At 48.3% G+C, this 142,243-nt stretch overlaps 4 protein-coding genes and 1 pseudogene across 8 annotated transcripts; 3 read left to right on the forward strand and 2 right to left on the reverse strand.

Annotated features, from left to right (window-relative positions):
- Positions 1–4,274: 4,274 nt before the first annotated feature.
- TTBK1 (tau tubulin kinase 1) lies at positions 4,275–49,756 on the forward strand. 4 transcript variants are annotated; one of them, XR_004026552.1, is made up of 16 exons: positions 4,305–4,496; positions 7,405–7,566; positions 13,505–13,652; positions 14,057–14,130; positions 14,334–14,474; positions 15,310–15,414; positions 15,811–15,876; positions 16,312–16,404; positions 16,491–16,616; positions 18,577–18,731; positions 19,802–20,033; positions 20,295–20,470; positions 23,563–24,124; positions 44,094–45,688; positions 46,479–48,812; positions 49,174–49,756. XR_004026552.1 is itself a non-coding variant. In XM_030797555.1 (15 exons), the coding sequence occupies exons 2-15, from the start codon at positions 7,459–7,461 to the stop codon at positions 46,870–46,872; spliced, it is 3,975 nt and encodes a 1,324-aa protein (XP_030653415.1). In that variant the 5' UTR covers positions 4,275–4,496; positions 7,405–7,458; the 3' UTR covers positions 46,873–49,756. The 4 variants fall into 4 exon arrangements, 2 of the variants coding, with proteins under 2 accessions (XP_030653415.1, XP_030653416.1); XR_004026551.1 differs by having other exon boundaries at positions 46,479–47,549; positions 47,786–49,756; XM_030797555.1 differs by having other exon boundaries at positions 4,275–4,496; positions 46,479–49,756.
- A 9,494-nt stretch (positions 49,757–59,250) lies between these two features.
- SLC22A7 (solute carrier family 22 member 7) lies at positions 59,251–66,027 on the forward strand. The gene is given in 11 exon segments (XM_030797557.1): positions 59,251–59,713; positions 60,054–60,059; positions 60,351–60,454; positions 60,588–60,832; positions 60,835–61,027; positions 62,110–62,233; positions 62,558–62,667; positions 63,180–63,394; positions 63,635–63,743; positions 64,998–65,204; positions 65,630–66,027. Coding segments are annotated over 11 exon segments (1,761 nt in total). The 5' UTR covers positions 59,251–59,320; the 3' UTR covers positions 65,685–66,027.
- A 403-nt stretch (positions 66,028–66,430) lies between these two features.
- On the reverse strand, positions 66,431–70,503 carry CRIP3 (cysteine rich protein 3). Of its 2 annotated transcripts, XM_003266238.3 has the most exons (8): positions 69,648–70,503; positions 69,213–69,307; positions 68,757–68,814; positions 68,536–68,667; positions 67,392–67,463; positions 67,165–67,259; positions 67,013–67,070; positions 66,431–66,834 (listed from the first exon to the last, which is right to left on the reverse strand). In XM_003266238.3, exons 1-8 carry the CDS (start codon positions 69,688–69,690, stop codon positions 66,773–66,775), a joined length of 615 nt encoding a protein of 204 aa, XP_003266286.1. In that variant the 5' UTR covers positions 69,691–70,503; the 3' UTR covers positions 66,431–66,772. The 2 variants fall into 2 exon arrangements, with proteins under 2 accessions (XP_003266286.1, XP_012352000.1); XM_012496546.2 differs by lacking the exon at positions 68,536–68,667.
- A 28,215-nt stretch (positions 70,504–98,718) lies between these two features.
- On the reverse strand, positions 98,719–133,694 carry ZNF318 (zinc finger protein 318). The gene is made up of 10 exons (XM_030797554.1): positions 132,967–133,694; positions 129,314–129,462; positions 120,831–121,470; positions 118,345–119,826; positions 116,072–116,171; positions 112,054–112,355; positions 105,312–105,515; positions 104,748–104,847; positions 103,412–103,530; positions 98,719–103,124 (listed from the first exon to the last, which is right to left on the reverse strand). The coding sequence occupies exons 1-10, from the start codon at positions 133,363–133,365 to the stop codon at positions 99,795–99,797; spliced, it is 6,825 nt and encodes a 2,274-aa protein (XP_030653414.1). The 5' UTR covers positions 133,366–133,694; the 3' UTR covers positions 98,719–99,794.
- On the forward strand, positions 127,594–128,366 carry LOC105737730 (annotated as a pseudogene).
- Positions 133,695–142,243: the final 8,549 nt, after the last annotated feature.

Below are 142,243 nucleotides of genomic sequence, written 5' to 3' on the forward strand. Positions count from 1 at the left end.
AGGTTCAGAGGGTTCCATGAATAGATAGCTGAGGACCGATCAGCACATGTGTATGAGGAAACTACCTGTGGTGGGGAAAAACATCTGAAAGCTGCTGAGTTAACAATTTTTGAGCTCACACAAGGATGGAACTAGTGCCTGTTCCTACTGGCTTATATGGAAAATTCACAGGGCTTTGCCTTAATGGCAAAAAAAAAAAAATAGGTTTTGCCTTAGTGGGAGAGAAATATTAGCCCTAGACTGGAGGCTGCTCTGGTCTAACCTAATAAAACTTAAAAGTAAACTTTGAAAGGATCAAACTGGTTTTTCTTTCTCTCTCTCTCTCTCTTTGTCTGTCCCTCTCTGTCTCTCTCTTTTCTTTTTCTGAGACAGCGTTTTGCTCTTTCACCCAGGCTGGAGTACAGTGGTATGATGATGGCTCACTGCAGCTTTGACATCCTGGACTCAAGCGATCCTCCCACCTCAGCCTCCCAAGTAGCTGGGACCACAGATGCATGCTACCATGCCTGGGTGATTTTTGATTTTTTTTTTTTTGAGACAGGGTCTCTCCATGTTGCCCATGCTGGTCTTGTGCTCCTGGGCTCAAGCAATCCTCTTGCATCTGCCTCCCAAAATGTTGAGATTTACAGGCATAAGCCACCATGCCCAGCCTGTTTTTGCTTCTTAAAAATTAACTGCAGTCCAGAACAAAGTTGAATAATATTCACTGAAATATAAAAATATACAGGACTCAGCAAGGTAAAATTCACAGTATTTGGCATCCAGTAAAAAATTAGTAGATATGGAAAGAAGCAGAAAATATGACCCATAGTAAGAATAAAAATCTGTTGAAACTAATCCAGAAATTGTTTAGATAAAATTAGTAGAAAAATATATTAAAGCAGTCATTATAATTATTCCATATGTTTAAGAAGTTAGAAGAAAAAACTGAGTAGAGATATGGAAGATTTTAAAAGACCCAGATCGAACTTCCAGAATTGTAAACAACAATGAAAAATACATTGGATGGAATTAATACTAGATTAGATGCTGTAAGAGAGAAGATTAGTGAACTTGAATACACAGCAATAGAAACTACCCAAAATGAAACACAGTGAGGAGAAAGGCTGGGAAAAAGTAAAGCATCAGTGAGTTGTGAGACAACTTCAAGTGGCCTAATATACAGGGTAATTGGAGTCCCTGAAGGAAAGGGGAGGGCAGAAAAAATATTTAAGAAAACAATGGCTGAAAAATTTCCCAACTTGATGAAAACTATAAATGCACAGATACAAGAATCTCAACAAACCCAAGCACAAGAAACATGAATAAAACTATGTAAAACAGACACATCATAAATAGCTTAAATAGCTAAATTCAGTGACAAAGAGAAAATCTTAAAAGAAACCAGAGGCATTGGGCTGGGTGCGGTGGCTTATGCCTATAATCCCAGCACTTTGGGAGGCTGAGGTGCATAGATCATTTGAGGTCAGGAGTTTGAGACCAGCTTGACCAACATGGTGAAACCCTGTCTTTACTAAAAATACAAAAAATTGCTGGGTGTTGTAGTGCACGCCTGTAATCTCAGCTACTCGGGAGGCTGAGACAGGAGAATCACTTGAACCCGGGAGGTGGAGGTTGCAGTGAACCTAGATAGTGCCACTGCACTCTAGCAGTCTGGGTGACAGAGAGAGACTCTGTCTCAAAAGACAAAACAAAACAAAACAAAGCAAAAAACAGACGCATAAAAGACATATATTTCATACAAAGGAACAGAGATAGGATAATTGCAAATTTCTCATCAGAAACAATGCAAGTTAGACGACAATAGAGCAACATTTTTAAAGTACTGAAAACAAAAGCGAAAAAGAAACTAGAATTCTAACCCAACACTCAGATCTGACCATGTCTCATCTTTGCTCAAAATTCCTCAGTGGTTTCCTATCTGAAAATCAGGCTCCCCAGGACACTGCCTCTGAGACAGAGATGATCACGCAGTAAGTTTATTGGGAAGTGCTCTGGTGATCAACCTCTGTGGAGGTTGATCCTTCAGGAGGAACCTGAAGAAGGCAAGCTTGTGTGGAAGGGAAAGTTGAGCTCTGATGTAGTCTCAATAGAAGCCTCAGCTGTCCCTATTAATTTTGAAAATGGGATATCTCTTCAGAGCCGTCCCCAGTTGAAGCAAGGGGGTCAGGCCTTTATACTCATCAATTGGATGTGGGATGTCCCAGGAAGGGGGCATGATCTTGGATGAGGCAGCTCCCTTGGCCAAGGGCAATTCCCAGAGAACAGGTCAGCTGAAAGCAGTCAGCCTTCAACATCTCATATCTGGGAGAATAAGCACCTAGATTCTGGAGGGAGATCTGAATGGCTCTCCACAGTATCCACTATGCTTCCAAAAACCAAATGGATAAAATCTAATCTTCTTAGCACTGCACACAAGATCCTTCATGATCTTGCACATGCCCACCCCAGCCTCATCTCATGCTGTCATCTCAGCCTGGAAGTCTCTTTCATCATCTGTCCTGGCCCCACTTGTCTGTTGGCAAACTTCTACTAATTCTACTAATTCCTCAAATTACAGTTGAATGTACCTCCTCCAAGAAGCCTTCCCCGACTACTCTTGCAGGCTCAATGATCCTTCCTCCCAAAGTGGTGACTAGAACCATGGACTCCAGAGCCAGGGATTGAATTCTAGCTCTGCCACTTGCTAGCTGTGTAACTGAATGCATATTACTTAACCTCTCTGTATCTTAGTTTCCTCATCTATAAAACAAGGGATAACAATAGTACTTTTACCTCAGAGGGTTGTCATCAGGATTAAAGGAATTAACATATGTAAAGTTAGAGTAGTGTCTGGCAGAAGTAAATAACTGCTGCAATTGTTGTTGTTATTATTGAGACAGAGTCTCGCTCTGTCATCCAGGCTGGTGCGCAGTAGTATAATCATGGCTCACTGCAGTGTTGACCTCCTGGGCTCAAGAAATCCTCCCCCCTCAGCCTCTCGAGTAGCTGGGACTGCAGGTGCACACCACCAGACCCAGATAATTTTTAAATTTTTTGTACAGATGAGGTCTCACTATGTTGCCCAGGCCGGTCTTGAACTCCCGGGCTCAAGCAATCCTGCTGCCTTGGTCTCCCAAAGTGTTGGGATTATAGGCGTGAGCCATTGCACCTGGCCCATTGTTGTTGTTATTATTATTGAAGTTGCTCTGTATGCATTTGTTGAAGGCATTAAGGAAGGAAAGAACTGGCGGGGCCCAATGGGTCATGCCTGTAATCCCAGCACTTTGGGAGGCCAAGGTGGGCAGATGGCTTTGAGCTCAGGAATTCAAGACCAGCCTGGGGAACATGGTGAAATCCCGTCTCTACAAAATATGCAAAAATTAGCCGGGGATAGTGGCTCACGCCTGTAGTCTCAAATATTTGGGAGGCTGAGGCTGGAAAATCGCTTGAGTCCAGGAAGCAGAGGTTGCAATGAACTGAGACTGTGCCACTGCACTCCAGCCTGGGCAGCAGAGTGAGACCCTGTCTCAAAAAAAAAAAAAAAAAAAAAAGAAAAGAAAAAACTGAAAGAGACAGGTAGCATGCAGATTTGTTGTTCAAGGAAAGTTGGAATGTTGAGTTGTTGAGTAACCCAACATGTCAGAAGGGGAGTAATGGCCTTATGGGTCCATGTTGGGAAGGTGTTTTGATGTTACAGTAAAGAGTGTGCATCTTATTTGGTAAGCAGTAAAAACCAATGGCAGAGTTTGTCCACAAATAAAAGAAAGGGCCAAAGAAAGAGAGACACAGATTGAGCCAAAAGATAAAGCATATAGGTGGTGAGGTGAGAATTACACATGACGGGTGGTGAGTGAGAGTGTGGGATGGTCCCAGAAGAGGTGGGTGATGGGGACGTATGGGAGGATGGGTACAGAAGAGGGGAATGAGTTTAGAGAAAGGCGAGATAAACATGTAGAGGATGGAGTGGGGGATCAGGCGAGAATGATGGGTCAGGTGAGGAATTTTAGAGACATGCTGGGAGTGGGGAAGATAAAGGGTGATGGAGACAGGTGAGTTTTATGGGAACAGGTAAGGAGTGATGGGGCTGTGCTGGGAGATGGAGTCAAGTGAGTGGCAGAGAGCTGTAAGGAGAACCTGAGAGCTGGAGCGGGACAGCCAGAGAGTCCCAAGGCCGGAGGAGAGCGGAGCGGGGCCGGCGGAACGTGATGTCAGAGGAGGAGCCGTGATGTCAGAGCGGGCGGCGGGCGGTGATGTCAGGGCTGGTGCTGATGCTGGCGGCGCGGTGCATTGTGGGCAGCTCCCCGCTCCGCCGCTGCCGCCGCCGTCGCCCAAGGAGGATCCGGGCCGGGCCGGGCCGGGATGGTCCGGGTCGGAAGGCCGCCGCCGCCGGAGGGAGCGGGTCACCCAACGCCGCACTGAGCCGCCCCCGCCTCGCCCCGGCCCCGGGGGATGCGCCGCCCCGAGCCGCTGCCTCCGCCGCCGCCGCAGCCGCAGCCGCAGCGGGCACAGAGCAGGTGAGGCGGGGCGGGGCGAGCCGGGGTCGGGGTGGGGGCTCCTTCGTGGGCTCAGGGGGCTCCGCCTGGCTCGCCTCCCAGCGCAGCCTTCTTGGGCTCCCCTCCGCGCTGCTGTCGCCGCCCGCTGGGCTGGGACGCTGGCCTACACCGCCTGGGCCGCGCCGAGGCCTGGAGCCGCTCCCTGTCCCCAGCACACAGACCTCCCTCCCCAACCCGTCCTCCAGGCACTTTGCTCCTCCCCACTCCCCTCTGTCCCCTGTCCCCATGGCTTCACCCCTGGATCTCCTGTCATCCCTGACGAGTCATTCGGCTGTCTCCGTAACCTCCCTCCCTGTCCTCAGTCCCTCCATGCCTCCCACCTGCCTTCTTACCATACTTCCTCACCCCCTCAACTGTGCCCAGAGATCCCTCCCATGGTCCTATCTCTTCCTTGCCTGTCATCATTATCTCTCACTGGTCTCTATCCTACCCACCCCCCTCCTCTGACCCTGTCGCTCCTCATCCCTGTCATTCCCCTCTGCCTCCCTCCACACCTCTTTCACTTGTTCCCATCATCCCTCGCTGGTCTCCATCACCTCTCCTTACCTGGGCTCCCAGATTCCCACACACACCTGCTGACACCTTGCAGAGTTACACATCAACACTTGTATTCACAGGCCATGATGAGCTCCCACCACTTCCACGTACCCCTATGTACCATCACTGACTCCACATGCTCCTACCTGCACTCTCTGACAGATATTCATACAAACTCCTGCATAAGACCTCGCCTTCACCATGCGCCCATGCCCGCATGCGCACACAGGGGCCTGAGGCAGCAGTAACGGGGTAGCCAAGTGTCCCGTGTTTGTATCATCCAACCGAGTCTCAGCTGAGCGTAGTCCTCAGACACAGAGAGAAGGAGGGTGGGGAGGGAGAGGCAGGTAACCCTTATTTATCTACCTGGCTGCACTCTTCCTTCTCTTGCCTCATCTGTTTCTTTTTGGTTTGTTCATCTATAAAATGGGAGCAGGACACAAATTTTCCTTATCAACCTAACAGATCCACTGTCCCAGGACTGGAAAGCCCACCAGAGTTCACCCAGTTCAACTTTCGAAGGCCCCGTCCTGCCAGTTCAATTGCTTCTTCAGTCTTGTCCTCAACCTGTCTCCTCCACCTTTATTCTAGAACCCCCATCCCTACCTCTCCCTTCATCCTGCCATTGCCCTCACCGCCCTTCAGATTCCTGATGCCCCATATCCCACTTTGGCAGAAGGAGAGAAGTCCTGATATTCTGAAGTTGTAAGGATTGGAGGAAACAGCTCAGCTTAGTCACTTGAAGAAAGAGAAAAGGAGTGGCAGCATCCCTCCCCATGAAGATCCTTTCTCCATAAGTCCACCATGGCACATCATGAATTGGAAGGTGGTTTCCACATCTTCACGTCCCACCCTGTCCCCTATGGCAGGATGTCTAGATGCAGGAGCCCTGGGAAGTTATTTCATCCCAAGGAAAGGTGGGTTTATGTAGTTTCTACCCCATCTATAGATCTCTTTAGCCACCCTCCTCCCGCCACCCACAACCCCAAACCCCAGCCTAAGTAACTTCCCTCTTTCTCTATTTGTGACTCTCCAGGGTCGTTGTGAGGGCACGGTAGTGTGCTTCTAAAAAGTGTGAGGGAAAGAGAAGAGGAAGGTATCCTGGTTCCAAATCCTGTCCTGGCTTGGCAGAGATCTCAGAAAGTCATGTCTTCTGGTCCCTTGCCTACACACATGCACATCACACACAGACAGACACAAAACACACACAAGCACACACAGATACAGAGATACATGTAGAAAAGCACACAGACACACAGAAAAGATAGACAAAGAAAGACACACAAAGACACATACACACAGAAGGATACATGCACAGATACACACACAGACATACACACACGCACACATGGGCATTTCTCCGGTAACATGTGCCTGTGTTTCCCAACCCCCGCTATTGGGAAACTCTCCCTGATATCCAAATTCTACCTGTCCTAATTCGAGGAGAGATGTGTTCTTTCTTGTCGATTCCTAAGCAGACACAGAAAGGTGTGGTCAGAGGCTCTCTCACTCCATGCCCACCCAGACCTGCTGTTCCCTTTCAACTCCTCCTGCCTCCTGCTAGGCTCCTCCCATTTTCCTGCCCTCCCCAATTCAGCCCACCTCTGTCCCTCTAGAGTGGCTACAAGGCGGCTGTCCATCTGAAATCCATGTCTTGAGTCCATCACCTGTGTTCACCCCATCTCTCATATCCTGACCTCCCAACCCCATGGCTGTGTCAGTGGGTTCAGCTCACCCTAAGAAAGGTATATGACTCTCAGCACCTCCATCCCCTTCAGTTAATACCACCCTCAAGGTGCTTTAGTGCCTCCCCTCATTTTCTTGATTACCACGTCTCCCAGGGCTGATTAGCAAGTCACTTTGGTGTGGGTGTCCCATGGGTCACCCCTTGGGTAGCAGGTCTTCCCTTTTCACTAAGCCTCCGTTGCACAGCTCCATGGACATTTTGTGGCACAGGGACTCCCCTAAGGGGGAGCCAAGGCCCAGGCCTCCCATACAAGGGAAAGGGTACCCTTTGGCATGCCCCCTTGGTCAGCAAGTCTTCCTGGCATCAGTTAGCATATGTCTCTTTCCCCTCGGCCTGTTCACTGTTATTTTCCTCTTCTTCATTGGTCAACATGTGTGTCCTGTTGCTTATTTTAAACATCTCTAGTTTGTAGTCTGTATCTTCCTTGCACTGGCCTTTGTACAATCTTTCCCCTGGTAACTCCTGGAGCATCTGTCCAGTTGGGCCAGGAAGAATGCAGGGCAGGAGTGGAGCTCCTCTCCTCCATATCTGCCAGGTGGTCCTGCGTACACAGCCCGCCCTCACAGGCCCTCCGCACTCCCCTAGGTAGATGGCCCCCTCAGGGCAGGCCCTGCGGACACCCCTCCCTCTGGCTGGCGGATGCAGTGCCTAGCGGCCGCCCTTAAGGACGAAACCAACATGAGTGGGGGAGGGGAGCAGGCCGACATCCTGCCGGCCAACTACGTGGTCAAGGATCGCTGGAAGGTGGTGAGTGAGTGACCCGGCAGGGCAGAGGGAGGGTAGCGGGGAGGGAGGCGAGGACCTGGAGACTTGTTAAAACCGGTGCCTTCTGCTCCCCTACCCTAAGAGGGAGGTGCCTCTAAGCTCATTTGCATACTGCTTGCAGGTCATTATTTTTGCCAACACGTGTGGACAATACCTTTCTCCCAGTCCCCTCTCTCCAGCCCCGCCCTTTCTCACCCCTCTCCCCGCTAGGTCACGTTGGTCAGGCCAAGCCTAGAACAACTCCTGGTTGGATGTCTGGGCAGGAGCTGCAGAGGCCAGTGTGGGGAGGAGGAAGAGGGGTGGAGGAGGGAGCTTTTTCTCTGACGGGCCTTGGAGAAGGGCAGTGGACGAGCATGTGTCCCTCCGCTTCCGCAGAGGACGGAAAAGCTTGGGTTTGGGGAAAGAGGCCCTGCAGGCTGCTCCCGCCGCACCCGCACTCCATCTTCTCCATCCAGCCTCCTCCCCTCGCCGGGTCCTGCGGCAGGTGCAGCACGGCGAGACTCCATCTCCCGGCGTGCCCTGCTCCTCCAGCCCGGGGCTTCGGGCTGCTCGGCCTGCTGGGAGTTGTAGTCTCAGCCTCCTCGGGAGCCGGGCCTGCCTGGGAGGGGGCGCGTGAGGGCTGGGGGAATGATAGTATTTGGGAGCGAGACCTACTGTAAATCACCTCCCTTTTCCCGTCACTTAATAGCGCTCTGGTGTCCTCTTATCATTGTGGGGGCAGGATAACGTGGGGCGGACTGTGAGAGGCAGTGTGGGGGAACCCGTGTGTGAGCCTGTGGGACTGCACCGGAGTGGGGAGCCAGGGGGAGGGGAGGGAGAACAACAGAGGTCAGGTACACTCCGAGTCGTGTGTGTGCGCGTGTGTGTGTGCGTGTGTGCTTGGCGCGTGTGCGCGCCCGCGTGCTTTAGTGGTGGGGAGGCTCAGCTCACGGGAGTGCGGGGTTGGAGAGGAGGGTGAGGCCCGGGTGCAGGCGGGTCTCCACGGCAACAGCCACCGGCCGTGCAGGTCCCCTAGAAGCCTAGAAAGAGGCAACGGTGGCGACGTTTTCAGAGATGTCTCTGGGACTGGGGGTTGGGAGTGGAAGGGGTGAGGAGGAGGAGACTTCTGGGGTCCCCAAGGGATGAGGAAAGGGGCTGTTTATGTCCCAGAGCGGGGACTTCCTGAGAGGGAGAATACAGAAATCGGGGGAGGAACAGCCAGGGCGGTAATAAAAGGAACGAGGATCTGGCAAAGAGAGGAGTGTTCCTCCGAAACCTCGGGGCCCCTGGCACCGGAGCTTAGTTTCTGGCGGATTGGAGGCAGAATGACATTTGCACTGAAGTGGTGAGGAAAAGACAGTTTTTACACACATGTTGAGTTTAGGCTGGAACTTTTTTGTGATTTCTGAGGGAAGGAGTAGAAGATAAGTGGGGAGCAAAATGGAGCAGGGAGCTGGGGGGAGGGCAAGCATGCCGACCTCTCCTCACCTCCGACCCCCACCTCCGACTCCCACCCCTGGAGTGTTAGAGAGGGTGAGGGGCCACATGCTTCCCTTCAGCCTGTTCCCGGTGAGGATGGCACTGAGGTGGGAGGCAGAGCTCAAGAACCAAGGCAAACTGCCCATAGATCTCGGTGGCCAGGAGATAAAGGGGGTCAGTGGCACTAGATGTGGCATTTAAAAATAAATACGTGGACCAGCGCTTTGGGAGGCCGAGGTGGGAGGATCACTCGGGGTCACGAGTTCGAGACCAGGCTGGCCAACACGGTGAAACCTCATCTCTACTAAAAATACAAAAATTAGCCGGGCGTGGCGGTGGGCGCCTGTAATCCCAGCTACCCGGGAGGCTGAGGCAGGAGAATCACTTGAATCTGGGAGGCAGAGGTTGCAGTGAACTGAGATCATGCCATTGCACCCCAGCCTGGGTGACAGAGCAAGACTCCTCCTCTAAATAAATAAATAACTCCTCAATACTTGGCAGGCTGAGGCAGAAGGATCACTTGAGCCCAGGAGTTCAAATCCAGCTTGGTCAACCTGTCTCTAAAAACATAAAATAATAACATCTTATTCATCTTGAGGGGTGCTTCTCAGAATCAGAATAGCAAACAATAATAGTAATAATGACTTAGTATTTGTTTTGAGCATTCACTGTTGCCAGGCACTGTGCAAAATGCCTTATGTGCATTATCTCAAGGTCTTACCAAGTAGATTTGTATTCCCATTTATTAATCCCATTTCACAGGTGTGGCAACTGAGGAAATTGCTTAGCTAATTTGCCAGATTTCCATGACTAGTAGGTGGGACCAGATCTGTCTGACAATAATCAGGACCACTGAGCCGAAGAAACCTTTGTGACCAATTCTAGTCCAACTCTCTTCATTTTACAGAGGAGGAAGAGTGGAGTCTCAGAGAGTTTAAGAAACTCACCCCATGTCACCCAGAGCTGGCCAAGAAACCAGGTCTCCTTCCTCCCAAGGACCAGTGCTGATCCTATTGTGTCATATTTCTCCTGTAGTTTAGTGAGGTCCTTCAGCAGGGGCTGAGATCGTGTAAAATTTAGCAGGAGTGGAGAAAAGGGAGATTGAGAGAATATTCCTGTCACTGGACTGTGGGCAGGGCCACATTGTGACTTTCATGGGCCCCTTCCTCCATAAGAAAGTACTTAAAATTGTATTTTATGACTGCATTGGTATAAAGAGGAATATATTAATATTATATACTAGATTGTTCTCTTTGACCTAAACGTTCATTTTTTTCCCTGATGATTTTTTTTTTTTAATTTTATTTTTTTGAGACAGGGTCTCACTCTGTCGCCCAGGCTCGAGTGCAGTGATAAGATCTCAGCTCACTGCAACCTCTGCCTCCCAGATTCAAGCAATTCTTATGCCACAGCCTCTTGAGTAGTTGGGATTACAGGCACCCACCACCACACCCGGCTAATTTTTGTATTTTTAGTAGAGATGGGGTTTCACCATGTTGGCCAGGCTGATCTCAAACTCCTGACCTCAAGTCATCCACCCACCTCAGCCTCCCAAAGTACTGGGATTACAGGCATGAGGCACCATGCCTGGCCTCCCTTATGATTTTAAAAGAAATTAAAACATTTTCATGGTCCCCCTAAAGGTATCAGGGGCCTAGTCACTATGTCTCATGGATAAGCCAGGCCTAGCTGTGGTGCAAGGGAGAAGGGATGTTGGTGGAGTGGGTGGTGAAGATACCCAGTTCCCTGTCTTATGGAGGTTCCATAATGGGTGGGGGGTGGGTGGGGAAGGAGGGGTATAAAGAAGGAGAAATAGGTTCTGCTGGGAAATGAAGGTGGTAGAGAAATACCCCAGGGCACCCTGGGAAATTGGGAAGTAGGTGTCATAAATGTCTTAGCTGTCCCGAGCCTTCCCGACTTATCTCTAGCAGTGATTTCGGAGTCTGGCAGATCTGGGCTTGAATCTCAGCACTCACACTTTGAGTGTTGATGGGTCCACAGTTTCTGTAACATTATGGACTCTGCATTTGATTGCCTGGGTTTAAATGAAACCTGCCTGGCTTTGTTTTTTTTTGAGACAGAGTTTCTCTCTTGTTGCCCAGGCTGGAGTGCAATGGCATGATCTCGGCTCACTGCAGCCTCCGCCTCCTGGGTTCAAGTGATTCTCCTGCCTCAGCATCCCAGGTAGCTGGGATTACAGGCACCCGCCACCACGCCCCACTAATGTTTTGTAGTTTTAAATAGAGATGGGGTTTCGCCATCCTGGCCAGGCTGGGCTCAAACACCTGGCCTCAGGTGATCCACCCACTACAGCCTCCCAAAGTGCTGGGATTACAGGCGGGAGCCACTGCGCCTGGACCTGGCTTTGCTGTTAACTAGCAGTGTGATGTGGGGCAAGGTATTGCATTTCCCGTGCCTCAGTTTTCCTTCTCTTCGAAATGGGGAATCACATGACCTTCCTCACCTGTGTTGCCAGGAGCCTTTGGGGATTAACTGAGATGACATCTGTGAGACCAAGATGCGGTTTTCCCCTCCCCTTTGCCCTTTCCTCTGTTCTCCCACAAGCAAACCATAAAGGAATCTAGAAGATATTCACATCTCCCCAGAGTTTAAAGTACCCCAGAGGCAGACATGCCGTTGTTTCCTGTTAGTCTCAGTCTGTCCCCTCCTGGCTCTGAAATCCTGCCTTTAAATTTCATCTCTAGGAGAAAGGAACTCTGGTTTCTCACTGTTCTTTCTCCTTCCTCTTTCCCTGTCTCCTTCCCAGACACAAGCACCTTGAAGTTCCCACCCAGCATTCTGCTTCTTTTCCAAATCTTCCCTTCCTGCTCCTGTCTCTTTCTGGAGTGAGTTCAATGGTAACCTGGGAACTCCTAGCCCTCCAGCTCCGCCCGGTCTTCCTCCCTCCATTCCGCAGTGTCAACCACCACTAAACAATCACAAGGCATCTGGGTGCTGAACAGATGTTCGGGGCAGGTTCAGAGATGCAGGAGGCTGAGTGGCCAGAGTCTGCAGGTTGATCAGAGTCACGAGCCAGCAGGACAGAATGAGGGTTTGGGAAGGTGCACAGAGCGGACAGGCCCCGACTGAGGCAGCTCCCCGAGGGGGTGAGCATCAAGCTCTCCATCCTTCTTTCTCTTTCTGTTTTCAGTGGACCTCCTCTGAGGTCATGTACATCTTTCTTAAACCAAACCAGTCTCAGCTTGGAACTCAGCACCTTCTCCCTGCTCCCCATGCCTGCCAGCAGAGCCCTCACCCTCCAGGACCCCCGGGCCTCTGAGCTGAAATGATTTTGAGCCCCTCCCCAGAACTCAGCTTTGCTCGGCTCCCTGCCAGCTCTTCCTTCACTTTTTTGCGGTTCTCCTCCCCGCCTTTCTCACGCCTGCTTTGGGAGGCCGGAGGGGGAGGCCGAGAGGATCAGACCGCTGCTCCATTCCCTCCAGGCGCCGGTCCCACCACGCTCCCACAGTGCCTCCTGCCCTGGAGAGGAGGCTCATCCTGGTTGTGGGCATCTGACCAGGGACCTAGGGAGTGATGTGATGTGAGCTTCGACAGTGAGCATGGGCCATGAACACCCTTTGCTGAATCCCCTTTTGCCCAAATACTCTCTCCTTCTTGTGACTCTTGGGTGGCTGCCAACCCCAGGAAGTGCCGGCTTCCCCAGGGGATCAATCCGCCCTGAGGCTGGGAGGTCCTGGAATTGGTTTTCCTTCGGGATAGGGGTCGCTCAGTCTACACAGGGGATGGGGGAACATGATATTTGTTGTCCTTCTAGAGAAGAAAAGGTCAGGGGTGGCCCAGTGTCTCCTCAGAATCCTACATTAGGCTTTCTCCATGTCTATACGGGGTCACAGGTCTTTTACCCTTTCCTGCTACCCACTCTGACATCTGGCTGTGTGTGTGTGTGTGTGTGTGTGTGTGTGTGTGTGTGTGGTTGCTCAGGAGCTGAGCTGTCTGTCCTAGGGCACTAGGAGAGGAGGTGGGGTGCTGATGGGGTGGGGCAAAGAAGAGAGACATGAGGTTCTCCTCTTCAAAGATACCCCCTTCTGGCCGGGCACAGTGGCTCATGCCTGTAATCCCAGCACTTTGGGAGGCCGAGGCAGCTGGATCACCTGAGGTCAGGAGTTTGAGACCAGCCTGGCCAACATGGTGAAACCCTGTCTCTACTAAAAATATAAAAAATTAGGAGGGCATGGTGGCGTGCACCTGTAGCCCCAGCTACTCAGGAGACTGAGGCGTGAGAATTGCTTGAACACGGGAGGCGGAGGTTGCAGTGAGCCGAGATGGCACCACTGCACTCCAGCCTGGGCGACAAAGTGAGACTCCGTCTCAAAAAAAAAAAAAAAAAGAAAAAAAAAGATACTCCCCTTCCCCACCAATGAAGGATGCAACCAAGCAGCAGGTGGGATGAGAAGCTGTTCAGCCTGATCCCTGAGCACCCCCTATCCCCTCATCTTCATAGCTGAAAAAGATCGGGGGCGGGGGCTTTGGTGAGATCTACGAGGCCATGGACCTGCTGACCAGGGAGAATGTGGCCCTCAAGGTGGAGTCAGCCCAGCAGCCCAAGCAGGTCCTCAAGATGGAGGTGGCCGTGCTCAAGAAGTTGCAAGGTTCGGGCCTCGGGCAGGGGGATGGGAAGGAAGAGATGATGAAGCCAGGGGCTAAGAGAGGTGATGAGATCAGAAGCTGGGGTGAGGGAGGAGATGTCGTGTGGTAGAGGGAAGAGGGGATGGAGTCAGGAGCCAAGGGGGAGGTGACGGAGCCAGAGTCTAAGAGAGTTGGGACCAGGGTCTAAGAGAGTGATGGGGCTGGAGGCCGGGTTGGTGATCCAGGAAGTGATGGAGCTGGAGTCTAGGAGACATGATGAGGCTAGGGCCAGGGAGGTGGCAAGAGAGGTGCTCACAGGGCCAGCACTGGAGGTACCAGGAATCAAGAGTGCACTAGGAACTCATCTTAGGGTTGGAAATGAGGAAGAAAGAGTAAGAGCTGGAAGACCTATGTCTGTGCCCCTCAGGGAAGGACCATGTGTGCAGGTTCATTGGCTGTGGCAGGAACGAGAAGTTTAACTATGTAGTGATGCAGCTCCAGGTGAGTCCCCGTGGCCCATCCTCGCTCCCCTCTCTAAGAGCTTGGGCTGTGACTCCAGAGCAGGGGAAGGGAAGGGAGACTGTGGCCCTGGGAGCGGGGAGTGGGCACAACACTTTGGAGTGAGGCTGGGAAGAGTATCACAATGGTGGTGTCTGGGATGATGGCTGAGGGTGAGTCTACCCCCCACCTCCATCCTCATGCAGGGCCGGAACCTGGCCGACCTGCGCCGCAGCCAGCCGCGAGGCACCTTCACGCTGAGCACCACGTTGCGGCTGGGCAAGCAGATCTTGGAGTCCATCGAGGCCATCCACTCTGTGGGCTTCCTGCACCGTGACATCAAGCCTGTGAGCACTGCCCCCACACGCCTGTCTGTTCCCTCCTCCAGAACACACCCCCAATTCTTTCCCTGGGTCTCCTGGTTTCTCCTCTGCAACCATGGTTGGGACTTGTGATGGGACAGCCTCTTCTCCCCAAGCCCCTCCTGCTCTCCTTCCCAGGCCCCATCTCTTCCTCTCCCCTGCTCCCAGGAGCATGCACCCCTGCCTGCCCCTCGGCCATGCCCAGGCCTCTCCTCTGTTCTTCCCTTCTGTTCCTTATCCCTTGCCCCTGACCTGACAGTCCTGGAACCTAGGAAGGTGAAGGGCTGGGAAAGGATGGAGGGATCGAGGGAAAGGGACTGAGGGGCTGGGGCTTGGCAAGGAGTTCCAAGTAGCTGATTTTGTGGCATCTTGAATATTTGTGCTAGGAAAAAACCTCCAACTTAAAGAGATGAAAACTGAGGCCCAAAAATGTTAGTTGGATGGTGCAAGGCCACCCAGTAGGCCTGCTGCCTTAGGCAGCCACACCAGTTACACCAAATCACATTGCCTTGCTGGGGAGTCCCAAAAATGTGGAGCCAGACAGATGTGGCTGAGTCACCACTTGCTGTGTAATCTCAGAGATGCTCCCTAAGCTCTTTGACCTTTAGTTTCCTCATCTCTAAAATGGGGATGATCACCCCCGTCCCTCAGATGAGAGGCTGTGACCTGGTGCACACATGTGAATACTGATGTTTCCTTGCCGGCGAGTGAATGTGGGGCTGAAGGCCCTTCACCAGCTGCAGAGCTGTTTCTTGGTGCCCCTTGAGGTGGCCCAGCTGGGGTTAGGGCCCCCAGGGCTCACAGCTGCTGTCTCCCCCAGTCAAACTTTGCCATGGGCAGGCTGCCCTCCACCTACAGGAAGTGCTATATGCTGGACTTCGGGCTGGCTCGGCAGTACACCAACACCACGGGGGATGTGCGGCCCGTGAGTACCGTCGGGATGGGGAGGACAGTGGAGGACTCCCCCCTACTCCCAGATCTGGGGACCCTTCACCCACTTTTCTTACAGCTGCCTAAGCTGGCCTGGCCTTGTGTTCAGTATCAGCGCCACCTAGCTCTGGGGTCCACACTCGGCCTGTCCCCTCTCTCCGTTAGCCTGCACTCCTGGGGGATGCCACATCCATACCTTGTGATTTTCCTGCCCACTCTGGGCAGGGAGCAGGGTCAGCAGGCGGGTTTAGGACTGGAAGGTCAGAGAGCAGGCCCTCCTCCCCAGCCAGGGGAGGTGGTCAGGGTGAAGAGTTAGACTTGGTGGCAGGGTTGAGAGGTGGCTGAGGTGAGGGCATAGCGGGTGACGTTCTTGGTGGTCTCCCTTCTGCAGCCTCGGAATGTGGCCGGGTTTCGGGGAACTGTTCGCTATGCCTCGGTCAATGCCCACAAGAACCGGGTGAGTGGCAAAGCCCGGGATGCGGGATGTGGAGGTGGGAGGGGCAAGGTCGGGGTGCAGTGTGCTTCTGGGGAGGGGTGGGGAGAGGAGAGTGGGGCAGGGGCTGCAATCTGCCACCCCAGAGACCCTGGGCTGGAGGAAGTCCCCTCTGTGGCAGACTCAGTGTCCCCTTCATCATTTGTTTCGGGAGCCCCATCTTCTCTGTTCACTACAGACCCCTGTCGGGTGAGGAAGCACACACGGTAGTTTTGGCTGTGGGACTCTGTGGGTGTTGGAGGGTTGGGGATGGAGCTGTGGCCTCAGGGAGACCCCAGTTATGTCCTTAGGGGCCTGGGTGTCAGGCCTCCCTGACAGATACCCCTCAGAGAAGGGTCAGCCGCCCATTCCCAGGGAAGGACCTGAGAGCTGCAGATGACTCCCTCCCCCCACCTTCAGGAGATGGGCCGCCACGATGACCTGTGGTCCCTCTTCTACATGCTGGTGGAGTTTGCGGTGGGCCAGCTGCCCTGGAGGAAGATCAAGGACAAGGTGAGCCCCAGGCAGCTGGGTCTGAGGTGGCAGAAGAGGTGTCAGGGCAGCTGGAACTCCATCTCCCTGTGGCCTCTTGCCTCCAGGAACAGGTAGGGATGATCAAGGAGAAGTATGAGCACCGGATGCTGCTGAAGCACATGCCGTCAGAGTTCCACCTCTTCCTGGACCACATTGCCAGCCTCGACTACTTCACCAAGCCTGACTACCAGGTGGGAGCCTGCTACCCTGTCCCTGCTCCCTAGACACCACTCTGTGGGTGACTGTCCCCCATCAGACTTCACTCCTGCTGAGGCTCCGCGGCCCTGCCTTGTCCCCAAGCCTCTTCCCTTGGTCTTCTAACTGCACTTAAAGGCATGTATGCTCTTGTAAACTAGTCACAGCCAAGATTTATCAAGAGCTTACCCTGTTCTCAGTGCTTTTCATGCGTTAACTCATTTAAGCTTCCAAGCAAGCCTTTGATGATAATGAATGCTCCTTATATTATTATTCCAGCTCTTTTTTTTTTTTTTTTTAGACAGAGTCTTGCTCTGTCACCCAGGCTGGAGTGCAGTGGCTTGATCTCTGTTCACTGCAACCTCTGCCTCCCAGGTTCAAGCAATTCTCCTGCCTCAGCCTCCCGAGTAGCTGGGACTACAGGCAGGTGCCACCATGCCCGGCTAATTTTTGTATTTTTTGTTGAGATAGGGTTTCACCATGTTGGTCAGGTGAACTCAAGCTCCTGACCTTTTGATCCACCCGCCTTGGCCTCCCAAGGTGCCGGGATTACAGGTGTGAGCCACTGTGCCCAGCCCCAGCTCTTAACAATTAATGAAGCTGGCCAGTGCGGTGGCTCACACCTGTAATCCCAGCACTTTGGGAGGCCGAGGCGGGCAGATCACTTGAGGTCAGGAGTTCAAGACCAGCCTGGCCAGCATGGTGAAACCCTGTTTCTACTAAAAATACAAAAATTAGCCGGGTGTGGTGGTGGGTACCTGTAATCTCAGCTACTCAGTAGGCTAAAGTATAAGAATTGCTTGAACTTGGGAGGTGGAGGTTGCAGTGAGCTAAGATTAAACCACAGCACTCCCGCCTGGGTGACAGAGCTAGACTCCATCCCAAACAAACAAATAAACAAAAACAATTAATGAAGCCAAACGTTTTTAAGTACTTTACACGAAAACTCTGCAGGAGGCAAGTGGGATGATCATGCCCATTTCATAGATGAGGGAACTGAGGCCCAATATTGTGGTTAGGAGCAGGGCTGGGCTCAGGCACATCTTCTGACTCCGAGTCCAGTGCTCTTTCCAAGCCTCCATCACCACACCCCATAGGACCCACTGACCCTGATCAGAGAATGGGGGAAACATCAGCAGTGTTCTGCCTGGGATCCACTATGCGCCAGGCACGATGCTGCACACTGTAGGAGCAGAGACAGCCTCAGGCACACAGGATGCACTCAGTTAAGCGGGTCCTGTCAGCAGAGAGAACCCGCCCTGTGCTCTGGAGACAGCCAAGGCAGAAGTGGAGTGTTCTGGGGACCTCAGAGGGACTATAGCTGTCTGCCACCCCCTGAACCCAGAGCCTGGCAGAGATGTCCCCTGATCTTGGCTTAGCCTCATGGGATCCCCAAGGCCACAAAGCTGCGAGCACCCCCCAGGCTGGGGCCCTGTGCTGGCTGCTAGGGATGCAGAGTTGACAGACAGGCATGTAGACAATTCAAACTGATGCACTGCGCCCTGTAGGGCAGCTGTATGGTGGAGAGAATATACGGTGAAGAGAAGGGAAGCTGCAGAGAGCAGAGGATGAGTGGGAGGGGCGCCCCAGCAGAGGGGCAGCCTGTGCAGAGGCAGCACCCCATGCGTGGGTTTGGAAACTCCCAGTGGTTTAGGGTTGCCAACATGGTGGAAATGGCAGAGGAGGTTTGGAGATGGTAACCAGGGGACAGATCTCAGAGGGTTCATGTCCAGTCAGTGGGGCTTAATCCAAGATGATAATTTGCATGTTGATTTGCATATCATGTGCATGTTTTCATTTAAAATCAATGTGCCCTTCTCCTTCCAATGCCCCCTCCAGGCCCATTCCTGTCCTGGAAAGTCCCTGTCTTCCCCCTATGATCCCAGCAACTGCCCCTTCTTCCTGGCTAGCCCCTGGGTCACCTCTCTGTCCTCCCACCACCCTCACCCCCTGCAGTTGATCATGTCGGTGTTTGAGAACAGCATGAAGGAGCGGGGCATCGCCGAGAATGAGGCCTTTGACTGGGAGAAGGCAGGCACCGATGCCCTCCTGTCCACGAGTACCTCTACCCCGCCCCAGCAGAACACCCGGCAGACGGCAGCCATGTTTGGGTGAGTCTCAGGAAGGCAAGCCAGCAGCCCCTGCCTGGAGCTGTTACCTAAGAGGGCAGGTGGTCCTCTCCTCTCCTCCCTTCCTACCTGGACACACTTGGCTGTCTTTCCTATCCTTAGTGGAGTTCTGGGACTTTGGGAAACTCTGCCACATCTCCACCTTCAATCTGAGCATAGAGTGGGCATCTTCCTCATTTGGAGTTTTTGACCTTAGTGGGTCCCTGGGGGAGCAGGGAACCCTAAGTGAAATTACCTGAGCCCCCCAGTTTCTCTCTTTCGTATCATTCATATGCATGAATTTAACGGCCATGTCTTGAGGCTATACACCTGAAAGTTACAGCTCCTGCCCTCAAAGCACTCTCAGCTGAGTCTGGGATGTTTGAAATCGATGGGTCAGCAATTTCAGAACCATGTGACAGGCACAAAGACAGAGCTGGTCAAGGGAGGAGCTGAAGTTAGAAGGGGCTCTCCACCCAGCCCCAGGAGCAAGCCAACGAGAGAAGTGGGCAGGGGCTTCAGGGGACACATTTAGGAAGGAGACTTAACAGGACTTGGTAGCACATTACAGTGCCCAGTTCCATACAGATGTTGCTTAAAGAACTTGAAAGTTTAATCATCAAAGAAGATTAAATAAAAAAAATTTTAAGTGTATATTCAGGGCAACTTCAATCTATGCTCCCACACTGCAAAATAATAACAAAAGAAAACTAAATTTAAAAGGAATTTCAAAGTGATTCTCCTTTTTAGATCCATTCCTGGGTCTAAAGGAAGCCAGACAATGAACGCCAATGGAAATCTGGCAGGTCCTTGAACGACAGCAAGATCTGCTAAGTCAACAGAGCTAGATGGCTACATCTCCTTGTGGCCCCTGCCAACTTGAGGGTGGTCTGGTCTCAGAGGCTTTGTGGGCCAGCAATGGTGATGGGCCTAGGGACACTCTCACCCCTAACGGGACTACCTCTGTGCCCGCTCCTGGGGGTGGTCTCCAGGTCTGTGCTGGTAGGAGAGGGCCATGGGAGGAGAGGGCACCCCTGCCAGCCTTGCCCATGGCTCCCTCCTGTCCTCTGCAGGGTGGTCAATGTGACGCCAGTGCCCGGGGACCTGCTCCGGGAGAACACTGAGGATGTGCTACAGGGAGAGCACCTGAGTGACCAGGAGAATGCACCCCCGATTCTGCCCGGGAGGCCCTCTGAGGCGCTGGGCCCCAGTCCACACCTTGTCCCCCACCCCGGGGGTCCTGAGGCTGAAGTCTGGGAGGAGACAGATGTCAACCGGAACAAACTCCGGATCAACATCGGCAAAGTAACTGCAGCCAGGGCGAAGGGCGTGGGTGGCCTTTTCTCTCACCCCCGATTCCCAGCCTTGGGCCCCCGCCCTGTTCCTCCTAAGCACCGTGTCCCCAGCCATCTGCCTGCTTGCCCTGCCTCTGTTTCCCGGTCCCTCCCCACACTAGCCTCGCTGTGTCTCCCATCATCATCATCCTCTGTCTCCTTCACCCCGAGGAGACCATCCGCCTACAGCTGCCTCATCAGCCCCAGCTCATGGCACTCCCCTCTCCTGCAGAGCCCCTGTGTGGAGGAGGAACAGAGCCGAGGCATGGGGGTCCCCAGCTCCCCGGTGCGTGCCCCCCCAGACTCTCCCACAACCCCAGTCCGTTCTCTGCGCTACCGGAGGGTGAACAGCCCTGAGTCAGAAAGGCTGTCCACGGCGGACGGGCGAGTGGAGCTACCTGAGAGGAGGTGGGTCTGGGGCCAGGGGCATGGTTGGGGCGCAAGGCCCCCTCCGCCTTCACGTGGCTGGTCTGGAGGAAAAGTTAGATGTGTGGTGGAGGTGGGCAGACCCTGGGAAGTGCTGAGAGGGTTATACTTGGGCCTGGGGTCAGACTCAGTTGGGGCCAGAGACAGGGCCTGGGAGAGCCAGTGGGGGATCCAGAGAGGTCCCAGCTCATGCCAGGAAAGGGAATTGGGGGAGTGCAGGCTGCAGGAGGGACAGGTGGGGTGCCTGGGCCCAGGAAGGGTGAGGGGTGAGTTGGTTGGTGGGCGTGTGTGCTTCTAGAATCTCTTCTCCTAGAGACTAATTATAGACGCTTCAAGTGCAGCTGAGGTAGGATCTCTTCAGCTTTGGGGGAGGGGGCCTGGGAATTGCTGGAAGACAGAGCAGGCCAAGTTTTGGGGGTTAGGGCTGAAGGATCTGAAGTTACAGAGGGGAGGGGACCAGCGGGAACCTAGTTGGGGAAAAGGAGCGTTGAGAAGCTAGGTGAGCCTTTAGGAGGTGAAGATGGGAGGGTGGGAGAATGGTCTGTTGACCTCAGATGGTGGGTGGACAACAGGGGCCAGGGCCCGGTCCCCACCTGTGCTGGTGGTGGGTGGGACAACATCAGGTGGGGAGGCCCCTGAGAGATGTTTCCATCTTCTCTTGGCCTCTGAGTGGGACTTCACTCCACAGTAGGACTGGGGCCTTCTCTGCATCAGAAAAGGGGTCTCTTCCAAAGACCCAGTCCTGGGGATAAGGGGGTATCCTTTCTGGCATCCACTCCGTGTGTCTCCTCGTGAGCAACCTCAGTCCTTACACACTCACACAGGTTGGCTTACCTGGGACTGAAGACCACCATTTTCGTCTGTGGTAGCCTGGAGTCCCTCTCCCTGGAGACGGAGAAATGAGGAAAGGCAGTTTGGGAAGGGATATGAGTGGAGAAGAGAGGTGGGAAATGCCCTGAATGAGACAGTCCTGAAGGGCTGCCTGCTTTTAGGGAACAAGAAACAAATTAGTTTGGCTCACAGTGAACCCCAGTTGCAGGGATGGTAGAGAAAGTTGAGGGCTGAACAGGATATCATAGACAGCAGAGGGTCTGGATGGGCTCTGGGGCACTCGGGAGCAGGAGACAGTACAAAGCAGTTGGGATTCGGATTTCCCACCCCACTGCCTCCTGTCTCCAACCCTCCGTCTGAGCTCCCACTACGCACACACATGCAAACACACACACACACACACACACACACATACACACACACACAAGCACCACTAGCCCTGAGCCTTCTTTGGCACCCTTTCTCCCCTTTACTCCATCAAAACAAACCGTGCCTCAGAAAGGAAATGATATCAGCCATTTACATGGGAGCATAAATATAAGACCCTAGGTGGCCTCTCTCAGGGATGTTTTATTTAAGTCTTTATTAACAAGTCAATAAAAATATTGTGCACAGTCAGATTGGGCAGGTCCCACGTAGGCTGGGGCGGGAGTATTTTAAGAAAGCCCCACAGGCGGTTCTGATCTGCACCCCTGCCTCTGCAGCTGAAGAGCCATTGAACCACAGGCTGGATGCTGGGGGAGAATGAAAGTCAGCCCCCTGCCCACAGCCTGAATGTGAGGGAGTGGCACAAACCCCAGATAGGTTAGGCCTCCATGGTGGCTCTCAGTGGGGTACCCTGGCATTTGAGAGAGGGCAATTCTTTCTTGTGTAGCATCCCCCCCCACACTATTGTACAATCAGAAATATCCGCCTCTTGGGGCTGGCATGGCCCCAAGTTGAGAAGCTCTGAAAGTAATGTGAGATTCACAGCACAGTTCAAGATAACGAGTCTGGGCGCAGTGGCTCACGCCTGTAATCCCAGCACTTTGGGAGGCCGAGGCGGGTGGATCACCTGAGGTCGGAGTCCGAGACCAGCCTGGCCAACATGGTGAAACCCCATCTCTACTAAAAATACAAAAATTAGCGAGGCATGGTGATGTGCACCTGTAAGCGCCGCTACTCAGGAGGCTGAGGCAGGAGAATAGCTTGAACCTGGGAGGTGGAGGTTACAGCGAGCCAAGATCATGCTACTGCACTCCAGTCTGGGTGACAGAGATTCCGTCTCAAAAAAAAAAAAAAAAAAAAAGATAACGACAGAAGAGATGTCCCAAGGCAGGATCAATGCCCTTGGGGTAAAGTCAGATGGGACCCAGGTCCTGCCTGGCAGAGCTCACAGTCTCTTGGGGAGACAGATTATGTGACAGACATGAAGTTCACCCTGTGATGAGAGAGAGATACAATGCACTAATCCTTGCAGGATGGGAAAGGCAGGCTACCTGTCCAAAGCGACAGCCAACCTGTATCAGACAGCAAAGGGTAGAAGGACAGGCTGTGTGTGGGGAGAAGTCCTGTGGGGAGAGGCTACATTGGGGGTGGGCCTTAAGGGTGGAATCTGAGATGGGGCTAGTGAGGGAAATGGGGAGACAGCTGTAGTCAGGCTGTGAGAGGCCTTGAGTGTAAACCAAGGAATGTGGACTTTGTTGTTGGGGCCGGGGAGTCACTGGAGTTTGTTGAACTGGGACTAACAAGGCCGTCTTGGGGGTGATGAAACCAGCCAGGCAGGCCTGGAGGGTGGTGGCAGAAGAGGCTAGAAAGCCCTCTGTAAACTCAAGGGCCAGTTGGGTGTGTTTGCCTAGAAGCAGCAGGAAGCAGCCACTGTCGGGTGTGAGCACTGGAGAGGCAAGAACAAAGCTTGCCTGAGGAAGATTAGCTTCCCTAGGGTGGCCCAGGAGAGAGCGTTCCTTGCACAGAAACCTGAGTTTATTTTCTGCTTGTTTGTATTCCCGGAGCACGGTAAGCATTCAAAAACAGTTGCTGAATGAACGAATGAATGAACAAACTAACTAACAAACGAACTAACAAAGCCTTGATAGGAAGTGAGGTTGGAGGGTGACAATCTAGAGGTAACTGGCCTGGCTCAGGGTGGGAGGGGTACTGTGGTCAGGAGGTTTTGGGAGTCACGCCCCACACTGCCGCTGGCGTGGGGTCCTTGGGGGTCCAGTGGGGCCAGGCATTGAGCCCCATGAGGGGTGGCTTTGCAGGTCACGGATGGATCTGCCTGGCTCGCCCTCGCGCCAGGCCTGCTCCTCTCAGCCAGCCCAGATGCTGTCAGTGGACACAGGCCACGCTGACCGACAGGCCAGCGGCCGCATGGACGTGTCAGCCTCTGTGGAGCAGGAGGCCCTGAGCAACGCCTTCCGCTCGGTGCCGCTGGCTGAGGAGGAGGACTTCGACAGCAAAGAGTGGGTCATCATCGACAAGGAGACGGAGCTCAAGGACTTCCCTCCGGGGGCTGAGCCCAGCACGTCGGGCACCACGGACGAGGAGCCCGAGGAGCTGCGGCCACTGCCCGAGGAGGGCGAGGAGCGGCGGCGGCTGGGGGCAGAGCCCACCGTCCGGCCCCGGGGACGCAGCATGCAGGCACTGGCGGAGGAGGACCTGCCGCATTTGCCACCCCAGCCCCTGCCACCCCAGCTGAGCCAGGCCGATGGCCGTTCCGAGACGTCACAGCCCCCCACGCCCGGCAGCCCTTCCCACTCGCCCCTGCACTCGGGACCCCGCCCTCGACGGAGAGAGTCGGACCCCACAGGCCCACAGAGACAGGTAAGGTTGGGCTTGCACCCCACTCCCCATATCCAGATGCCCAGAGTCCTGGTGTGTAGGCCTGGGGTGCTCCATGTGTGCTGGCACTACTGACCAGTAAGCCAGCAGTCACAGGGCCGTGATGGAGGTAGACAGGCTTAAGGGTCTGAAACCATGTTTGGGGGGCAGGCAAGGCTCCCCAGAGGAAGTGCCCTCTCAGTTCTGAGTTAAGTCTGGCACTATGAGCAGTGAAACCAAGTGAAAAGGCAGGAGAAAGGCCTTGCAGGCCACGGGCACAGTGTTTTGCACAGGCCGGGAGGGGGCGATCTGAGAACACTGAGCTGATGGCACACTGCAGCAGACAAGGCTGCGAGGTCAGCCTTGGGCCCTGCCACGGAGGGTCTCGGGGCTATGCTAAGGGGTCGGGGCTTGATGCTGCAGGTTTGGTGAGCCACTGAAGGCTTTTAAACAGGAGTGCAACATGATTACATTGGTACTGTTGAATGATCCTTAGGCTGCTGTGTAGAAAATGGATTGAAATGGCATGAAATGAGATGCAGGCAGGCCACGTGGCAGGCAAGAGAGTGCCCCGGTGGCTTGGGCTGGGGTGGGGCTGTGGATGTGGGGCAAGGTGGATAGTGCCAAGGGTGTTGGGGATAGGCCAAGAGGGCTGTGATGGAGTGGGGGCCAGGGCATCTCGTGTCTCGGCTGATGCCCTGAGTGGTTTTGAAGGGAGTGAGAATTCAGATGTAAATACAATGATCTGACCAGTGCGGTGGCTCAGGCTTGTGGGCCAAGGTGGGTGGATCACCTGAGGTCAGGAATTCAAGACCAGCCTGGCCAACATGGCGAAACCCCATCTTTACTAAAAATACAAAAATTTAGCTGGGCGTGGTGGTGCCTGCCTGTAATCCCAGCTACTTGGGAGGCTGAGGCACGAGAATTGATTGAACCCGAGAGACAGAGGTTGCAGTGAGCCAAGATTGTGCCATTGCACTCCAGCCTGGGTGACAGAACGAGACTCTGACTAAAATAAAATAAAATAAAATAAAATAAAACAAAACAAAATAAAATAAATACAATGACCTCACGGAATCTAAGGATGTCCATGTGTAGGCACCTGAGGCTCAGGAGAGAGATCTCACCTGGAAATACAGATTTCGGGGTTTGGGAAACCATGGGAATGGGTGATGTTACCCAAGAGGACTGTGCAGGGTGTAGAACCCAAAAGGGAGGGTGGAAGCTGAGAGGTGCTCACATCTACGGGGAATGAGAGGAGAAGGAGCTCTACATGATGAGTGAGAGGGAGAGGTCGGAGCATGGGAGGAGCACCGGGGAGAAGGTCCCTGAAATCAGGGCAGGAGAGGTCTGGAGGGCAGCAGGGAGGAGTGGGAAGTGGTTCCCATGATCAGGGCAGACTTCATGGAGGAGGTGAGCTCTGAGAGCCAGGTGGATGGCCGTGGGGAGGAGTGGAGCCAAGGCGAGAGAGACTATAGTTGAGCACAGGGACAGGTGTGTTGGGTGTCCTGGGAGAGCCCAGTCTGGCTGCAGTGGCACCTCCTTGTGTGGGAGGACTGAGGAACAAAGCTGGAAGGGCAGGGAGGGGCCAGATGGTGGCCAAATTGCAAAACATCTCGTGATATTTAGGTTATTCTGACAAGGACAGGGTGTCAGAATAGGCAGAGAGCCACTGGCCTGACCAGGCTTTGCTATGTGGGACAGAGGCTGACCTCTGACCTGGGAAATCGAGGAAAACTCTAGCACTGTGTGCCAAATGGGGTTCATGAACCCACAGAGGAGCTGGGGAGAGTCATGGAGGGGATGCCGAAAGGGGCTCAGGGGCTGCGCCGCATTCCACTTAGTGGTCCCACGTTGGGGGCGTACACTCTAGGTGACTCTGGGAGGTGCCCAGGTGTTGGGCCAGGGGCCAGTTCTACCACTTGCTCAGATTGGGAGGCCTTGCCTGGGATCACATGGGTGCCCTGGGAAAAGCAGCTGCGGGCAGGAGTGTATTCAGACCCCATTGGTATCTAGAGGTCCCTTCTAGAAGAGAGGACCTCCAAGCTGTGGTCCTGGGGAGTATGCATTCCGGCCTTGCCTGGACACTGGAAACTGGGGACTCAAAAAGTGGGGCCTGTGAGTCCTCACCCAGAGAGGCCCTAGCTGGCCTGAGTTGGAGGTGCAGCCCTGGCAGACTGGGCAGTCAGTGGGCTAGCACCTCTGGGTTGTGAGTAGCCATTGCTCCCACCACACCCAGCACCAGGCAGCAGGAGAGGGAGCAAAATGTGTTTGGGGTCCTTGCTCCGCTCCCATTTATTCATCCACACTCACTGAGTATTTACTGTGTGCCATGTACCACAGGCATCAGAGGTGACTTGCACAATAGGTTGTACCCGCAGGAAGTGCAGAGTCTAGGGAGGGTGACAGACAGTGTCAAGAGAGAGCCCAGAATTAAAGTCGGGAGACTGAGGTCTGGACCTGGCTCTGCCGTTCCCTTCCTAGTGACTGAGGGCCAGTCAGTGTCCCTTTCTGGGCCTCCAGATGAGGGAGCTGAGGTTCTTCTGAGGTTCATCTCTAAAGTTTTTCTTACCTGCAGATTCCTACCTGTGTCCTGGGACTCATCCTCTCTTTGGGGAATTCTGGCCAAGGGTGTGGGGAGAGAGAGATTTGGTGGGGTGGGGAAGCACAGGCTGATTCTGTAATCAGTCAGTCTCGGGCTCGGGTCCTGCTTGTGACAGGGACAGGCACTAACTGTGTCAGCAAGAGATGAGTTGTGTGTGTCTTTGGGGGTGAGGTGTATGTGGGCCTTGGGTTCCCCACAGTGTACAGAATCGAGGTTGGTTAGCATTCTGCCCCTGTGCACGTGCATTTGTGTCAGCGGAGCTCAAGCCATGCACTGGTGGATGGATGTGTCCACATGTATGTGCCTGCATGTGGGTGCACACGTTATTGCATTTGTGTAGAATATGCAGCAGGTCTGCAAGTGTGTACAGAACCACAGATGCCTAAAATGTCAAAGCATTTCTATTGATGATAACAATTGGAGTAATAATTCTAATAATGACAACAATAGTTAGCACTGTCCTAAGCACTTTCATGTTTACATGTATATTCTTCACAACAACACTATGAACAGGGAATCCTGATTTTAAAAGTAAGAAAACTAAGACTCAGAGAAGCAAAGTTTTTAGCCCAGCACCAGCTGGTAAGTGTTAGCACTGGGACTTGAACCCAGGCAGCTCGTTCCAAGATCTGAGCTCTGAGCCATTCCGTCTGAGGTCTGCGAATTTTTTTTTTTTTTTTTTTTTTTTTTTTTGAGACAGAGTTTCGCTCTTGTTGCCCAGGCTCGAGTGCAATGGCGTCATCTCAGCTGACTGCAACCTCTGCCTCCCAGGTTCAAGCAATTCTCCTGCCTCAGTCTCCCGAGAAGCTGGGATTACAGGCATGCACTACCACCATGCCCCACTAATTTTGTATTTTTAGTAGAGACGGGGTTTCTCCATGTTGAGGCTGGTCTTGAACTACTGACCTCAGGTGATCTGCCTGCCTCGGCCTCCCAAAGCGCTAGGATTACAGGCGTGAGCCACTGCGCCCGGCCTGAGGTCTGTGAGTTTAACAGAAAACATACAGGCCAGAGAGAGCAGATGGTTTGTGCAGGATCAGAGAGAGCCTGGAGCATGCGTGTGTGTGTGTGTGTGTGTGTGTGTGTGTGTGTGTGTGTGTGTTATGTGCATACCCACTGTCTGGGCCATGTCAGCAGGTGTGCCTGTGGGCATGTCAGTGTGCAGGGCAGCCTCTGTGTGTGTCTCTTGATGAACATATGGGGTATAACATGTTTTGCCAAGTACTTCAGGACAACGGGGTGAAGCAGAGATCTTCCGTCATCAAGGGTAGAGGAGCAGGGAGAAATGGACTGGCCTATTTTTTTCTTCTGTCTTTGGGCTGGCCTGAAGGAAGTGGTGAGCCCAGCCTGGGCCTATGGCAGGACCTCCCAAATCTGGCTGCTTCCTAGAATCACAGTTTCTGGGACTCTCCACCCACGGGCGGAGATTATGCGGCTCAGGGCAGGCAGGAAGTCTCTGCTGAATTCCCTCTTTCCCACCACGTTTTTCGAGGCGCCCTCTCTAGACCTAGCTCAATTTTCTCAGTGCCTGATGTGTGAACTTCCTCATAACACCAATCATTTAAACTATGAGCACCTACAACTCTGTCGCCTGCACATGTGGGGAACCGGGAGGGAAACAGTGTGAAAGCAGGCACAATTTTAAAGTATCTACCTTGGTGATGGTGGGTTTTTTTGTTTTTGTTTTTTCTTCTTCTTTCACACCTGGCTTTCTTCTCAAGGAAATTTAAGGTACAAATTAGGAGTTGCGGGAAAAGCTAGGGCAAGGGTGAAGCAGGCTAGCAAGTGTGTGATTTGGGGGAGCGCTGTTTGCCTTCCTTTACTGGTTGTCTCTGACCGATAGCACAGCAGGTCAGCATGCACTGAGTACACAGACACTGCCCGGCAGCCACCAAAGCATTTCCCTGCCACGTGCTGGACAGTGTGCTAGGGGCTGGGGGACAAAGATGAATAAAGCTGCCCAGTCCTGCCTTTTTGGAGCTTAAGGTCACAAGTGGTGGGGTGGAGATGCAAAGGTCTAGAAAGATGTTTACAATCCAGGTGCATCAGGGAGATAACAGAGCACTCTTACCTGCTAGAAGCTGGGAGCTTGCGGGGGAGGGAGCTGGAGTGGTCTCACAGAGGTGATATTTCAACTGGTGTTGAAGACAAGCAGGTGGCCACAAGTGGTGCCCAATCTGAAGGGCAAGAGCACTCTGGGATTCAATGCCATCCTATGAAAAATCCTTCTGCCTGGCAGCTGAGCAAACTCTGGCTGGAATGTTAACTCAAGCCACCCACATGTGCTGTGAGAGGGGGCTTTGGGCAACGGTGGTGCCTCTGTCCCTTGGTCTCTCTGGATGGGCCTTAGACCCCTAATCCTTGGTTCAGATGGGACTAGCTCAGAAGGATCCTAGACTTGGCCAAAAAGAAGCTGAAAGGGAAAGCAAGGTGGAAGCAAAGCCAGTCCTATTAGAATGTTCTCCCTTTTCCCTAGTCTGCTGGAGGCTCCATGCCAAGTCCCTTGTGCCCCCATTTGACAGCAGCAAGGGATGCTGGAGCTGAGTGTCCCAGGCCCCCTCCTTCCTGGAGGAGCTGGCCCAGCCAGTCCTTGCTGCCACTGTAGAAGCTATTTCAACTGGCCTCAGTCTCAGGAAGAGAGAGGGTCAGGCTAGGAGAGGTCCGGTAACACCCTGGGTGCCAATTCTACCCCCACGTATCTGGGACAGTTCCACTTCACTCGGAGGGCATGGGGGCACAGAGCAGGATTCTTCCAGAAGGCGATGAGGCAGCAGCTCTGCCCAGCCCCGTACACAAGCTGCCTGGAGGCTCAGACTTTGAGGGGGCAGGGAAAAAGCCACTTTCAAGAAATGACTTCAGTTTGCCCCTCCTCCTACGAGTCCATCCCTTCCCTCATTAGGAAGAGTGATTTAAAATTAGATGCTAAAATGGCCCAGTGAAGAGCGCAGCATTTACTCCATGGCGGGTGCTGTTCCAAGTGCTGCACATCTTATAACATTGAATCCCCACGACCACCCTTTGAGGTGGGCACCATTATGACCCCCATTTTAAAGAAGAGGAAGCTGAGGCTCAAAGAGATGCAGTAACTTGCTCAAGGTCACTCAGATTTTAAGTGGTGGAGTTGGGATTCAAACACGAGTAATTGGGCTCTAGAGTCCCACCTTATGCCGCATGGTCACCCCGATCCCCACACCTCCCTGTGATGGGGCGGGGGTGCCAAGGCGGAGGGTGTACAGGGAAAGTTTCTGAGACCTAATGAGTAGCACAGAATCCAGCTGGGGAGACAGGCCGCACACAGCTGTCAACACATGGCAAGGAACTCTCTCAGAGCACAGAGCCACCTTCCCCAGAGAATGGATTCCCCAGTCCAGAACAACCCTGAGCTAGGTAGGACTAAGCCAGGAAGGCTTCTCGGAGGAGGTGAGTGACCATGGTCTCCTTGCAGAGACCATAGTGTGAGAAGTTCCAGAGAGGAGGAGGAGGGGGAAGGGCGTTGGAGGCCAGAGCCTAGATTCTGAGGCAGGACCTTGGGGCGGGTGGTTTGCACCCTCTTCCACCCTGCCTGACCCGCCCACTTGCCTGGGACGCCGGCGCCGCAGGGGCTGTGAGCGGTGGGTGGCCCCGGAGACGGAGCTGTCGAGTCTGTGCCTGACACCTCTTTTCCCTCCACTCTCTTGGTCTCTTTCAGTTGGAGGAGGACAGACTCTCGGGGCACTCCCTCCCGCGGTACAGCCCCCTGCGACGACTGGCGTCCTCCGTGTTCTCCTCCTCCACGCTGGAGACGGAGCATTACCCTCACCCCGGCGGCGGCGGCTCCTCGGGCTCCTCCGGTTCCCTCATTCAGCGCAGCCGCTCGGCCGAGAGCAGCCCTGTGCGGGCGCCCCACCGGCGCCACGCGCCCCTCGCTGCTGGCAACCACAGACTCATGCCCTCGGTGCTCCGCATCTCGCGGTCCCAGCTGCAGCAGGGGTGGGCCCGGTTCACCCACAAGACCTAGGCTGGGCCCCCCCCCTCCTGGAGGGGGCAGGTGGGGGGGGTGGGGAGCAGGCAGGGGACCATGGTTCCTTCCCAGGACGCAATAATCACACACTCACACACCCCATCCCACCCCATCATGCAATACAGCCCCCCTAGAACGTTGGCCCAAGGTACTGTAATACTCCCACCCCAAGCAGAGTCTCCGTCCCCCCCTCCCCATCAGCTCCCTTTGTAGGTGCCAGCCAAATGGTGCAGGGAGGGGTGGGGCTGGTGGTACAGTTTCCAGGACAGGGCAGGGGCGCTCAGCTGGAGCCACTGATGGGTCCAGAGTCCCGTGGGCAGTAAGGTGTCAGGGAGATGAGGCCTGCAGGGCCACAGGCACTCTGGCATGGGCTTCGTTCTGTTTAATTTGTGATCTCTTGGCATGGCTGGGTCTGATCCACCCCGAGGGGCTGGTGGGAGGCCAAGACCCTCCTTGCGTGATGTGTGTGTGTGTGTGTGTGTGTGTGTGTGTGTGCGCGCGGCCCTGTGTATGGGATGGAGGCCAGGACAGCCAGGTTTGGAATGTGGTGGGGAGTGTTTCAGTGCTCAGTGATGGGGGGAGGCAGCCCTGTGACCTAGCGAGACTTTCCCAGGCCATCATCATTGAGGACAGAGTTCCTTCCTCACACATCTTACCCCAGAAAGGCTCAGTCCATGGTAGGCTGCCCCTCCCCCAAAACACCTGTGCCATCACTCCCTGGTAGGACTGGGTGTCTGTCCTCCGCTCCTCAGGAACTGAGGATGGATGAGAGGGGCCTGGGATTCACCTCTCAAGGCAGGCTGGAACTGAGCAACGAGGAGACCCAGCTTAGAAGCAGTGGCAGCAAAGGTGGTTGTTAAGGATGAGGCGAGAAACCGTGTGCTTGTCAGCAAAACCAGTGTCTCAGGACAAATCCTAAGTGGGAGCAGCCCCACCTCTGCCCTTCTCAGAGGGTGACTCCTTCCTGCAGGTGCTCGGTCAGCCCCAAGGGCGGTGGTGAAGACACAGCAGAAGAGAGGCGGGTTGGATAGGGATCTGGACACTTGGGAGTGGGGAAGTGTCAGGATGCTAGCTTGCTCATGCCTCTTCTGCCCATTTCTCAGCCCCCAACCTTCACTGCAGGGAGCCCAAGGTTCCCTTTATTCATCCTGCCCATGTCAGCCAGCACCTCTGTTCCCCTGTGGAATGCGGTAGTAGTGAAGTGGTTGCCAGAAAGGGCAGTGCCTGTATGGGGAGGGGAGGAGGCCCAAAGATTTGCAAAATGTTTATTTCAGTGAGACTGTATGTTTGCTTGTGTGCATGCGTGTACACTTGTGCGTAAGAGTGTGCTTACGAATGAGTGTTTGTGCATGTGGAAGGGCTGCCATGGATGAATGCTCAGGCTGTGCACTGTGTAATTCCAGGAAGTACCATTTACATAGACCTCAATGTGACTGGCACGTGCGCAAGTTGCACGGTGTTGTATGAGTGTGTGTATGCACATGTGTGTTAGGGAGCCAGAAAGATGTCTATGCAGTCATTGGTAGCTTCCTATGTACCTACTCTCATCCCAGCTTCACTCTTCTACCCCTCTCTCCCTGTAACCTCTGCTTGGCCCATCAATTCCCCAGATGTCTCTGGTTAGAGTAGAGGCCTCAGGCTGGCCCCTGCCTGGGGGTGCCATAAGTATGGTGGGCAGAGCCCTGGAGCCAAACTGTCCCCACAGAGGGCCACGATTGTGGTATGGCTCATCCACACCATCCACGTAAGCCACTCCATAGCCACACACTCCTTTCCCCAAAATCTTTCTTTGTAAGTCTATTTATTTATTTATTTATTTATTTATTTATTTATTTATTTTTGAGGATGTCTGGGCCAAGAGCACCTTCTCCATCTGGCAACAAAAGCCAGATTTGGGTTCTAATACTTGTGCCCCACCCCCACCCCCATCTCAGCTGCTCACTTTTGAACCTCCCCAGACCCAAGCCTCTGTTGCCCTCTGGGCTGTTTTGGATGGCTTTGCACCCTGCTCAGGCAGTAGGCAGGAGAGGGTCAAGGTGGACCCTTTGAGAAGGGACAGAAAACAAAAAGCACAAAGGTGAGGGGGTGAGGCTGAACAGTAGCCCCACTCCCCTCCTGCTGGCACTGCCTCCCCCAGCCCCCTCCTCTTGCCCTCCTCCCATCCACCCCAGGTAGTGGCAGGAGGTGAAGTGAAGGGAACCTGCCCACCATCTGCTCCATAAGTCAGCAGCAATGTGGGCAGGGATCCCCCCCAATCTGGGGTTGGATGAAACCAAGCACTCTGTGATCCAGCATTCCCTTCTAGAGGGTTCCACTGCTCAACCCTGAGCACAGCTCCATCTCAGTGACCAGAACCCTGAGGTACTCTAAGATCCCAAAGTGCCTTGTGAAATATCAAAGATGATGGCACTGGCTTCAGCCTCATTTTAGCATTACATACATATTAGTGTTTCCAACGCCTTTGGAAGTGGGAAATCCTGCAGCATTGAGAAGGTGGCTGAGTTTTCTTTTTTTTTTTTTTTTTTGAGACGAAGTCTCGCTCTGTCGCCCAGGCTGGAGTGCAGTGGCGCAATCTCGGCTCACTGTAAGCTCCGCCTCCCGGGTTCACGCCATTCTCCTGCCTCAGCCTCTCCGAGTAGCTGGGACTACAGGCGCCCACCACCACGCCCGGCTAATTTTTTGTATTTTTAGTGGAGACGGGGTTTCACCGTGGTCTCGATCTCCTGACCTCGTGATTCGCCCGCCTCGGCCTCCCAAAGTGCTGGGATTACAAGCGTGAGCCACCGCGCCCGGCCAGAGAAGGTGGCTGAGTTTTCAAACACACACCCCCCACCTCAGAACTGACACCTGTGGGAGAGGGTGTGTCCTTTAAAGCAAGGCCATGGTTCAAAGCATGTTGTCCTTTAGGGGGACATCTTTTTCTATATCCTCCATGGTGGAGGGGAGAGTGTTTTGTAAGCCATAAAGCTCTGAGCTAACAGGTGATCTTAATAATATTATCTTTTCTGGTGGCTTTGACTCTTGGAAATTGTTAAGGTCATCTAAACCACTTGTGTTGGATCAGGTTCACGTGAAGCTCGGCAGAGCTTCACATGGTTTGGGTCGAGTTGCCGGTCTCCGGTTCCCAGGCTAGGTGGGGATGCTGTGAGCCTGCAATATTGTCACTCTTGTTTTCTGAAGCATTTCCCAAGAGGAGGCCAGAATGTTTCAAGATTGATACCCTGCTTGGGGAAAGCGTGTAGCCTCCTCGGGGTCAGCTTTGAAAAGAGACAGCTGTCTTTGTTGTATTTTGAAAGTGGTGTTTTCGCACTTGATAGTCTCACTCTGCATTTAGTGGTGGCTTACAATTATTTGTGATTTTATTTAATAGCCACTGGCACACAGTGCTTATTATGTGCCAGGCAGCGATCTAAGCACTTTACAAAATTAACTCATTTAAACCTCATGATAGCTTATGAGGTAGATCCCAGTGTTATCTGCGTTTAACAAATTAATCAGAACATTTTATTTACCAGAACATATAAAAAACCCACCCATGCCGAATAATCTGAGGTCTTGTTTGACAGTTTGTGAAACATCTTGGTCTGTGTATTGGCTGGTTGATTGTCCTTTGCGGTGGGCCCCCTCCTCAGTCTATAGAAGCCATATTTTCCTTCCTTTCCCATTCCCACCTTGCCATGGGGTGGCGTCCAGATGGGAGTCACTCCAGAGTACTGGGGTTGGTTGAAATGGCTGGACCCTGTCTCTCCAGAGACCTCCAACCCCTCAATCCCACATGGCCCCAAGCATCCCACAGCAGCTCTGGGGATCAGGTGGGCAGAGGAGGAGTTAGCGTGAGAAAGCAGGGGCTCCAAAGCCTGACCTCAGTGGGATTGGTGAGGTCCCAGGGGTCAGGCTCACAGACGGGGAAGACACTGGCATCTGTGAGCACCGAATGGGTGTCACCAACTCATACATCAACAAGATCCAAACAGTGTCAGGGAAGTGGCAGGTTCAAGGACTGTGGTAAACAGGGCAACTCCCATGCCCCTACCATCCTCAGCTCAACCAATTGTTGCCACTGTCTTCTAATTTTTATTTGAAATCTCCCAATTTTTAATTGTTGGCATCTAATTTTAAAAAGAAAAATCACTGTATGAACCAAACCAAAATGGTTTACAGGCAGAGGTGACCTAAACTCATTCTGCAACCACTGTGAGCCTGAGGACTTCCTGCGCCACCCTCTGTCCAGGGCTGCAGCACTGAAAGGCGACAGTGTTCTTGCCCAGGAACTCGAACCTGGCCAGTGGGGATGTGTGGTGTGTGCTGTGTGGATACATGTGGTGTGCATAAGTGCCTGAATGAGTGTGGGAGCCAGTGGACCTTTCTATGGTGAGTGGGGGCCTCCTGGTGGGACTAGTATTTTTTCCATGGGAGAGGGCATGTTCTGAGGACCCTGGGTCCGTGACAAATGCGCTAGTAAATTTTTGATAACTTAATATACATGCCCCACACACTCAAAGGCAGCTTGGGCCACAGCAATAACCACTGAACACTCATCCCAACCGCTAACATCCTGAACCCAACGATATCCCTTTGCACTTCCAGTTTTGGGGAAAACAGACACAGCCCTGCCCAGTGGGTGGGGGATGGTGGCACCTCTGAGCCATGCTGGTCCCAGGACCCCCAGACTCGGACTCGCTCTCTCTTCTGTCCTGCCTAGATCCCTTTTTCTGGGGAGGGGTGGTGCTGTCTTGCTCAGGCAGTGGTGCGGGGAGCCTTGGGCCCCTGGGTAGGCAGAAGGAGCTGTGTAAATGTATCTATATGGAGTGGGCAGTGGAGGGGATCATACTTGGGGAGGGTGTGGCTCTGACCGGGGATTGGGGCAACTCCACCTGTGTGTGGGGAGCCTGGAAAATGCTGTATCCTCTGCTGTCCTTGGGTTGATGTGGTACTTGGGGATGGAAGTGTAGATCTCTCAGGAGGGCCTGAACCCCATCTCACCCTACCCCAAACTCCACTTAGACCTGGGACACACTCAACTCAAGGGACAGGAACCAGCCCACCCTCCATATAGTCAGCCCCTGAAAATGTCAAGCATCCTTCTCCCTAAGGGAAAGGCTCCACGTCTGAGGGCCACAACCCTCCGATATCCCTCTGGTTCCCCACACACCATCCAGTGGGCGTCCCAGCCCAGGAGGCTCCAAGCCTGAGTGCCCTTCCTCCAAATGAGGTGGGGGGAAGGGGTGGAGAGGAGGGGGAAATGGAGCCCACAGGACTCCTTCCTAGAACCTTCCTAGACTCTCCTCCGCTTGGCTCCGCCGTCAGTCCCACCACGCACCCTCCCTCCCTGCACAGGCTGTGGGGGTGCGGGCAGTGGGGTCCACTTGGCCACTCACTAACCGGCCCTCACGCACTCACACTCACACCCACACGCACACACTCTCCCTCCTTAGCTGCGCGCACTTCGCCCACTCTCCGGACCCTGCACTAGCAGCCCCGGCCGGGAGCGCACGAGGACTGCGCAGCCAGACCCCCGCAGGTCCCCAAGCCAGGGCCCCCGTCCACCCGCCCGCCCCCGCGGCCAGCGCCACGAATGTACCGCCTGCCCCACACAGCGCCCCGCGGCGCCCTGCACCCCCCCGCCGGACTTCGGCCCCGCCGCGCTCCTGCCCCACCCCGCCGCCGAGGCTTCCCCTGGGTTCGCGTCCCCCGCCGCCCCCGTCGCCTCCGCCTTCGCGCCCGTTTTCGTTTGCTTTTCCCTGCTGCTGGCTGGCGGCCTCTGGGTCCCTGGCCCCGGGGCGGGGGCGGGCTGGAGTGGGGCTCCCCTCAGTGCTGCCAGGCTGGGGTGCGGGTGGGGACAGGCGGAGGCGTTCGGCTAAGCCTCCAGGCTCAGAAGGCCCTGTCGCCCCACCCCTGACTCCCGTTACCTCACCGCCCTTCGGGCTGCCCCCCACCCCCGCCCCAATAATTGGCCTTGCAATTGGATGCCAAAGAGCCCAGAATTGAGGGGGAGCAGAGCGTTGAGCCCAGGTCTCTCAGAGCAACCCAATAGCCCCCTTTTTGCCTACGCCCCAGTCCGCGTCCCCTGCCCCATCCCACCTACTGAGGGCCCTGGGGGTCACCAAACATGCCCCCCCATTTCCAGCTCTTCCCACACCCCCACCCCCGAAAATAAAACTCAGGGACCAACATCTGCTTCCTTTGCACTTGCTCCGTCGACCCCGCTCCCCGATCGGAGGGGCTTCCGTGGGGGAGGGGGCGGGGCTCCGGGCCCTCAGAGTTCTCAGTGTCGAGCGAGGAGAGGGGCTGGCCCCTGCCCCCGGAGAAGCGGGACTGGTGGGACAGAGAAACTCAGCACTGGGGCCCAGCTGAGCCCCTTCCTGCGTAAGGAGACGCCTTCTAATTGCGGGGGTGGGGGCGGAGTGGGGGAGGAATAGGAAGGGGATTAGAGAGAGGACCCTCGCGGAGGTCCTGAGTCCCAGTCGGTTTATTCCTGAGCCTTCCCCTCCCATCGTAAGTCCTTCTCTCGACCCCCCATTTTGTACTGCAATAATACTGTATTATACGCTTGCACTATTTCCCGACCCTGGCCAGCGGAAGCATGCACGAAAAACTCAAAACCACACACACGCTCACACGCACACACACGCACACGAAGATGGGACGCTTTTTTTCTTCCTCTCTCTCTCCGGGGTGCGTCCTCCTTAGTGTACATAGCGGCGTCGGGGGGTGGCCCCAGGCCCGGGTAGAAAAGCATGCACTGAGCCCCCCGCCCCTAGACTGCGAGTACTGTACAAATCCAACACTTGAAACCGACACGCACACGCGCGGCGCCGCCACGGGGGTGGGACACGGACACGCACCCACGCGCACACGGCCGCGCATGGGCGGGGAGGGGGCGCCCCGCCGTCACGCGTCGCTGTGCGAGGGATCTTGTGCCTTTTTAAGTCCCTGTATGTTAATGCAGACAATCCGGAGAGCTTGTGTACTACCAAATCCTGATTAAAGACGCCTTCCAGGAACCTGCGCCTCCGCCTGCTTTCTTTCACCCTCCCCCTTCCTTTCCCAGCTCTCAGTGTAGACCCTGGCTCTGAGGTCGCCAGGCTGAGCAGAGGGCAGGGGCTAGTCTGTTGCTGACTCTGGGACTGAGGGGTGGGCAAGTTCCGGGTCAGTGGATGAGCTTCGTCCACACCTTAGCCAGGTAGCTGGGTGAGGAGGGCACCCCAGAGGTTTGGGCCTAGTTGGACTTGAGTCACCCTTGCCCTGCTGGCAGTCTCCTTTCACTGAATGGGTGGGGAGGGAAGGGGTGAGTGGACTCTGGTCTCTGGGACTCAATTCCAAATTGCCAACTTCCAGGTGGGGATGGAGGGTGTGTAGAAGTAGGGGGCTGGGCCCACCAGGCCCAGTGATCAGTTCTCTATGGGATCAGGCTTTTGAGACCAAGTGTCTGGTGGGACTAGAAAGCTAGGATGCCAGAGGCCTGTGAGAGGACACTGCACTGAGGAGCCTGCCCCTGGCCCTCTGCTACGATGGGCGATCTGAGAGATATGGGAGATGCAGCCCTGGCCTTGGGGGTGCCAGGGTGGGGGTGGCCCGCCGAGGGACACTGGAGCATGGACTGTGAGAGCCTGGGGTTGGGGGTGCAGGGATGGAACATGGGTTGAAGGAGAACTCAGTCAGTGGGAGGGGTGGGCCACTAAGAAGGAAATAATGGCAGACTTCTGAGACTGGAGAGAGAAGGGAAAGGTGAGGAGAACAGTGTAAAAGAGGAAGGCCCTCCATACCTCCGCCCCATCCCCGCACACTGCCAAACAGAAAGGCAAAGGGGCAAGCTCCGGCTGCATTCCCAAAGCCCCGGGGCATTTAGAAGACGCCCCCCACCGGCTGCCAGCTCCTCACCCTGGGGCAGGCAAGGGTGGGATTTGGACACAGAGATGTGGGGTCAAGTGTGTGCAGTTCTGCATAGACCTAGGGTAGGTGGCCACATTCCCGGGTCTTCTTACCCCTTCCACCACCTTCCCCTTCCCTGGCACTCCTGGGTGTGGGGTGGAGTGGAGGGAAGGCTCTTGGCTTGGCAGAGACATTTGTAGAGTGGTGGCGCAGACAGACAAATGCAAGTGAAGGGTCTGGGAGAGGCGGTGCTGAGTGCGGAGCTGACAGAGGTGATGCAGGCACATCTCATCTCCTCGCAGGAGGAGCAGGGGCGTTGGGGGTGCTTCTTCCCTGGTGGAGGAGAGGAGGTGGGAGGCATGCACGAGGCAGTTTCTGAGAGAGGAGGAGGAACTGCTGTGAGAGGCACAAGCCCCCCACCTCAGCATGGGAGGAGTGGGGAGCCAGGGCTCACCCTCCTGCTTTCGTCACACATCGCCTCCCAGCCCCGCATCTTCGACTTTGGGACCGTGGGCCGGGGTGCAGTGCCTGAAGTCTGGGGCTGTCTGGGGTTCAGGCAGGAGTGGCTCCATGCACCCTGTGTGGGGATTAAGGATGGGGCTAAGTGGAGCCCTGTCTCCAGTGTTGGTGTCAGAGAAGTTTCCCCAAGGGCATGAGAGCCCAGTTTTGTTGGTGGCAATTGAAGATCAGAGTCTGGTGCATCCTCTCCCTTCACTTTTCCTCCTGACTGGGGTAAACACGGACTTGGGCTGGGCTCTGGAGCTGGTGAGGCCTAGCCCTCTAGATGAGGCACAGTGCATGGAGGGGAGGGGCTGGGGCTTTCATTCTCTCTGAGGATTGATTGGCCTGTCCTCCTCCTCTCCCAACAGCCCAACCCTTACCAAATATGCCTTTGGCTGAACTCTGAATCACTAAGGAGCGTTAAAACAGCCAGATTTCTGGGCCTCTTCTATGACCTACAGAATCTGGGGGTAGGATCCAGGACTGTGTATTTTTAAAAAGCAACTCTGGACAATGCTGTGCCAAGCCAGGCCTGGGAACCACAATAAGCAGATTAGAATCATAAAGGTTGCTGCCCTGAGATGGAAGCAAGAAGGTGTGAACTTTGTCAGACAGCTAAAGGGCCAGACACACTGACCGTGTCTGTGGATCACTGGCTGAGTGAATGAACTCAAGATCAAATGGGCAAATGGATGAATAATTCACTGGGCATCCAGGAGAGGCAGGGAGAGGGTTAGGCTACTCTCTGAGGAGGGAGGAATTTGAGCCCAGGCTCTGCCCTTCCCCAGCACAGAGCCAGATAGGGGAAGGGCAGAGGGACTTTGAAACCGAAAAGCCAGCATGCCTAGGTTGGTGTGAGGGTGGCAGTGATCCTTAGGGCAAAGTTGTCCTCACCCTGAGATTCAGGGCTCTTCCTCCCAAAAGGCAGAGGGTTCCAGGTGTCCCCATGTGGGACTGAGTGGGAGACACTGGAAAGAGTTTTGGGTCCTGGGCCACCCTCGTGGATGAGCTTCATAACCTGGACCAATGCCCAAATCCATGCCCCTCTCTGTGCCTCAGTTTCCCAGTCTGATTTTATGACTGATCATTGATTTTCAGTTCTCATTCCTCCTCTCTCCCAGGTAATAGGAGGGGAGGACTTGGAGGCAGGAAAAAGGGTTCCACCTACAACCATCCAATGTGAGCACTGTGTGTGTGTGTGTGTGTGTGTGTGTGTGTGTGTGTGTGTGTTGCCGGGGATCCCATTCTGTACATGGGGCCTTTTCAGAGAGATCCAGGGCCTGGCCAGATAGCAAAGGAAAGGGTGTCTTTAATCAAGGTGCCAGGGATTAGAGGGACAATAGGTAAAGGTCCTGAGGAGGATGGGTGGCCTGGTGGAGTTAAAGGCCATCCCTACTGGGCAGGATGTGTCTGGTGCCAGTTGGGTGAGTTCAGAGGTGGTTGGGAGAGAGACATGCTCAGAGCTCTCTGTCTGTCTGCCTGTCCCTGACTGTCAGCGCCAGCACCCACCCACCCCATGGTCCCCACTCACCCGGGAGCTTACAGCAGCCCCTCCACCTCTACCCAGCCATTTTCTCTAGCCATAACATTGGTGACTGGCAAAGTGTCCCAGCACAAGGCCTGGCACAGAGTTGGTGCTTAGTGTTTGCTAAATGAATGAATGGATTAATAAGAACGAATATTGTGTAGAAAAAGTAAATTCTTCTGGACACTTCCAGCCTATATGTGGAGGGGACAAAGTTTTTGCTGTTGTTGTTGTTGTTGTGTTTTTTGAGACAGTGTCGCTCTGTTGCCCAGGCTGGAGTGCAGTGGTGCGATCACAGCTCACTGCAGCCTTGATCTCCTCAGCCTCTCGAGTAGCTGGGACCACAGGCGTGCGCAACCACGCCCAGCTAATTTTTGTATTTTTAGTGAAAACAGGGTTTTGCCATGTTCCCCAGGCTGAGGGGACCCTAGCAACTCTGTTTGAGCCAGGTAGGGAGCTTTCTGAGAAAGCTTTCTAAGAAAACTTTCTAACTAAGAAACGTTTTCTAAGAAAGTTCCCTACCTGGCCCAAACAGGGTTGCTGGGGTCCTGTTGGAATCTGAAGCTATCTTCTTGCATCACCCCACCAAATCCTCACTGATGGTCTGATTACAGGGAAGATCATGGCAGTTGGGAAGGGGAGCAGCCACAGCCCTGGACAGATCCTCAGCCTTGGAGGTCTCTGCCTTCCTCTCCATCAGGCTTTGTGCTATTTGCATGGAGGCTTCGACTGGCAGAGCCCCCTCCTTTCCTCACACTCTATTCCCCATAGGTGTGGCATCCAGGCTTTTCTGGGGTTGGGGAGGGGGCCAATGACCTCCAAACCAAGGCGAGCAGAGCAGGAGGTGGGAGGTAGGGGTGGGAGAGAGCTAACATTTATTGAGCAACTGCTATATGACCTTTGCTTATATGACCTCATTTATGATCACAACCTTTGTGGAATGTGTATATCCCCACTTAGTTTCCTGATATAGAGAAAATAAGGACAGTCTCCATCTTGTTCATACTTGATCCACTGATTCTTAGACTATAACATGGTGACCAGGACAAGAGACATTCAAAGACCACTTCTTGAAGTAGTGAATGAAGAAACCTTCAGGGATCTCTGTGTATCAGGAGAGAGAACCCTATAAATACATGCATGTAGAACAATAGGTGGGAGATTCTCTCACGGAAGGATGTGGAAAACAAGTAGAAAAGGGAGAGTGAGTAAATCTGCTTGGTGGGTGGACAGGAAAGTTGACAGGAAGGCTTTGTCTCTTCTTTGCTAAGACCAGGAGCTGTTTGAGCTGGTCTTGAAGGAAGGGTAGGAAGTTATCATGTGCAGAGAGGAGGTGAGAGGGACCCCCCCCGGTGAAGGAAACTGCCTGGGCTAAGTGTGAGCTGGAAGATGCACTTAGGAACTTCTGGAAGCATCGGAATGGGTGGAGTGTAGGCAGGGGCAGGGGACCGAGGGTGTTGCAATAAGTGAGGCCAGAGCAGCAGGTAGGAGTCAGGTCACAGTTGGGTGGGGGATTCATGGACCAAGTCAAAGATCTGAACTGTCTTAGGCCGGGTGTGGTGGCTCACGCCTGTAATCCCAGCACTCTGGGAGGCCGAAGCGGGTGGATCACCTGAGGTCAGGAGTTTGAGACCAGCCTGGCCAACATGGTGAAACCCCGTCTCTACTAAGAATACAAAAAAAAATTAGCTGGGTGTGGTGGCGGGCACCTGTAATCCCAGCTACTAGGGAGGCTGAGGCAGGAGAATCACTTGAACCCTGGAGGCAGAGGTTGCAGTGAGCTGAGATCGCGCCACTGCACTCCAGCCTGGACGACAGAGCAGGGTTCCATATCAAAAAAAAAAAAAAAAAAAATCTGAACTGTCTCCTAAGGACTGTGGCAGCCACAGCAGATTTGAAGCAGAGAGAGATGGAATCAGATTAAGTTTCAGGAAGATCACTCAGGCAGATGTAAAAAGGATGGATGGCAGTGCAGAATGGAGAGAACAGGCCGGTGGCTGGGGAACCACCAGGAAAGGCAAGGCTGTGCTCGTGGGCCTGGGGTAGCAGACACAGAAAGGTTTAAGAAAGATGCTTGGCAGGACTCCTTGGCAGCATGGATGGGCAGGAAAGTGGGGAGGCAAGATATCCCCAGGGCTTCTGGTCTGGATGGGCTGTGTTCTGCTAGCTCAGGAAGACAGAAGCCCAGTGTGCTCGAAAATGCTAGCAAAGTGCTGACGTCGTCAGCACTGTCCCACCATGGAACAAAGCTGTGTCAGCCCTGATGGGCCCGGGGCATCAGGGTGGGCGCCTGGGGATGTCTGTGTATTGAACAAGGTGGAACTAGAGTGATGGAGACACAGCAGCCAAGGTCCTGACCAGGTGGTCAGACCTTTCTAGTCTGGAAGGAAGGAGGCTAAGGGGGACAAGGCAAGAGTCTAGAAAACCAAGGACTGGTTTGTCCATCACATTGCCAAGGGCTCTGCACAAAGCTTTGAAGAGGAAAACGGAATGAAGCTCAAGTATACCTGTCGAGGGCTGGACAAATTCCTGGCTGAGAGGATGGATTGGAGGTCGAGGGGCCCAGCCTGCACTTTTTTTTTTTTATTTTTATTTTTTGAGACGGAGCCTTGCTGGAGTGCAGTGGCGCAATCTCGGCTCACTGCAAGCTCCACCTCCCGGGTTCACGCCATTCTCCTGCCTCAGCCTCTCCGAGTAGCTGGGACTACAGGCGCCCGCCACCACGCCCGGCTAATTTTTTTTTTTTTTTGTATTTTTAGTAGAGACGGGGTTTCACCATGGTCTCGATCTCCTGACCTCGAGATCCGCCCGCCTCGGCCTCCCAAAATGCTGGGATTAAAAGCGTGAGCCACCGCGCCCGGCCAGCTTGCATTTTTAAGGGTAGAGGACAGCCCCGTCTTTGCCCTTGTCCAGCACAGGATCTGGTGGCCCTGGGCAGCCAGCTCTCTGGCCACAGAGAAACTGCACACCCTGAGGTGGTACTGAGGGCATCTAGGAGCCAGCCTGGCACAGCCCATCCAGGAAGTGGCGCAGATACTTGCCGCCCGTCTCTGGACCTGGCTTTCTCATCTGTAAAAGGAAGGGCTGATCTGCGTGGTGGTCGTGGTTCCTACCAGTTTTCATTTTCTGTTATTGTTGCTGACTCGGGTGCAGGATGCACATGGTGATGAGAGGGGCTGGGGACATGGAGAGGCTGGGAGGCAGAAAGGCCACCAGGATCAGGGCCTGGGACTTCAGGGAACCTAGAGCATGGACAGTCATTCATCAGAGGTTTGCTGAGCACTCACTAGGCGCCTGAGGACAGAGCAGTGAACAAGACAGACCCAGTGCCTATGCTTCCCTTTATGGAGCTCACGCTCTGGTAGACGACCCGGGCCTGTGAGTCTCCTAGCTTGTGGGTGCAGGTGAAGTCCTCCTGGGCCCAGGAGGGTGGGTGACCTCAGAGGGTCCCTATGTGTGCCCCTTGCAGGTGTTCTCCGTGGCGCCCCCATTTGAGGTGAATGGCCTCCCACGAGCTGTGCCTCTGAGTCTGCCCTACCAGGACTTCAAAAGAGACCTCTCCGATTACCGAGAACGGGCGAGGTTGCTCAACAGGGTCCGGAGGGTGGGCTTCTCGCACATGCTGCTCACCACCCCCCAGGTCCCGCTGGCTCCTGGTCAGCCTCAGGCTAATGGGAAGGAGGAAGAGGAGGAGGAGGAGGAAGATGAGGAAGAGGAAGAAGAGGATGAGGAAGAAGAAGAGGAGGAAGAGGAAGAGGAAGAGGAGGAGGAAGAAGAGGAGGAGGAGGAGGAAGAGGAGGAGGAAGGTGCAGCGGCAGTTGCCTTGGGGGAGGTGCTGGGGCCTCGCAGTGGCTCCAGCAGTGAGGGGAGTGAGAGGAGCACCGACCGGAGCCAGGAGGGTGCCCCGTCCACACTGCTGGCAGACGATCAGAAGGAGTCCAGGGGCCGGGCCTCCATGGCCGATGGGGACCTGGAGCCTGAGGAGGGCTCCAAAACGCTGGTGCTTGTCTCTCCTGGCGACATGAAGAAGTCGCCCGTCACTGCCGAACTGGCCCCCGACCCCGACCTGGGCACCCTGGCCGCCCTCACTCCTCAGCATGAGCGGCCCCAGCCCACGGGCAGCCAGCTGGACGTATCTGAGCCAGGCACCCTGTCCTCTGTCCTCAAGTCTGAGCCCAAGCCCCCGGGGCCTGGGGCAGGGCTGGGGGCCGGGACAGTGACCACAGGGGCTGGGGGCGTGGCAGTCACCTCCTCACCCTTCACCAAAGTTGAGAGGACCTTTGTGCACATTGCGGAGAAAACCCACCTCAACGTCATGTCTTCCAGTGGACAAGCCTTGCGGTCTGAGGAGTTCAGTGCTGGGGGCGAGCTGGGTCTGGAGCTGGCCTCTGATGGGGGAGCTGTGGAGGAGGGGGCCCGAGCTCCCCTGGAGAACGGCCTCGCCCTGTCAGGGCTGAATGGGGCCGAGATAGAGGGCTCTGCCCTGTCTGGGGCCCCGCGGGAAACCCCCTCAGAGATGGCCACAAACTCACTGCCCAACGGCCCGGCCCTTGCAGACGGGCCAGCCCCCGTGTCCCCGCTGGAGCCAAACCCTGAGAAAGTGGCCACCACCTCCCCCAGACGCCATGCTATGCCAGGCTCTCGCCCCAGGAGCCGTATCCCTGTCCTGCTTTCTGAGGAGGACACGGGCTCGGAGCCCTCAGGCTCACTGTCGGCCAAAGAGCGGTGGAGCAAGCGGGCTCGGCCGCAGCAGGACCTGGCGCGGCTGGTGATGGAGAAGAGGCAGGGCCGCCTGCTGTTGCGGCTGGCCTCAGGGGCCTCGTCCTCCTCCAGTGAGGAGCAGCGCCGTGCCTCTGAGACCCTCTCAGGCACGGGCTCCGAGGAGGACACGCCCGCCTCTGAGCCGACAGCGGCCTTGCCCAGGAAGGCTGGGAGGGCAGCCGCCACCCGGAGCCGGATTCCCCGCCCCATTGGCTTCCGCATGCCCGTGCCTGCTGCAGCCCAGCAGCCCCCCAGCAGACCCCATGGCGCGGCCCCACCATCGGACACAGCCATCACCAGCAGGTGAGAAACCGCTGCCAGCCCCAGGGTGGGCAGAGGGTGGCCACAGGCCTCCACCAGCAGATGAGAAACCGCTGCCAGCCCCAGGGTGGGCAGAGGGTGGCCACAGGCCTCCACCAGCAGATGAGAAACCGCTGCCAGCCCCAGGGTGGGCAGAGGGTGGCCACAGGCCTCCACCAGCAGGGGCTTCTCCAGAACCAAGGTCAGGGGCTATGGAAGATCAGGAGGGACCCTCAGTGACACCTCCTGTCCAGCACCTCCCAACTGTGCTCTGCCTCACTCTGATTCGGGTTCCAGCCCTGTCACTGGGCTCAGGGAAGTGGCTTCAGTAAGCATGTATGGAGGGGGTGCCGGAGAGGCCAGGCTTAGGAAAAGCTGATGGGGGCCAGTGGGTCCACACACAGCTTCTGGTATGCCATGGGGCATTGGAAGCCAAAGGATAAAGCCTAGTGCTCTGACTCCTTGGGAGAAAACATTATTTCATATTAATATAAACATAGGTATATTCTAGATTAGAATGCAAAATCCATGAGAACTTCAAAGATGAAATGAGGACCCCAAAGAAAGCCAGCAGCAGGCTCTTCCAGCAGCAGCCTGGAAGCGTGTGGCCCCTCGAGGTCCTGCCCTGGAGGACAGAGAGTCAGGCCTCAGTTTACCCATCTGTGCCATGGTCTCAGTCTCAGCTCTGAGGATGCCGGACTCCAGTGCTCAGTGCCCAGGAGGATTCTGAAATATTTCTCCTTGTTTTGTTTCTTTGCCCTCTTCTTTTCTCCTGCCTTCTGCTCTCAAGCAGGCTCCAGCTGCAGACGCCCCCAGGGTCGGCCGCTGCTGCTGACCTCCGCCCCAAACAACCTCCTGGCCGCGGCCTGGGCCCAGGGCGAGCCCAAGCCGGAGCCAGGCCCCCAGCCCCGCGCAGCCCGGGCCTCCCCGCGTCCACATCCGCCCCGCGCAATGCCAGCGCGTCCCCCCGGAGCCAGTCCCTGTCCCGCAGAGAGAGCCCCTCCCCCTCGCACCAGGCCCGGCCCGGGGTCCCTCCGTCCCGGGGCGTCCCGCCGGTCCGGGCCCAGCCTGATGGCACCCCCTCCCCCGGGGGCTCCAAGAAAGGACCTAGAGGGAAACTCCAGGCTCAGCGCGCAACAACCAAAGGCCGGGCAGGAGGCGCGGAGGGCCGGGCTGGGGCCAGATAATGACGCCCGCGGCTCTCCGCGGTCCCCCACCCTCACCCCGGCCCCCCACCCGCAGCCGGCCACACTGGAGCAGCTCCCAGCACAGCCTTACGCGCCCGACGCGCGCCACCCACGGCCCCAGCTTTCCGCCTGCACCCGCGAGGACGCGCGCGAGCACACGCGGCGCCCCGCCAGGCCTTAGGGCCGGTGGGGGACGCGGCCCCGCACCGCGGGAAGGGTCTGCCTCCCCTTCCTCGCCCTGTGTCCTCTCATCCTCCCGCCGCCCGTCAGGCCGGCGAGCCTCACATCAGTCTCTCCGCCCCGGGGAAGGCTCAGCCACTTTTCATCGAGGACTCCACTTCTGGGGACGCCCGGTTCGTTCGCCCACCAGGCCTAGGCTGCTCTCCATGCTCCCCCAGCAACCTCTTGCCTACACCTCCTGCGGCACCTTGCCCTCCTCCGACCCCTTTCCAGCCAAAGTCCCCTCACCCCTTCAGAGAAGCAGCCTCCAATTCCAGAAGTGGAGGCTCCAGCCTCCCCCCGAGGGTTCAGCCCCACAGTCTTCTGGGAGCCATTGTGGCCAGGGACGGCCTCTGGACTGCCAGGCTGGGGTTGGGGACCCAGGGAACATCGGTCTACTCAGGTGTGAGGGGGCAGGTCTGACCTGCCCCAAAGTCGGCTCCATCCTGGACAACTCGGTGAGAGGTAGTGGGCAAGTGATCTTGGAGATGGGTGGGCAGGTGATTCTGTGGGCAGGGGATGTGCTCCCCTGCACCTCTGGGGAGCAGAAACCTCTTGCCTCCTAAATTTGGGTGGAGCCTCTGTGGGAACCATAGGAAGTGTGTGGGCTGCCTTCCTGGGCAAGTATTTCCCAGTGGGAAGTTGGAGGGGGCTTTAACAAAGTTTTACTCCCTCCCCTGTTCCCCTGATCTAGTGCGCAGGACCCCTCACCATCAGGAATTCCTTCCTGTCATCTAACCTCAGTCCTGCCTACTGCAGTTCCAGCCAACCTGCTCTTTCCTGAGTTCAATGCAGGTGGAGAGTGGCTGGTTACCATCTTTGCGCTGGCCCTTCGGAGATTCGGGGACTCAGTTCTGGTGGGGTCACCCTCCCTGTCCTCCCGCCTGTGGGAGGGAGGGAGGGCTGGCTCAGGCATCGTCTCCCGCAGTGGGCAGAGAGAGCAGAGACAGGTGGACCAACAGACAGCTGGCACCTGGAGGCAGAAAGGCCCTTCTAACTTCCAGATTGTATGCTTGAGTGATGGGTCCCCAGCCCAAGCCCACTCTTCCCTCAGCTCACCCTTCAGCCTGTTCGTTCTTGCCCCTATCCCAGCCGGTGCAGCTGCTCTACTCCAGGAATGGATGTGGGGACTCTTCCTGGGTTCTGGCTCCTGCATAGCTCACCCCACCTCATCATGAGCCTCAACTGCCTACATCTGGGGCAAGCAGCACACCGGCTGCAGATGGGACAGCCAGTCCTGCCTATCTGGACAGGCCCCTGCAGCCTCTGTCCCCTGGCCTAGCCTCTCTGTCCTTCCCTGAGTCACAGAGAGCAAGCCAAGACATCCAGGGAAAGAGGAAGAAAGGCCTTAGTGTGCCCCAGCGGTCTGGCTGCGTCCAGCCACCATCACCCGGAAGGATGCCCACAAGGCAGCTGACCCTGAAAGCAGCCTCCCCCTCATGGAGAGTCAGCAGCTTGGGCAGCCACCTCCAGGCCAGGGTGGTGGCTTCTCTGCAGACTAGCTGAGGGGAGGACTCCTGGGTGGATAGCCTTTGACGTCCACCCCACACTGATGCAGAAGCTCCCAGAACACTCAGGAAACTTCTCCGGACAGAGCCCTCCTTGTCAACTTGAGGCCCTCCCAAGGCCCTCTACCGCCCTCTGGGTCCAGCAGAGGGAGTGGAGGAGGGGCCACTGCCTCCCACCTAGAGCTTCTCCGAATGACAATCAGCTCGTGCCAGGTGGGGACCAGGGCATGATTCCTGGTGCCCAGGCCCTGGGCCTGCTCCTTGCCACCAACCGAACCGTGAATGTAGGGCCCCCACCCTCACCTCTGCCCCAGGACCAATAACACCCTGGTTTGGAGCTGGGAGGAAGAGGGGGGCCTGAGAGAGCCCCAGGTCCATTCTACCCCCAGCTTCACTCAGCACTGGAGCGGGCAGAGACGCAAAACCCAGTCTGCCGTTGGGATTCCAAACCTCCCTAGGGCTCCCAACTGACCTCAGGCCTCTGAGTCACTGAATGTCACCAGGCGAGGTGGGGGAGGGAAAGTGGGCCAGTGGGGAAGGGGTCACCTAGGGGACTGCCTCTGCCTCTCCCCAGGAATCATCCAGGGCAGAGGAAGCCACATCTCCCGGTGCCCCCAACCCCAGCTGCAGCCTCTTCCCCCTGAGCATTCATTCTCTCCACCAGTCCTCCAGGTCCTGAGCCCTTCCTCTGTAAAAGTGTCACACCACCTCCCTCAGCACTTCCCCATCACAACAACCTATGTCACTGACTCAGATGCAGGGTCTGCTCACCCCAACACATGCCTTCCCTCCCCAGCTGCACCGTGCACGAAGGGGGCACAGGAGAGGAGAGGGGCTGTGCCCCAGGCTCCCCATTTCCCAGCTCCTCACAGGGGCCTGGTTTGCTCAGTCTTCTCAACTGCAGGGACCAGCCCTGGTGGGCATGGGGTGGGGAGCAGGGAGTTGCCCTTCCCCTCCCTCGGGAAGCCACCTAAGAATGTTTACATGCCAAACAGAATGTAACACCCCTCCCCAAGCCCTTCCCAGTCACTGCATGGCCTCTGCCCATCCTGCACCTGTCCACCCCACCCCAACACCCTGGAAGCCACTGTCAATGATTAGATCGGGTCTCGGAAGGGAAGTAGCCATCACACCATTAAAAAGCCTGTGGACCTTTTTCTGTTCGCTTGGACTCTTCTTCCCTGCGGGAGGGCAGGCAAAACCCAGTTCCTGGGGCCGGGGCTGGCCAGGAGAGTGGAGCACAGGTTGCTGGGCAAGTGTGAAGGGACTGTCCTGGAGGCAGGGGAGGAAATGAAAGCTCAGGACAGACACAGGTAACTTCCTCAGGGTCACAGAGGAGGAAGGGGACTGTCCTGCTCTCCTTCTGACTGCAAAGCGTACACTCTCACAGCCCTCTGGACGCTTTTCCTGAGGGCCAGAGACCCTGAGTCTGGCTTTGTGCAGAGAGGCCAGGAGGAAGAATTTTTTAAATAATTTGTACAAATTGATGGAGTACATGAGAAATTTTGTGACATGTATATAATGTGTAGTGACCAAGCCAGGGTGTTTACAGCTTCAATTACCCAAGTACAATACATTTTGGTTACTCAGCTTTCGAACATTGAATTTACTCCTTCTATCTCACTGTATGTTTATACCATTTATTTATTTTTATTTTTTTTGAGAGGAAGTCTCGCTCTGTTGTCCAGGCTGGGGTTCAGTGGCGTGATCTCAGCTCACTATAACCTCCGCCTCCCAGGTTCAAGCGATTCTTGTGCTTCAGCCTCCCAAGTAGCTGGGATTACAGATGTGCGCCACCATGCCCGGCTAATTTTTGTATTTTTACTAGAGACAGGGTTTTGGTATGTTGGCCAGGCTGGTCTTGAACTCCTGACCTCATATGATTGGCCCACCTCGACCTCCCAAAGTGTTGGGATTACAGGGGTGAGTCACCACACCCCGCCTGTACCCTTTAATTCGCTTCTCTTCCTCCTTCCCACTCTCGAGGAAGAATTTTCATTACCCCAAAGTTAACAGACAAAAGTGAGAATGTCTGGAAAACCATGCAGTGTAGCAGCTCACAGGCAAAGTTACTATTGTGAAAAAATCTATCAAAATCACAAATGAGCATAGCTTGTGTCCCAGCTTCGCTACTTTAGAACTGTATCCTGTGGATGTACTTGTACACTTCCAAAATTACATGTGTCCAAAATTATTCACTGTAGTATTCTTTGTATGGCTCCAGAAAGCCTCATCTGCACTTGTGAAACCCAGAAAGTTCTGAAAACTGGGATTTCTCCCATTAGATTGGCACACACTCACTTGTTATAAAAAAAAAAAAAACAAAAAACTGACAAGACCATTTATAATCTTTATTAATTCCACTTATCCATATTTGCAGTGGAAACATTAACATGTTTGATGATGGGGTAGGTCACATTAGGGTATTTTATTATTTTTTATTTTTTTGAGACCGAGTTTCGTTCTTGTTGCCCAGGCTGGAGTGCAGTGGCACGGACTCAGCTCACTACCACCTCTGCGTCCTGGGTTCAAGTGATTCTCCTGCCTCAGCCGCCCCATAGCTAAAGTTACCGGTGCCCGCCACCACGACCAGCTAATTTTTGTATTTTTAGTAGAGATGGGGTTTCACCATTTTGGCCAGGCTGATCTTGAACTCCTGACCTCAGGTGATCTGCCTGCCTTGGCCTCTCAAAGTGCTGGGATTACAGACGTGAGCCACCGCGCCCAGCCCACCATTAGGGTATTTTACAATATATGGAATATGTGCTAAATCACCTTTCTGAATTTATATATATAGCTGACCCTTGAACAACACAGGGGTTAGGGGCACCGAACCCCTTGCTGTTGAAAATCTGCATATAATTTTTGATTCCCCCAAGACTTCGTTAATAGCCTACTGTCGACCAGAAGCCTTACCAATAATAAACAGTCGATTAACACATATTTTATATGTTTTATATATATTATATACCGTATTCTTACAATAAGGTAAGCTAGAGAAAAGAAAATGTTATTTAAAAAACCATGAGGAAGAGAAGATATTAAGTGGAAGTGGGTCATCATAAAGGTCTTCATCCTCACTGTCTTCAGATTGAGAAGGCTGAGGAGGAGGAGGAAGAGGAGCGGTTGGTCTTGCTGTCTCAGGGGTGGCAGAGGCGGCAGGGGTGGAGGAGATGGAAGGGGAGCGGGAGAGGCAGGCACAAAACTTGTGACTTTTACTGAGAAAAATCAGTTTATAAGCAGACCAGTGCAGTTCAAACCCGTGTTGTTCAAAGGTCAACCATACATGTATGTACTTCTGATCCCAACAGTTTGGATAAGAGACTATGGACCTACAAAAGTTCAGAAGAAATCTAAATGCCCAATTGGGGCTGCTCAGTAGAACATGGCCCACCCATAAAATGGGGCCCCAACCATGGGGTACTGTGAGACTCTAAAATGAGGGGCGCTAGCTGAGTGCTGTGGTGTGTCTGTAGTCTAGCCACTTGGGAGGCTGAGGTAGGAGGATTGCTTAAGCCTAGGAGATTGAGTCCAGCCTGGGGAACATAGTGAGACCTTTTTCTCTAAAAAAAATTAATGAAGGAGTTGTCTCTTTGTATAGTATACACTTATGGACCAGTCTCCAAGACCAAGAATAAGAAAAAGAAGCGTACATATAATGTACAATTTTGTGTCTGGAAAGGCAGGTGAGATGAGTGAGAGGTGTCTGGCTGCCATGGGGCGGGAGAGCTGGGCAGAAAGGAGACTTTGTTCTGGTGTACATACTGTAGGAGCTTGTGAATTTTGAACCCTAGGTTCACTCGGTGTAAATCTTTCACCTCGTCAATATATAAACAACTTTGGGTCCAGGCCAGGCTCCTGGCTTTGCCTGAGATCCAAGGTAAAAAGGCCCAGGCTTGCAAAGTCCTGCTGTCCCTCCAAGAAGGCCACTCCCTGGCATTCCAGAAACATCCTGGCTCCTGGGACACTCTTTCTGTTGGCATGGATGCCAGCGTGCTCTAGGCCCTGATTCATTAGCCTTCAGTGGAATCTCCATGTGATTTCACTTTCCTTCTTGTTTAAACTGTCAAAAGCAGGACATACTTACAGTAAAAAGGCAAATGCTAAAGGCATATAAAATAAAAGCCCCCTCCCTATCCACGGAGCTGACCACATAAAGGTAACTCTTGCAAATGGCTTGGTGTGCACCATTTCAGACCTTCTTTTTCCTGTTTGTAATTAATAGCTCTCTGTCTATATATAATATTTATTATAAATAAAAGGAAGAGCATATTATACCTACTATCCTGAAACGTTTTTTTTTTTTTTTGAGACAGGGTCTCACTCCATCACCCGGGCTGGAGTGCAGCAGCACAATCATGGCTCACTGCAGCCTCGATGCCCCTCCCCAGCCCTGGGTTCAGGTGGTCCTCCCATCATATATATGTATATATATATATATATGATGTTTTGGTGACTATCTTCTTTCACTTAGCATGTTTTCAAGATACTGCCATATTGTAGCATTTATCAGTACTTCATTCCTTTTTATTGCCAAATAATATTTTATTATATGGACATACCACATTTTGTTTATCCATTTGTCAGTTGATGGACTTTGGGTTGTTTCTGCTTTAGGCTATGATGAGTAGTGCTGCTATGAACATTTGTGTACAAGTTTTTGTTTGGATGTATGTGTTCACTTCTCTTGGGTATATACCTAGGAGTGGAATTGTGCTGGATCATATGGTAATGATATGTTTAACATTTTGAATAATTACCAAACTTTTCCAAAATTGCTACATCATTTTATACTTCCACCAGCAATCATCAGAATCCTTGTGTTCTTTTTAACAGCTACATCATATTCCATGGCATGAATGTTCCATAATCTATTTAACCATCTCTATATTGATTTTTCATTACTCTTTCCGACTTTTCACTATTTTCACTATTTTAAATAGTGCTAAACTTGGTGCTAGAACTTCTTGGCTCCAACCTATCTTACTTCTTCAAGTCTAATTCTAGGAGAAACTCCCCCAAATAATTAAATAGACAAAAATGGTACCTTACTGTATTTTTAAATTTTCTCGATAATTGAGATTGAATGAATGAATGTCACGGATTATTCATTCATTATTTAATCCATCTTTCATTCATCTAACCCATTAATTTAACTAATTCTGCAGACTACTGCTGAGCCCAACATGTGCTAGAGGCTATGCCAGATGTCGGGCACTGACCAGGCACTGAGACAAAGCACAGCATGCCCTGAAGGAGGTGGCTGGGGCTGGGTGTGATGGTATGCACCTGCAGTCCTAGCTAATTAGGAGGCTGAGGCAGGAGGATCACCTGAGCCCAGGAGTTCAATGCTGTACTGAGCTATGATCATGCCACTGTACTCTAGCCTGGGCGACAGAGCAAGTTAAAAAAAAAAAAAGTGATTGGAAATTAACTTTCATTTTACATGTGGCATGTGCCTTGATACTCAAGGCATAGGGAGGAACTCCCCACCCAGACTGAGAGCTTCAAGGAAGACCCCTAGAGAGAGATGTGCCTCTTGGACTGAATTTTGAAGGACAAACAAACAGGAGCTGGCCTGATAGAGGAGAGGACAGTCCCAGGAGATGGGGGAGCAGCACGGGCAAAGTGTGGGGGGCGAGACTGCATGGAGTTCAGTGTGGGGAGTCACATGCATAAATCGTGGAGTGGAAGAGAAGAGTGAGGAGGGAGTAGGGCCAGGCTTGGAGCCAGGACAGGCTGTGCCAAGGAACAGGGCTTTAAGGCATTGCTAAGACCCTCTGCCTGCCTCCTGCCCCCAGGAGCCTGAGACTTGCCAGGCACACTCACTTCCCAAGGCCCAGCTTGGCTGTCAGGGACTACCTGATGCTCTGCATATGAGGGCCTCCCTGGTCCCTGGCAGACCTTCTCCCTGTTCCCCCACAGAAAGACATTTCTTTGTCCCGTGGTCAAAGAGAGGTGTGAGGGCAGGGGCACAGAGAAATACATGGCTGGAGCAAGGTTGCTCTGTCAGGGGCTAGATGGGTGCCACAGACCAGGGACATTTAGATGAGCCTTTTTTGATAGAGAGGGGCCCCTCAGAAAAGAGACAGGGGTGGGAATGTGGAGGGTCTTGTGTCTCTAGTCATCAGACGCTGGGGCCTGCTGAGATTTTCCCATGGGCTACTGATGAGTCAAGGCCAGAACAAGAGATGAGGCCAACGCAAGGCTGAAGGACTTAGAACCATCTTTCTAAGTCCTCAGGAGTTTCAGGAGCCTGCTCATTGCCGAAGGTGATGAGGTGATATGGAAGGAGAGTCTGCATGGCCATGGGTTAGAGGTAATATGACGTAAGCCCATTTTCAGGAGCTCCAGGTGGCATCTTCTGCATTTCTCCTCACCTTTAAACTGGAAGTGGTGTAACACCATCCATTACCACCACCACCAATTTTACCACAATCCGCACCTCTGTCTTCATTATCCACCATTACTAGTTTCGTCTTCACTCAGATCACAGACATTCTTCTCCCAAACTATCACCATCACCTCCACTAGGCTTTGAAGACATAATTATAAACAAAAGACAAGGTCCTTGCCTTCAGGGAGCTTACACATTGTCATCACCTCCTTCACCATCACCATCACATCAGCAACATCGTCATTACCACCATCATCACCACCATCACCACATCACCAACATCATTACCACCATCACCACATCACCACCACCATCATTACCATCATCACCACCATCACCACACCACCACCACCATTACTACCATCACATCACCACCAGCATCATTACCACCATCACCACATCACCACCACCATCATTACTACTGTCACATCACCACCGCCATCATTACCACCATCACCACATTACCACCACCATCATTACCACCATCACATCACCAACATCACATCCCCAACATTATCATGATGACCATCACATCACCACCATCATTACCACCATCACCACATCACCACTATTATGACCATCACCATATCACCACCACCATTACCACCATCATCACATCACCATCATTACCACCATCACATCACCACCATCATCACCATCACCACATCACCACCAGCATCATTACCACCATCACCACATCACCACATCACCACTACCATTACCACCATCACATCATCACTACCATCGCCAGATCACTGTCACCATCATTACCACATCTATCACATAATCCTCATCACCACCACTACCCTCATGACCACATCATTACTACAAGTGGCCCTGGCCCCATCCTCTCATCTCTACTCCAATCACCCCTGTCACCATCACTTCCATCACCAGGATCCCCACCTCCCTATTATACCATCCATCACCATACTTACCACTGTAATTGATTTTATCATTGCCACCATCAACAGTGTAGGAAATGATTACATGGGTTGCAGCAATGGTTAATGGTCTCTGAAGCCCCAATTAAGATGGGTAGGTCATCTGAGGTCACTCAATGGGGAGGGGGCAAAAGAGTAAAAGGCCTGAAGTGTAAGAATTCCCTATTGCAAGCAATCTCAAATTGTTTATTCCAAGAATGTATTTTTCCTGAACCCTCCAATAATTCTAGTAATAATTCCAATTAAGGAGTTATTTTTTTTTTTCTTTTTTTTTGAGTCAGAGTCTTACTCTTACACTGTGCTCAGGCTGGAGTACAGTGTTGCAATCTCAGCTCACTGCAACCTCCACCTCCTGGGTTTAAGCAATTCTTCTGCCTCAGCCTCCTGAGTAGCTGGGATTATAGGCACGAGCCACCATGCCCAGCTAATTTTTGTATTTTTAGTAGAGACAAAGTTTCATCATGTTGGCCAGGCTGGTCTCGAACTCCTGACCTCCAGTGATCCACCTGCCTTGGCCTCGCAAAGTGCTGGGATTACAGGCATGAGCCACCATGCGTGGCCAGGAGTTATTTTTCCATTGCACAAGTCTCCTCTCCATCCAGTTTGGTATAAATGAAGGTCTCTACCTTGGCCTCTGAGCTCAGGTTAGAATTCCCAGGTTGGAGGGGTGGGAGGATGGTTAAAATACAATCAAAACCAGCTCTTAACTGGTGATTCAGAGTCGATCTATCCTCTGGTTAGACTCAGCATTTCATATCTGCCTGTCCAGCTCCATCATCAGCCATCATGGTCACTGTCACCATCATTCTTCAATGACATCAGAGAAGAGAGCTTCCATATGGGGTAAGGCCAGGGAATAAGATGGAGCCAGAGGTAAAATTAATGCCAAATTACTCTCTAGAGAAAGGGGCTGCAGATTTATTTATTTTTTATTTTTTATTTTTGAGACAGAGTTCCACTCCTGTTGCCCAGGCTGGAGTGCAATCGCACGATCTCGTCTCACTGAAACCTCCACCTCCCAGATTCAAGCAATTCTCCTGCCTCAGCCTCCTGAGTAGTTGAGATTACAGGCGCTTGCCCCCATGTCCAGCTAATTTTTTGTATTTTTGGTAGAGACAGTTTTGCCATGTTGGCCAGGCTGGTCTCAAACTCCTGACCTCAGGTGACCCACTCGCCTTGGCCTCCCAAAGTGCTGGGATTACAGGCATGAGCCACTGTGCTTGGCCAGGGCTGCAGATTTAGATTTGAGTTTCCTAGGAGCCAGTGTCAAGAGGGAGAGGTAACCACTGTATGATTATCAGCTATTTCTGATATTAAAGCAGGAGAGAAATTCCCATTGTGAAAACTAAGGTGTCACAGCCAATGGCTGAGGTTGGCCTCATTAGCTGTCCTCTCTGGCTGTGGAAAAACTTCAGAGTATTACCCTGTGGAGCCATTGGATGGGACATGGAGATGGGGTGACCACAAAACTTACCTCTCAGGAGCTGCAAAGTGTTATGATATTTTATACATTTTACATTAATAATATGATTACATAGTATTAAATAAGGGAGGAACCAACAGTGTGAGGTCACACGTGAGTGAGGATGAGAGGGGTGGAGGTGTCTCCCCTTGAGCTGGTCTTCAGGGAGGTTTGGGCATCCACTTGGTGAATGAGGAGGCCACATTGTCCAAAGGACCACACTAGGGTGTGACACGCCAATGAGCTGGTGTGTGCAGAGAACTAGAGGGAAGGGAGCATGTTGGAGAGGGGTCGGGGTGGACTGGGGGAGAGGATCTAGTCCTAGGGAAGTCATAAGGGCCAAGCTAAGGAGCTAGACTTTCCCCTTCAGGCAGTAGAAGCTGGTGAAGGGTTTTAAACAGGGTTGTGACCCTCTTAGATTTGTGTTTAAATGTTCACTGTGGCCAGTGTATGGAGAATCGGTTGAAAGGGGTGAGACTGGAGACAGGGAGGGTTAGCTTATTTTAACCCTCCTGTAAGCTCCCTAAGGGTAGGGACCGTGTCTGAGGCATCTATGTACCCTCCAGAATGGCGAGGATGCACTAGAGACTCAAACGTCTCTTCTTATTGTCACCCCCTGTCACTGCCACCACCATTAGCTGCCTCTTGCTTCACTCCATGGCTGTCAGCACCCCCATTAACACACGCCATGCCATCGATTTAGCTCCTTTCCCAGCACTTTCTCAGGGAGCCCAGCCTGGAGCAGATTGGGACATCACCAGCTCAGCAGCTTAGGTCAAAAGTGAGATTCCTGGTCTGGAGTCAGGGGACCTGGTCTTTTCTTCAGCTCTGCTGCTGAGTCATTGTGTGACCCCAGCAGGTCCCCACCCTGTCTTTAGTTTTCTGACCTGTTCAAAGTAGGAGCTGGATTAAACTAGTGGGTCTGCCAGCCAAGTGTTTGGAGAATCAGATGAGAATAAACCAGACATTGCTGGTTTCTGCTGTACTTTTGCTGCAGGGACCATGATTGAGAATTGAGTGGGAGGGTCAGATTGAACATTGAGTCTTAGGTATTGCATGTACCTTTGACAAGACCCCGGTAACGCCCCCTCCCCCATTCCCTACCCCTCCAAAAGGTAATCTTAGGCATCGCAGGTACCTTGGCAACGCGCCCCCCCGCCATTCCCTATCCCTCCAAAAGGTAATTTAGGAAGCTGCTGGAAATAGGGGAATGGGACAGACAGTTGGAACCATATGTATGGGGAGAGTCCCTGAGTGAAGTGGGAATGGGACGAGCCTGGGACCCTCAGAGACGTCAGGTTGCCCAGTGTGATCACAGGTGTGTCTTAGGCCAGGGCATCAGCTCCCAGTAGGGCAGAGGGATGCGGGGAGGCCTCACAGCTCAGCGGAAAGAAACCTGGTTAGGATCCAGCTTTCAGTCCTAAATCCTGGGCTGTCGGCCAGGCCATGGCTGTAGCTGCAAATAGGCAAGGCTGACCTAAGGTCTCACAGGACAAAGGGCACCCTGGGAGAGCTAGCCCCAGTTCCCAGGGGCCTCCTCTTCTTAGGGATCCTGGGAGCTCTGCTGACCAAGGGGCTAGGGGCTCACCTCCTATGCCATCACCCAGCTACCTCATCATGGTAGCCTTGGTCTCTGAACACTAATGGGTAAGCCCCAGAGCCACGAGCCAGTGACCTCTGAATGGATGGCTTCCCCTTCCCCCAGGCACCAGGCAAGACAGGTAGAGGTCCCTGGAGACCTGATGGCTGGGGAGGGCCCAGTCCTGGGCCAGCCCCTGAGGGCTGGATTCTGGCTGCAGGCTCTCCACTCAGTCCATCCACTCCCGCCTCCAGAGTCCAAGGGTTTATGTGGTGGGCAGTTTGAGCTGGCTGGATACTAGAGGGAGGCTGCACCTGAAACAGTTGGTGGGTGAGCAGCATGGGCTTTGAGGAGCTGCTGGAGCAGGTGGGCGGCTTTGGGCCCTTCCAACTGAGGAATGTGGCACTGCTGGCCCTGCCCCGAGTGCTGCTACCACTGCACTTCCTCCTGCCCATCTTCCTGGCTGCTGTGCCTGCCCACCGATGTGCCCTGCCGGGTGCCCCTGCCAACTTCAGCCATCAGGATGCGTGGCTGGAGGCCCACCTTCCCCGGGAGCCCGATGGCATGCTTAGCTCCTGCCTCCACTTTGCCTACCCCCAGGCTCTCCCCAACACCACGTTGGGGGAAGAAAGGCAGAGCCGTGGGGAGCTGGAGGATGAACCTGCCACAGTGCCCTGCTCTCAGGGCTGGGAGTACGACCGCTCAGAGTTCTCCTCTACCATTGCAACTGAGGTACTTAAGCCCAGAAGCTGAGAGACATGTGAGAGGGAGGGGCCTGCCATTGCCTTGGGTGGTTACTGTGTAGGCATTAGATGTATTACTTTACCTCTTAAAGTCTCAGTTTACCAATCTGTAGATGGGGGCTATGAATATAAGGCACTTTTAGTTCATGGCTTGTAGTAACAGGATCCTACACAAGAACTGTTATCATCATCATTAATTGGGAGGTGATTAAGGCAGGGAAGGGCTAAAGTGGCTTCAGGGAGTTGAGACAAAGAGTTGAGAAGGCAATTTCTGCAGCAAGAGGTGGAGAAACAATAGAGGCCTTCTTTTCTCCCTTCCTCTTTTCCAGTCCCAGGTCGGTATTTACATAATCCATCTGGAGGTGGAATGTCGGTGGAGGCAGTCTCCTTGGGAGGCAGCAGGTCGAGGCCTTCCTTGGGAAGAAGCTGAGGCTGCAGGACTGGGGAGGGACAAAGTTTCCTATTCCCCAAGCTGGCGTGAATCGTTGGGAGGTTTATTATCTGGCATGGAGGTACCAGAATGGCAGAGTTCGCCTCAGAAGGCTCCAGGTCTGGAGAGGAGGAGCTGGTGCCTGCTGGAGAGGGGCTGATGTTCATAGGAGGTCCCTTTCTGCCTGTCCTTACAGTGGGATCTGGTGTGTGAGCAGAAAGGTCTGAACAGAGCTGCATCCACTTTCTTCTTCGCCGGTGTGCTGGTGGGGGCTGTGGCCTTTGGATATCTGTCCGACAGGTGGGGTGAGGCACTGGGCCAATAAGAAACTGGCTGGGGGAACTTTCTCCCACTAGCTGGGGTATGAGCCTAGTCTACCTATGCCTTAGAAGCTCCTTCCACAGGGAACTGACCCTGCATGACCCCTTTGCAGGTTTGGGCGGAGGCGTCTGCTGCTGGTAGCCTACGTGAGTACCCTGGTGCTGGGCCTGGCATCTGCAGCCTCCGTCAGCTATGTAATGTTCGCCATCACCCGCACCCTCACTGGCTCAGCCCTGGCTGGTTTTACCATCATCGTGATGCCACTGGGTGAGGCAGGCAAGAAACAGGCAGGACCTACAGGGCTGGAAGAAGGCAGTTGTCAGAGTAAGGCTGAGCCCATCTGGTCCTCACTAACCATCTTCCTGTCTCCTGTCCTGGCCCAGAGTTGGAGTGGCTGGATGTGGAGCACCGCACTGTGGCCGGAGTCCTGAGCAGCACCTTCTGGACAGGAGGCGTGATGCTGCTGGCACTGGTTGGGTACCTGATACGGGACTGGCGATGGCTTCTGCTAGCTGTCACCCTGCCTTGTGCCCCAGGCATCCTCAGCCTCTGGTGAGGACTGCAGGCAGCTGGGGAGCGGGAGATACAGGAAGTGAAAGATGAGATTAATCAGAGCCTGAGATTTGAAGACAGAGAGATTAAGAGATGAAGGGAAAGAGAAACAGAGTAAGTGACCAAGAGACAGAAAGAGACACAGAGAAAAGGAGACAGAGAGACAGAGATCAACAGAAAGAAGATGGCAAGGAACAGTGAGAAACAGAGAACAAGATACAGAGAGTCAGAGACAAAGGCAGAGCCAAACATAAATTGAGGCTGGCCTCTTGGAGAGTTGGGGATAGGGGCAGGGCCAGCATGGGGGTGGGGAGCTCAGGCAGGAGAGTGGGAGGACAGGCAGGGTGGGCACTACATTGCCTCCCAAAGATGACTTGGCCTTGGATGACCCTTCTGGATATGTCTACATGTCTGTCCCTCCTTCATCTCATTCCCTCCTGCCACCCATGGGGGAAGTGAGTGGCTGGTGCTGGGAGCTGGTCTTGAGGGTAAGGCCAATTCAGTTGAATAAGGGACTCCCAGGCTATGGAGGACCTGGGCCTGGGCAAGGAAGTGTGGGAAGAGGTGTTTTATTGTTTTTATTATTATTATTATTATTTTTGAGATAAAGTCTTGCTCTGTCGCTGGAGTACAGTGGCACAATCACAGCTCACTGAAGCCTCAACCTCCCAGGCTCAAGTGATTCTCCTGCATTAGCCTCCTGAGTAGCTGGGACTACAGGCATGTGCCACCACACCCAGCTAATTATTTATTTTTTTATTTTTTGTAGAGACAGGGTCTTGCCATGATGCCCAGGCTGATCTTGAACTCCTGGGCTCAAACCCACCCTCCCGCCTTGACCTCCAAAAGTGTTGGAATTACAGGCATGGGCCATTGCACCCAGCCCAGAGGTGGCTTTTAAATTGGACATTAAAAGATGAATAAGAGCTCGTCAAGTGTGGAGGGCTTGGGGAGGAGATGATGTTCCAGGCTAAGGAGACTACATGAGCAAGAGCCTGGAAGTTGAGAGCCTGTAGTATGTCCAGGAACATGTGGCTTAGGGTCATGACTTTCTGGCTGATGGGCCTCCTGCCTATTCCTAGGTGGGTGCCTGAGTCTGCACGCTGGCTTCTGACACAAGGCCATGTGAAAGAGGCCCACAGGTACTTGCTCCACTGTGCCAGGCTCAATGGGTGGCCAGTGTGTGAGGACAGCTTCAGCCAGGAGGTGAGGGTGAATGTGTGTGTGAGCATGCATATATGTGTGTGTGGGGGGGTGGGCTATGTCACGTGCCTCCCTCCCAGAGCCCACTATATATGGCAGGAAAAGCCCCTGCGCCCCCACAGAGAGTTCTGAACTCTTTAGGATGTCCTACCTGGCTCCGGTGGGCCACATCCATCATTCGAGACCCACTCTTCTCAGCTGCCATGAGCATCTCCATCCCCACCAGTGCAGATGGGAGGAACAGAGAGGGGTGGGGGGAGAGTACTGTGTCCCATTGAGATCACATGGCCAACTCTGATGTTACAACCTCACCTCCTTCCCTACCAGGCTGTGAGCAAAGTGGCCGCCGGGGAACGGGTGGTCCAAAGACCTTCATACCTAGACCTGTTCCGAACGCCACGGCTCCGACACATCTCACTGTGCTGCGTGGTGGTGTGGTGAGGAGGCTAGCTTGGGTCTGGCGTGGGTGTGGTGGGAGGGAGGAGCGAACTCCAGGCTGGTGCTGAGTGTGAGAAGGGCTCTGAGGGACAAGTAGAGTGTCACTGTGGAGGGCAGGAGGATAAACCTCCATGGGCGATCTGCCCAGGGAAGTCAAAAAATGAAGCAGGCATCAGAGACACATGGTGTTCAAGTTCAGACTCCCACTTCCTTACTTGGAAAGGGACAGATCACTTAGCCACTCAGAGCCCCAGTGTCCCTTCTGTAAAATGGACTGTTGTCAGTTCCATGTCAGGGTTGCTGTGAAAATTAGGGTAAAGGCGCTTTGACTACTGTCGCATGCTGCACACTCAGAGGGCATTATGGATGTCAGGGAAGGTCCTGGTGTGGGGAGGGGGGGTTGCAGAGACGGAAGGAGATTGCCCTTGTAAAATGCCAAGTCTTCCTGAGAAGAGAGGCCAAAGAGGGATGGGAAGGAGGGTCCACCAAGTGGCACTGAGACTCCTTTCAGGTTCGGAGTGAACTTCTCCTATTATGGCCTGAGTCTGGATGTGTCGGGGCTGGAGCTGAACGTGTACCAGACGCAGCTGTTGTTCGGGGCCGTGGAACTGCCCTCCAAGCTGCTGGTCTACTTGTCAGTGCGCTATGCAGGACGCCGCCTCACGCAAGCCGGGACACTGCTGGGCACGGCCCTGGCGTTCGGCACTAGACTGCTAGTGTCCTCCGGTGAGCCCAGTCTCATAGGTTCTGCCCACCCCAGAAGCCAGGCCAGGAACCCTGCTCACTCCCCGGAGACCCCACCTCCTGGCCAAGAACCCACTCCTCCCCCAGATCCCTGCTCTTACCCAGTGAGCTCAGACTCTCCACCACTTAAGTTCGGCCCACTCTGGAGACTCTGCGCCCTATCCAGAACACCCCTGGCTCTCCTCCAAGGCCCTCTCACTACCTGAACCCACTTCCCTCCAGACATGAAGTCCTGGAGCACCGTCCTGGCAGTGATGGGGAAAGCTTTTTCTGAAGCTGCCTTCACCACTGCCTACCTGTTCACTTCAGAGTTGTACCCTACGGTACTCAGGTGAGGAAGCCTGCAACTGATCTGGGGTATGGAGCTTGTTAGTCACGTGTCTTAGCCAACACTTCTACATACACACACCACAACCTGGTCTCTCTCACTCATTTTTTTTTTTTTAATTTTAATTTTTGGTAGAGATGGGGTCTTGCTATATTACCCAGACTGGTCTCAAACTTCTGGTCTCAAGTGATCCTCCCGCCTCAGCCTCCAAAAGTGCTCATATTACAGGCACTATTACAGGCATGAGCCACCGCACCCAGCCTCTCACTCATTCCCCACACTACACCCAGAATACAGAGCTAATCAGGGCCCTCTGTGTTTGCCCTAGTCTTGGAGAAGGCAGAGCATCTTATCTTCTGTACTATGTGACCCTGAGCCACGTCAGACATCCTCTCTGGGCCTCCTTAAGAAAACGACCCCAAGGCCAGGCACTGTGGCTCACACCTGTAATCCCAGCATTTTGGAAGGCCAAGGCAGGCGGATCACTGAAGGTCAGGAATTCGAGACCAGCCTGACCAACATGGTGAAAACCCGTCTCTGCGAAACATACAAAATTAGCTGGGTGTGGTGGCGAATGCCTGTAATCCTAGCTATTTGGGAGGCTGAGGCAGGAGAATCACTCGAACCTGGGAGATGGAGGTTGCAGTGAGCTGAGATCATGCCACTGCACTCCAGCCTGGGCGAGAAACTCCGTCTCAAATAAATACATAAATAAAAGAAAAAAATTAAAATAAAGAATAATAATAATAAAAAGAAAACAGCCCCAAGAAGCCCCATTCTGCCCCCCCCCATCCCATTCACCCCTGGAAGGCAGAGATGCCCTTGAGGACTGTCCCAAGAGCAACCCCTTGAAAGGCCCGGGGAGGTCCTTCAGCTACTGGGAGGTGGGAAGAGGAAACTTCTAGGCATCTGGTCATGTTTAGAAAGACGTTTGCCTCCTTGAACAACATGGCAGGGCCTGTACAAACTATTGACCACCCTTTCCTTATCCCCCAGTCTGGTGACTTGTCTTCTCTTTTAGTGGTACCTGATTGGTACTCTATCAGAATGGGGGCCCTGTCCTCTGGTGGGTGCTGGCTTGGGGCCTCCTGGCCTGAAGGTGGGTGGGAAGACCATCTGAAAGAAGTCTTAGTTTTCTTAGCTGTATGGGGAGAAGAGAGTATCAGGGCCTGCCAGCCCTGGAGGGAAGCCCTGTGGGGCATGACTCCAGGTAGGTGTGAACACCATCTGCCTCCCTCATCCTCTTTCTCTGAACAGACAGACAGGGATGGGACTGACTGCACTGGTGGGCCGGCTGGGGGGCTCTTTGGCCCCACTGGCGGCCTTGCTGGATGGAGTGTGGCTGTCACTGCCCAAGCTTACTTATGGGGGGATCGCCCTGCTGGCTGCCGGCACCGCCCTCCTGCTGCCAGAGACGAGGCAGGCACAGCTGCCAGAGACCATCCAGGACGTGGAGAGAAAGAGGTGTGTGCACAGGACTGTGTCTGTGTACGTGTGAGCACATGCATATGGATGCAGGTGCTCAGATACCTGATACCTTAGGATACAGACAGGAAACTATATCTGCACATGTGTACTTGGTGCACGTATGTGTGTGTGCACAGGTGAGTGTTTCAGGGTGCATGATTGGGAGTATGTAAACTGCAAGCATAAATGTATACATGAGTGTATGAACACAAATACATAAGGTTGTTCAGGAAGACATGTATGTGTGCACACTCAAGTATGCCTACACATCAGGGGTGTGTACAAGCATGTGTGTGAATCACTTGTACAGGCGTTGTATACCAGGAATTGGGGTGAGCCCTGGGACAGCCCTGATGGGGCAGGCTGGGGTGGTAGGCTCGGGGATTAAACCCCACCATTGCTCACGACTCCTTCCTCCCTAGTGCCCCAACCAGTCTTCAGGAGGAAGAGATGCCCATGAAGCAGGTCCAGAACTAAATGGGAGTGGAGGCAGGCCCTCCACAGAAGCTCTGCAGCGGGGGCTGGGAGAGCAGAAGGGCAAGCCCTGCAACTCAGGCTGGCAGTATCGAACCCTCTGCCTAGGGCCGGAGTTGCCGCCAGTACCCGCTCCCTGTGCTCATCCATCCTTGATTATTTGGCTTCTAGGAACAGTTGACTTCCCAGAATGCAGTGGGCTGCTGGGCACCCCTCTCATGGCTGGGGAGGATTCTGTAAATAAAGGTGCCCCTTGGGTTGGGGCAGTGGTGAAGAGCTATGGGAAGAGCCCTGGATAGGAAGCCACTGAGTCTGCCCTGGGCTCTGATAAAACCTTCACCATTAACTTGCTGTGTGACCTTGGGCATGTGGCTTTCCCTCTCTGGGCTTCAGTCTGTTCATCTCCCAAATGGACAATGAAGCCTCTTGGGAGGCCCTACCATAGGATCTGTTGCCATGCTCAAATGAATTACTGAATAAGGTGCTTCTGCTTCTTCTAGAGATGGTGCTAAAGAAAGGACTAGCATATGAGACTTCTGGTACCAATGGGGCTGGTGGGCATGCTGTCCACCGTGTGGTGCTAGGACTGCCAATGCCAGGCCCAAGGGACAAAAAGAACAGAGCTTTTTGTTCTCATGGCTGGCCCTGCTACCTCCGAGGCACCCTGCAGGGCAATGCATGTCATCCCAACCCCCACACTCCCCATCCTCCAACCCACTGGTCTCATGCCCAAAGAAGAGTTGAAGGCATGGGAGCCAACATTTTATTGAAGAAGCCAGAGAGGCTGAAATTCAATAAACACAAGTTTTATGAGTACCTTGAAGCTCCAGAATGTGCTGGGGAAAGGGGTTGTGATGGCCAGGAGGAGGATACCCTTCAAAACGGGCTGTTCCCTAACCAGATAGAAATGGGAAAGGGAAAAAATTGGCAGAGAAAGTCTAGACTCTCTGGCCTACCATGGAGCCTAGGCCCAGGCCCCCAAGATCCCACCTTCCCCAACCCCCATGGGACTGGAGATTTTTGTAGCTCCCATTGGACCATGAGGGGCATGATGGGAGGCCTGAGTTAGGGTGACCTTTTTTGTGAGTGTCTCATTTGAATTTTATCTTCACTGGGTCATAGATGTAGCAGCCCACATCGCCAATGTTCACACCTGAGAGAGAGAGCCCTATCACCAAAGGCCTTGGGTCTGTGGTGCAGGGTTCAGGGCTAGAGGGAACTGGCGGGGGGTGGGCAGGGTATGCTTAACCACAGGGGAAGTTGTCCACACATCCCCACAGACCATGTACATGCCATACTTTAGGCCCAGTGTCTGGGATGGGGCTGCCCACCTTTTGGGCCAAACAGGTAGCCGTAGCAGGGGACGTGGCAGTAGGGGACTCCATCATGCTAAGACACAGAGAGAAAGAGAGCTGTCTCAGCCTGGTTCTCTTCCCATCTCCAGCCTCCTCCCAACATAACCACTCATTCCTGCCCTGCTCACCTCAGCATGACTCCCAGCAGTCAGGGTCTTGTGGCAACGCTGGCACCTCAGACATGGTCGGTGCCAATTTCTGCCTAATGACATCACCTTCTCAGCTGGTGGTGGAGAGAAGTGGTAATGCTTCCATTCTAGGGGTAGACTAGGGAGACCCACCTGCCTTGGATCACCTCCCTGCCCCTTGCTGCCCACCCTGTATCCCCCTCCCCAAGCTTTCCACTGTCACTTACCAAAATAGACAGGCTCCCCACAGCCAGGGCACAGCGAAGTCTCCCCAGTGAATGTCTTCATATGGGGAGGGCCTTTAAGGGGAAGAGGCCCTGGCTAGGTCTGAGGTGGAGATGCCCACCAGCACCTGCCTGCATATGGCGCTGTCTTCTTCCAAAAGCCATGCTCATTCCAGAGTGCCCCACCCAGGCACCCAAGAGTCTGCCTTCTATAGGCCCAGAGCTGAGCCCCCTTTGACTCCACCTCCTGCCCCATCCCTATGTGTATTAGGGACTACCTGCTTCCTTCTCATCCTCCCAGGGGCTCAGGTACCCACCATCCCAACCCTGTTAGCAACTCAATCCTCAGGAAACTTGAGCTGATATAAGAGCTGGCCATGGCACGGGTGTCAGGTGTTGGGGAGCACAGTGTCATTGCCTACTTCAGGGAATGGAGGGAAAGAACAGGGACCAGAGGAGAAAAGTTGAAGAATGTGAGAGGCTGGCCTTATCCCAATGACTCCTCTCCTTTAGGTCATTCCTTCCACAGCCCTGGCCTGGGACAGACCTAAGTTCCTGGCCAGCTTTGCCTCTGACTAGCTTTGTGAATGGACAGTCATTTGCCCTGTCTGGATCTCACTTTCTTCACCTGTAAAATGTGAGGAGAGGGGATAATGCCATCTGCCCAATTAACTTCTTTTCTTTTTTTTTTGAGATGGAGTCTCGCTCTGTTGCCTAGGCTGGAGTGCAATGGCATGACCACGGCTCACTGCAACCTCTGCCTCCTGGGTTCAAATGATTCTCCTGCCTCAGCCTCCCGAATAGCTGGGATTACAGGCATGAGCCACCACACCCGGCTAATTTTTGTATTTTTAGTAGAGACAGGATTTCACCATGCTGGCCAGGCTGGTCTCGAACTCTGACCTCATGATCCGCCTGCCTGCCTCGATCTCCCCACAATTTACCTCTTAACTCAGCAGCTGACATGAGGGAATAGAAAGAAAGAAGAAAAAAAAAAGCGGGGAGTAGATGAGAAGACTTTGCCAAGAACGAAGTTGTGAGAATGTGAAGCAGAGGGCTGGATAGGAGACTGCCACTTGGCCCACCCTCCGCTCCAGCTTGGGGAAGGGTCAGGAGGAGGACTGGGAGGAGCTGAGCCCAGCCTTACTTTTCTTGCCTTGGGGGAGGCCAGTCCTTGGCCTGGGAGGGCTGAAGCTGCTGGGGCTGAGAGGAGTGGTGCAGCCAGGGCTGGGAGTGGGGGGATTGTACAAGTAGGAGCCTACACCACCAATGTTCACCCCTGAAGAGAGAATAGGGGAGGTCAGGCTTGAGCCCCCAGCTCCCAGCAAGGAAGGTTCTGCTTAAGTGCCCCTTAAGGCTGGTACTTACCCCTGGGTCCAAAGAGAGCCCCATAGCATGGCTTGTGGCAGTATGGCCTCCCGTTGTGCTGGGCACAAGCAGAGGGAAGTGGGTTACTCAAGGCCAGCAGGAGCCATGCCCCACAGGCCTTCGCCCCAGACAGGCTGCCAGGTATGTCTGTCCACTGGCTGAGTCTGGTGGGCCTGAGAGGGGTGGGGGATGGGCTGGCATGCCAGTATTTCCACTGTGGTCATGGGAGGAAGAGCAAGAGCAGCTCAGGAGGTGTTGACCCCCAAAACCACGGGATCCACAGTCACAACCCAGGTTCCCAAAATCCTGGCTGGTGTGGGGTCCACCAGGTGGGCGGCCTTGGGGTTGGCTACTGAGGTTCCCTTTGGCAGGCCTCCAGGCTGAAGTTGGGGGCTGGTGCCTGGGGGGTGGGAGGCAGTGATGTAAACAGGGCAGTGCTCCCTGGCCAGATCTTACCTCTGCATGCCCGCCAGGGGACAGGACGCTGTGGCAGCGCTCACATTTCAGGCAGAAGCGGTGCCAGTTCTTGCCCAGGGAGCTCACCTTCTCAGCTGTGGAGGACAAAGTGGAACCGAGCTGCAAGGAGCCTGTCCAAGCATAGAGCCCCTCCTTTCCCCCTTCGGCCCTCTAGGGAATTAAGTTGGCCTGCCCTGCTCCCTGGAGATGAATGTCTCCAGGAGGCCAGCTCCATTCCCCTCCGGTTTCATACTACCCACAGAGCTCTCAGAGGAAGGGGGAAGACCCGAGTGGGAGCGGGTGGTGCGGAGACTACCAGCCGCTGCAGGTGAAAAGGGTGTCTGGGACTACACTGTGGCCAGCCCTCCGCGTCCTCAGGGAATCCAGCGGCTCCCATTCGCTCCATCTTCTCCCCCTCCGCAGCCCGGGCCTCACCGAAGAAAACAGGTTGTTGGCAACGCGGACAGGTCCAGCTCATAGCTCCGCTCCAGGCAGCGCACGCGGCACACAGTAGGTACGCCCTGCGGCTCAGTTCCGCCCCCTTCGCTGGCTCCACCCACGGCTCAGCTTTGAGCCTCCCTGGGCGGAATCCGCGGTTCCGCGGCGCTCATTGGCTACCAGAAATTTAGAACCACTCCACTTGGGAGACAAAGGGCTATTTCGCTGTTACTTCAAAGAGCATTAAAGCCTCGGTCAGACCCACGGGGAGGAGAGAGGATCCTGAAGCCGAGTGGACTCCAGACTGGGAAGGCAAATGTGTAACGAAGACACCTGGACAGGGAGCACTACTAGTTTCTGGAGCGGTAAGGACAGGAAAAATGTCCACAGTGCAGACGCCATTAAAACACTACTCTCTCCAAAGCGAGGGAGTAGGCATTCTTTGAAATGCTTTAATTCCACCTTGACAGTATAGCAAGTGGTTGAAAGCAACAAAATCTGGAGCCCGTCTCTGGTACCCTACTGTTTGACTTCAGGCAAATTACCGAACCTCCCTCTCTGCCTCCATTTTCTCATCTGTGCAATGAGTATGATAACAGTCTCTGCCTCATAGGATTGTTATGAGAGTTAAATAGGTTAATACACGTAGAGTGCCCAAACAGCGCCTGGTATATAAACGCTATAACAGCTATAGCTATCACTATGATGGATCCCTTAATGAACTCAAGACTCGGTTTGGAAGCCTCAGAACATGGTCTGTATACAATTGTTTACTCCTAAAGCTGTAAGGCAGCTGGGCACAGTGGCTGACACCTGTAATCCCAGCACTTTGGGAGGCCAAGGTGGGCGGATCGCCTGAGGTCAGGAGTACAAGACCAGCCTGGCCATCAAGGCGAAACCGCGTCTCTACTAAAAATACAAAAATTAGCCGGGCGTGGTGGCGCATGCCTGTAATCTCAGCTACTCGAGAGGCTGAGGCAGGAGAATCGCATGAACTGGGAGGTGTGGAGGTTGCAGTGAGCCGAGATCGCACCACTGTACTCCAGCCTGGGGGGACAAGAGCGAGACTCCATCTCAAAATAAATAAATAAATGAAAATGAACACCAACTACACATTTCTAATCTGCTTTGCTTTAAAAATTTTAAATATTTGTCTTTTTAATGAATGTATTTATTTGAGGCAGGGTCTCTGTTGCCCAGGCTGGAATGTAGTGGTGCATCATAGCTCACTGCAGTCTCCACCTGCCCGGCTCAAGCGATCCTCTCACTTTAGCCTCTGGAGTAGCTGGGACTACAGACGCATGCCACCACACCTGGCTAATTTTTGTATTTTGTGTAGAGATGGGGTTTTGCCATGTTGCCCAGACTGGTCTCGAATTTCTGGGCTCAAGTGATCCACCTGCCTGGGCCTCCCTAAGTGCTGGGATTATAGGTATGAGCCACCATGCCCAGATAAATACTTGTTAAAAGTAGTTCAATAGTGCTTCAAAGGATATTTCAAGAAATTTAAATCCACAGAATGGAAGAAATATTTGCAAATCTGATAAGGATCTAGTAACTAGATTATATAAATAACTTATAATGCAGTAACAAAAAGACAACCCAATTAAAAGTGAGCAAAGTATTTGAATAGACGTTTTTCTAGAGATATACAAATGGCCAATAAGCACATGAAGAGATGCTGAATATCAATAGTCATTAGGGAAATGCAAATTAGGACCACAATGAGATACCATTTTATACTGACTAGGATGGCTATAATTAAAGAGACAAATGTTGGCAAGAATGTGGCAAAATTGGATCCCTCATACATTGTTGGTGGTAACATAAAATGGTGCGGCCACATTGGAAAACAGTCTGGCAGTTCCTCAGAAAGTTAAACATAGAGTTACCATATGACTCAGCAATTCCACTTCCAGGTATATACCCAAGAGAAATGAAAACATATGTCTATACAAAAACTTGTACATGAATGCTCATAGCAGTACTATTTGCAATAGTCAAAAGGTAGAAACAGCCCCAAAGTTCATCAACTGATAATGGATAAACAAAATGTAGTATATCTGTATGATAGAATATTGCTCAGCCGTAAAAAAGAATGTAATACTGATGCATGTTACAACACAGGTAAACCATAAAAACATTAAGTAAGAAAAGCAAGACACAAGAGGCCACATATCATATGAATCAATTCATATGAAATATTTAGAATAGGTAAATCCATAGAGACAGACAGTAGATTAGTGGTTGGCCAGTCAAGGAGATGGAATTGGAAATGTCTACTAATGGGTTCGAAGCTTCCCTGGGAAGATAAAAATGTTCTGGAATTAGATAGCAGTAATGTTTGTACAACCTTGGGAATATACTAAAAAGCATGAACTGTAGACTTTAAAAAGGTGAATTTTATGGTACATGAGTAATGTCTTAACAACAACAATAGAACCTGAAGAAAACTACTTTAAAGAAAAAAGGTGGCCAGAAGTGGTGGCTCACGCCTGTAATCCCAGCACTTTGGGAAGCTGAGGCAGGTGGACCCCTTGAGCCTAGGAGTTAGAGACCAGCCTGGGCAACATGGCGAACCTCATCTCTACAAAAAATCAGCTGGGCGTGGTGGCATGTGCCTGCGAGGCTGAGGTGAGAGAATCACCTGAGCCCGGGAAGTTGAGGCTGTAGTGAGCTGAGATCATGCCACTGCACTCCAGCCTGGGTGACAGAGTGAGACTGTCTCAAAAAAAAAAAAAAAAAAAAAAAAAGCAGGGGCACTGGGGGGAAAGTTAGCCAATGAAGAGCTGGAGGGAAGAGCTGATAAACTTGTGCCAGTGTCCCAGCAGAGGAGACAATAATCAATCCTTCCATGAAGGATGGAGATGAAACTGAGTTTTCTTAAGTTCCTTTGTTACATCAAATCTGTTGAGGAAGGGCTTGCACCAAATTCGTCATTGGACTGCAGTGCTGTGTTCTGCTAGGTGAAAGGAGCACTGTCTTAAGTGTCTCCTCTTGGGACATCAGTTCCTTCATCTGGGTAATGGGGTAGGGACTGGGGTCTATGAACTTCCACTGGATATTCCTGTTCCTGAATTGTCTCCATCAATCCTTTTTCCTTATAACACTTGTTTTATCATCCTTGTTAAGTTCTAAGGGTGGAAGCCTTCCACACTGTAACAAACTTTTCTACACTCTCATTGTTTCTTGTTTCAGGGAATATTTCAAGATCCTTAGTTTTATAACTGTTTCTTGAAAGGCTTCTTCTTTAACAAATTTGAAAAATATTAGTTTTAGCTTCCACTGAATTTTCCTGTCTTGTTTCTGCCTCTCATTTCTTGTTTTTTTTCTTTTTTTTGAGACAGAGTCTCACTCTGTTGCCCAGGCTGGAGTGCAGTGGTGCGTTCTCGACTCACTGCAACCTCTGCCTCCTGGGTTCAAGTAATTCTCCTGCCTCAGCCTCCTGAGTAGCTGGGACTACAGGTGCGCACCACCACGCCCAGCTAATTTTTGTATTTTTAGTAGAGACAGGGTTTCACCATGTTGGCCAGGCTGCTCTCGAACTCCTCCTGACCTCAAGTGATCCATGTGCCTCAGCCTCTCAAAAGTGCTGAGATTACAGGTGTGAGCCACTGCGCCTGGCCTAAAAATTATTTAAAAAAGAAATGAGGCCGGACGCGATGGTTCACGCCTGTAATCCCAGCACTTTGGGAAGCTGAGGTGGGTGAATCACTTGAGGTCAGGAGTTCGAGACCAGCCTGGCCAACATGGTGAAATCCTGTCTCTACTAAAAATACAAAAATTAGCCAGGCATGGTGGTGCACGCCTGTAATCCCAGCTACTCGGGAGGCTGAGGCACAAGAATTGCTTGAACCTGGGCGGAAGTTGCAGTGAGCTGAGATCACACCATTGCACTCCAGCCTGGGCAACAGAGTGAGACTCAATCTCAAAAAATAATAATAATTTTTAGTTTTTGTGGTTATATAGTAGGTGTATGTATTTATGGGTTATATGGGATTTGTTGTCGTTGTTGTTAGACGGAGTTTTGCTCTTGTTGCCCAGGCTGGAGTGCAATGGCATGATCTCAGCTCATGGCAACCTCCGCCTCCTGAGTTCAAGCGATTCTCCTGCCTCAGCCTCCTGAATAGCTGGGATTACACTACTACTATTACGCATGGACCATCACACCCAGCTACTTTTGTATTTTTAGTAGAGATGAGGTTTCTCCATGTTCGTCCAGCTGGTCTCGAACTCCTGACCTTAGGTGATCCGCCTGCCTTGGCCTCCCCAAGTGTTGGGATTACAGGCGTGAGCCATCGCACCAGGCCTGTATGGGATATTTTGATACAGGCATACAATGTACAATAATTACAGCAGGTTAAATGAGATATCCATCACCTCAAGAATTTATCCTTTGTGTTATAAACAATCCAATCATACTATTTTATTTTAAAATAAGCTATTAAATTATTATGTAGTCACCCTGTTGTGCTATCAAATGAATCAAATCTTATTCATTCTTTCTATTTTATTGTATGCATCAACCAACCCAACCCCCACCAACTACCCTTCTCAGTTTCTGGCAACTGTCATTCTACTTTCTATCTCCACGAGTTCAACTGTTCTTTCAGCTCTCACAAATAAGTGAGAACATACAGTTTGTTTCTGTGCCTGGCTTATTTCACTTAACATAATGACCTCCAATTCCATCCACATTGTTGCAAATGACAGGATCTCATTCTTTTTTATGGCTGAATAGTGCTCCATTGTGTATGTGTACCACATTTTCTTTATCCATTCATCTGTTGATGGACACTGGGGTTCTTACAAATCTTGTCTATTGTGAATAGTGCTGCAGTAAACATGAGAGTGCAGGTATCTTTTTTTTTTTTTTTTTTTTTGAGACAGGGTCTCACTCTGTCGCCCAGGTTGAGTGCAGTGGTGCAATCATGGCTCACTACAGCCTCGACCTCCAGGGCTCAAGCAATCCTCCCACCTCAGCCACCCAAGTAGCTGGGACTACAGGCACATGCCACCACATCTGGCTAATCTTTTATAGAGATGAGGTCCAGGCTCAGATATCTCTTGGATACACTAATTTTTTGGGTTTTGTTTTGTTTTGTTTTCGTTTTTGAGATGGAGTCTCACTCTGTCACCCAGGCTGGAGTGCAGTGGTGCAATCTTGGCTCACTGGAACCTCCGCCTCCCGGGTTCAAGCATTCCTCCTGCCTCAGCCTCCCAAGTAGCTGGAATTACGGGTGCACACCACCATGCCATTAATTTTTTTGTATTTTTAGTAGAGATGGGGTTTTCACCACGTTGGGCAGGCTGGTCTCGAACTCCTGACCTCAGGTGATCCGCCCATCTCAGCCTCCCAAAGTGCTGGGATTACAGGCCTGATCAGGCCACAGCATCCAGCCCACTAATTTCTTTTCTTTTGAATATATACCTAGTAGTGAGATTGCTACATCGTATATTGCTATGCTCTATTTTTAGATTTTGAGGAACTTCTAAACTCTTCTCCATAGTGGCTGTACTAATTTACATTCCCATCAACAGTGTATGAGTGTTCCCTTTTCTCCACATCCTTGCCAGCATTTGTTATTGCCTGTCTTTTGGATAAAAGCCATTTTAACTTGGGTGAGATGTTAACTTGCATTTCTGTTATGATCAATTATGTTGATGATCTTTTCATATACCTGTTTGCCACTTGTATCTTCAAGTCATTAGTTTCTTCTTGCAGGAAGAAGCTACAGGTTTTCTGCCTTTTGCTCCCTATGGTTCTCAGAGAGAAGGACCCACTTCAGGAGGTTGGGAGGACTGCATTGGTATGTTTATTCTTAGATATGCTGCCTCCTCAAGGAAGGCTAATTTCATCTTCCCAGGTTCTCAGAACTTCCAAGACACATCAAATAATCCTTTTCCAAGGTTCCCTAGCACTTTGTCTTGGATTACCTTGTGTGCTTGCCTCATCTGCCTGGGCAGGTCATCTTTACCCCAGCATCTAGCACAGGGCCCAACACAAAGAAACAAACCTTGCGGTGTGAGTCCCATGTTGCTTTCACACAGCTTGCAATGAGTCAGTGGGGCAAATGCTTTCCTGCTCCCCACATCTTGTAGGGCCTTTATTGTATGGCCTAATCTCACAATATGCTTCAGCTCGTCTATTTCAGTGCTTAGGAAAGACTAGTTGAGGCTCCACCCTTTCAAACACTTGCACTATGCAGTTGCAGGTACAGCAAATTACAGTAGTCGACTTTTCTTCCTTGCCTGGTTTCCATTATTGACTCGAACAGAAGCTATGTAAAGAATAACAGGGAAAACACATTTCTTGTAGGAATGCATTTGAGTTACTGACAGTGGATGTTTTGAAGAACAGTTGGTGTGACTAAAGTCTCTAAAATGATATTTTAATAAATACTACAATGGGTAAGTCCACCTCAAAGAAGGTATTACTCAATTGTTAAGGTGCAGTTTGTGTCATCTCCCATTAGAGGCAGGCCTCTTTCTCACAAAGATGACTGTTCCCTTGGTGCCCGCTCTGCCTTTTTCCTGCACAGACCTCTCTGTTACAGTATCTGTAACATTGTATGACACTTGTTTACTTGTTTGACTTTGACAGAATTGATGGAGAATTATCTGTGTATCTTTAACACTGAGTACAGTATAGGTAATCGGTAAATGATAGCTATTATTATTAAAATCTCCCACTAACTTTTTAGTTCATGTTTTTAAGCTCTATTATTAGGTACATAAATATTTCAGGATTGTGTTTGCTCGAGGAATTGACCGTTTGATTAGTGTTGTTAGAAAAGCTGAAGAAACAAGCTTTTCCATTCTAGGTGAGTAAGTGGTCCCGTAGAGATAATGACTTCTGGTCCCTGGAGGGCTGTCACATGGAAAAGGCATTAGGGGTACTACCAAGACCCCTGGAGAGAGAACACAGGGAAGCAGATTTGGATTAGGTCCCTTCCAAAACCCTTTTAATAGAGCCCCAACACAGAGTGGCTGCTTCAGACAGTGGTGAGCTTCCTGTTTCTGGACACAAGTAATACTGGACAATAAACCAACTGATCCTCAGTGTTGCAGAAGGTATCCAAATATCATATGCAGATAGAACTTTAAAGTCTCTTCATGATGTAACAATTATGATTCTGTGATTCCTTTCCCAAAGAGGAGCTTGAAACTTGTGTTAGAAAGAGGGCATTACTAGAGCTGATGAAGGGTAGAAATGTTACATTCCCAATTGCATAAAAAAGAAAGTGGCTTGGTAAGGTTACGAAATTAGTAAAACATTTGGCCAGGTGCAGTGGCTCATGCCTGTAATCCCAGCACTTTGGGAGGCCGAAGTGGGAGGATTACCTGAGGTTAGGAGTTCAAGACCAGACTGTCCACCATGGTGAAACCCCGTCTCTACTAAAAATACAAAAAACTTAGCTGGGTGTGGTGGCGCATGCCTGTAATCCCAGCTACTCAGGAGGCTGAGGCATGAGAATTGCTTGAACCTGGGAGGTGGAGGTTGCAGTGAGCCGAGATCACACCACTGCAGTCCAGCCCAGACGACAGAGCAAGACTCAGTCTCAAAAAAAAAAAGAAAAAAAGAAATTTGTAAAACATCATACAGACCCAGGCATTCTGACTCTTGAGCCCATACTCTTTCCACTCTATACCCCCCTAAGCATGGTTTCTGCTAAGTTGCCCATGTGTTTCAGCCTGAAAAGATACTGCACTTGTCTGCACAGCACCTCCATACCTGAAGATAAGAGGGCCTATCCAGGAAAATAATGGGTTGAGATGCAAGGGGCAGGGAAATGTCAATTAAAACCTTGCCATGATTTCTCAGTATCCTCAAGACAGGACTCTCCACTTTTCCAGTCTTCTGGCCACTTATCCTGTTGCATCGACCCCTCCAACCACATCAAATGAGCTTCTTGAACCTGTTAAGTTCTATTCTGCCTCAGGGCCTTTGCAAAGGCCATCTTTTCTGAGAATTCACTTCCCCAGTATCTTCACCTCATCAATTCCTGCCTAACCTCAGCTCCCCTCAACTACTCCACACCAGGTTATTGACCCCAAGCACTGTTTCTATACCACTATCCTCTGCTGGAGGGTAGAGGGGGCCCAAACTATGATAGCTGTGTTTTCCCTGAGTGCTGAACCAAATGAGAAATAAAAGACAAACAGAGATCCTTTATTTTTATTATTATTATTTACTATTTTGAGACAGTCTCATTCTGTTGCCCAGGCTGGAGTGCAGTGGCATGATCTCAGCTTACTGCAATCTCTGCCTCCCAGGTTCAAGTAATTCTCCTGCCTCAGCCTCCCTAGTAGCTGGGATTACAGGAGTGTGCCACCATGCCTGGCTAATTTTTGTATTTTTAGTAGAGACAAGGTTTCACCATGTTGGCCAGGCTGGTCTTGGACTCCTGACCTCAAGTGATCCACTCACCTTGGCCTCTCAAAGTGCTGGGATTACAGACATGAGCCACCACCCAGCCCATCATCTTTATTATTGATAAAGGACAGGTTGTAGTTTAGAAAGTGAAATAAATATGGTAACTTCCTGCCTACCTCCTCCACTCCAATCTGGGCTTTGTCTGCCCCTTTAGTCTGTGAGCTCCATGAGAGCAGGGACCAGGCTGCTTTGCCAACCATTGCATATATTTCCAGTGTCTTGCTCAAATCTCTGGCACATAGTGCTCAACAAATACTTGCTGGTGAATGAATGTTACATGTAATATACAAGTCCCCCTGAGTGTGATAGATGAGTGCTAGTGAGAGATGTGGGAATAAGAGGGGACTGGTAGAGGTTGAGAGTTGGTAACAACGAGTGTCCTGGAGTGAAGGAAGTTCAGCTCCCTAGGAATAAGGTCTCAGGAATTTGTTTCCTTTTTCCCTTCAAGAGACAGGATCTTGCTCTGTCACGCAGGCTGAAGTACAGATCACAGCTCACCGTAACCTAGAACTCCTGGGCTCAAGCAATACCCCCATCAGCCTCCTAAGTAGCTAGGACTACAGCCATGTGCCACTGTACCTCGCTAATTTTTTATTTTTTGTAGAGATGGGGTTCCACTATGTTGCCCAGGCTAGTCTCGAACTCCTGGCCTGAAAAGATCCTCCTGTCTTGGCTTCCCAAAGCGCTGGGATTACAAATGTGAGTCACTGTGCCCCGCCAGGAGTTTTGTTTCTTAATATACATGAGGATCAACATGTATGATACAAAACAGAAAATATAACTTAAGCTGATCCTGATTATAAATAGTAGGTAACTAATTAAGTAAATAGAGAACTGAAAATTTGCTTTTGGTAGCAAACAAGTCCCACCAATTGTAGTCATTCATAAGAACTTACTAATTAAGCTTAATTAGCATGTGGCACAATTATGTCTATCATTAAATATGTGGCAAATAAGAGAATGTGGGGAAGTGTTATGTAAACTATAAAGCAATCTCATAAATAAGGCTGCTATTATGTGTCAGGTTAGCTTTGCAGTGAATTTGATTACAACAACAAACTCCACCCATTTATGTCTTTGTAGGCTTGTTCAAGTATATGGTCATATGCCTGTGACTTTTTTTTTTTTTTTTTTGAGACGGAGTCATGCCCTGTCACCCAGGCTGGGGTTCAATGGTGTGATCTTGGCTCACTGCAACCTCTGCCTCCCGGGTTCAAGCAATTCTCTTGCCTCAGCCTCCCAAGCAGCTGGGATTACAGGCATGCGCCACCATCCCTGGCTAATTTTTTGTATCTTTAGTAGAGATGGGGTTTCACTTTGTTGGCCAGGCTGGTCTCGAACTCCTGACCTTGTAATCTGCCCGCCTTGGCCTCCCAAAGTGCTAGGATTACAGGCGTGAGCCACTGTGCCCGGCCATGCCTGTTACTTTTAAGGCATTACCCAGAACTTTGTTCTTAGATAACTCTTTTGAAAGGGAAATCACTCAGTTCTGGTAAGTTAATGAAAAATCAGTCTTATTTCTTTATAGTTGTGTTTCTTAATCCGTATTACCCATAAACCTTTTGCTTTCTCATTGCATCTTCTGCATGTCTGTTCCAACTACAAAGCTTTACTTTCTGTAGTTTATATTACTTTTTAAAAAAGGAAACACACACAAAACAAAAAAAGACTGAATTTGCTTTCTTAAAACATACTAATCCCCCCACCCGCAGGGAACTGCTGCTGTATAGTTATAAACATCATTTATGGCTCTAGCAAGAGTCTGTTTAATTTTTTTCCCCCTCATTTTCCAGCATCATCTTGCCATTACATGAACCTGTTGAGAGTACTCTGTATAAAGCTAATAGTGGTTAGCTGCTTAGGGATATTGAGTAGACTACATTTTGTGATTCAGTGGTATCAACTAGACTAATTCAGAATCAAGACTGCAGGAAAGGACACCCTAACCCTTTGCCATGAGTGCCTTCAACCTATGTTTGTGAAGAAATCAATAACATCTTTAAACGATGGTTTTCCATGCAAAGATGGATTTGGCTTTTCAAGTATTCACTTAGAAATGTGTATTTCATCTGAAAATATATAAAAAGAACTACCTACAAATAATTTGCAGCATGAAAAATGTATCCATATGCTGGAAACTGAGGAGAAATAGAAAGAAGTGAAACTCAGTAGTCAGCTTGCTTATAAATCTGATAGATGGTGGCAATGCTCCATGGAGTTGGCGTAAAGTCCTAGTAACTTCTTCATCTTCATGCTAAGGTCTGGAGGGTAATTTTTAAATAATATACAAAGATAGTCCTTACAGGTCATGAGACTATGTTAATGCTATGTTAATGAGGCTAAAACAGTTTAATCTTGTGATTCAGACAAATGCAAATGCTTACCTTTCTATAGAGGAGTCTTTCATTTCCTCTATGAAGTTCAAGGTCACAGAATCAGGAGTCAAATTCCACCCTCTTCCCAAATCCAAAATGATTGGGCTTTTCCTCTTCTTCTCCTGGGCTTTTGCAACAGGCAGAGCTATAAAGCCCTTATTTGTAATTTCTACCCTCCTATTACCAAAAAAGAAGGCAGCATCTTAGTGGAGACAAGAACCTGAACACTGATCTTTTGATAAAAGCCATAAAGAGAAGTCTACAAAGAAGGCACTGAACCTTTGTAGCTTTATATTTTTATTTTCTACTTTGAAGCATTTCCTTTGAAGAACCTCATCTCTCCCTATTCCATGTTAATTCAAATTTGTCTATGTGGTTTAATAAGGCAGACCCTGCCTTCTTATGGTGAGCTTGTGACCTGAACCTGGTCCGAGTACTTCACCCATCTGACCATAGTAATTGTTCAGGTATAGAAATGTGGCTCAAATCAGACTAATCATCATCCTCCCTGAGACTGGTATTATGAGAAAGGATATACTCTCAATTTCTAGATAGAAGCCTATAAGGACCAGACAGCTTGAAACTGAAGGGGGTATCTTGCCTCTGAGTAGAGAGACTTCTGAAAATAAGGCCAAGCAGAGCAGCAGGACTGGGGAAGAAAGAATCCAGATGACATCTCTGATCTTCTGGATGTGGCTCTCAGTTTCCTGGTTACCAACCCATAAATCACCATTCCCATTGTTTTTCTTAAGTTTATTTGCATTAGGTTTCTTTTTTCTTCTTCCTAACCACTAGACAATACACAAAGTATTAGGTTTCTGACACAACCCCAAGGGTCCTAATTAACAAAACACATATCTTTATACAATAGAAATGCTTCTTGCATATAAGAATTATATTGAGGCTGGGTGTGGTGGCTCACACCTGTAATCTCAGCACTTTGGGAGGCCAAAGCGGGCGGATCACCTGAGGTCAGGAGTTTGAGACCAGCCTAGCCAACATGGCGAAACCCTGTCTCCACTAAAAAAAATAAATAACTGGGCATGGTGGCAGGCACCTGTAATCCCAGCTACTTGGGAGGTCGAGGCAGGAGAATCACTTGAACCTGGGAGGTGGAAGTTGCAGTGAGCCAAGATCGTGCCATTGCACTCTAGCCTGGGTGACAGAGCAAGACTCCATCACCAAAAAAAAAAAAAGAATTGTATCTGGCAAGCGCTGTGGCTCATGCCTATAATCCCAGCATTTTGGAAAGGCAAGGTGGGTGGATTGCTTGAGCCCAGGAGTTCGAGACCAGCCTAGGCAACATGGTGAAACCCTGTCTCCACAAAAACCAAAAATTAGCCAGATGTGGTGGCACACACCTGTAGTCCCAGCTACTTAGCAGCTGAGGTAGGAGGATTGCTTGAGCCCAGGAGATTGAGGATGCAGTGAGCTGTGATCATGCCACTGCACTCCAGCCTGGGCAACAGAAGACCCTGCCTCAAAACAATTATATCATCTTGTGTAAAGTTATGATATCGTAGGTAGTTTTACATATATATTTGCTTAATGCATGATTTAAAAGATAACATGGTGGGAAAAAAAGGGATGGAAAATAAAGGCTGGAAAAAAATGTACTGGAAATTTGAGGAAAAAGCAAGTTCAATTATGAACATAATTATGAACAAGTTTAACTATGAATTAGTTCATAATTATGTTAAAACTTAATCCCCAATGCAATAACATTTAGAGATAGGGCCTTTAGGAGGTGGTTAGACTATGAGGGCAGAGGCCTCATGAATGTGATTAGTGCCTTTATAAAAGAGGCCAGGGAACCTGTTTGCCCTTTCTGCCATGTGAGGTTACTGTGAAAAGACTTTCACCTATGAGGAAGAAGGTTCTCACCAGATACCAAATCTGTAAGCACCTTGATCTTGGACTTCCCAGCCTTTGGAACTGTGAGCAGTAAATTTTTTTTTTTAATTTGCAAGAAACATTTATTTTAACTTAAACACCAACTAATAATTATGGTAAATGAATAATTATAAGGCTTGGTATTCAACAAAGTTGGAAGTTTTGCAAATGTTAATGGAAAACATACAAGGATTTGTTGTTTTAAAATTTAGATATCATCAAGGATTATATTTTGTTTTATTGCTCCAAAATTTCTTTTTTTCTTTTTTTATTATGCAATTATTTTATTAACTATGAGAGAAGGAAATGAATTGAGTATTTAAAAAAAATTGTTTAGTTAGTTTTTTGAGATGAGGTCTCTCTGTCGCCCAGGCTGGAGTGCAGTGGCACCATCATTATAAACAATGGTCTTGTTTATAATTTTGGGCAAATTATTTCTCTATTAGCCAGGACACACTTGAGAAATATTTTTTTCTGGTAGTAATTTGAAGTGCTCCGTTATCCCATTCTTGTCTCTTCTGCATATGTAAACTGCTGCTGATGTCCATGGATACAGCCTGTTGCCCTCCCAGATGGGGCGGCCGGGCAGAGGCACTCCTCACATCCCAGACGATGGGCGGCCAGGCAGAGGCAAGTGAGCAGAAAATTTCTGTTGTTTCTAAATTACCCAATCTAAGCTATTTTGTCAGAGTAACCTGAATGGACTAAAACATCAATTAAATGACAGAAATTGGCAGAATGGATAAGAAAAAACATGATCCAACTATATGCTGTATATAAGAGATTCATTTTATTTTACTTTATTCTTCTTAAAATTTTGTTTACAGCTCCTTTCTTACCTGAAGGAGACTCATTTTAGATCCAAAGATAAACATAGGTTGAAAAGAATGAAAAAAGATATTCCATGGGAATAGTAAGCAAAAGAGAGTTGAGATAGATATACTAACACCAGATAAAATAGACTTTAAGTAAAAAAAATTGTTAAAAGAGGCTGAATGTAGTGGCTCATGCCTGTAATCCCAGCACTTTGGGAAGTTGAGGAAGGAGGATCACTTGAGGCCAGGAGTTCAAGACCAGCCTGGGCAACACAGTAAGACTCCCATTTCTATAAAATAATTTTAAAATAATTAGCTGGGTGCCATGGCATGAGCCTATAGTCCCAGTTACTTGGAGGCTGAAGTGGGAGGATTGCTTGAGCCCAGGAGCTCAAGGCTGCAGTGAACTATGATCCTGCCATTGCACTCATGCCTACCCAAGCAACAGAGCAAGACCCTGTTTTCGTAGAAAAAAAAAATTAAAAAGTTGTTACAAGAGACAAAGAAAGTCATTATATATTGATAAAAGGGTCAACTGATCAAGAAGAAATATAGCAGCTATAAACATACATGCATCAGACAACAGAAGCCCAACATATATGTAGCAAGCACTGACAAAACTGAAGGGAGAGAAATATGGTTGTCCTTCTGTATATGCAGGGGATTGGTTCCAGGACCCCTGCTGGATAACAAACTCTGCACGTACTCAAATCCCTTATATGAAGTGGTGTACTATTTGCATATAACCTATGCACATCCTCCTATATACTTTAAATAATCTCTAGATTACTTATAATACCTAATAAAATGTAAACGCTATGTAAATAGTTGGTATACTACAATTGTTTTTATTTGTATTTTTTAATTGTATTATTTTTTATTTTAACTTTTTCAAATATTTTTGATCCATGGTTGGTTGAATCTGTGGATGTGGAATCCATGGTTATGGACAGCTGACCATAGACGGTTCTACAATAATAGTTGGAGACTCCAGTACGACACTTCAATAGTAAATAGAACATCTAGACAGAACTTTGATAAGAAAACAGAAGACTTTAACAACACTAAACCAAGTAGACCTAACAGACATATAAAACACTTTACCCAACAATAGCAGAATGTGCATTCTTTTCAAGGGTATGAAACATTCTCCAGGACAGATGATGTGTTAGGCCATAAAGCAAGTGTGGCTACAAAATAATACATTAGAAAAATACCTAAATCATAAAAGTATCTTCACCAACCACAATGCAATGAAGCCAGAAATCAATAACAAGGAAAACTGAGAAGCATATAGAAATTAAACAACACTTTTTTTTTTTTTTGAGTCAGGGTCTTGCTCTGTCACTCAGGCTGGAGTGCGGTAGCATAATCATAGCTCACTGCACCCTGAACTCCTGGGATCAAGTGATCCTCCCACCTCAGCCTCCTGAGTAGCTAGGACTACAGGCTCAAGCCACCACAGCCAGCTAACTTTTTTATTTTTTATTTTTTGGTAGAGGTGAAGTTTTGCTTTGTTGCCTGAAATGATCTCAAACTCCTGGCTTCAAGCAATCCTCCCACCGCAGCCTCTCAAAATGCTGGGATTACACTGTAGACCATTACAAGCATGAGCCACTACACCTGGATAAACAATACAGTCTTAAAACAATCAATGCGTCAAAGAACTCATAAAAGAAAGTATAAAACACTTTGAGATGAATAAAAACAAAACCACAACACTTCAAAACTTATGGGATGCTGTTAAAAATGTGCCAAGAGAAATTATAGCTGTAAACACTTACTTTATTAAAAGATTTCCAATCTGGCTAGGTGCAGTGGCTCTTGCCTGTAATCCCAGCACTTTGGGAGGCCAAGGCAGGTGGATCCACCTGAGGGAAGGAGTTCGAGACCAGCCTGGCCAACGTGGTAAAACCCCATCTCTACTAAAAATACAAAAATTAGCCAAGCGTGGTGGCACATGCCTGTAATCCCAGCTACTTGGGAGGCTGAGGCATGAGAATCACTTGAACCCAGGAGGTGGAAGTTGCAGTGAGCTGAGATCATGCCTCTGCACTTCAGCTAGGGTGACAGAGTAAGACTCTGTCTCAAAAAAAAAAAAAAAAAGATCTCCAATCAACAACCAAATATTACACCTTGAGGAACTGAAAAAAGAAATGTAAATTAAATGAGAAGCTAGCAGGAGGAAGGAAACAGAAACAATTAGAGCAGAGATAAAGGAAATAAAGAATAGAAAAACAATAGAGGCCAGGCACAGTGGCTCACGCCTGTAATCCCAACACTTTGGGAGGCTGAGACAGGCAGATCACCTGAGGTCAGAAGTTCGAGACCAGCCTGGCCAAAATGGTGAAACCCTGTCTCTACTAAAATATAAAAAAGAAGCCAGGCGTGGTGGCCCGCACCTGTAATCCCAGCTATTCAGGAGGCTGAGGCAGGAGAATTGCTTGAACCCAGGAGGCAGAGATTGTCGTGAGCTGAGATCATGCCACTGTACTCCAGCCTGGGCAACAGAGCAAGGCTCTATATCTCAAAAAAAAAAAAAGGAAAAGAAAATCAATCAATGTAATATACCACATTAATAAAAGAAAAAACTCCACATACGATCATCTCAATTGACACAGAAAAAATATTTGATAAAATCCAACACCCTTTCATAATAAAAATTCTCAAGATACTAGGAATAGAAGGGAACTCCTTCAACATGATAAAGCCCATCTATGAAAGACCTACAGCTAACTTCATACTCAGACTAAAGTTTTCCCCTTATGATCAGCAGTAAGACAAGGATGCTACTTTCACCACTGCTACTTAACATTGTATTGGAAGTTCTAGCTGGAGCAATTAGGCAAGAAAAAGAAAAAGTAAAACTATCTCTATTGTAAGATGACATGATTCTATGCATATAAAAATCCCAGGGTGGGTGTGGTGGCTCACTCCTGTAATCCCAGCACTTGGGGAGGCTGAGGCAGGAGAATTGCTCTAGCCCAGGAGTTTGAGACCAGCCTAAGCAGTATAGTGAGACCCTGTCTCTATAAATTTTAAAAATTAGCCAGGTATGGTGGTGTGCATCTGTGGTCCCAGCTGCCTGGGGAACTGAGGTGGGAAGATTGCTTGAGCCTAGGCTGAGGGTGTAGTGAGCCATGATCGCACCACTGTACTCCATTCTGGGTGACAGAGCAAGACTGTCTCAAATAAGTAAATAAATAAATAAAATATAATAAAAATAAAAATTCCCAAAGAATCTATACACACACAAAATCTACTAGAACAAATAAATGAATTCAGCAAAGTTTCAGGGTACAAGATCAACACATGAAAATCAGTTGTGTTTCTATATACCTGCAATGAATACTTTGAGAGAAAATTAAGAAACCAATTACATTTACAATAGCATATAAAATAATAAAATACTTAGTATTAGATTTAGCCATGGAGGTGAAAGACATACACAAAAACTACAAAATACTGCTGAAAGTGATTAAAGACGACCTAAATAAATGAAAAAGTATCCCACATGTAGGGATCAGAATACTTGATATCAAGATGATAATATTCAAAGCAATCTACAGATTCAGTGCATTCCCTATCACAATTTCAAGACTTTTTTGCAGAAATGGAAAAGCTGATCCTCAAATTCACATGAAATTGCAACAGAGCCCAAAGAGCTAAAACAATCTGGAAAAAGAACAAGGTTGGTGGACTCCTCCTTCTCAATTTCAAAACATACTCCAAAGCTACAGTAACCAAAACAGTGTGGGACTGGCATACGGAGACACATATAAACCAATGGAGTAGAATGATGAGTTCAGAAATAAACCCATACATCTATGGCCAACTGATTTTCACTAAGGGTGCCATGATTCTTAATGGGCGAATAAACAGTCTTTTCATAAACGATGCTGGGACAACCAGATATTCATGTGCAACAAATGGAGTTGGATCCCTCACACCATATATAAAAGTTACTCAAAATGGAACAACAACCTAAACATAAGAGCTAAAACTGTAAAACTCTTAGAAGGAAACAAAAGGGTAAATCTTTAAGACCCTGGATTTGGCAATCAAAGGACATCATCAAACTGAAAAGACAACCTAGAGAATAGTTGTAAGTCATATATCTGATAAAAACCTAGTATGCAGAATATATAAAGAATCCTTACAATTCTACAACAGAAAGACAAACATTCCAATTTTAAAATAGGTAAAGGACTTGAATAAATATTTCTGCAAAGAAGATATAAAAACAGCCAGTAAGTCTGGGCACAGTGGCTCACGCCTGTAATCCCAGCATTTTGGGAGGCCAAGGCAGCCGGATCACTTGAGGTCAGGAGTTCAAGACCAGTCTGGCCAAAATGGCAAAACCCCATCTCTACTAAAAATACAAGTATTAGCTGGGCATGGTGGCCCACACCTGTAATCCCAGCTACTACAGAGGCTGAGGCAGGAGAATCACTTGAACCCAGGAGGCGAAGGCTGCAGTGAGCTGAGACTGTGCCACTGCACTCCAGTCTGGGTGAGAGAGTGAGATTCTGTCTCAATTAAAAAAAAAATGGCCAATAAGTACATGAAAAGATGCTCACTGCTGGGAGCAGTGGCTCACACCTGTAATCACAGTACTTTGGGAGGCCAAACAGAAGGATTGCTTGAGCCCAGGAGTTTAAGACCAGCCTAGGCAACAAGCAAGACCCCATCTCTACAAAAAAATAAAAAATTAGCTGGGTGTGGTGGTGTGTGCCTTTGGCCCCAGCTACTCAGGAGGCTAAGGTGGGAGGATCACTGGAGCCCAGAAGGTTGATGCTGCAGTGAACCGTGTTCCCACCACTGCATGCTAGCCAGGGCAACAGAGCAAGACCCTGTCTCAAAAACAACAACAACAAAAGAGATGCTCAGTATCACTGTCATAAGGAAAATGTAAATTGAAACCACAATGAGATACTAGGATGGTTATATTTTTAAAAAGAGGAATAACAAATGTTATGGAGAAATTGTACAATGCTGTAGGGATGTAAAATGATTCAGGTGCTATGGAAAACTGTTTGGCAGTTCCTCAAAAAATTAAACATAGAATAATCGTATGACCCAGCAATTTTACTTCTAGTAAGTACCTGAAAGAATAAAAAAACAGGTACTCAAATACTTATGCATGAAATGTTCATAGCAGCATTATTCGAAATAGCCAAAGGTGGAAACAACTCAAATGTCCATCAGCAAATGAACAGATAAACAAATTGTGATATATACATATAATGGAGTATTATTCAGCTATAAAAAGGAATAAAACACTGATACATACTACAACATGGATGAATCTCAAAAACATTACGCTAAGTGAAAAAATAGTAACACAAAAATACAGACAAAAGGTCACATATTGTATGATTTTATTTATATGAAATGTCCAGAATAGATAAATCCATAGAGATAGAAAACAGATTGGTGACTGCCAGGGGCTGCAGGTAGGTGGGAATGGGGACTAACTGCTTAAGGGAAATAGGGTTTTATTTTGGGTGATGAAAATTTTACATATTTTATAATGTAAATTTCACCTCGTTTTTTTTTAAAAAGCACCAGAGATTGTTATAACAGTCATATTATTGGTTACATTTTGGGGAAGTGGTAACTGGAAGATAACATGAGAGGAGCTTCCGGGGTGTTGGTCATATTTTATTTTTTGATTTGAGTGTTGGTTACCTAGGTCTGATCACTTTGTGAAATTGTTAAGCTTAACACTTGTAATGTGTTTTGTTTTTTGTTTTTGAGATAGAGTTTTACTATCACCCAGGCCAGAGTGCAGTGGTGCAATCATGGCTCACTGTAGCCTCCACCTTGTGGCCTCAAGCGATCCTCCCACCTCAGCCTCCTGAGTAGCTGGGACTAAAGGCACCTGCTCCCATGCCCAGCTAATTTTTTTATTTTTTGTAGAGACAGGGTCTTGTTATTTTGCCCAGGCTGGTCTTGAACTCCTGGACACAAGTGATTCTCCCGCCTTGGCCTCCTAAAGTGCTAGGATTACAGGCAAGAGCCCCTGTGCCCAGCCTGTTTTTAAAATATGAACATTGTACTTTAATATAAAAGTTTACTTAGAAAAGAAGTTAAGGCCAGGTGCAGTGGCTCATGCCTGTAATCCCAGCACTTTGGGAGGCCAAGGCAGGTGGATCACAAGGTCAGGAAATCTAGAACGTCCTGGCTAACACGGTGAAACCCCATCTCTACTAAAAATACAAAAAATTAGCCAGGAGTGCTGGCGGGCACCTGTAGTCCCAGCTACTCAGGAGGCTGAGGCAGGAGAATGGTCTGAACCTGGCAGGCAGAGCTTGCAGTGAGCCGAGATTGCGCCACTGCACTCCAGCCTGGGCAACAGAGGGACAAAGTGAGACTCCGTCACAAAAAAAAAAAAAAAAAAAAAAAAAAAAAAAAGTTAAATGGGGCCGGGCATGGTGGCTCACCCTGTAATCCCAGCACTTTGGGAGGCCGAGGCGCATGGATCACCTGATGTCAGGAGTTCGAGACCAGCCTGGCCAACATGGTGAAACCCCATCACTACTAAAAATACAAAAATTAGCCGGGAATGGTGGCGGGCACCTGAATACTCAGGAGGCTGAGGCAGGAGAATTGCTGGAACCCAGGAAGCAGAGGTTTCAGTGAGCTGAGATCGTGCCATTGCACTCCAGCCTGGGCAACAACAGCGAGACTCCATCTCAAAAAAAAAAAAAAAGAAAAAAGTTAAACGGTTACCATATGACTATATATTCCTAGTTGTGTACCCTAGGGAACTGAAAATGTATATTTACACAAAAACTTGTACATGAATGTTCATAGATTATTCATAATAGGCAAAATATGAAAGCCCAAATGTCCAATAATTAGTAGACAAAACATGGCATATCCATAAAGTGGAATAATTAGCCATAAAATACAATGATACATGGTATAACATGGATGAACTTTGACAACATCATGCTAAGTGAAAGAAGCCAGACACAAAAGAAATTTATTGCATGATTCCATTTATATTAAATGATCAAAATAGGCAAATCCATAGAGACAGAAAGGAGACTGGTGATTGCCAGTGGCTTGGGAGTAGGGGTGACTGGGAGTATCTGCTAATGGGTATGTGTTTTTTTTAGAGGATGATGGAAATGTTCTGGAATTAGATAGTGGTGATAGTTGTACAACACTAAAGATATTAAAAATCACAGAACTATACACTTAAAAATGGTGAATTTGGCCAGGCACAGTGCTCACACCTCTAATCATATCACTTTGGGAGGCTAAGGTAGAAGGATCACTTGAGCCCAGGAGGTGGAGGCTGCCGTGTGCCATGATTGCAGCACTGTACTACTCCAGCCTGGAAGACAGAGTGAAACCCTGTCTCAAAAAAATAAAGGTGAATTTTATGTTATGTGAAATTCAACATATTAACTGTAATTCAATAAAAATGATCTTAAATATTTCATCATTCATAATACATGTGAATTCATATAAAATAAAAGAAATCCAAAGGGGTCTAGAAGTATGGCAGATGTTCTCTTTCCCCTGTCTATATTTCCTTTACAATCGGCCACCATTGAAAAGTTGAGGAAGCCTAGAGCTCTCAGGAGCAGTCCTTTGAGCTTGTGTAGGGGCATTCAGAATGGTCCAGCATTTGATATACCATCATAGGCTTTCCTACAATATAGCCTCTAACAAAACTAGGCTGTCCCAAACCCCTGGTAATATAATTGTTTACCTTTATACCAAGAAGGTTGGGAAAGCACCAAATTCTGCATGTGGTGTGTGCCCAGGCAGACTTCAAGGGGTTTGTAGTGTGAGACCTGAAGTTCTTATGAGATCGTGCAAAACAAAAAGACATGTCAGCAGGGCCTATGGTGGTTCCATGTGTGTTAAATGTGTTCATGACAAGATCAAGCGTGCTTTCCTTACTGAAGAGCAGAAAATCGTTGTGAAAGTATTGAAGTCAGAAAGCTAAATAAAAATGAAGCTTTTTGAATAATAATAACAGAAAAAAGAAGTCCGAAAGGAAAAACAGTATTCTAAAAAATGTTCCCTTTCCCTCACCTATCCCCCAGATCAGTACAACTCAGACACCATTGGAGAACTGAGGTCTAAGCAGCAAAGCAGGTGATGGAGGTAGGGCTGTGAGTCATAGTTTGTATGAAAGCTTGTGACCAACATCTTTGACTGTCCCTGAACAGAGGAATGTGACAGTTGATAAGAAACAGATCTTGGGCTGGAACAAACGAGAGAAAGTGGTGGTGACCAACGTGTTGGCAGCCCTAGCACCAGGTTGCTTTCCGTTGCTTGATCCACCAGGTCATGCCTCAGGAATAAGTAATCCTTAACTAATATATTAGCAACATGAGGCCCTGAGGTACTTTTTGCTCTTTATTGACTTCTTATTCCACTGATGGCTTTGCTTATATCATGAAAATTTCTGAAAGTTACTAAAACCATAGATGTATTTGGGCAGTAAACTAGATCTCCAGGACTCTAAAAATGCCTGGACTTACAAATCAAAAACAAAACCAGCCTGGCGTGGTGCTCGCGCCTGTAATCCGAGCACTTTGGGAGGCCGAAGTGGGCGGATCACTTGAGGTCAGAAGTTCATGACCAGCTTGGCCAACATAGTGAAACTCCGTCTCTACTAAAAATACAAAAATTAGCCAGGCATGGTGGCACATGCCTGTAATCCCAGCTACTCAGGAGGCTGAGGCAGGAGAATCGTTTGAACCCGGGAGACAGAGGTTGCAGTGAGCCGAGATCGCGCCACTGCACTCCAGCCTGGGCAACAGAATGAAACTGTCTCAAAAAAAAAACCCAAAAGCAAAACAAAACAAAAAAACAAAACCAGGCTAATAGTTTTCAGGATAAATCTGGAATTGACACAGCTTAGATTTAAATAAACCTCAGAGTTTACAGGATTTAAAGGTCAGCTAAATTTTACTAGGTTCTGGTTCTCATTCCCACTGTGTTTCTGAGCCCGTAATCCCAAAGTACAAAGAGGAACAAAAGTACCTATTAGCATTTTTTGGCCAGGCACAGTGGCTCACGCCTGTAATCTCAGCACCTAGTGAGGCTAAGGTGAGTGGATCACTTGAAGTCAGGAGTTTGAGACCAGCCTGGCTAACACGATGAAACCCCATCTCTACTAAAAATAAAAAAATTAGCAGGGCATGGTGGCACATGCCTTAATTCCAGCTACTTGGGAGGCTGAGGCACGAGAATTGTTTGTAGCCGGAAGGTGGAGGTTATAGTGAGCTGAGATCGCGCCATTCCACTCCAGCCTGGCCGAAAGAGTAAGACTCTGTCTCAAAAAAAAAAAAAAAAAAAAAAAAAAGTACGCATTAGCATTTTTTCCTTTTTTCTTTTTCTTTTTTTTTTTTTTTTTGAGACAGAGTTTCGCTCTTGTCGCCCAGGCTGGAGTGGAATGGCGCAATCTTGGCTCATTGTGACCTCTGCCTCCCAGATTCAAGCGATTCTCCTGCCTCAGCCTCCCAGCCTCCCAAGTAGCTGGGATTATAGATGACCGCCACCATGCCTGGCTAATTTTTTGTATTTTTAGTAGAGACAGGGTTTCACCATATTGGCCAGGCTGGTCTTGAACTCCTGACCTCAAGTGATCTGCCAGCCTTGGCCCCGCAAAGTACTGAGATTACAGGCATGACCCACCGCACCCAGCCCTTTTTTTTTTTTTTTTTTGAGATGGTGTCTCTGTCGCCCAGGCTGAGGTGCAGTAGCCCAATCAAGGCTCACTGCAACCTCCACCTCCCGGGTTCAAGCAATTCACCTGCCTCAGCCTCCCAAGTAGCTGGGATTACAGGCATATGCCACCATGCCCAGCTAATTTTTGTATTTTTAGTAGAGACAGGGTTTCACCATGTTGGCCAGGCTGGTCTTGAACTCCTGACCTCAGGTGACCCGCCCACCTTGGCCTCCCAAAGTGCTGGGATTACAGGCATGAGCCACCACGTTTGGCCCATTTTTAGTTTTTTATTTATTTATTTTTGAGACAGGGTCTTGTTCTGTTGCTCAGGCTGGAGTGCAATAGTGCAATCAGAGTTCACTGCAGCTTCAACCTCCAGGGTTCAAAGCGATCCTCCCACCTCAGCCTCCCGAGTAGCTGGGACTACAGGCATGGACCACCATGCCAGGCTAATTTATTTTTTGTAGAGACAGGGTCTCACTATGTTGCCTGGCTGGTCTTGAACTCCTGGGCTCAACTGATCTGCTGACCTCGGCCTCTCAAAGTGCTGGGATTATAGGTGTGAGCTACCATGCCCAGCCCCTACTGGGATTTTATTTTTTATTTTTTTCAAGACGGAGTCTCGCTCTGTCACCCAGGCTGGAGTGCAGTGGCATGATCCTGGCTCACTGCAACCTCTGCCTCCCAGTTTCAAGCAGTTCTCCTGCCTCAGCCTCCTGAATAGTTGGGATTATAGGTGTGCGCCACCACACCTGGATAATTTTTGTATTTGTAGTAGAGATGGGGTTTCACCATGTTGGCCAGGCTGGTCTCAAACTCCTGGCCTCAAAGCGTTCCACCCACCTCAGCCTCCCAAAGTGCTGGGATTACAGGCATGAGCCACCATGCCTGGTCCCCTACTGGCATTTTAAATGAGCAGAGAGTAATGGGTTTCCTTGATGTTTTGAAATGATGCTTGCCTGCTACTGTGTACCAGAGGTTTCAATGTGTGTGGGACAAGTACAAGACTGAGTGAAAACTGGTGGACAGCTGCCCTGTAGTCTGATATTGAAGGATCAAACATCTCCTTTGTGATTGTCCCCGCTTCACTGAGTCTCCTTTGCTTACTCATACCCCAATCTTCTAACGATATACCCAATTTTACTTTGTCTTTGTATGGACCAATAAAAGAGGCTAGAACTAAGATAAGAGATGTTCTACTTAGGGGCACATTGGAGCCCAGGGCCCAGGAAGAATATGAAGACCTGAACTCTATAGCTTTAATGTAAGTATCATGCACAAAATGAGAGATGGGGCTTCAGGAATAATTTATTCAATGCTAAATGAGGTGAGGAGTGGCAAGTCTAAAATACATACCCTCTATGTACGTTCTAATCTTGTTCATCCTCTGCAGGTACAACAATATACACATTCATCACCCAACTCACCATTTCCTGGCAGCTAAAATGACAGGATCTTCTCTACAACTTATACCCACCCCCATCAGTCATACCCACCTTCTGGAAGTCAGATCCTTTAGGTGATTGCCTACTGGCCACAAGGGCACCCATGATTTCTGTGGCCTCTGTGGTTTCTATCCCTGCCTTTCTGGGGGCAGAAATGTCTGCTGCAGTCCTTCCTTTTGGAAATCTGAAGACTTCTGGAATTGCCCCTGAAAAGAAAGGAAGATAAGTGGGTAAGACTCAGTAACAATGTGAACATAGTCATCCTTAGGAAGGTGGTTACAGGAAGGCTGGGTGGAAACTTAGCAGGGGCAGAGTATCAGAGAGACGAAAGAAAATAATATCTTAATATGGTTGATTTTATCTCTGCTTTCTCCACATCCTCTACCTTTGTTCTCCCGTTATGTAACTCTGCCTGTTTTCACCCTGTTCGTTCACTTCCCTTAAACATACTCATTTCCCTTATTTTCTACAAAACCTCTTTCTTGCCTAATCCTCCACAAATGGAACCAAAGCCTGTAAATCTTTAAATCATTACATCTAGATATGTTATCTTCTGTCCTTTTGCATGTGACAAAGACTTTGTTATCTACCTGTATTACTTTGTGAAACAGGTATCTTGATTTATATCATTTAATGTCCAAGTGCTTGTACAACATTAATGAACAACCAGTTCAACAGAGGTTGGGGAAAGAACGGGAAGAGGAAGAGAGGAAGAAGAATGGTAAGACATTCTTGAAGAAGGTATGTTGCCCAGCATCGATGGGAATAGGAGAATTTAGGAAGTCTTGAGGGAAAAGCAGCAGGACCTATTTGTAATGATGGAAAACAGACAAGAGGTGTGAAAGAAAACAGGGATGCACTGAGTAGGAGAGACACAACTTAAAAAAAATAATTTTAATACAGAAAAGTATACAGAGGGGTAAAAAAAAAACTGGCCTATAATTCCACAGCACTGGATAACTCTTACTACATGTTATCATTTTATACATATGTGTGCATGTATACATATTTTGTTTATAAAACATTTATATTTTATATAAAATGCATTTTCATGGTCACAATGTTGAAACAAAACAGAAGATACAAAATAAAAAGTGATAGCATTCCTTTTCCTTCTCCCAAAGGCAACCTTCTTTGGTTACAATTTAGTTTTGATGAGATGACAAGAGGATGCTGGAGACCATAAATGTTGAATTACTTCTTCAACAATCAGAGGGGTTTGGGGTTTGACTGACTTCAACATGCTTATGAATTCTGGCTGGAAGGAAAAAGGAGGCCATCTGAAAACTGGATCCCCAAAACCTTTTTTTTTTTGCTAACTGTAAGGTCAGTTTAACTCCTTCTCATCCTCAGTTTCTCTTCTAGGAGCTGCAGAAGCAGTGTTCCCATTAAGGCCTGGCACCATTATTCCAGAATGCTGTTGAAGTGAGGGAACCACTGGCAACCTTGACATGCCTCAATGATACAGTGCTTTGTATACAAAGACCCAGGACAGAAGCAAGAGAACAGTTGGCTTCTAGAGTGCTGAACACCCAGAAAATACAATAGGCAATTTAGTTTTTACCGACTTATAATTTGCTAGTATTTACAATTTGTTAATAAAAACCGCTACTATTACTGCATTGATTCTTTCAATGAATTTTTATTGAGTACCTGCTATATGCCAGACAACTGTGCACTGTGAATACAATGATTAAAAAAGTAGTAAGCAAAGACAGACTTCTTGCTTTGGGGAGTTTATCATGTACTTAAGGGGAGCATATATTAATCAAAGAAACATAAATGTAAAATTACAACCATGTTAAGTGCTACAACATAAACATACATGTTTTATATGTATTCTTCTGAAAGTGTATACGGGTTGAGGGCAAATCAGGAGAGTTGTGATTTTAAGAGTAGAAGATTTTCATTATAAATTCAACTTCGTGGCTTATCGATGAATATTGTATACATAACTTAGTTAAAAATTACATAAACATTACTGCAATTTTAAACTCTAAAGAAGAGATGTGCTCACAAAACTATTTCCATTTGTCCATGTTCTCACATAAATTGTTAATAAATGAAGACTTTGTTTAGGTTCTTATCCTAGATTTGGTACGTAAGCTTTGTTAAGGTGAGAACCAAGTTTTAGGGATATATATTAATATATTAACAAAGCTTGCCTATATATATGTATATATATTATCTATATAATATATATAAAAGAAACTATATATAGTATATATAAAACCATATATGTAAAAGAAACTACCTCACTTATTTCTGTTACAGGCTACATCCTCTCTGAACCCTCCTCCAATTTTTAAAATTACACTTCATGTTCCTATTGGATGCATGTGTCCTGTATGTCCACCTCCCCACCCCATTCTTCCTCAGTCCCTGAATCTGGCAGACTGATAAATGGACTATGTGCTGGCATGCTCTGCTACCAAAATATTAACTTTTTGACGTTTTAGAAAGATGAAGTGTCATGGGTGAAATAAGAATACTTAACTATATTATTCAGCAATATTAGCAGAGTATTACGTGCCCTGTGAATATAATATGGCTTGTAAAGCAGGAAGCCCCCATTTGTAAGGCCAAGGGGAATTTTTAGCAGGTTATTTATACACCTTAGGTAAAATTAGGTATTTGCCCAAATTTAAACGTAATTGCTGATCATCTGCTTCTCACAATTGAGGATGTCTGATAAAAGTTGTTCCTGATGTTTGTAAAATTTAAAACATAGTTATATTACACCATAAGCTGCATTTAAAATTCAGGGCCCATTTCTACCATGTGCCTAAGTCTCCTAAGTTGAAAGTTTATTCAGTACTGTGATAGTAGAGAACAACAACAAAAAAATATGCTCTATCTCCAGCTACTGGGTTAGAATTCTGTCCTTCCTTTCACCTGTCTTCTCTGGATAGGTTCCAAAGCTAGATCCCACTAACCAAAAGGAAGGAGGCAGCAACACTTCCTGCCCAGAATACAGAATCCTCAAAGTTCTCCCTCTGCTGGTTCAAGGAAGATATAAAGAATGCCACTCCCACAACTCTTAAGTGAGCATTATTTTTGAAAAAGCCGCAGATTGGTAGATGCCTTTGGTGTAAATCCTGAGAAGTTATCCAGAGAATGTAAGAGGAGTTACTACCAAAGCTTAGGCTCAAAGTACTCCAGCCCTAGCTACCTGAACTAGTTCTGCCCTTCCTACAATAAATTTTGCCTTTTTCTCTTCTCACTCAAGTGGCCCCCTCCTAACCTAGAAAGATTCCAAAGCCCTCTGAGGAAGTAAGGTTAGGATTGGGATCTTGATATGATTACCTCCTCCCGACTCTTTCCCTAAAACCATCGGTCTCTCCCTAAAGGGAAGTGGAACTAAGTGAACAGGACTGAAAATCAGCACAAAGTGGCATTAAAAATTATGTTCCCTGAATTCCTATAGATAACCTGCTAGAACAGGGAGGGAGTAGTTCTCTGGGAAAACAAATCTCTCTGAAGCTTACTTGGGTTTAAACTCTTCTAAATGGCATCTTTTGAGTTAGTCTATGGTTTCCAAGCAAGAAAATTGCATTGAACCCAGGCTTTGTCCTAAAAACCAGGGCTAGAAAGGTGACATGGGCAGGATACCCTGATCCTGTACATATTGGTGCTAGGATAAAGATAACAACCCTTATCTCAAAGGAAACAACACAAAACAACTCTGTGATACAGTAAGGTAAACTAACTTGTCTAAAATCACAGCAAGGTAAATGACTGAGGCACAGTCAAGGATCTAGCTCTCCCAAATCTGTGTCCTTTCCATAACATGATAAGAGAGGCCAGAATGATTTCTAAATTGACACTAGTCAAGAAAAATTAAAAATCCTTCCCATTGTTGACCTAGGGATTTTATAGCTCTGTACATAAGGAAACAGGAAAAAAGAATTTGGAGGGGCAGGGAGGTTGATACAGATCGGCAATTTTGTATTATCTTTGAGGAACAGGTGGGTAAATAAGACTCTGAAGGCCCTATTGAGTCAGGTTATAAACTGCTGACAACAGGGATATCAAGAGGAAACTGGGACAGAGATAGAAAATCTGAGGACTGAGATCCCTAATTCCCAAGAGCAAGAACCTGATTGTCCTAGGGGAGCTCAGTTCCCAGAAAAGCCTACGGAGAGTCAACACAAAGGTATATAAAAAGCTTCACAATAGGAAGATGCCAACACCAGACAACTGTTGCCTACTCACTACCCATCCAGGCTGCGCTGGGGCAGACTATATATCTTAACATTCTGGCATGAAGTAATTCTGACAAGTGAGGAAAGCATGGTTGGGGGTGAGGATAGACAATAGGGCAGCAGGGATTCACTGTTCTAGTTTTCCTTTGGAGTTCAAATGTGTGTGATTTCAAAACAAAAATCCAGAAGGAAACATGAGATTAATGCATTTATTCCAAGTAATTAACACATTAAAAATAAAGTTAAACTTGTCCAAGCCAACTCATAAATTCTTTAATCTTTTTAACAAAATATACAACCCAAAACATCATACTATGGTGGAAATTAATTGGGAAAGGAGGAGGTAGAGGAAAGGATACATATGGGTTTGTGGAACAGGGAATGAGTTTAATCTCAAGACAAGTTTCAGAGATCTTCTAACCCTTCACAACACAAATGGCTGCTAAACAATTTAATACAAAGTGTTACTGGATCACAATACAATGAACAAAGGCCATTTCAAAAATAAAAGTGATCTCAAAAGCATATCTGCTCCTGGCAATGAACCATGAATAAGCCTTACCGATTTGTCGTCTTCTAAAAGTAAGCCTGCCAGATATTCTTCCATGTTTATTTCCAAACAGGTTTGTGGGTTAGCAGGACAATGCATCTCAACAAAGGCAACAGAGTAAGGGAAGTACAGGAGTTGACATGCCAATAAGAGGTGTAAACAGTAAACAAAAGAGCTACTCACGCTGCATTTCAAACAATGTTAAGGCAGGCCCATCCAAATGGAAGCCTAAGAGATGAACAATTCTTCCAAGTTTTCCATTTCAGCAAGCTTTCTGGTGTTTTTCCCAGAGATGCATCAACTGCCCAGGAAATTGGGTAGGAATACAACACAGCAATTGGAGAGGTCAGTTGCCTCCATCCTCCCCATTTCAGAAATGGCAGAGTCAAAGCCAAAATACAATCAAAGCACACTATGTGGTGAGCCAGTTAGACATTTGATTTTAATGACAAAGTGGGAGAAAATAAATTGGCAAAAAAATTAACAGAAAATACATTTTTACAGATATATATATATATAAGTTGTTATCGATTTGTCTGGTGTTTTAAGGGGAAAAGGAAAGGAGGTAAATTTTTTAGCTTCCATGAACATTTACTGTAAGATGCTGACTGCATCTCTTGGTGTAGGTTCCAGATGAGATAGCAAACTAGTCCTGGATCATCTGGGCATCTGATTTCTAGAAGCCAATGATTCATTCACAAGTAGCTCTAGGTATTTATTCTTAGTTGTGAACACTGGGTTCTGTGTGGTCCTGGATGGCACCAACTGTAGCTTCCTGTTCAGGCATTTCCTGAGGGACCATATTGTCTTCAATTACCTGCTCCCTCGGAGGGGACCTTGACACTGGAGCTTTAACCAGATTCAGAGGGTCGCCACTGTCATCATCTACTTGCAGAATTGCCATCTCTGTGGTAGATGCATTCGATATTTCTAGCTGTAATGGCCCCAACTCCAGGGAACTACATTTAGAAGGGTCACCTGGCTCAGAGAGTGGAGAACATAGTTTATCTTTTTGAACTCCAGAAGTCCGTGTGACAAAGTCAACAAGGTCTGGAAGGCAAGGAGATGGCCCAAGGCCTGCAGAATTAATTGTTTTTACTTCCAATCCGAGTGACTCTTGTTTGTCTAACTGGGAAGATTCTTTTACTTCCTCAGGCATCATTCCTCCTGCTAACAGGTCAAGGGCCTGGTGTGTTCCCTCTAGGCCCCCCAAGCCACGGTCAACATTTTCTGTAAGTCCAGTTTTCAAAATGTTAGGAGAAGGGATCCTAACACTCCTGGGATTAGATGAGTTTCGTTCACCCTCTGTCTCAAAGTCAAGCACCAAGGTTTTGGGAGAATCTAACGGAAACCCAGAAAAAGATGGGATTGGTTCGAAGTCAGTGGGATTGGAGGAATTACACCCTATAGGTGATATAGAATTTTCTTCACACACTTTCTGAGACAACGCAGTTGGGGATCTATGTACTGGGCTTACCCGAGTAGTGCAGAAATCAACAGGCATATCCCCCAGATTCCCCAGGGCAGTAAGCTCCTCTACCTTTAAGTCTGTAGCTTCAAAGTCTTCTAGGGCCTTGCTTTCTATTGTCACTGTTAACTCTGGATGGACATCTTGTAGCTCCAGTGCTTCTGCTTTTGGTTTCTCTGGGCTCTCCCAGGTCTCTGGCCTCTTCTTGTTTTCATCCCAAACAGCCAACTCATAGATCTTTTTAACTTGAAAGTCTTTTGATCTTTCTCTTTTGAGTTTGAAGCTTCTGTACCTAGAAGTTCTAGAAGCTGATTCTGGAGCTGAATTTTCTAGCCCCTCCTCACTAACAACTGAAACTTCTTGCTCTTGTGGACTACCTGTTAAACACATAGCTGATCTGGCTGGGGAATGAAGAAGCAACTCTGGGGCAGAAATTTCCACAGGTGTATCTTGTGGGTTGAGTAAAGACCTAGCTTCTGATAAAAATGAGTCTAATTTTGCCTTTGTGAAAGAGCAAGCCTGTGGACTCAATTTGATCACTACTTTACTTGGAGTTTCACTTCCTGTCATCAATTTATTGGACTGTTCAGCTTCTTTGTCAATCATTAGCAAGTTGGGCTGTTTTACTTCTCCCTCCCACATGTATCTGTTCCCATGGTTCAAATTAGAATCTTCTATGCTGTGGGGTCCAATGCTGGTACTTGCTCCCTCATCAACTATCCCCTCAGACAGCTCCTTTACCCTTCCTTTCAGTTCAGTGTTTGTCTCTATCTCACTTTCTCTACAATCCTCAGATTTATGGAGCTCTTGGCTTTCCTTATCCTGGTTAACAGATTCTCTGAGGTGGATTTCTACCAACTTCTGAGATTCTTTGCACTGTATATCTAACAGTTGAGGAGGTGGTTCTACACCAGGTGGTCCTGGCTCTCCCAGGTCAAGCTCACTCTTCTTCTCTGGAGATATATCCCTACTAGTGTCACTCTGGAAGGAACTAGAGGTCCAAATGGCCAAAGTGTCTGTCTTTGGGGTAATTGTTTCATAAGGCCTGCTTTGGCACAACCTTGTCAGAGGCTGTAGGAAGCCATAGGTGCTGCCTGTGCTTTTTGGGTCTACATGTTCTACAACTGACCATTTCCCTAGGGCCACCAGAGTTTTTGCAATGGGCTTTTCAGAGTTGCTAACTATAGGAGCAGTGACCAAACCCTCATCCTGATGCAATTCCTCTTGGGATGCACTGCTGTTCAAAGGAGAAGCAGAAGAGGTGTCTGAACTTTTGGTTCTAGAGAGGTTGCTATTTTCCCCATTGGCCAATGGACCACCACTTAGCTTAGTCTCAGGGGCCCCCTTTCCACCACTACTATAGAATATGTCATACAGGTCCTTAGCATTGGCTGTGGCTAAGCATGAATTTCGCTTCTCTAACTTTTTGGCTTGTTCACTGAACACACTTGAGAGGGGTGGTGGAGGACGTACTAATACAGAGAACAGGGTCTGGTCTCGGTCACTCTCACTCACCCCAGGAGCTGTCTCATCAGAAGGAATGGCAGCTGGCTGTGCTGAGGCCATGATGGCTACAGGCAACACTGGGTTCAAAATGTTAGGACCCACAAAGCCAGGGCTGAGAGTCTGAGATACAACTGGGTTTGATTTTACTGGAGCCAAGATAGCATTTGCTTGAGCAGGAGACGGGGCAGCTGGATGAGGTATAACGGGGGGTGGTGGAGGTGGTGGAGGTGGGGGTGGTGGAGGAGGTGGTAGTATTTGTTCAGGTAAATGAGATGGCTCACTCTTTTCAGCCAACACCACTTTTTCCTCTGGAGACCCTTTTAGAATCACCTCTTCCCCTCCAAATGCTTTGGAGATGATGTCTGGAGGTAAGAGGATATCAGCTGAAGACTCTTTAACCACTGGCAGAGGTTTAGCAGTGGTTCCAGAGGACTTAATAGATAGAAAGGTGTTAAGAGGAGCTGGCTTGCTCATTGTGGCTGAACACGACTTGCGGAGTACTGTGGATGGGATAGGCAGGTTGGGTCGGATCTTAGTCTGTGTGGAAGTTGTCACAACAGGCATCCAAGGGCTGGTATGTGCAACAACAGTTTTCCCAGAGAGCTTGATTTTGATAGGCTTTGCCTTCGCAGCTTCAGTTTTGCCATCCTCTTTGTCCTTACTACTTTCTACAATCTCTTCTTTAGAGATACCTGGGGTCACCACTGAACTTTTCTCCTCTTCTTTTTCTGGCTTCTTCCAGCTGAATTTCCCAAAAGAAGATGATGTTGGTGACTCCTTCTTTACCTCTTCTTTTAACTGGAGTTTGATGCCAGTGTTCCTTTTATTTTCAGCTTTTTCAGGGGAGTTCCTACCCTCAGACAGTTGGTCTTCTAATTTCTCAGAGACCTTGTCATCTTCCTTTACTTCTTTCACAGCCTTTGCCTTTTTTTCTTTCTTCTCCTCCTTTGGTTTCTCACTAAGTTTGCGCTTTAGCTCACTCTGCCGTCGCCGTTCTGTCTCTAGGACCACAGCCAAGCCAGCTTGGCGGTCCAGATTCCGCCGCTCCTCATATAATGGGTTTTCATCCACATATTTCTGGGAAGAAAAAAGATAAAGGCTCAAAAACTGGTGAAAATACAAGAGAAAAAAATCTTGGCCCTGCTACTGTTAGAATTCATTTAGTAGAAATCCCCAGAATAATCTTCCTCAAGGACATATGGGATGCTATCTGCTGAGCATCTCCCACTAGGATTGAGGAGAACTCAGAGGTTATATGGAATTTGAAGTGTCAATGGCTTTTTCTGGCTCGGACGCCATTTGACAAAGTCAAAATAATTACTTCAGAAAAGTTGGAAACTCCACAGCCTACTACAAAGACCAACCTTGTATTTCTCATTGTGTTGGTGACCCTTCACATGTTGCTCCCCAGAAATTGGATCCCCCAAAAATTCCTCACAGAGCTGGCAATAAAATCCACTGATGGGAACCAGAAACTCAGAGCCTGGAAGAAGTAGAAAAAAGTCAAGGAAATAAGTCGATTCCACCCAGAATGACAGCAACCAATGGAAATCCCACCACCCCTTTGCAGTAAAATGGTTACAGTATAGAGGGCCTTACCCACTTTGAAGTCAGAAGCAGTATTTAGATGAATCCCAATGGCACAGTCTTTCCAACCTAAGGCTTGAACTACAGTCCTCTATTTCTTCTACCTCTTGGGAACATTAACTGGTTAATTTAGGAGTTTCCTGTGCCAGATTAATTCCTGTTGCTGAGTCTCCTCAAACCCTAACTAGCACTAAGCATCTCAGGAGATACAAAAACTATACTCCCAAATAGCCCATTACCATTTTATGATGATCTCTCATGTTGGTATTAATTACTGAGGAAACTATCTTCTGTAGATCTCAAGGATATAGTAGCAGCACTGGCTACTTGTGAAGGTAAGAAATTGAAAAGTTTATGGGCTGGGCACAGTGGCTCATGCCTGTAATCCCAGCACTTTTGGAGGCAGAGGTGGGCAGATCATGAGGTCAGGAGATTGAGACCATCCTGGCTAACACAGTGAAACCCTCATCTCTACTAAAAATACAAACAATACAAGGCATGGTGGCGGGCGCCTGTAGTCCCAGCTACTCGGGAGGCTGAGGCAGGAGAATGGGGTGAACCCGGGAGGCGGGGCTTGCAGTGAGCAGAGATCGCACCACTGCACTCCAGCCTGGGCAACAGAGACAGACTCCATCTCAGGAAAAAAAAAAAAAAAAAAAAAAAGAAAGAAAGAAATTGGAAAGTTTAAAGACAAAGGAAGTTTCTGCTTCTCCACTTACCCCTTAATAACAATGACTCAAAATATTGTACAGTTCTTAGTTGAAAAGGCAGTTAAATTACTGCATCTCCTGTCCTTTTTAACCTGGATTCCAAACAAGTAAGATTTTGGGCCCATAAGCCAATGACAAAGACAATTCTGTTTTAAGTGACATGTCTATGTTTAACATCTGTGAGTAGTAGATTTTTGGCCGTATGGGTAGAGATCATGGTCTTATAGATCTCTTTATAGCTTCAGGACCTAGTACACTGTTTTGTACACAGAAGCCATTCTTGCGGCTTTGTTAAAAGGAATGGCTGTCTCATGCTATGCTGCTTCCTAGAATGTTAGCTCAGGGACACCTCTTCCTCAACTGAATGTAAGGAAACCACAAAGGAGGCAAAAAGGAAACATACCTTTTGCAGGAACAGTTATCTTGTCAGCACGCTTTATGGCATCTTGCTTGGCCTCACTCTGGGTCTTTGAAGCCCAAGGTCTGTTGTAGGGATCCAGTGTCTATTTGTAAGAGGCAGATGTGCTCACACAACAGCACTAAAAGCTCAATGACCCACGTTTCTCTTTTTTTTCCCCCATAATAAGGCCAGGGGACCAGAAGCCCCCAGCTACCCACCCCCACCCCCTCTGCCAACTGTTTAAATGGAAATCACCTGTGGAAAAGGTAAACACATGTTAGAGCAAGTACCAGAAAAAGGTAAAATGAAACAAAAAAATCAGGTACTCAAGGAATCAAAAGAGGCAGAAACCTCACTTACACTTGTCATGGTGTTTAGTTACAGCCAAGTCCCCCGGACTGAGCCCTGGGGATGGTGTCTCCTTTGTTGGTGTCTCTTCGCTCTTCAGATTGGGGCTCCTGCCCATATGAGAATGTTTCCTTTTCCGGCTTTGCAATGCAGATAGGGGTATAGAAGTTTGAAGAGAGTGAGGGTGGGAGTGAAAATAACAGAGAGTAGGATACCAACCTGTGTGTGCTTCTTATTGTGCATATGAGTGAAGAAATCAAACATGGTCCCACAGATGGTGTTGCAGTCTTTGCACCAGTGATTGCCAGCATCATAATACTCATAAGCAGCAGTGGGCTGATCCAACTGCTTAGTGGCTGACTGGAGGCTTTCGGCAGGCTTGGGGCTCTTAGTACGAAACTTCTCATTGTTTACTTTTGATTCCTAGAGGGGAAAAATCTGTACTTACAAGGAATTCAAGGCAATCTAGACTTGTGTTCTCTTAGAAATAGTAAGTGGCCATAATAATAGAAATAGGGCCATATGACCATATTTCCAGTGTTTAAAGCTGCACAAGTTGGGGGGAACCCTAACAGAAACATGTCTCTAAGACACAGAACTATTTGACTTCATAGTGCTATCACAGCATAAAAAGTAAATCATAATGGCAATATATTTACTTACATATCCTAACATATCTCTAGAAGAACAGCCAAGGTTGTGGAAACACTGGCTGCCTCTGGGGAAGGAAAGTGGAGAACAAGGATGGGTAGGAGTCTCTTCACTGTATACCCTTTAGTAAATGTTGAATATGTTACCTATGCAACTAAACAGTTAAATTTGAAAATTGTGACTACTAGGGAGGGAAGAAAAACCAATATGGAAAAGGTAATTGACAGGCTAAGCAAAGCAAATGCAGAAAATAGCTGATAGTGAACTCATCACATGCATCCTGGTATGAAAAACTGGAGAGAACGGTTGGTGTACATAGATAAAGCAGACTATACAACTACACATAGATAAAGTCATCTATGTAGAATGATTTAAAGGAATCTAGGAAAAACATTCTTAACTGCCTAAAATATCACTTTTAGAATTTAACACCTTTAGAGGCCAGGTGCAGTGGCTCACACCTGTAATCCCATCACTTTGGGAGGTCGAGGTGGGCGGATCACTTGAGGCCAGGAGTTCGAGACAGGCCTGGCCAACATGGTGAAACCCCATCTCTACTAAAAATATAAAAATTACCCGGGCATGGTGGTGTGCACCTGTAGTCCCAGCTACTTGGGAGGTTGAGGCACGAGAATCACTTGAACCCAGGAGACGGAGGTTGCAGTAAGGTAAGATTGTGCCACTGCACTCCAGCCTCAGCAACAAGTGAGACCCTGTCTCAAAAAAAAAAAAAAAAAAAATTTTAACACTGTTAACATGTATCCTTTTTAAAAATATATCAACTCCTTAATATTAAAGTTATCAACAGCAAATATTTTAATACGAATTAATTTATTACCAAGCTGGAACAAGGCACTCAGGAAATGAGAATTCTGGTTAATGTTCAGGAGTAAGGCACAGGAAAAGAAGATAATTTTTGCAACTCAGAGGCTCACTATGAATGGGGTTCTATAGTATATAAGATGAAGAGCTGGGTACCTGGAATATTGGCTCATGCAGGGAAAAAGGTAGGATAGAGAAAGGGAAACAATTGGGGCTTCAAAGATACGTTTTCCCTACCTGAATCCTATTCAAGAATCACTAAAGAGATCACACCAGACAGGTAGGGGATGGGAGAGTTCATACACTCCTGGTGGGGGTATTAACTGGCACCATCTTCTAGAAGATAATCTAGGAATACATTACATACCTCAAAATACTGCATACCCTTTAACCCAGCAATTCACTCCTTGACATTTATCCTACGGAAATTATCATGTTAAACAACAGGTGATTTGATTGGTTAAATAAATTATGCTTAACCATGCAACAAAACAACAAAAAATAAGGTTGTTAAAAATGGTATTATAGAAGTGTATTTACTGACATGGAAAGATATTCATGATATACTGAGAAGAACTAATAAAATACACTTGAAGAATCAACGAAGATATGTAAATCAGCATACAGCGTTGAGTATCACTTTATCCAAAATACTTTCTCTAACCACTCTATACTCCTTATCTTGTTTTCTTTTTTTAGGCACTTATCATTACCTAACATGGACTTATTTATTTATCGTCTTCTGCTATTTAATGAGAATATGAACCTTGTCTATACTGTTCAGTGTGATACTTCCCATATCTAGACCAGTTCCTGACACTTTATTGGTGACCAATACGTATTTGTTAAGTGAATTAATGGACAGAACACCTTGGTGTATGTATTTGGAATAACATACACCAAGGTATTAATAATAAATTAACGTATTTGGAATACATAATAAATTAATACCTTGGTGTATGTATTTGGAATAACATACACCAAGGTATTAATAATAAATTAATGTATTTGGAATACATAATAAATTAATACCTTGGTGTATGTATTTGGAATAACATACACCAAGGTATTAATAATAAATTAATGCATTTGGAATAACATACACCAAGGTATTAATATTATACACCAAGGTATTAATAACAGTGGTCTCGGCTGGGCCCAGTGGCTTATACCTGTAATGCCAGCACTTTGGGAGGCTGAGGTGGGCAGATTACTTGAGCTTAGGAGTTCGGGACCAGCCTTGGAGACATGGCAAAACCTCAACTCTACAAAAATACAAAAATTAGCCAAGTGTGGTGGTGGTGAGCACCTGTAGTCCCAGCTACCGGGGAGCCTGAGGTGGAAGGAATGCTTGGACCCGAGAGTTGGAGGCTGCAGTGAGCCATGACCGTGTCACTGCACTCAACCTGGGTGACAGAGAGAGACCCTGTCTCAAAAAAAAAGTAATAATAATAGGTGTCTCTAGGTAGATGAAATTACAAGTTTGTATGTGCTTTTCTGAAATGAACAGAAAGGGAAAGAAAACCTCAAACCAACTATACATTTTAAAGAGAGGTAAAGACAGAAGAAATACCAAGGACAGGTAGGAAAGAAAGGCTGTGGACATAATATTCCTTACTGCTGAGATGAAAACTGAATTGTAACATATCCGTTAGTTTCAAAGACCATGAAGACTCACCCAAATCAAGATGACAGATTATCATTGGGTTGGTATATGAATAGAAATCCAATGTATAAGTCAATTACAAAGGACCAGAGCTTTTATTTTATTTTATTTTTATTTTTTTTATAATTGGATATAGCTTATTTTATTTAAAAAAATATATCATTTAACATAAAGTGCTAAATATTAAAAACTTCTAATATGTCACATTCACAGCAAGATTATAAACCCAAGAACAAGAATTTGTGACTTACTGCACTTTGTATCCTTTAGAGCAGAGGTTCTCAAACTCAAGACTCTTCACACTTTTATTTTTTAAGAGACAGGCTGGAGTGCAGCAATGCAATCACAGCTGACTGCAGCCAGGAACTCCTGGGTTCAACAATCTTCCCCCGCTTGCGCCCCCTGAGTAGCTGGGACTACAGGCGCATGCCACCATGCCCAGCTAAAGTCTTCACACTCTCAACAAATTATTGATGAGTCTTCTCCTTTGGGAAGATAGATTAGACAAAATTCCATATTCCTCCCGCTATGTACAGCTAAAAACTCTAGACAGTCTGTATGAAACAAACATAAGAAAACTCTGAAAGGTGAACAGAAAGTGGCAGATTGGCTAGGAACCGCAGGACCCAAGAAGTCACACAGTGGTAAGTTCCTGGGTTCACTTTTTGCCCCGTATATTCCAGACTTGGAGCTGAAGAAGCTGGCAACCTGGAAATATCAATGGGCACAGACCAGAAAAGCCCCAACAGAAACCTCCTCTCTCCAGCCAGAAGCCCAGGAAAGGGGTAGCAAAACAAGACGGAAAACTTGTAGACAATAGGCCAGCCAAAATCCATGACCACACCCAAACCCAGGCTAGCAGAGGCAGGTGGGGAGCCTAGGCCTGTACTCTCATGAGGCTGTAACGAGGCACCTCAGCATCCTCAGCCGGCTACTGTCGGAAAAGGCCATGAAGGGAGCCAGGATATCATCTCTGCCAGCCTCTGAGTCTCTCTTTCACACACACACGCACACCGCACATATGGACCAGAGCTTTTAAATTCTTCTCCCATCAAAGGCCCTACCTAGACTCAAGACCCAGGTATAAAAGACCAGGCCCACCTGGTTGAGAAAGAAAACTCTCCTAGGAAGACACGGAAAAAAATAGAGCTTGGGTGATAATACAGAATATATTCTCTTTCCTACCTCTCAACATTAACTGAGGATGTACTATGTGCTAGACATATCGTATGCCATGGGAAACACAAAGATAAAAAAGATTCCTCTTTTATCCTCTCGGGCCAGGTGGGGTGGCTCACATCTGTAATACTAGCACTTTGGGAGGCTGAAGCGGTAGGATCATCACTTGAGCCTAGGAGTTCAAGACCAGCCTGGGGACGGGAGCAGTGGCTCATGCTTGTAATCCCAGCACTTTGGGAGGCCGGGGCGGGTAGATTACCTGAGGTCAGGAGTTCGAGACCAGCCTGGCCAACATGGGGAAACCCTGTCTCTACTAAAAATACAAAAATTAGCTGGGTGTGGTGGCACACGCCTGTAACTCCAGCTACTCAGGAGGCTGAGGCAGGAGAATTGCCCGGAAGACGGAGGTTGAAGTGAGCCAAGATCACACCACACGCCACTGTACTCCAGCCTGGCCGACAGAACAAGACTCTGTCTCAAAAAAAAAAAAAAAAAAAAAAAAAAAAAAAAGGCCGGGCAGGGTGGCTCGCGCCTATAATCCTAGCCCTTTGGGAGGCCGGATCACAAGGTCAGGAGTTTGAGACCAGCCTGGCCAATATGGTGAAACCATGTCTCTACTAAAAATACAAAAATTAGCCGGGCGTGGTGGCACGTGCCTGTAATCTCAGCTACTCAGGAGGCTGAGGCAGAAGAATTGCTTGAACCTGGAAGGCGAAGGTTGCAGTGAGCCGAGATTGCACCACCGCACTCCAGTCTGGGTGACAGAGCAAGAACTCCGTCTCAAAAAAAAGACCAGCCTGGGCAATATAGCAAGACCCCATCTTTAACCAGAAAAGAAAAAAAAAAAAAAAAGAAGCTCTCATTTAGTGGAGACAGACGTAAGAAGAGTCTTTAAATAAGACAACAAAATAAATTTTACAAAGAAACAAATTAGAGTGCTAAAGAAGGCTGACTAGATCTGGGTGGAATTCTGGAAATTCTTCATGGAAGAGGTGGTATCCAAATTGGGCTTTAATAGGTGAGTGGGGTTGGGAGAAAGATTATTCCAGGCTAATAGGATTATTTATGCAAAACCAGAGAGGTGTAATACCAGATATTGCACATCTGAAAAATTGCATTTTGAGGTGACGCAGTGTAAGATGTAATATAACGTTTCTTCAGCAGTATTCATTACTATGTGCCGGGCCCTGGGCTATGTATTGAGAACCATATTGAACAATGACACATATAAAGTCCCTGTAACTTTTGAACCTTAAAATCAAATTAGGGGAACACATTTAATTATAAAATCAGATCTGTCATAAATGCTAAGAAGGAAAATTACAAGATATTATGGGAGTGTATATCAGGCAAATTTAACAGTCTAGGGAATCAGAGAAGGATGTCAGGGAAGTAATTTAAGATCCAATCTAAAGGATGCATTGTAGTTAGTTAGAAGAGCAGATAAGGAAAGAGTTCAATTTGCATGGTAAAGAAAGGGAACAGAAAATGTGAGGTGATGAGAGGAGATGATACGTTTGAGGAATGAAAAGGTTAGTAATGAAACTACAGTCAGCAAGAGGGAAAGAGGCATGAAATGAGGTTGAGGAGGTAGGCAAGGGATTGGATTAAGTATCATGATCACTGGCTATATGTGCAAAAACAGTTAACATAGCAACATCAGCAAAAACTGATGTGGCCTGGACTTGAATGTCAGTGGAGATGATAAGGTGGATGGAATCGAGATTCACTTTGGAGAGGGACCTGACAGAATTTGTAATTGATTGCGTATGGAGCAGTTAGGGAGGGCAGAAGACTAAGAGTGACTTTTAAGTTGTTGGCATGAAAACTGTTGGACAGTATGCCATTCATTGAGAATGCATAACAATGGAGGAAGAAACAGTTGGAAGGAGGTTGAGCACAACCATTAATTTAGTTTAGGACATGCTCAATTTCAAGTGCCTATGAGATAATGAGTGGAAATGGTGAGTTAGGTTGTTAGACACTCAGAAGACTCATTTGACTAGAACATAAAACTGGCAATTGTCATATGGCATTTTAGCATAGGACTGGATGAAATGGCCTAGAAAGAAAGAGCAAATTCTGGAGAACTGGGCAAGGACTGAGCCCCGAGAAACTCAAAAATTTAAAGATTATGCACGAGAGATAGACAGCAAAGGATACTAAGCAGGAGCATACAATGTACTATGAGGAAAAGAAGTGTGACAGAAGCCAAGGGAAAAGAGTATTTGTAGGAGAAAGTGATTCTTGGCCTCAAATGCTGCTCATTTGAGAAGTAAAATGTATCTACTGACTTTAGCAACATAGTAGTGACCTAGACATGAACATAGTTGCTAAATATGAACCCCCCAAAAGGGTATATACAAGTTGTGAGAAGATCAGAAGCCAGACAGGAGTGGGTTAGGGAGTAAATGCTGGAACGAGAACATAGAAGGTCCTGAATACTGAGGATTTTGGATTCTTTGCGGGCAACAAGGAACTGCTGAAATTCTGAAGAGGAGTACCATGCTCTGATCTACACTGTAAGAAAATAATTAACAAGAGTAAGAACAGTTTGAAAACCTAAGTTAAGAAAATGGTTAGAAAACCATAGGAGTCTAAGGGAAAAAAAAGATGATAGAAATGGAAAAATTGAGTTGTTACCTTGTTGGAGGAGGAGTTTGAGAACGATGACACCTTTTCTGGGCTCTTAGATTTTTCTGCTTTCCCAGGCTTCTCTGTAGGCTCTTTACTGTCACTTAAAGACTTCTGGGATTTATCAAAGATGTTAATTCCCAAGATCTGAGCCACTTTGTCCAGTTCAGATTGCTTCTTTTCTGCCTCTTCTGCCTCTTGCCGTAGCTCTGCAATGTCCTTCATAATGTTATCCTGAAGCCGACTCACCTCCACCAAGAGAGGATCTTTGTGGCCATCCTTCTCCCTTCGTTTCTTGCGCAGCATTTCCCCTGAGCAGTCAAATGTCAACAAAAAGAAGTACAGGGAAAATAAGATGAGTCATTTCTCATTTAAAAGCAGTAATCTGTCAGGGCTTTATGGTTACAAAATCTTTGCCCACAAAAGTTTCTGAGAGCGGCTAGGCGCGGTGGCTCATGCCTGTAATCCCAGCACTTTGGGAGACCAAGGTGAGTGACTACTTGAGTTCAGGTGCTCGACACCAGCCTTGCTAACATGGTGAAACCCCGTCTCTACTAAAAATACAAAAAATTAGCCGGGCATGGGGGTGGGCGCCTGTAATTCTATTTACCCGGGAGGCTGAGGCAGGAGAATTGCTTGAACTCAGGAGGCGGAGCTTGCAGTGAGCCAAGATCATGCCATTGCACTCCAGCCTGGGTGATAGTGAGACTCTGTCTCAAAAAACAATTTTTTTTCTAAGAGCAAGTGAGACTCTCCTTCCACATGGGTTGGTGTAAGTGAAGCTTCTATGAAGGTAAAGAATGGGTTATGACATTATCTTTTGTGTAAAGGTTATTAGCTAAGGATTTATGGACAGGCTTCAGGGGCTCCATGAACTCCCATAACAGTATATATAATTTTGTGTGTCTCTCAAAAACATTAATAAGTGTTGTAACTATGAATTTAGCAGTTGTCCTCTCTTCAGAGGGCTGAAGAATTATTTAGAGGGTAATATATTTGACTTTATCTGATCTAAGGACACTTTAACAACTTCTTCAATGAGGTTTAGGTTTTGCCTCTGGTTTATCTTTTTTTTTTTGGTAGAGATGGGGTTTTGCCATGTCACCAGGCTGGTCTTGAACTCCTGAGCTCAAAGCGATCTGCCTACTTCAGCCTCTCAAAGTGCTGGGATTACAGATGTGAGCCGCCACACCCAGCTGGCTTATTTAATGTTATCTCCTGTTCCAAACTGCAGATCCTCTGGTGTTAATCCTCACAGGATAAATAACTCAATTTCTCATCCCTAAACAGTCCAAACCCAGACAGAAGCAATTATATCTTCTTCACTCTGTTCTTTCATACTATCAGTATTTAGAAGCCTTGTTATGTTCTTTTCTTCACTGTGTATGTGAATTCCTAAAAGCATAAAGAAATAGAATAAAAAGGAAGGCATCAGGGAACATTTTTGTGTGTGTGTGTGCCAAATTTAAGGAAAGACCAGGCACTGTGGCTCATGCCTGTAATTCCAGTGCTTTGGGAGGCTGAGATGGGAGGCTCACTTGAGTCCAGAAATTCAAGACTACAGTGAGCTATGACAGCACCACTGCCCTCCAGCCTGGGCAACAGAATGAGACCCTGTCTCTTAAAAAAAAAAGAAAAAAAGGCCAGGTGCAGTGGCTTACACCTATAATCCCAGCACTTTGGGAGGCCGAGGCGGGCAGATCACCTGAGGTCAGGAGTTAGAGACCAACCTGGCCAACAGGGTGAAACCCTGTCTCTACTAAAAATACAAAAATTAGCCAGGCATGGTGGCACACGCCTGTAATCCCAGCTACTTGGGAGGTTGAGGCAGGCAAATTACTTGAACTTGGAAGGCGGAGGCTGCAGTGAGCTGAGATTGCGCCACACTGCACTCTAGCCTGGGCAACAGAGCAAGGCTCCATCTCAAAAAAAAAAAGAGAGAAAAGAAAAGAAAGAAAGAAAGAAAAAGAAGAAAAAAGAAAGTAGTAAAAAATGATGGAGACATATTGAAAGGACACAGGAGCTAACTCACAGGGGGTCCCACTGGCCAGATTTGGAACAATTTGAGCATGAAAATAATGATAATAAAAGATTATAACTTATCAAATGAAGAATCCATGAATTCATACTCATATAAATGAATAAACAAATGGGAGTGAGGGTTAGGAAGTTCCCTCTTGCAGTAGAAAGCCAACTAATAAAGGTAGAAGGAATGAGGAACCTTGAAAAATCACTATTTGATAACCATCACAGGCCAGGCACAGTGGCTCATGCCTGTAATCCTAGCACTTCGGGAGGCCGCAGAGCCCAGGAGTTTGAGACCAGCCTTGGCAACATGGTAAAACCTTGCCTCTAGCCAAAAAAAAAAAATTAGCCAGGCGTGGTGACTCATGCCTATGGTCTCAGCTACTCAGAAGGATCACCTGAGCCAGGAAGCGGAGGTGCAGTGACCTGAGATCATGCCACTGCCACTGCACTTCAGCCTGGGTGACAGAGTGAGACCTTGTCTCAAAAAATGTTTTTAAATTAACTATTATCATAATAGCTGGCTCAGGCAAGACTCATCAATGGATGCTAAAACCAGTGGGTGAAAGTTTGAGGAGTAACTGAATAATTACATAGTCTCAAAGTATCTCCTCTATAAGATACACATTAATTGAAAAGGATAAAACAGTAACTCTATAGTGGAGAAATCTGGCAGACACCACCTTAACCAAATAATTAAAGTTAACATCACCAGTAATGGGACAAATCAACACCTGATAAAAACTCAGCATCATTTCTGTGATAGTCTTGCCAAAAATGAATAACCTGAATTTAATCATAAGGAAACAGAAAAATCAAAATTAAGGGATATTCTACAAAATATATGACCTCTTATTTTCCAGAATGTTAATGTTATGAAATACAAAGACTCAGATTAAAGAGTACAGGAATGTGAAAACTGAATGTGATATATAATCTTGTACTTTCTTTTGCTATAAAGGGCATTAACGGGACAATGTGAAATATGAGTAAGATTGGTAGACTGGATAATAGTATTGTATCACTGCTAATATCCTAATTTTGATAAGTGTATTAAGGTTATGTACCTTCTTTGTTGTTAGGAAATACGTAAGTATTTAGGAGTAAAGGAACCTCACATCTACAAGTTACTTTAAAAAGTTCAGAAAAGGCCAGTGCGGTGACTCATGCCTGTATTCTCAGCACTCTGGGAGGCCGAGGCAGGAGGATTGCTTGAGGCCAGGAGTTTGAGACCAGCCTGGACAAAATGATGAAACCCCATCGCTACTAAAATTACAAAAATTAGCCAGGTGTGGTGGCACACACCTGTAATCCCAGCTACTTGGGAGGCTGAGGTTGAGAATCACTTGAATCCAGGAGGCAGAGGTTGCAGTGAGCCAAGACTGCACCACTGCACTCCAGCCTGGGCAACAGAGCAAGGCTCCATCTCAAAAAAAAAAAAAAAAAAAAAGTTCAGGAAAAATTACACACACACATACACACAAATTGACAGAGAGAAAAAGATATAGCAAGTATATTAAAATGTTAATAATCTGGCAGGGCGTGGTAGCTCACGCCTATAATCCTAGCACTTTGGGAGGCTGAGACGGGTCTGGCCAACATGGTGAAACCCTATCTCTACTAAAAATACGAAAAAAATTAGCTGGGCATGGTGGCGGGTGCCTGTAATCCCAGCTACTTGGGAGGCTAAGGCAGGAGAATCACTTGAACCTGGGGGACAGAGGTTGTAGTGAGCTGAAATCACACCACTTCACTCTAGCCTGAGTGAAAGAGCAAAACTTCATCTCAAATAATAATCATCATCATCATCATCATCATCACCATCATCTGGGAGAAGAGTACCTGAGAATTCTTTGCATTATTATTACAACTTTTTTGTAAGTTTATGTCAAAAAAATTTTTTTTAATGAAGCTTCAGGTTACTGAACCTGTGTGAGAGTATCAAATCTGGGTCTCCTACGCAAGTTATTACAAAAAGGCAGTCATGCAAAGCAGCTGATACCTTGTTGTTTATGAAGCCGCTCTAACTCGGTCCTAAGATAGTACATCTTCTTCTGGCGGGCTTCCCGGTCATTCTTTAGTTTTTCCCTCTCTTCAATAACCTGCAAAATACAAAGTGGTAAGAGAGTCCATCTCCTCCAACATTCTCTTTTCTATTTCTCTCTTCCAGAAGCCTTCATGCTAGACATTATCTGAATGTAAGGATCCAAATGCCTGCACACAGGCTCTGACCTTACAGTCGAAGTAATATTTCGTTCTAAGTTCTAGAACAGAACTGTCCATCTTTTCAAAAACTATACTGTCTAGAAAGGTTGTTTTTTGCAGGAAGCATCTAGGGCACTGATAGCAACTATTAGATAGTGGTTCTAAGTTCCAAAGGGAACCATGGATAAAGGAACCATATGTGTTATAGGTAAGGGACATATTTCATGTTGTTTATTTATTTTCACTGCTCCCTGCAAACCAGGGATAACCCATAGGCAGTAGGCCCAGAGTAGCATGTTGTTTAATCCTCACAACATTTTCTCTATTTTATAGTCAGAAAACTGAGGTTGTACAAGATTAAGTAGAATACTCAAAGTCACATATTAAGAGTAGATTTACAATCCAGGTATATCTGCCCTAAAACTCATGATCTTTCAACTACACTACTACCTAATGGAAAAAAGCAAATATGGCTTGTCTATACTATACCAGCATATAATAGGCCTGTATGTGTCTATAATAGACCTACGTAATATCAGCACCCTGACTTAAGGACTACATTTATAAAAGGAAAGAGAAAGTGTATGACCTCCAAACACCGTCTGTAAAGTTTTGTCTATATTCAACCTATTCCCTTTCCCAAAAGACTTCAGTAAAACTAAAGACTGAAGTTCAGGGTATTTAAGTCCAATAGAAACTTAAGAGAAGTGTTTTTTGTCTTCCCAATAATTGGCCAAAACTTTTTAACTGGAAAAAAATGAGACTGACCCTCTAATATTTTTCTTCAGAACTTTTTTTTTTTTGAGATGGAATCTTGCTGTTGCCCAGGCTGGTGTGCAGTGGCATGATCTCGGCTCACTGCCACCTCCCCCTCCTAGGTTCAAGCAATTCTCCTGCCACGGCCTCCTGAGTAGCTGGGACTACAGGCGCGTGCCACCACACCCGGCTAATTTTTTGTATTTTTAGTAGAGATGGGGTTTCACCGTGTTAGCCAGGATGGTCTCTATCTTCTGACCTCATGATCCACTCGCCTCACCCTCCCAAAGTGCTGGGATTACAGGCATGAGACACCACGCCCGGCGAGGTCTTAACTTTTATGAGCAAACCTAATTAGACACATTACATTTTTATGTTTCTAAACAAAGTGAGTTGGTAGGTATAAGTACCTTTACAATTAGTAGTATGTATTAACTCTTCCACTCAAAATTCTTCTATTATGCATTCCTTATCTTGATGTAGATAAGGAATTATCTACTGCTCTAAATTATCAGAATTATTAGAATTATTGTATCTTTACCCCAGTCACTGCTTTCTTCCCACAGGCTGGGGACCCAATGAACCTGGATAATATAAAAAATGACTTTAGAGGCCAGGCACAGTGGCTCATGCCTGTGATCCCAGCACTCTGGGAGAGGCTGGCAGGGGAGGATCACTTGAGCCTATGAGTTCAAGATCAGCCTGGGCAACAGTGAGAAGACCCCATCTCTATATAAAATATACGTATACACACACACACACACACGTAATTTTTTAAATAAATAACATGTCAAAAATGCTGCTGTTACTACTGGGATCTAAGATAAACCAGAACAAGCAAAGTTTATTTCTTGGTTTGCTTCAATTATCAAGCAACAACTAGTTATTAGCTTTAACTCACATAATCATTACAGGGTAAGAATACAGAATTCACTGGGATCAAACAGGTTTACTGATTCTCCTTCACCACACCCAATGTTGGTTCCCTACTCCACTATGAAATTATATTGAAGACTTCAAGGCTCCCAGTTCCTATCTACAGTGTTTGAAGACCATTAATTTGGATAGAATTAAACTTAAAAAAGGAAGTCTGACAATCACAATAGGACGCAAGGCCGGACTTTTGTTTAGCCCTAATGATAAAACATGTGTGAAAATGAGAGAACAATATACATTTCTTAGGGTGATGACAGCAGCCTCCAAACGAATTCAAGCGAAAGAGCCTTACAAATTTTCAGCCCCCTCTAAAAAACATATACAAATTTATGGTAAAATAGAAGACTTAGGCACAGGATGCCCAAAGCTAATATTCACCTTCTGCTTCTGGGAAGCACGGTTCTTCTCATCAGAGATCTTCTCTGGATTATATCTTATAAGTGATGGAATGGACACCTGGACAGGCACTTGGGCCGCAGGAATTGAACCTCGCAAAGACTCTTTCTGCTTAGGCTTATCAGGAGTCACAGTGGGGATCACACGGAGATTGGGACGGCTACGAGTAGCTTGTTTGGTTATTGGCATTATCCTGTGTGGTTCAGGTACAGGGTGGTTTGACGGTTGAGAGGTGGGATACATGGGCCATCTTGAGGCTGCATATGCCATGTAGTGCCTATAGGCATCAAAAGAGGCAGGGGGAATGGCAGGTCCCTGGTAGTTTGGAGGTATCCGAGCTGCAGCAAACTGAGAGGCCCTTGGCATGTGAAACTGAGATAAAGCAGCAGTATGTGGAAGTCTAATTGGGGCAGATGGGGCTGATGGCAACATGCACCTGACTGCAACAGATGACTGAAACCCACTACCAACCACCTCTGGTCCTGAAATATGACCCACTGGGTGGTCAGACTTCAGGAATGGAGGGCTGTTTTTTGTGAGCAGGTAAGGATCCACAGGAGAAGGTGGGTGTGGATGGGACACCTCTGGAGAGTGGGTATTGCTATGATGTGCCTCCCTGTTCTCTAGTCTGTGGGGATCTGAGGAACGTCGATCAGCTGAGAAGCAGTGGTCAACTGAGGAACAGCGGTCAGCTGAGAAGCGGTGGTCAACTGAGGAACAGTGGTCAGCTGAAAAGTATCGGTCAACTGAGGAACGGCGGTCAGCTGAGGAGCGTAATGATGGCTTCTTGCCATGAAGTCGTTCCTGGGTGCGTGCAGCCAATTGACTAATCTCTGCTACTCCAATATCCAGCCCTATTGTCTTGAGCAAGTCATGGATCTTCGCATATTCTGGACTGGTCTCTTCTAGTGATTCTAGCTTTACAGCTGGAGCTGAAGACGGCAGGGAGCTTGCCTTCTGCCTCATAACTTCACTTTCAGAGCTCCCAAGGGGCTTTGGTAGGGATTCTGCCTTTAAATCCTCTTCTTCATCCCCATAGAGAAATTTCTCCTCATCTTCTATGTCAGGAAAGCTACGTCGCCTTTTTTCCTGTGTACCAGTAGAATCAGCCAACATGCTCAGAATGCGGGAAAAACCACTGCCATCCTGGCTAGCTCTCTCATGGGGCAGCAGGAAGTCTGTGTGTCGCTCAGGTCCCTCAGCCTTCAAATCCAAATTATCCTTGTGGCATAGAAAACTTCCAAATTTTTCTCTGAGAGGACTGTTGTCTTTGGGAATCCCAGGAAGGGGACCCCATTGGTAGAGGTTGCCCTGAGGTTCCTTCAAGGCAGTCTCTACCATAGTCCCCTTGTTTTCGATCTCTGAGGCAAAAGCAGCAATAGCACCACTTAGTGGAAGGGATGGGTGCCCAGAGTAGAGAGGGTGATCCTGGCTGGAGCTGGTACTGCTGGAAAAACTCTCAAGCTGCAAAGACAAACACAACTGACTTAGTCTTATGCAGAATCTCAGAACATTAGTAATTGAGATAAATACTTAAATACTTTGGTCTTCCTGAATTAACAGGTGAGATGTAAGTATGGATAAAAGGGAGGAAATCTATCCTTAGCCAGATTCAAAATGTGAATCCCCTTATCTCCAGATGTTTCTGCTGTTAAGGAGAAACAGGAAGCGAGGCAAACTGGATGGAATCCTCACCTTTATCTATTTGTTAAAAGGAATTCGAATTCAAAAGAATTTTAGAGATCCCCTAGCTTGTTTTCTTTTCTATGGATCCCCAAAAGAAAAGGAAAAAAAAAGAGCTGCTTTGGCTGAAGTGGGGAGAGGAAACTCTGGAACGCTAACTCATCAGCATTCCTTTGCTAGGGAACCTCTTCAGAAGCCTTTATCTCCTAAGAGGACAGCTAAAAACTAGTGGTCTTTCCACTAGTGGTCTCATCATCCTTTCACAGGTCAGGGAAAAATATCAAGGCTCAGAATGGTGAGGTGACTTGTCTAAAAATCACAGTAAGTTGGTGGCAGAAGTGGGTCCAAAATCAGAATCACCTGATTTCTAGTCCAGTGTCCTACAACTCATACATCTTGTCTTCTCTCTGAAGAGAGATGAGAAAATTGAGATCACCTCCTCCCCTTGCCTTTCAAGATTCATTTCCAACAAACCCATATTCAAAGATTGCCAAAGGATAATCCAATTTAAGGAAAAAAACTTATAGTACTCTCCAAAATATCTATTTATTAATATAAAGCCTAATATACAGCAATAGAACCCTCTACTGATGCATTAAAAGGCCTACAGTTTCGTTTGGAGAGTCCTAGAAGGTGTAGCTCACAGTCCTAGAAGGTGTAGCTCACAATGTCGGTCCAGCATATATTACAAAGATACCATTAGGAACATAGCCCACAGGAAAGTAACCAGGCTTTAAGATATTAGAGAGACTAGCAAGAGGCCCTACAAGAAATGCAGCAGAGACCTGCATGGAGGGCTCCATTATGTCCACCTCAATCCGCTTCTTCAAAATGGATTTCTTGGGCATCACAGATACTTCCTCAGGCCGATGCAAAGAATATCCTGGCTCTGATGCTGTTAGGACACCTGACAACCCAGGGATGGAACAGCCAGTACCACCACCATCCACTCCAACCAGCTCCTGACTCAAGCTCCTACTTCGCTCCTCCTCTTCCTCTCGCTTTCGTCTGGCAAGATCCAGTTCCCGAAACTCAGGGTCAAGAAACCTAGGACTTGGGCTTCTTCTACGCTGTCGATAGTTGCGAGTTCCTGATGTAAAACTTGGGTGATCCCCTCCCATGCTGTTTATCTTCACTGTGTCATCATAACGGGGTCTTTTGGCCTCCCGGCTCCTTTCTTCAGATCGTATAGAGTAGCCTTTGAGTTTTTCTCGATTGCGTTCTGTTCCCCGCAACAGCTCATCATGACAACTGATATGGGGACTATAATCAGATCGATGCAGGAAAGTTTCTTTTGTTCGGTAGTCCTCATCAAGTTGTCCCAAGAAGGGACTGAGAGGCCCTTCCTCCTGGGAAATATATCGCTCAAGACCCCGAGAGCACTGGGAGCTTCGAGTGAAGACAGAATCATCAGTCAGGTCATCCCTGAGGAAAAAGAGAAGCATCATTGAACAAATGGACTTGGAAAGAACAAGGGCAGACAAGGCTAAGAGACTGGTGTTTGTCAAGGGGGCTATAAAATGCTTAGGGCAAAAGACTATAATCATGAAGTCCAAGAACATTTCCTCTCCCTTTCCCCAGGGGCACAAGCAGCTTTAGCCTCTAACCAAGAGGTAATATTACCAACATATCTAGACAGAGCTGTTTGGGTAATTTCTCTGACTAGACTTAGGGTATGCAGAATATCATGCAAGTTACACAACTCCATACAAGCTAAATTCTAGCTCTTTGCTACTGAAAGTGTAGTGCGGACGAAAGAGCATTAGCATTACCTGGGAACTTTTTAGAAATATAGCTTCTCAAAGCTCCACCCCAAGCAGATCTGAACTAGAATCTGCATTTGAACAAGATCTCCAGGTGATTTGTCTGTACTTTAAAGTTTGAGAAACACCAGTCCAGATCAATGGGATTTTTTTGTTTTGTTTTGAGACAGAGTCTCACTCTGTCACCCAGGCTGCAGTGCAGTGGCGCGATCTCGGCTCACTGCAAGCTCTGCCTCCCGGGTTCACGCCATTCTCCGGCCTCAGCCTCCTGTGTAGCTGGGCCTATGGGCACCAGCCACCACACCCGGCTAATTTTTTTTTTTTTTTTTTTTTTTTTTTTTTAGCAGAAATGGGGTTTCACCATGTTAGCCAGGATGGTCTTGATCTCCTGACCTAGTGATCAGCCCGCCTTGGCCTCCCAAAGTGCTGGGATTACAGGCATGAGCCACCGCGCCCGGCCTGTTTTGTTTAAGACAGAGTCTTGCTCTGTCGCCCAGGCTGGAGTGCAGTGGCATGATCTCGGCTGACTGCAACCTCTACCTCCCTGGTTCAAGTGATTCTTGTGCCTCAGCCTCCTAAGTAGCTGGGATTACAGGCGTGCACCACCACACTGGCTGACTTTTTGCATTTTTTTAGTAGAGATGGGGTTTCACATGTTGGCCAGGCTGGTCTCAAACTCCTGACCTCAGGTGATCTGCCTGCCTCAGCCTCCCAAAGTGCTGGGATTACAGGCGTGAGCCTCCACACGTGGCTGAGATCAATGGTTTTAAAGCTGTGTTCCAGAGGTTGTAAAGAGTGCTCAGGAGCTACCAAAAGAAAGGAGGTACTAGAAAAGCAGAACCAGCAGGGCTCTGGACCTTCTACCCCAGTTAAATCATACTAATTCCAACTTTAAGTCTGTATATTAAGGTTCTAATAATTCAATTGGAAAAAAAAAGTTTCACTATACGGTAACTTTTTAAAAAACTACTGATTTATCTAATTAGCATGATTTTCTCATAAGATTTAGAAGGTTCTCCAATGCTTTGCCTTGATGGTTCACATATTAAAACCCATAAAGCTCTCTCACAGCCTGTTTTGTCACCCTCTTTGCCTTCTCTGGATATCTACAAGCACTCTGCTAATCTTGGGCTTAGAAAAGAGAAAGTGATGGTTTGGTTCACCATATATTTTTATTGCATTAAATACAAAGGTCTCAGACCTTTGTGGCATGAGGTAAAAATTCAGGATGGGACAACTATTCTTTTAGCTGAGAACTCTACACCACACCCAATAATGCTAACCTTCTCAGGGGCTATGGCTATGACACAAAACTAAAGTTTCTGATTTAAATCATAGATAGAAATAAAGATCCTCTAGCACTTTATGTATGAAAACTTCTAAGTAATCTGAATAAAAAATAAAAGTTCTTACATGTCACTCACATTCCAGAGTGAATTATCATCTAGAGGATGGTAACTATTAGTGTCTTCTGCAGTTTCTAGTAGCTACTTTTGCTTTTTGTGAGTTTCTAGAAATGACTTTTCCTGGTTTTTTTAGTAGTTGCTTTCCTGTCTCTGAGACTATGCCAGCAGAACCTCAAAACATTGCCTTTTCTTATTCACCAGCCTGCCTTTGTTCAAAGTTGTAAACCTAGGAATAAACTTATGAAAGGTTATCAAGGACAAACTTTATTTACCTTCTCTAACAAGAATGCCACCTGTGGGAATCCAGGTTTCTGTTACCCACCTTCTAAGAATTTGGGAAATTTTGAGTTTTCAATGTAGTATGAAATAGGAATAAATGGGAATAAACCAACGATGATTTCTGAAATCAAACTGATGTAAAAATTTTTCTCTATAGGTCCGTCAGCCATAAACACACCTATTTCCAGAGAGGAATGTTCATGAGTTGAGTCACTCCACTGCCAAAACACCATCTACCATACAAAAAGTCTCTGATCATATTAGTATAGCGAGAAAAAACATAGGCTCCATGATGGGAGCAAGTTCATTCACACTCCCACATTCAGCTCCCCACTAGAACTATTACATGTCACCATGAAACGGCATACTAGCCCAAGAGCTAATCCAGTACTAACTATCAAGAAGCTATAAATGAGATGGCTCTCAAAAAGCTGCAGTCCAGACTTGGAATCTCCAGTAGAATGAGACAGAAAAAAGGCATAAAAACAGTTTTCTTAAAAAAGCTATCACATATATATAGGCAGAAATCAGGCTGCTTATTAAAAGCTCATGTCCTCCTTCCCCAGGACTCCAAAAGGATATGAGAAGAGACCTGGCTGTAGTAAGAGCCCTAAAAATGGTACAATCTCCTATACCCTGAAAGAGTCCAGCGATGGATACTCCTGGAAAGCCTTGGTTAAGTTCAACTGTTTTCTAAAATAAAGCCTATCTATTTAAAAAAACTGATTGTTGGAGTTGGGTAATGAGGACATGGCGTTTCACTGTACTATTCTACATTTTTGTGTTTACAAATCTCTGTTAAACAAGTTTTAAAAAAATGTATGTATGTCCATATAAAAACTTTTATACCAATGTTCAGAGCAGCATTAGTCATAATTGCCAAAAAGTGAAAAGAATCAAAATGTTATCCATTCATTCATCACTGATGAATGGATAAACAAAACATGATATATCCATACAATAAATTATTATCAGCAATAAAAAGGAATGCTACAAACACGGATGAACCTTAAAAAAAATATGCTAAGTCAAAGAAGCCAATCACAAAAGACCATATATTATATGATTCTATTTATATGAAATGTCCAGAATAGGCAAATCTATAGAGACAGAAAGTAGATTAGTGATTGCCCATGGCTGGGGGTAGGGTGGAGGGAGTAATGGCTAAAACAGAGCTTCTTTCTGGTGTAATAAAAATGTTCTAAAATTGATTGTAGTGAGGGATGCACAACTCTGAATACGCCAAAAATCACTGAACTGTACACTTTAAATGGGTGAATTATATAGTATACAAATTACATCTCAATAAAGCTGTTAAAAATGTATATATATTTTAAAAGGTCCTTCAGAGCCTAAACTCTCCATTCTTTTCTGTTGATGAGTCCCAAAAATGCCCCGAGAAAGCTGTTTGCTTCTATTCCCTAAAGTAAATCAGAGGGAAAAAAATCCCACTCCTTCAATCTGTCAGAATAAGGAGAAGGAATTAGGCGATAAGCTGGGCACAATGGCTCACACCTGTAATCTTAGCACTTTGAGAGGCCAGGGCAGAAGGATTACTTGAGGTCAGGAGACTAGCCTGGACAACATAGATAGATAGATAGATAGAAACCCAATTTCTAAAAATTTATTTTTTAATTCACCAGGTGTGGCAGTGCAGCCCATAGTTCTAGCTACTCTGAAGACTGAGCTGGGAGGACCACTTGAGCCCAGGAGTTTGAGGTTACAGTGAACTATGATCACGCCACTGCACTCCAGGCTGGGCAACGAGCGAGACACTGTCTTTTTTAAAAACATAATTTTTTTTTTCTAAATAAATAGCTCCATGAATGGAACATTATATGTGCAAATTACTTTGATGAACAGGAGAAATCAACCTCACATCCGCAAGTCTTTAGAAGCCAAGTGTTTTAGGATTTTTCACATTACCGTTCATGTTCCCTTTTGAGTAGAACTACAGTCCTACATACAGGGCTGCTAAGGTGAAGACACTAAAACCCAACTTGGCTATCATCCAAACCTGATATAAAACTTAACAGATTCAATAAAGGAAGAGAAAGAATACTAGAGTCTCAGAAAAAATAAATAAATAAATAAACAGCTGGCCAGGCATGATGGCTCATGCCTGCAATCCCATCACTTTGGGAGGCTGAGGCAGGAGGATCACTTGAGCTCAGGAGTTTGAAACCAGCCTAGGCAACACAGTGAGAACCCCATCTCTACAAAAATTTGAAAAATTAGCTGGGCATTGGGTGGTGTGTGCCTGTATTCCTAGCTACTTGGGAGGCTGAGGCAGGAGAATCAATTGAATCCAGGAGTTAGAGGCTACACTAAGCTATGATAGTGCCACTGCACTCTAGCCTGGGTGACAGAGTGAGACCCTGTCTCTTAAAAATAAATTTAAAAGGGGCCAGGCGCGGTGGCTCACGCCTGTAATCCCAGCACTTTGGGAGGCCGAGGTGGACGGATCACGAGGTCAGGAGTTCGAGACCAACCTGGCCAAAATAGTGAAACTGCATCTCTACTAAAAATACAAAAAATTAGCCAGGCGTGGTAGTCCGCACCTGTAACCCCAGCTACTCAGGAGGCTGAGGCAGGAGAATTGCTAGAACCTGGGAGGCGGAGGTTGCAGTGAGCCGAGATTGTAGCATTGCACTCTAGCCAGGCAACAGTGCAAGACTCTGTCTCAAAAAATAAATAAAAATAAATAAATAAATAAATTTTTAAAAAATAAACATCTACATAGGCTTTTTCATTTTTTTTTTTTTTTGAGACAGAGTCTTGTTCTGTGCAGTGGCACAATCTGGGCTCACTGCAAACTCTGCCTCCCAGGTTCAAGCTTCTCCTGCCTCAGCCTCTGGAGTAGCTAGGACTACAGGCATGCGCCACCGCTGGGTAATTTTTGTATTTTTGGTAGAGACAGGGTTTCACCATGTTGGCCAGGATGGTCTCGAACTCCTCACCTCAAGTGATTGGCCCACCTCAGCCTCCCAAAGTGCTGGGATTACAGGTATGAGCCACTGCGCCAGGCCCCAACACCTACATACAAACGATATAAATGGCCTGTATCATTGGCTGAAGACTAGACTCACTGTCAGGAGACAACCTGAGTATGCCAATGGTCCTATGGCCTGGTTTTAGTGGACAGTAATTATCCACACAAACCATACTGAACAAAAGGGAAAGAAGAGAAATGTGTAGGGGGCAACAGTATTTTTTAAATGGCCTTGTATCTCTGTTTAGAACCTTAATCTCACTTTATCTAAAATAGACCTGTGCCTCTGAAACACGATTCTAGAAAGAAGACTGCAGCCCCAAACTCCCTAAGAGGAAAAATTTTAATTTTTGTAATTTAAAAATACAATTAGTTCTATCTGAAGCACACGTGCATAACAAAGTTTATGCAAAGGGGAAGTGACATCCTAGGCCTAAGAAGAGGAACTGCTGAAGCTAACTCAAAACCTCAGCAACGAATGAAGACAATCGCCGGGCGCAGTGGCTCACGCCTGTAATCCCAGCACTTCGGGAGGCCGAGGCGGGCGATTACAAGGTCAGGAGATCGAGACCATCCTGGCTAACATGGTGAAACCCTGTCTCTACTAAAAATAAAAAAAAATTAGTCGGGCGTGGTGGTGGGCACCTGTAGTCCCAGTTACTTGAGAGGCTGAGGCAGGAGAATGGCGTGAACCCGGGAGGCAGAGCTTGCAGTGAGCCGAGACTGTCTCAAAAAAAAAAAAAAAAAAAAAATGAATGAAGACCATCATACTATGTACCACCTACCCAGACTACCTACTCAATAATTTCCCCAAACAGAAGCAGCCAGAACGGCAAGGGCTATTGCCTCAATTGATACAGTCACATATCTTGAAGCCCTTTAGAAGCTTCAATGTTGTATGACATAAGACTATTCTGCCTTGCTTCTTCTCTGAGAAAACACCAAACGGCAGATGATGTAGGTGGAGGTGGTGGGGCAGGGGCAGAGGCCCCAGGGACCCTGGGATGAGAAACCGCGGTGGCTTCCGTGGAGGGGCTGGGGTTGCAGCCGTGGACAGGGCTGAGGCCGTGGACAGGGCTGAGGCCGCGGAGCTCATGGAGGCAAGGCCAAGGATAAGGAGTGGATGCCTGTCACTAAGCTGGGCTGCTTGGTTAAGGACATAAAGATCAAGTCCCTGGAGAACTATCTCTTCTCCCTGCCCATCAAGGAATCTGAGATCCCTGACTTTTTCCTGGGGGCCTCTCTCAAGGATGAGGTGTTGAAGATTATGCCAGTGCAGAAGCAGACCCACACTGGCCAGTGCAAAAGGTTCAAGGCGTTTGTTGCCATCGGGGACTACAATGGCCACGTCAGTCTGGGTGTTAAGTGCTCCAAGAAGGTGGCCACTGCCACCTGCAGGGCCATCATCCTGGCCAAGCTCTCCATTCTCCCTGTGCGCAGAGGCTACTGGGGGAACAAGATCCACAAGCCCCACATTGTTCCTTGCAAGGTGACAGGCCGCTGCGGCTCTGTGCTGGTGCGCCTCATCCCTGTGCCCAAGGGCACTGGCATCATCTCAGCCCCTGTGTCCAAGAAGCTGCTCATGATGGCTGGTAATGATGACTGCTACACCTCAGCCAGGGGCTGCACTGTCACCCTGGGCAACTTCGCCAAGGCCACCTTCGATGCCATCTCTAAGACCTACAGCTACCTGACCCCCGACCTCTGGAAGGAGACGGGATTCACCAAGTCTCCCTATCAGGAATTCACTGATACGTCATTCAGAGACACACATCAGAGTCTCTGTGCAGAGGACGCAGGCTCCAGCTGTGGCTACAACATAGGGTTTTTATACAAGAAATATAAAGTGAATTAAGCCTGAAAAAAAAAAAAAAAAAAAAACCACTGTTCTGCCTTGCTTCACTGCATCCACAGCCAATGGAACTTTGAGGTACTACCAACGGCAAAACTGGTCCTCAGACTTCCTGCCCAGCTCTCCCCCACCTGCCTAGCTATGCTCTGTGCAACACGGCAAGCAACAGTCTCAGTTTGAAATTACATTACATTGATTTATTGCTACTGCTAATCATTTGTCAAAACTCCCAATGTGCTGGGCAGAGACCATAAGAGTCATGGTCTCAGCTCTGAGTAAGAGTGCTTTCCTGAACTCCCATCCACACTTTGACTTTTGCGAGATGAAAAACACCTAATGTGATTATTTACAATCTACATATGGTTAAGTTCCTAGTACCTGAGGTCTATATCCAAGTCTCCTGAGTGTATCTACCCTTCCTCAGCACTCAATAGCTGTTAAAATAATAACTGAACTTAAACATTTTTGAAGGTCTCTAGCTTTCTATTAATACTTTATCTACTTCCCATACACACATATATTAGACATGAACTTACCTAACCCTTTCTGAATCTATGTTTCAGCCTGGATAAGCTAAAAAATAATACCATTTTAAAAAGACTTCCCATTTTGTCCAGAACTTTTCTTTGGAGAAGGGACCGCTCATAGTTTCACTGTTTTAGAATCTATACCATCTCAACTATTCTTGTTTTGGGGGACTCTCATTATGTCCCCTCAGCCTCTTCTTTCTAGTCAGACTCGGATGACCTTTTTAAAGTCTTTTTTTTCTATACGATTTATTCAGCAACAGAGTCTACACATCATTATACTCTTCCCACTTAGAAATTCTATCCCAACGTTTTATTTTGTACTGGACACGTGGCATAGGAAATAACTTTAGAGCTGGCACCATCCTTTCAAATATATCATTCAGTAAACAGCAACATTTCTGCCTTCAAGTACTAGTATAGTATGCCCTGCCTTAGGTGATGCCTACCTGTCCATGTCTTCCAGATTATCCACTGGTGACCCCAGCCGATCACTAAGCCGTCGCCGTTCTGGTGTGCTAACACAGAAGTGGTCATTGCCAACAGTGATCCTTAAGCTCTTTTCCAAAGAGTCAGAACGCAGACCAGGAGAGCGTCTCTACAAAAGTAAAGGATAATATGGTTAGTCAATATGGTCAAGACATCCCTACATCCAAAAACTCTCCTCCCTAGTTACAAAGTTAGCCAGGCATGGTCGCTCATGCCTGTATACCCAACACTTTGGGAGGCTGAGGTGTATAGGCCCAGGCAAGAATGTGAGACCAGTCTGGGCAACACAGACTCCATCTCTATAAAAAAAGTTTAAAATTAGCCAGGTGTGGTCCCAACTACTCAGGTGGCTGAGGTAGGAGGATAGCTTAAGCTTGGGAGGTCAGGGCTGCAGTGAGCCATGACTGCACCACAGCACTTCAGCCTGGGCAATGAGCAGGACCTTGTCTCAAAAACAAAAAACAACCCTACAAAGTTGGGGTTCAACAAGGTGAGAAATGGTTATGGTAAGACACTATACCAAAAATAAAGCATTTTTAAAAAATTGTCATTTTCTTAGAGATATAAGCCCATACCTCTAACTCTCCTCAACAGTGACCTCTCATTCTTACTGGGCATGGGGAAAAAGAAGTGAAGAAAGTCCCTGCTCTCAGAACCTACATATTTCTAGTGAAGGAGGTAAACCAAAAACAAGTTTAAAGAAAAAAAAAAAAGTACTTCTGGTAAGTGCTATAAAGTCATTAAAACATGGTATCATAAAAGGAGTTACGTCAGATAGAATGGTTAGAGAAGGTTTTTCTCAGGTGATAACCTGAGGCCTGAAGGATGAGATGTCAGCCTTGCAAAGAACAGGTAGAAGGATGTTTCAGGCAAAGGAAAGAACCACCTCAGTATTGAGCTTAGTATATTTTAAGTAACAGAAAAGCGGCCAGTGTGGCTGCAGCAAAGTGACAGAAGAGGAAAAGATAGGCAGAAAGCACAGTTGGGAAATTTGGATTTTATTCTTAGTGCAATTAACAGTTATACGAGGGTTTTACACAGGATAGTGACATCATCTGACTACACTTTTCCTCCAGATGCTTGCACGGCACACCCTCACCTCCTTCAGATCTTTATTCAAAAATCACCTTCCCAAGAGGCCTTCCCTGACTACTCTATCAAAAATTTTAACTCCCCAGGCCAGGCATGGTAGCTCATGCCTGTAAGCCCAGCATTTTGGGAGGCTGAGGCAGGAGAATCACGTGAGGCCAGGAGTTTGAGACCAGCCTGGGCAACATAGTGAAATCCCTCCCCACACCAAAAAAATTTTTTTAAATAAAATCACCTGGGATGTTGGTACGCACCTGTAGTCCCAGCTACTCAGGAGGCTGAGGTGAGAGGATCGCTTGAGCGTGGGAGTTTGAGGCTGCAGTGAGCTATGATCACACCACTACATTCCAGCCCGGGTGACACAGCAAGACTATATTACACACACACACACACACACACACGCGCGCGCGCACACACACACACACATTGTAACTCCCTTCTCTGCTCTTAGTCCTTTTTTTTTTTTTTTTTGAGACTTGCTCTGTTGCCCCCAGTCTGGAGTGCAGTGGCACGATCTCGGCTCACTGCAAGCTCCACCTCCCAGGTTCATGCCATTCTCCTGCCTCAGCCTCCCAAGTAGCTGGGACTACAGGTGCCCGCCACCAAGCCCGGCTAATTTTTGTATTTTTAGTAGAGATGGGGTTTCACTGTGTTAGCCAATACGGTCTCGATCTCCTGACCTCCTGATCTGCCCGCCTCGGCCTCCCAAAGTGCTGGGATTACCGGCGTGAGCCACCGTGCCCGGCCCTATTTTAGTACTTCTTAGTCCTTCTTAGTACTTAATTACATTTAACATACCATGGCATTTCTAACTTCATCTTATTATCCAACTCTACCTGCTAGAATATTAACTCTATAAGAATAGGAGTTTTTGTCTGGTTTGCACTTTTGTTGTATCCCCAGGGTAGTCCAGAACAGTGCCTAATGCAAAGTAGATGCTCAATAAATACATATCAAATGTATAAAGTGAGGGCTTAAAAAATTTGATTTCTGTGTACCCTCCAGAATAAACTGGAGGGTAGCAAGAGCGGAGTGTAGAGAAGCCAAATGCAACAATCCATGCAAGAGGTAATAGGGCTTAGACCAGAGTGATGGCAGGAGGAGGGCAGTTTTGGGGATGTATTCTAGAGGTAAAGCTAACGGGTTAGACAGATGAGGTAATCTGACAAATCACATGTGGGAAGAAGGGAGATAATGACTGTTTCTGATGTAACAATGGATGATGCTATTTACTCAGACAGAAAAGACTGAAGCAAATACACTGTGCACTGGAGAAGAAAAGGAGGTTGTGTAAACAAGCATTCTGTTCTTGCTTCCTCTGTAGTGACTGCCACCCACACTGGCACTGCTCAACTGAAAATCTTAACATAGTGACAAATCAATTTACCCATGACCAAGTACTCACAGTACTTACATACATGTTAGAGAGCCACTCAAAAAAGCAGAACTTTGTTACTAAGTTTAAAAAAAGAGGCCGGGCATGGTGGCGGGCACCTGCAATCCCAGCTACTTGGGAGGCTAAGGCGGGAGAATCGATTGAACCCCGGAGGCGGAGGTTACAGTGAGCTGAGATCATGCCATTGCACTCCAGCCTGGGCAACAGAGTGAGACTCTTTCTCAAATAATAATAATAAAAAAAACACTGATGAACTAAAAATAAAACAAATTCCCAAACACCAGACTCTACCTAGAGAATCTCTTGGGGTGGTGGTTATGGTTTAAAGGTCAACATTATTTCTAAAACTAAACTTAATCTCATGCTCCGTTCCTCTAGCAGTGAAACACAAAGGTTCAAATCATAGGTTTGGGGAACCAGGCGGATCTGAGTTGAATCACAGCTCCACCACTTAGCCGTGTCACCTTAGTCGAGTTACTTGAACCTCTCTGGGTTGCTTCCTCGGCTGTACAACAAGGAATAATATTAACTGCCTCACTTCAAAGAGTTGTGAGAGTTAAAAGAATGTGTACAGTGAAAGGCTAGGCATAATTCCTGGCATAGAACTCGATACTTCATTCCAAAGCAGCAGCTCCAATTCATTTAAGCTAACAGTTTACACTCGACGTAAAAGCCTGGTAGGGTTCAAGCGTCCCTAACTCGCCACAAAAACGAATATTTCGGCTTTTTTCCCCTAAGATTCAGGAATGCAGCTCAGGTGTAAGGGGATGAAAACTACGGAACCCCAAGGACACGTCAACTCTACAAAAAGTACCAAGGCACACGGTTTGGACGAAATGCCCCTCGCCTTGGCAAACTTTCCACACCTCACCCGGCGTGAGAGCAACAGCCTATTCGTAAGGAACGGAGCGCGCACTCCCGACCAGACGCCCGTGCGCTCCCGAGTCCGTTATTGTGTCAACGCTCCCGGGTCTGACAGAAGCCTCCAGCCTGGGCATCCCCGAGGGAGTTGGCCGGAGGCTTCGCGCTTAGGACCCTGGCCTGGAGGCCCCGGGCGTTTCTGGAAACGGGAATTCCGGGCGAGGGGGCTGGGGGACGGAGGGAGTCCTGGACGAGGGGTGGGATTACCCGGCTGCCGCTGTCGCCTGGATGGTCTCCGCGGCCGTCCCGGGCATAGTCGGCGCGGGACTCCCCTCGGCTGCTGCCTCTGAAGCCGGCCGGGCCCGGCGGGAAGAGTCGTCGGCCCCGCGGTGGCGACGGAGAGCCGCGACGGGCCCGAGGCGGGGACGGGGAGACGCGACGACCCCGTGGCGGGGACGGCGAGGCCCGGCGGCCGCGGTGCCCTGAGGGCGAGCGGGGTCGGCGAGCCGGGGTCCGCGACGAGGAGCCAGAGGGCGGAGGCGGCGGTGAGCTGCGGCGAGCCGGGCCTGAGGAGGAGCCAGAGCTGCGGCCGCTGCGCGGGCCGCCCCCGCCGTCGTCTTTAGGCCGGTGGGAAGAGACGGAGGAGCGAGCGCTGCTGCGGTACATGGTTCTCGCAGCGGCGGCCACAGCGACAGCTCCGACCCGGTGGCGCCCTAGACGCAGGCCCGGAGCGCGCCGCCGCAACTGCAGCCGCCGCCACCTCGGCCGCTGCGCGCCGCCTCAGCCGCGGGAGCAGCCCCCTCTCCTCGGCCCCGCGTCGCCCCGGGGGCCCGGCCGAGCGCGCCCCCGCGGCTGGCGGTTGGAGGGTGCGAGCACGCGTCCGACACACCCCCCCGCCTCCGGGGCTCCCCGCTCCTCCACTCAGGGAGCGGCCGCAGGAACCAAGAAAAGTGGGGAGGAGCACAGACGCCGGTGCGAGGCTGGGCGAGGGGAGGAGAAGCGAAGCGCGCGCCCTGAGCTCTGCACGCCCCGCCTCCGAATCCTCAAGATGGCGGCCACAGAGCCGCCCACTTCCCCCTCCCCCGGCGGCCACGTGACCCCTGTGGCCTCCGCGCGGGGTGGGCGGGGCGGAAGGGAGGGCTTCTCTGGAGATGAGCCTGGTTTTCCGGGGATGCTCCAGGCCTCGGGACTTAGGGGTTTGGAGACCGTGCGGAGGTGTCTTCGCTCTTTCCTGTCGCCCCTCAAGCCTCTTAATTTAGGGATGGCCACGAAATGGTTGAAAACCATTCGTGATAATATAAACGGGCCTGTAAACGTTAGCTGTGTCGGAGGTTACGGACCCCGGCAGGAGCGCCCACCGAAGTCCTGTCCCCTGCTGAAGCAACACGACCCGCATCAGTTTACCTTCCAGTTTGCCTAATTTCTGGAGGTTGAAATTGAGGATAGGAAAGTACGAGGTGGAGGTGGTGGGCCAGAATCAAACCCAAAATACACGTTGTCAGGCCTCTGAGCCCAAGCTAAGCCATCATATCGCCTATGACCTGCACGTGTACATCCAAATGGCCTGAGGCAACTGAAGATCCACAAAAGAAGTGAAAATAGCTTTAACTGATGACATTCCACCATTGTGATTTGTTCCTGCCCCACCCTAACTGACAGGATATATTCTCCTCCTCGCCCTTAAGTAGGTGCTTTGTAATATTCTCCCCCGCCCTTAAGAATGTACTTTGTACGCCTATCCCAAACCTATAAGAACTAATGATAATTCCACCATCCTTTGCTGACTCCTTTTTCAGACTCAACCCACCTGCACCCAGGTGAGATAAACAGCCTTGTTGCTCACACGAAGCCTGTTTGGTGGACTCTCTTCACACGTTTTCGAGCTGTTTTCTGACTAAAGTACTTGTGGTCATGGTGGAGGTCCTTCATTACCAGGGGCCCACATCATGACAGACTGGGGGCGTCGCGAGTTTTTGTAAGAGATTCAGGCATGCCCCCTCCCCTGGCCTAAGTCCAGAATTTTCCTAGATGCCAATCTCAGGGCTCTGCATCCTAAATACAAAAGTGGGCCAGGCGCAAAGGGTCATGCCTATAATCCCACCATTTTGGGAGGCCGGGGCAGGAGGATTGTTTGAGCCTGGGAGTTCGAGACCAGCCTGGGCAACGTAGAAGGACCCCCATTTCTAAAAAAAAAAAAAAAAAAAAATTTGCCGGGTGTGGTGGCACGTTCCTGTACCCCAGCTACTCGGGAGGTTGAGGCTGCAGTGAGCTGTGATCATGCCACTGCACTCCAGCCTGGGTGACAGCGTGAGACCCTCTCTCAAAAAATACATCCATATATATAATATATATATATATATTCATTTCCATACGTTCTTATAATGGCTCAGTAAAAATGTATAAAATTTTTACTAGTTGACTACTTTCACCCAGCTTCACATTTTATATAATTTATATAAAATAAGAAACCAATAACTTATTTTAATGAAAAAAATAATAAAAATATGCCAGAGGTGTATGCCCTGTCTTTATTAGAGTATATATGGATTTTGGTTACCCATACTGTTGGTGGGACTTAATAAATGTGAAAAAAATGTAAATCAGTGTGTATAATACTTGGAGTCAATAAATTTTAAATCATGTTTGTTATATTCTGTATCAACTTTTCCTCCTCAACCCGTTTCTAATACTGAGTATTTTTGTCAAAGGAGCTGGGGTGTTTCAAGTCAGGAGGAGACACGGTGTATAATCAGAAAACTCTTCTGCTTCCCCTTCACACTTGCTCTATGCATAGTTCTGTGTCCTGCATGAAATCTCTTGCAGATCCTTTCATTTTTCAAGTATTTTTCAGTCATAAGAGTAGTCATATTGCAGTAGGAAATATATAGTACAGAACAAAACTTTAAACTTTATTCAGGCTAAAAGTTCTCCCCTACCCCTGCTTTTACCTGCTTCAGACTTGAAGCTTGCTATATTAAAAGTGGTATGATAGGTTTCTCCACATCCCTGCCTTTGCTCCTCAAAGTTTGCTCCTCCTCTCCCACTGGCTAGCTGCTATTTCTGACCCCCTCCTCCCAGGAGGAGAAGGGATTGAAGGGAAAGAACACAGACTTTCCTGGTTAGTACAGGATGTTGTTATCTTCCAAAATCGGTTCCCTATGGACGAGGAGGAATCACAAATGTTGGCTTTTCTCTCTTACGCACCTTTGTGGGCTTTTTTAGAACTCTCTTGCTGGGAGCTAGGCAGTGGTCCTCCTCTGGTTCACTGTCTATGACTCCCCTCCCCCAAGTCTTTGGCCTTCTGGAGGAGGCTCACTCCATGTAAAACTCACTCCCGTGGCAGGAGTCCCTTTCCTCTCTGGTTATCTCTCATGGGACGGATCCCTTTTAAATGACTCCAAGTTGGTTAGCTTGTGGGCCCACTTGGCTCACAGGATAACTCATACATCTTTGCCCCAGTGGCGAAGGCAGTGCAGCTCACTCCCCATGGCTCCCACCTTATTCACCATCCCAGCACAGTTAGCCAGCATCTTGCTTTTGGACTTCCCCCAGGTAGGGGTTAAGACACTATCCCTGTGGATCTCCAAACTCCAGGAGACACAAGCCAAACATTCTAAGAGGTTCTAGTGGAAGGCTTTATCTCACTTGGCTTCAGGCAAGGGGAGAAACCCCTCTCCCACCCCAGAGTGGCAGGAGAGGAAATACAGAGCCCACAGGTAACTCTCTAACACAATCCTGATTATCTTATATAGACTGAGGGTGGATGATTAGTAATTCTGGCAGACTAGTTCATATTCTATCATCACCCTTTAAGATGGGGAAATGGGAGTACCTGGCATCTGTTGTATTGCCTTCTGCTTTTGAGGCCTTTGCTGAAACTCCAGAGACAATAGGAAGAACCCAGTTAACATACTGTCACTGTTGTCTGTCATCAATTCAAGAAATTTTTATGAGACTTCTGATGAAGATGGTAAAATATGTAAAGGCTTTCACATACACACACACACCACCCCATAGTAGACATATCGCAATGACATATAAAACCTTAGAAAAGAAAAGTAAGGAGACCTAGGCTGTATGCTATGGACTGAATTGTGTTCCCCCCACCACTACTCCAAATTCATTTGTTAAAGTCCTAACCCCCAATGTGATGCTATTTGGAGAAGAGTCCTTTGGGAGGTAATTAGGGTCAGATGAGGTCATGAGGGTAGGGCCCCCATGATGATAGTGTCTTTATAAAGAGAGGAAGAGACACCCATGCCCTCTCTCTGCTATGCAAGCACACAGTGAGAAGGCAGTGTCTACAAACCAGGAAGAGAGCACTCACCAGGAACTAAATTGGCTAGCACCTTGGTCTTGGACATTCCAGCCTCTAGAACTGTAAGAAATAAGCACCTGTTGTTGAAGCCACCCAACCTTATGGTATTTTGTTACAGCAGCTCAAGACAGCTAATACACTCTGAAATGAGATAACCACCTCCCCATGGACCTCATGGGCTTTGAAATGAGTCTAGAATCAAGGGTAGCAGTTAGAGATTTGGCTCCTGTGAGATAATGGAGATGCAAGTGCTCCTCAGGAGGTGGAGGACCTGGGATGGATTTTCAGCTTAAAGCCAAGGACATGCCTGTCCCTACATGCAAGCTGAACGAAATTACTGCCAACCTTCTGCTTGGGGCTAAGTTTCATGGGAATGTGCCATGTGGGCAGGAAGATAAAAATATTGACAGTCTTTAAACAAGAACTGAGCCTAGACACTCCCTGCTCAGTGACTGGAATGGTAATATCCTAATATTACCAATATTACCTATACACCAGTAATAACTAATTAGAAAATACGATTCTGAGGCCAGCCGTGGTGGCTCATGCCTGTTAATCCCAGCACTCTGGGAGGCTGAGGCAGGCAGATCACCTGAGGTCAGGAGTTCGAGACCAGCCTGGTCAACATGGCGAAACCCTGTCTCTACTAAAAATAAAAAAATTAGCCAGGCATGGTGGTGGGTGCCTGTAATCCCAGCTACTCGGGAGGCTAAGGCAGGAGAATAGCTTGAACCCGGGAGGCAGAGTTTTCAGTGAGCCGAGATCGCGCCACTACACTCCAGCCTGGATGACGAAGGAGACTCTATCTCAAAAAAAAAAAAAAAAAAGAAAGAAAGAAAATATGAGTCTGGCCAGGCGCGGTGGCTCACACCTGTAATCCCAACACTGTGGGAGGCCGAGGCAGGCGGATCACCTGAGGTCAGGAGTTCAAGACTAGCCTGGCCAACATAGTGAAACTCTGTCTCTACTAAAAATACAAAAATTAGCTGGGCATGGTAGTCCAGCTACCTTAGCATGCTTGTAGTCCTAGCTACTCAGGAGGCTGAGGCAGGAGAATCGCGGGAGGCGGAGGTTGCAGTGAGTCAAGATCTTGCCACTGCATTCCAGCCTGGGTGACACAGTGAGACTCCATCTCAAAAAAAGAAAAGAAAATATGATTTTTCTGCTGGACACAGTGGCAGGTACCTATAATCCCAGGTACTCAGGAGACTAAGGCAGGAGTTTTCACCTGAGCCCAGGAGCTTGAGATTAGCCTGGACAACAAAGCAAGACCCTGTCTCTGGAAAAGGAAGAAGAGAGAAAATATGATTTTCTGTTAAACATGGTGGATTTAATCATGCATGTATCACTATTACATCCGTAACCTCTGTCTCAAAAAAAAAAAAAAAAACTTTGGCGGAGCACAGTGGCTCATGTCTGTAATCTCAGCACTTTGGGAGGCCGAGACGGGTGGCTCACTTGAGGTCAGGAGTTCGAGACCAACCTGACCAACATGGTGAAACCCCATCTCTACTAAAAAATACCAAAAAATTGGCCAGGGGTGGTGGTGGGTGCCTGTAATCCCAGCTACTCAGGAGGCTAAGGCAGGAGAATCGCTTCAACCCGGGAGGTGGAGGTTGCAGTGAGCCAAGATCACGCTGAGCACTCCAGCCTCAGCGACAGAACAAGATTCCATCTCAAAAAAAAAAAAAAAGAAGTGCTCAAAAGAGGATATTCAAATGATTACTAAATATATGAAACCTCAATCGTGAAAATGTAAATTAAAACCATAACAAAATAGCACTTCACACCAACATAGTTAACATTGCAGATATTGGTGAGGATGTAGAACAAGGGGCATTCTTCTACACTGTGTAAATCAGTGCCACCACTCTGGAAAACAGGTTGGCATTTCTATTAAAGTTGAAAATGACTACACAATTCTGTTCCTAAGTACATATCCTACAGAAATGCATACAAGGTATACCAGCAGTTACGTACAAGAACGTTCACAGCAGCTTTCTCTGTAATTGCCAAATACTAAAAAAAGTCCACATATTCTACAACAGTAAAATGAATAAATTTGGGGATGTTTATACAATGGCATACTATTCAGCATTGAAAATTAACAGACTGCTTCACTCAACAACATAAATGAATCTGAAAAACGTAATGTTGAGTTAAAGAAAATAGATGCAAAACAATACATTGCATAATTCCATTTATATAGCTTTTTTGTTTTGGTTTGGTTTTGTTTTGAGACAGGGTCTCTCTCTGTCACCCAGGCTAGAGTGATGTGTCCCAATCATGGTTCACTGCAGTCTCAAACTCTTTGACTCAAGGGATCCTCCTGCCTCAACCTCCAAGTAGGTAGGACTAAAGGCATGTGTTATCATGCTCAGATGATTTTTTTTCTTTTTTCTTTTTATTTTTTTCGAGACAGGGTTAACAATGTTGCCTAGACTGGTGTTGAACTCCTGGCCTCAAGCAGTCCTCCTGCCTCAGCCTCCCAAAGTGCTGGGATTACCACCATACCCGGCTAAATTGTCAAAACTAAACTACAGTGAATAGGAGTACATTCTTAGTGGTAAACCACTATAAAGAAAATGAAGCTAAAAACCGTAAAAATCAGCATGGTGGTCACCCTGAGGATGGAAGGGAGGACACTGTAATTAGACAGAACAATGGGAGGAGCTTCTGGGGTATTGAGATTGTTCCATATATTAATCTGGGTGGTTGTTTTTCCACAGATACTAGCTTTTTAATAATTCAGTTAGCTGTACATTTATTTATTTATTTAAAGGTGGAATCTTGCTCTGTAGCTCAGGCTGGAGTGCAATGGTACGATCTCGGCTCACTGCAACCTCTGCCTCCTGGGTTCAAGTGATTCTCCTGCCTCACCCTGCTGAGTAGCTGGGATTACAGGCATGCGCCACCACACCTGGCTAATTTTTGTAGTTTTAGTAGAGACAGGGTTTCACCATGTTGGCCAGGCTGGTCTTGAACTCCTGACCTCAGGTCATCCACCCACCTCGGCCTCCCAAAGTGCTAGGATTACAGGTGTGAGCCACCACACCCGTTCTGTACATTTATTTTTATACACTTTTATGTATACATGTAATTTTTCACAATTAAAAGAGCTAGAGACAGAAGACAAACCTGTATCCTAAGAAACGTGAAGCTTGAATAGCCCTATGTGTGCTAACAAGCAATTTGTTTCTCAGATATGCTAGTCAGCCTCCAAAATAGCCCCTAATGATCCCTGTCTCTTGGTATTCACTCCCTGGTATAGGCTCCTCCCATATTGTACAAAGGTTGGTCTGTGTGACCAATAGAATATGACAGATGTGTTAATGTATCGTGTCCAAGATTAGGTTATTAAAGCCATTGTGGCTTCCATTTTGAGCACACTTTCTCTCTCTGGGATCATATGCTTTTGGGGGAAAACACCTGCCATGTTGAGCAACCCTATGGAAAACCCCATGTGGTGAGAAACTGAGGTCTCCTGACAACAGAAGCAAGGAATTGAGGCCTCCAGGCAACAGCCATGTGGGTGAGTCATCTCACAAGCAGATACTCAAGTATATCAAGCCTTCAGATGACTGCGGCCCCAGCCAATATCTTGAGTGCATCTTCTTGAGAGACCCTGAGCCAGGACCACCTAGCAAATCACTTCCATAGTCCTCATCCTCAGAAATTGTGAGATAAAAGTGCTTGTTTTAGGCTGCTAACCTGGGAGTAATTTGCTATGCAGATAGCTAATACACAACCCTACAGAATAAAAATTGCTTTTGGTATAGCCCCTACCTTTTTTCTATGAGTCACTAATAACCCTTTTTAACCTTGAATTTGGAGAAACCCTGAGTGCAGGCAATTAATTCATATGTGGATGTTTCACATCCAGATGCTTTTTGTCTGGTCCCCCAGATCACCATGGTTTCTATTTTATAACTAGTACATACTATATACTAATATATAGTATTATATTACTATAATAATATGGTATTATAATCACAATACCATAATCACACAAAACACAAATGTACATCTTACCAGCTTATTAAAAATCAAATAAATACTGGCCAGGCACAATGGCTCATGCCTTTAATCCCAACACTTTGGGAGGCTGAAGCAGGAGGATCGCTTGAGCTCAGGAGTTTGAGACCAGCCTAGGCAATATAACAAAACTCATCTGTACTAAACAACAACAACAACAAAATAGCCAGGTATGGTGGTGCATGCCTGTAGTCATAGCTACTTGGGAGGCAGAGGCAGGAGGATCACTTGAGCCCAGGAGTTCAAGGTTGCAGCAAGCTATGATAGCACCACTACACTACAGCCTGGGCAAGAGTGAGACCCTGTCTCAAAAAAAAATAACAAAAGAAAAATAAATAAAATGAAATAAAAATAAATCTAACAGCAATATTATTAATTATGATAATATTTTTATGTTTAAGCATTTTGATGGAAATTTTCAAGTGTTTTGAAGGAAAGGTCCCGGGTGATCTGAGACATGTATTAAGATCTGCTATGGTCAGAGAGATTAGGCAGGACTTCCCTGAGAAGCGGGATTTGAGCTGAGATCTGAAAATAAGTAGGAAGTAGTAGAGCATAAAGCCTGGTAGGCACAGGGACACCTAATCTAGTACTTCCTAACAGTTACCCTTTTCACTGTCCTTGTCCTCTGTTTACACCAGCCACTTACCCAGTCCCCACCTGTTCTCACCCCAGGGTAGACAGGAATCATTTCTTGACATCCCTGTAAACATTACTGGTGTAAGGTTTAGAAAACTCAGCTGCACACAAAGCCCTGTGGCAGGTGAAACCCTGGTGATCTGATTGACCAGACAGAAGGCCAGTGTGACCAGAGGGCAGAAAGAAAGGAGAATAGTGAGAAATGAAGCTGAAGAGGTATGCAGAGGTTGACCACGTCCAGCATATTCAACATTATAAACATTAATCTGTGTTCATGCCTGTGTGCACACTATACTTGACCAAACTGTTCAGCCCTGTTGGAATTTTTTTTTTTTTAATAGGTTGTAGCTCACTGCAGCCTTGAACTCCTGGACTCAAGCAATCCTCCCACCTGAGCTTCCTGAGTAGCTGGGACTACAGGCATGCATCACCACACCCAGCTAATGTTTTAACTTTTTGTAGAGACAGAGTTTTGCCATGTTGTCCAGGCTGGTTATTTTTAAATTTTTATTTATTTATTTTGAACAGGATCTCACTCTGTTGCCCAGGCTG

The sequence above is a fragment of the Nomascus leucogenys genome, chromosome 17 (assembly GCF_006542625.1).
Source record: "Nomascus leucogenys isolate Asia chromosome 17, Asia_NLE_v1, whole genome shotgun sequence".
NCBI classification, from domain to species: Eukaryota; Metazoa; Chordata; class Mammalia; order Primates; family Hylobatidae; genus Nomascus; species Nomascus leucogenys.

Bases quoted from the DNA above. Each gene is read 5' to 3' on its own strand.
- TTBK1 (XM_030797555.1), top strand. From the start codon at position 7,459: ATGCAGTGCCTAGCGGCCGCCCTTAAGGACGAAACCAACATGAGTGGG. The intron at 7,567-13,504 runs GTGAGTGAGTGA...TCATCTTCATAG, and splicing joins TCAAGGATCGCTGGAAGGTG to CTGAAAAAGATCGGGGGCGG. The intron at 16,405-16,490 runs GTGAGCCCCAGG...TCTTGCCTCCAG, and splicing joins GGAGGAAGATCAAGGACAAG to GAACAGGTAGGGATGATCAA.
- ZNF318 (XM_030797554.1), bottom strand. From the start codon at position 133,365: ATGTACCGCAGCAGCGCTCGCTCCTCCGTCTCTTCCCACCGGCCTAAA. The intron at 121,471-129,313 runs GTAGGCATCACC...CTTTTTCCTCAG, and splicing joins AATCTGGAAGACATGGACAG to GGATGACCTGACTGATGATT. The intron at 105,516-112,053 runs GTAACAACTCAA...TTTCCCCTCTAG, and splicing joins CAAACTCCTCCTCCAACAAG to GAATCAAAAGTAAACAATGA.
- CRIP3 (XM_003266238.3), bottom strand. From the start codon at position 69,690: ATGAGCTGGACCTGTCCGCGTTGCCAACAACCTGTTTTCTTCG. The intron at 69,308-69,647 runs GTGAGGCCCGGG...TGTCCTCCACAG, and splicing joins CCAACAACCTGTTTTCTTCG to CTGAGAAGGTGAGCTCCCTG. The intron at 67,071-67,164 runs GTGAGCAGGGCA...TCTGTGTCTTAG, and splicing joins CTGCTGGGAGTCATGCTGAG to CATGATGGAGTCCCCTACTG.